This window comes from Xenopus tropicalis, chromosome 2 (assembly GCF_000004195.4).
Source record: "Xenopus tropicalis strain Nigerian chromosome 2, UCB_Xtro_10.0, whole genome shotgun sequence".
In the NCBI taxonomy this organism is placed as follows: domain Eukaryota; kingdom Metazoa; phylum Chordata; class Amphibia; order Anura; family Pipidae; genus Xenopus; species Xenopus tropicalis.
In genome coordinates, this window is record NC_030678.2 from 50,580,655 (window position 1) to 50,703,075 (window position 122,421).

The window sequence follows — 122,421 nt, forward strand, 5'->3', positions numbered from 1 at the left end:
CCAGGAAAAGACCCAACAACGAATACTTCAAAGGTTCTATTGGCCTGGCATTTTTTCGGAGGTAAAGCGGTACTGCGCCTCTTGCCCAGAATGCCAGCTCTCTACCCCAAGGCCCCACTTTCGTAGTCCGTTAGTGCCACTGCCTATCATTGAGGTCCCGTTTGAAAGGGTTGCAATGGACCTAGTAGGGCCTCTGCTGAAGTCAGCCGGGGGCATCAGTATATCCTCGTAGTAATGGATTATGCCACCCGGTACCCAGAGGCGGTACCTTTAAGGAATACCGCCTCTAAAAATATTGCTAAGGAGCTGTTTAATATGTTTACACGCACTGGAATTCCTAGGGAAATCCTCACAGATCAGGGTACTTCATTTATGTCAAGGGTCATGAAGGAATTGTGTAAACTGTTGAAAATTAAGCAACTAAGATCTTCTGTGTACCACCCCCAAACAGATGGTTTGGTAGAACGCTTTAACAAAACTTTAAAAAGTATGTTAAAGAAGGTTGTAGATAAGTATGGAAGGGACTGGGACTGCCTCTTATGTTTGCCGTTAGAGAGGTGCCCCAGTCATCCACTGGTTTCTCGCCCTTTGAGTTGCTTTATGGGCGTCACCCCAGAGGTCTCCTTGATGTGGCAAAGGAAACCTGGGAACAAGAGGCAACCCCCCATAGAAGCGTAATTGAGCATATCTCTCTTATGCAAGACAGGATTGCTGCCGTTATGCCCCTAGTTCGGGAGCACATGCAGCAAGCCCAGGAGGCCCAAAGTCGGGTTTACAACCGATCAGCTAAGGTGCGAACCTTCAACCCTGGGGACCGGGTATTAGTTCTTGTCCCAACAGTAGAGAGCAAGTTCCTGGCTAAGTGGCAGGGCCCATATGAAGTGATGGGAAAAGTGGGAGAAGTGAACTACAAGGTTTATCAACCCGACAAAAGAAAAAAAGAACAAATCTACCATGTAAACTTAATAAAGCCCTGGAAGGACAGAGAAGTCCTCTCGGCCGTAGTTCAACCCCTGTCTCATGACCAGGAGGGAGTTCAAAAAGTAAAAATTGCAGAAACCCTGTCAGGAACCCAATAAAGCATGATGTGATTACTGATCCCCAGGTCCGGGTCCGTCTTAAGCCCTATCGGATCCCAGAAGCCCGTAGACAGGCAGTAACAGAGGAGGTGCAAAGGATGCTGGATTTGGGGGTAATTGAGAAGTCCAATAGTGAATGGAGTAGCCCCATAGTACTTGTTCCTAAACCAGACGGGTCCTTGCGGTTTTGCAATGATTTCCGGAAGGTAAACGAAGTATCAAAGTTTGATGCTTACCCCATGCCAAGGGTGGATGAGTTAATTGAACGGCTAGGTCCTGCAAGGTACATAATGACTCTAGACCTAACTAGGGGCTATTGGCAAGTGCCATTGACAGAATCCGCTAAGGAGAAAACCGCCTTTTCCACTCCCCAGGGGCTGTTTCAGTATGTCCGAATGCCATTTGGGCTCCAGGGGGCCCCAGCAACTTTCCAGAGGATGATGGACCATATTCTTAGTCCTCATCAGCACTATGCATCCGCCTATTTGGATGACGTAGTCATTTTTAGTAGGGATTGGCAAAGTCACCTCCCCAGAGTACAGGCTGTGTTAAATTCCATTAGAGATGCAGGCTTACAGCAAACCCCAAGAAGTGTGCCATAGGCCTAGAAGAGGCCCGTTATCTTGGGTATACTATAGGACGGGGTGTCATAAAGCCTCAAGTAAACAAGGTGGAGGCCATTAGAAACTGGCCTCAACCTGTCAACAAGAAGCAAGTCTGTACCTTCCTTGGGATGGTCGGGTATTATCGGAGGTTTATTCCAAATTTTGCTACCATGGCTGCCCCTTTAACAGATCTGACCAAAGGGAAAGAACCCACAATGGTTAAGTGGAGTGAAGAGACAGAGAAGGCCTTCCAAGAGTTGAAAACCGCTTTGTGTCAGCAACCAGTATTGGTTGCTCCAGATTTCACAAAGCAGTTTATTGTCCAAACCGATGCTTCAGGTGTGGGTGTAGGCGCGGTCCTGTCACAACTGGTTAGGGGAGAAGAACACCCAGTGGTCTACTTGAGCAGGAAGTTGAACCCTGCTGAAAAGAACTATAGTATCGTGGAGCGAGAGTGCCTGGCAATTAAATGGGCACTGGAATCTTTGCGATACTATTTACTGGGCCGTCGGTTTGTACTCATTACAGACCACTCTCCTCTAACTTGGATGTCACAAGCAAAAGAAAAGAATACAAGGGTGACACGGTGGTTTCTTTCCTTGCAGAACTTTAGTTTTACGGTAGAACACAGAGCAGGCCGGCTGCAAGGTAATGCAGATGCATTATCAAGGTCCTACTGTATGGTGGTAGGCAGTGTCCGAACCCACGGGCTCGAACAGAGGGGGGAGGTATGTGAAAAAAAGCCTTGTCTCAGTGAGACTTGTCTGCTGGATGGCAGGTATATAGCACCCAGGCTGAGGTACTGGCTCCTTTAAATCTCCAGGGGAGGAGAGGCTAGGACCCTGAAGTCAGAGAATGCTGGAGCCAATTAGGCCAGTGTTTTTCAACCTTTTTTGGGCAAAGGCACACTTGTTTCATGAAAAAAATCACGAGGCACACCACCATTAGAAAATGTTAAAAAATTTAACTCTGTGCCTATATTGACTATATATAAAGTAATTCTCTTGAATAGGAATCAAATAAACACAAAGAAAGTATTTTATAATTACTTTATTATGAAATATTAAGTAAACAAAATAGTGAAAAATTTTCTCCACAAACCCACCCCCCCACTGATTTTTTTTTTTTTTATACACACAAAAATTTTATATTATATATATATTATTAATTGTTTTCTTACATGTCAGGCTGTCTTGGGGTGCGGCATCCAGGGGTGTCCCGGGATTGTCCTCCGGTGGGGAGTAGGGCAGCTGTGCATGGGCCTGGCCCCTGGTGGATCTGGTCTGTCGGGGCAGGGCCTGGGCAGTTGCTCCCCCCGGTCGGGTTGTGCCAGGGCAGGATAGTGCTGCCTCTCCTCTCTGGTTGCTCCGCCCTCCTGGATCCGATGGCGCAACACCTGATGCATTTAAGGTGAGCCTGGGTGTGCAGCAAGGGGGAGAGTTTTTTTCTGAGTGAGTCTGTGAGGGCTGGACTGGTTACAAAGACCCCAGGAAAAGACTGCCGGGCATTGGCAGTGAGGTTTTCGTTATACCCTTTGTGGAAACTACAGTCTGGTGAGACTTTGTTTTGTTGAACTTTTTACTTTCAAATACCATGTGGTGGCATATTGTTTGCTGTAGAAAATAAAGCACAGGCAGGAGCCTGATCCTTTTGGTTGCAAACCAGAGTTGCCTGTCTCATCTTTGAAGCCCAGATTTCCTTCCGCTACCGGCTGCTACCAGCTAAACCCCCACAGTATGTATATCTTTATTTATAAAGCGCTACTTATGTACGCAGTGCTGTACAGTAGAATACATTAATACAAACAGGGGCTTATTAAGATAATAGATAAATACAAAGTATTACAATAAACACAAATAAATAAAAGATACAGTTACAATATGATAAGAGTCAAAGACACAAGAGGATGGAGGTCCCTGCCCCGTAGAGCTTACAATCTTGATGCACATTAAATAGGAGTTTTGGAAATTCCAAACTTTCCCAACACCTTAATGGTTGTCTTTGAAACAAGGGGAAATAAAATTATGTGAACCAACCACACAGGACTGATTATCCAAATATCTAAGTGATTTTTCCATAATACATGGATTTATTGAAATCGCATGGCTTTGAAAACAATGGTTGATGGATAGTAAATACAAGCTGCAGCCATGGAATTCTGCTCATCGACATGCCTTTGCTCCTTTGGGCCATCACACATGCATAATTGCACTCCTTGTGACAAGATATTCTTTACTAACCATGTCATGTGAATGCACAAATGAGCAAGATTAAAATCTTAGAAAATGCCAAGGTAATGTCAAACCTAAACTTGCCTTTCCTGTTCTGCAGCCCATACAAGTTTCTTGATGGTTTTTCTGTGCATGCTTGTGTTTACATACTCTAGCCATAACCTTGTGGGTAATCTTTGTTGAATTCTGCTTGTACTGTGGTTTCACCTGCCAACAATAGCCAGGTTTACTGTAATATCTCTACAAAACTAGACCCAGTTTTAGAGCAGGGTTGACTTAATCTTGGATCCCAGCCTCTAGCCACAACCAGACATTAACCCCCCCCCCCTTTTTTTTCTTTTGCTAGTGGGGGAAGCCAACTAAGTGCAAATAATTGTACGTATATTTTCTAACCTGAAGGAAGATATAAGGAATCATACGGAGTCTATGATGTATCTGTCTATTTGTCTTAAATTATTGCATGAAATTCATAAGTAGCACATGGACAATATAGGAAAAACACAACACAAAGATTCAGGGTAATTAAAAGCCTCTGTTATTAGGTTAGAACTATGAGTCTCTTCTAAAGATTACAAGCAGTAATATAATGATAGCAGTAGTAATTGGTGGGTGGAAGTCTTAGTATAACAATTGGGTTTGTTTCCACCACCCCTGCAGTGCTCACACTGATAATAGGGGTGCAAGTTACTCCCCTGAATACAGGCTTTGCACCTAGATGTAGGAACTGGTTGAGATAGTATGCAAATCTGCAAATAACAAATTTAGGCTGACAACTTTTACAATGTTGTACAATGTTGATCCAAGGCAATGCTGTCCAACTTCTGTAGTACTGAGGGCCGGAATTTTTCAGTCCTACATGGTGGAGGACTGATAATGGAAGCCAGTTTTAACCACTACCCTTTTTTAAACTGCACCCACTTCAAACCACACCCATGTTATCATAAGAGCTTTTAAGACCATACCCATATTAATGGTGGTAGCGCAGCAAAAACCCAAATGGTTGGTGCTCACTACAGGGATATCACTCTTCATTCATATGTGAAAGAATTATATTATGTCATATTAAGACACACCCTTAAATCCATATGCCTCCTCCTCCTCTGTGGATAGCACAGCAACCCCTAGTATATAATTACACCCCTTAGGGACCTTATAATGACTATTGCTAAATGCTAACAAACTTCCTGCTAGGTTCACCTCCCACAGACCGTATAGGGCAGACAGTGTATGGCACACACAAGCAGCATAGGGCAGGCAGAGTATAGCACACCGACAGGATAGGGCAGGCAGAGTATAGCACACCGACAGGATAGGGCAGGCAGAGTATAGAACTCCGACAGGATAGGGCAGGCAGAGTATAGCACACCGACAGGATAGGGCAGGCAGAGTATAGCACACCGACAGGATAGGGCAGTCAGATTATGGGACACACTGGCAGGGTAGGGCAGGCAGAGTATGGCACATACAGGCAGCATAGGGCAGGCAGAGGGAGGCATAGGGTGGTATAGAAAAAAAGTCTTATTCCCAAGATTTAGTAAGCCCTTACATTATTTTTCTGTGGCTGTAGCATCTGGCCTCTCTGTAAGTTAATCAGGCAGGTTTGAAATTTTAATTTGCCTGTGCACAGTGCATCACCAGATGGGAAAGTGAAGAGGAATCACATTTTAACAGTTGGCCAAAATGGAACAATTTAAAGAAAACTATACCCCAAGAATCAGCACTTAACCAACAGCTTATATTATGTCAAGTGGCCTATTAAAGAATCTTACCAAAGCATGCCCTTTTACATCCTTTCCACTGAGCCACCATTTAGTGATGGGCTGTAGGCTCCCTCAGAGATCAGCTGACAGGAAATAATGCAACTCTAACTGTAACAGGAAGTAGTGTGGGAGCAAAAGATACAGCTCTAGGACATTTAGACTGGGCCAGACAAGTAATGTTCTTGTTATGCTCAAGAGCTTCAATAAAGTCACCAAAACTAGTTTAACATTGTTATAACCTACTGCAGCCATACAAGTGACTGATGAAATGCTCACGCTACAATGCTGTATTTGCTTGCTACTAGGGCTGTCAGTCTCCATATTGTCCATAGGCCCCTACCAACAACTAAAAAGCCCAATGAAGGAGAAGGAAGGGGGTGTGAATAACACTCAGTTGAAGAGAACTGATTATATATAACCACAGAAAGTATAGTAATACGTATATATATAGAATTCAGCTGTAGTGACAATCCACACCAACATTGGAATATTTTCAGTCTACCTTGGGGGCCTTGGCAGAAGAAGAGATTTGTCAACCGCGGTAAATCTGTTATGCTGTGGCCAACAAATCTTCTGAAATTGGCTTCCCGTTGTCTAACACTGGGATTGCTGCAAATAAAATGTATTACTCACAGCGATTTAGCTTAATCGCAGGACATTGCCTTTTATTGCATTTTCCCACGATTAAGCCACATTGCTGTAATATATTTTGCCTGTGGCAATCTAAATGTTAGGCAATGGGAAGGCATCTTCTGGAGATCTGTCACCCACAGTATCTAAGATTTGTCCTTAGTCTCTCATGATTCCGAAAATGCATGTTTTTTCTGAAAAAGAAACAGCATATCCAGCTTAATCTGTTCAGAAACTATATTTAGGTCCAATAAAACCTAGAAGGCTTGTCACAGGAGCCTTGATGGGTATGCTTCTGTTTGCATAGTAATGGAAAATGTTTAAATTAACATAAGCAGAAAGCCAAGTGTAATTTGCCCAAATATGTTTGACTTTAAGCACAATGGGAATTATTCATGATACAACAGTATAGCCTTAGGCATTTTACTGCCAATAGTTTGACAAGAAAATGAAACCAGCCTGACTGACATCTGGCCAATTTTCAGTCAGATATTGGTCTGGTAGGCCAGTCGGCGGGCCCCATACACAGGCAGATAAGCTGCCAAATCAAAGGACCTGAATGGGTAACTTACATCTGCCCATGTATTGAAATCTTTTGAAAATACTGGGTATAATTTTATTAGGTGCAGCTAAAATATTGTAAGGAACTGTGGGTAATCAAACTTTTGACTGTGTGCAGAACAGTGACTGCATTAAGCAACTGAGCTTCTGGAGCGTTTTGAGTAGGGCTTGGTCAGTTGCTCTCATCTGAATCCAGCATCTGTACCTGCTGCCTTCCTATCTCCACCCTTCTCGTTAATCACTTGTCACTGGTCTAGCAATTAGGTGCCTTTATAAGCCTGATTCTTGCAGCTCCCAGTTGCTTGATCATTATTGAACCTAAGCCTGATCTAGCTTGTTATCTTACAATTCCTGCCTGATTTTCAACCTGATTTCTGTATCTCTGCCTGATTCCTGCCATGTCCCTTAATCCTAGCCTGGTTTGTTTTTGTGCAGTTCCCCATCCGGTGCCCAATTCCTGTTTATAGTGAATTCCCTTGTTTGACCTCCAGCCTGTTCCTCAATTCTGCTTGCCTGCTGCCAGCCCCAAACCTCAGCCCATTTTTCAGGCTGCGCTTGTCTTCAGCCTCCCTTGCCCTTTAGCCAATTACTGGACTTTGCCTGGGCCTTACATTAGCCTCTACCACAGACCTGTATCTCAATGTATTGATTCTGTTTAGTTATTTATGTTTGGTTTACTAAACCTCTTTGCATCATATTAAGGCCTCCAGTCATTATCCAGCCTATAAAGGATGTATTCTGGGTTACTCAGCACACCATCTCCTACCTGCTAGTCACTCACCCGAGGTCAGACCTGACAAATATAATGAAATAATGATGTCATACAAATAAGAGCCCACCAGTCACCTGTGCCCCTGGGGGAAGGTCCAGCCAACTTATTGTATAGGGCCCTATTATCATTGATGGCAGCCCAGTAATGTATAAAGACTTTTTGTAAACACAGTGCAGTTTATTTTCAGTAATATATTACATGTAGGCTTTTACTCAAAAAGCCTTCAAAAAACATTCATTTTACCTAAACACATTAGCACAGCACGTGATCCACATTCCAACAGGTGTAATTACAGAGGTACCTAATCTGTCAAAAAGTAACTTTTACTTAAGCCACTTAGATACATTTGTCCTTCCCGTATGATTGACTGCTTAGCTAGTGAAAACATCATCGGGCTTATTTACAAAGTTGGGGGCAGGGTTCAAAGTGTAAAAACCGGTTCCCATTGTCCTACTATGAAAGATCAGTGGCACTCGCTGGCTACCATTAGGACTGGATATTTATTAGAAAGAGCAGAGCACTTTTGTGGTAAATGTTGCTGAAATGAGGGCTCTAAATTTACCTGGTGAACAGTCCATTCCAACTTCAGCAATAATCCTGACACTGTTAGGGATGGCTACAGGCAAGGGGCCTGCACTTTCTGCATGAATACAATGCTGCCTGCATTTGGCAGTGCTGTATTCATAAGGGTTGAGTGGGAGAGGCACATACGCCCCATTTAGATGGTAAAGTGTGGCAGTGAGGACAGGGTTCATGCCAGGTGAAGAGTGTGCCTTAACCCTGGATGAAAGTGCTTCTTCATTCAGCTCTAGGGGGTGTGATTTTGCACCCCTTTGTGCTTTTAGCACTTGTGTCTGAGCTCACTGTAAATGATCCCTTATTCGTCTTTAGTAAATAAAGCTGTTGCCATGTGCAAAGTGTCATTTTAATCAGCAGAACAAGAATGTACATATCAGAGCAGTTATTTAAAGCAGATAAATATAATTTATTAGAAGCATTATACAAGCCTACGTTTACATTTAAAGGTTGCGGTTTCATTAATTAACTACTGGCTATTAAAATCAATACATAAATCAAAGAATGTAATAGGTGACTTGGTCGATGATGATATGTGTTTATTAAAACCAGTCCAGTAACTCCTTTCATGTGTAGGAAAAAATCACACATAAAAGGCAAATGGCATAGTGATGGTTCTTACCTATTCATCCACTTAAAGGGAAACTGAGCATTAAGTGCTTGTTACCTTTGCCTCTGTCCATCATATATAAACTCTTTCTGCACCAATGGGAAAAGAAAATAGGGAGGTCATTGTTTTATAAAAGTCAAGTGAGCGAGGAGGCTGGCATCAAACACGGTCCCCCGCACGGTACAAAATGGTTCCTCCTAGATTAAAACACACACATACTAGATACACATTTCATTTATTCATGCACGCTAGAAAGGCTATTGGTGTGGTATAAGAATATGTATGTATGTATGTATATTTTTATTTATAAAGCGCTACTTATGTATGCAGCGCTGTACAGTAGAATACATTAATACAAACAGGGGGTTAATAAGATAATAGATAAATACAAAGTACAACAATAAATGCAAGATACATTTACAGTTGCAATAAGATAAGATTCAAAGACACAAGAGGATGGAGGTCCCTGCCCCGTAGAGCTTACAATCTATATATATTCTATCTGTATAGAATACTATACTCTCCAAAAGGAATTGGATTTAAGATCACCTTAATGATTTTTGTTCCATGGAAATTTACCGAAAACCACAAAAACTCACGAAATTTTAACGAAATGTTCCTATACATTTAGAAATGTTCTATAATTTAGAAAAAATAGTAATATATCTCAAAAATGTTTAGTAAATGGGCCCTTTAGTGTTTTGTTCAGCAGCTTTTCAGTTTGGAATTTCAGCAGCTACCTGGTTGCTAGAGTCTTCTTTAACTTAGCAACCAGAAGAATTACATAAGACACAATACAACTGCCATGTTATTATTTGTCCTCTTACTAAAAAGAAAATATCTGGAGAATCCTCTGGTTTCAACTGCATAATCCCCAGTAGTAACACAATAGTAACATTAGTCAATATCAATAATTATGTAATTGATCGTCCCAGAAACAAATGTGCTAATTTTAGCTTGTTCACATATTTCTCTGCTGAGCTCTCTGGGTGGCATTTGTGTGCTTACATCAGGCCTGAGGTAGGTTCGAATATCTCACATACCTGAAAGGGTTTTCTATTTGCTGCTTATGGTTTCATAATCAAAACAGCCGATTTGCTTGGTCTGTTGTGGCATTTCATCCGAAACTGCATCCTAACTGCAACTTAAATAGCTGCCCTTGTCTGATCCTACTTTTAGGTTAACCTTAAAAGGGGACCTTCACCCAAACAAAACTTAAGCTTTTTGAAAAGCAAACATAATTTCAAGCAACTTTGCAAAATAAATCAATTTAAACCATGCAGCCTTTTCTTGGTATTTAATGTAATATTATGGTTTGGAACAGTTACCTAAGCCTGGCCCTGTCTTCACCCTACATTGTCCAAATCCCAGAATTCTCTGCACATGTAATGTCAATAAGGAAAATATGCATTGTGGGTTATGTAGTCCTTGCATGATGTCTGTAAGCTGTGGAAAAGTTGTTACAATTTGTAACATCAGTGTTTTAGTCTCTACCACCCCTTCCAGGATTTCAAATGATGCAGGAAGATAAGAACAGTTTTGCAGCTGGATTTCAGCATAACAATGTTATTTATTCATACTTTTTGAAGGAACAGATTTCAGTGATATGTATATTAGGGGTTTCTGTGTTATGTTGGGCTCTTTAACAAATTTTCCCCTTTAATTACTTCTAAATGTTGGGCTTAGGTTTTACAAAATCTTTTCTATTCAATATATTTTTAAACCTTCTCTATTGTCTTCAGAGATGATGTTTTAGTGAGTATAATAGATAGTGACCACTCCACTCATCTTATTTAGCAGTTACCAAACTGGTTTTGTAATAGGCAGTACAATAAATGATTCATTTTACATAATTCTGTGTTTGCAAGACTTTGACAACCAGTAAAAGCAGAGTGATGTGCCAGCAACTTTGCAAGGGTTCTTGAGGTCATTTGCTGACCTAAGCTGGATATGTATGAGTGACAACAATATGATGTGCAGGAGTGGTGGGGCTACCTATGTTATCTCTTTGGTACTACATTATATTATCTATTATCTATAGTACCATAACTGCAAAAATGAGTCTGTTCAACTTAAAGCCCACAGGCTCAATGTGTCCTCCATGGGGTTATTATGGGCCACAACAAATCCAAGGGCTGTACACACTTTGAAAAAAATGCCATGATTTCACTATTATCCAGGTCCAAGACATATGGTATATGGATACTGTATACAAAATATAGGTGGGTTTCAGTGCTGTATATGAAGTATTTCTAATAAGATACTGAAATATTGTAATGACCAAAGGTTAGTGTTTTTAACACTTATTTATACACAAAGTTACAAAGAATGTGTCAAATGGTAATATCAGTATTATAGATCATTATATTTATTGATATTATAAGGTTGTAAGAACCTTTCTATATACTACCTTCCTTAAGAAATATAGTTTGAATGGGAGTACCCTATTGGGAGTACTACATTAACTACAGGGAAAACCATATATATTTTACATTAAAACAACAGTAAGAATGCATTGTTAACATAAGCCATATTTAATGAAAGTCTATGGAACATATACAAACTGTACAGGGCTCCTTTGCACCCTGCACCCTCTTGCTTCTCTCTAACTTGTGTGTCTAAATGACAATAAGTTATGGGTAGCATTCATGCTTGCTTGTCTTCCCAAGGCCACCTTCTTGACCACAGTTTTGTAAATGCTGTATTTTTGGGGAACTGCAGATCCTTGCACACCATTTAGGAGCACTTAGACCTCTGCCTATAGATGCTTACCCATGGGGCAGAGTGCAAAGTGGGGAACACATAAGCTCATTTTACACTCATTTATCAACACTGGGCAGTAACCCATAGTAATCAATCAGTAATTGACTTTTCTTAGCCAGCTGTAGGTAGAACAATGAATGCAACAATGTGATTGGTTGACATGGTGTACTGCCCATGGGCAAATTTGCCCAGCATTGATAAATGGCCACCAGTAGTACTATGGCTTGCAATTTGCACCTTGCCCTTTGCATGATTAATGAACCCTTAAGGTGTTTTGATCACTGCTATACTTTCAGGGAGAACCATGGTAACTAAAAATGATCTTTCACACAGGCAGTAACTCGCCATGTTTTCACCATGTACTGAAAATATAATATCCATGGCAGACAGCTGAGTCACTAGGCAGGTATTGTTCAATATTGTGCTATCCCACGATCAACATTTCCAGTGCGCTATTAGTTTGTTTGTTAAAGCTTCTATAAAACTAGTAGCTACTGTATGACAACACTACTCATACTGACAATGTCACTCTCATGACTTGCCTTTTTGGACACAAAATATAAGGTTAGAACAGAATTTGTCTCTAATTTGATTTGTCCTTTATATTTACCTCTCATCTGGATCATTTAAGGAAATGCATAGCAGGAGGGATTAAAAGGCACAGAAATCAAGCAGAGAGCACATTGACCCTTGAAGCACATTACTAAGGGGATTAATTATCTTTTAAGCCTTTCTTTTAGATGTGATAATTGTAATGGGATGATCTACGTGGAGGTCTTCAAACAAGAGCATGCGTGTGTGACCAACCTGAACACATGTGAACAAATACAGAGGAATGGTTATTAGAAAGTGACTTGTGGCTCAAAAGTGAGAATACACATTTATTTACAAGTATTGCAAGTGTTACTTGACATTGTATGTGTGTCTGTGTTACTTATTTGCATATCTGTTGTCAACTTTCTCATCCAGAAGAATACATGCTAGCATTTTTGTGTTGTATTTACAAATAATTTCAAACAATAGAGATGTTACGTGTATTGTTTGTACCATGACTGCATATTTATAAGAGAAATGGTCAGTGTTGGCTGCAGAACTGTTTTATTACATACTAACAAGATATCCATTGTAAAGTCAGTCTGTTGGATATGCATTGTTTTATTTGAGTAAGGACCATGGGGGTGGATTAGAACCCTGAAAATGCCACACAAGGATAGGCCCTCCACAGGCTTTTGCTACACTAAATGGCAGACCCAAAGCTACCATGCCTTCCCTGGTCACTTACCACTGCTGCCCTTAGACCATGGTACCCTGACTGCAAATTGAACCTAGGACCCCAGCGTTGCAAGACAGTAATGCTAACCACTGCCCTACCTTGCTCTGCCTTAATACCAATAACACTCATTGTGCAACTAGTGTATTCTCTGTTCCTGTATTTCAGATGGTCGAGAAGCCTGTAACAGTCAGTGTGAGACAGATTCCATTTAACAAATTGCAGACTACATGACCAGGTTCAAGTATTTCTCTACTGTTTGAGAAATTTCATTTTCTGGAGGTTCCAAACAAATAAATCCTAAAAGTAATTTAATATTATGTAATATTTCTATAAGTGTGTGAGGAAAAATATATATCTTTGTAGTGATGTAACTATGTTTACTGCCTTTCAAAACAAATGAGGGTTCTGTCATGTTATGTTTGTAACTATCATTATTACAGTAACTATCATTATAACAGGGAATGAATCACAAAAGAGCCATGGCTGCTTCAGATTGGAAAGACTGATATGTATATCCCTTTAAAAAGGAACATAATCATCAGCCATGTGACAATTTTTCTGGCTAGAATTGAAGCCTAAAGAATAGCAGGTCACATAGCTACTTGTTTACCAAATACTGGCTCCTTATTTTTGTTCCACTATACGGCTGCGCATGATCATGTATATGTAATGGTGCTCATAACATGTTGGTTTGACTTCAGCAGAAGGGACAAGAGAAGCTACAGTTCATAAAAACATAAGGATAATGGAATTGATAGAAGAAAACAGCAGTGCGGAGAAAACTAAAGAAAAAAAATTCAAAAGGTGTGTATAACATAGAATACTTTCTGAAAACTGGAAATCATCTAACAAAAAATTACACAGTTGTGTGATATGAATATTCTTGTAATAATGGCCCATTTGAATGCTTTTCCACCGTCATTCTTCCCTACACTGTGTCCAATATTATTTGATACATGTTTCATGTTTTTCATATCACAAAAAAATAGAAAATCTGGGGCTATGAGAAAAGAACAAACATATCAAGAATCATTTATGAACACAGTGTAGCTAATATTTTTTGAGTGGGGGGGTTGTGAGTCACAAACAGCATGAACAGTCTGCTGCACCTACTGACACAACCACTGGGGTAACCCTCATGTTACTACCATGTTGGGGTTTGTGGTAGCTCCATGGTTCCTCAGTGTCTACTAAAGAGGTTGACGGATGCAATAATGCTAAGGGGCTGCTTTATCAATGTCTGAATTCAGATATGCCATTATACGATTTTTGTTTTTGCTAAAACTCATGAATTTTGCAAATGATGAGTAGAATACAAATTTGATGCAATCAAGTTTTTTTTTTTTCACGTTTCTTGTAGATTCGAGTTTGGACAATTTTAGGGTTTATTCGAATTAAAAAATAACTCTAAAATGCACTCATTTGAATTTTGACAAATAGGCCTCCCTGTGTAACTATAGGAAAGTGGACACAGGTAACTCTAATGGATAGCTTTAATGATCACACCATTTGCATCCATGAAGCTCATGTGTTGCTATTTGTGTTTGTAAATTACCCTTATCTTAATTTTAGGTAGTGATTATATTTTATCTCCCCTTAAATAGACAATTAACAATAGATAAGGCAAGGATGATTTAATTTTTTCCTTTAATTTGCATTTATGCATTTTAGGGGCAACTGACATACAGTAGGATATATTCAGGGCCATCAGTGTTCCCTGCCATGGTCCCCTTTTAATAATTTCAAAGAAGCAGTAAGCAAAAGGTTCCTCTGATTGATAAAGACTTCTGATCAATGCGGTCTGATCAAATTGTTTCTACATCAGATGATAACCCCATAGAATGATACTCATACAGTTGGATTGGAGTCTGAGTATGGCCAACTTATGGTCCCACAAAACTGAAAGAATTCTGTAGCAAGTATAACTACTTAGTAGCATTAACAGATAAAAATAGAATTGCTTTTATAAATTAAAGTAGAATTATTCTTGGTTTCTGAATAAAATAATGTTTAACTGAATTAACTATAGCGGGAAATGTAAAAAAAAATACTGGAGTATACTAATCTCCTGTAAATCCAAATTCGTTTGATTAGCCTCCCTACAAAACCAATATTGTCTTTCATTACGTAAGGGCTGGCTATCACTTCTCTCTTCTACAATCTGTACAAGTTGTTCCAATGATTCCTTGCTAGAAAAGCCCAAGATGAAGAAACAAAGGAATTATCGTTAAGCTAAAGTTAGTGTCCTTCTAGGTCATTAGAAATGTCAGAGCCAGATCCCTGATTAACAGATTAGAAATCTTTTCAGCAGCACCATTCTCTGTTTCCCTAATCTCATTCCTATATGTTTACACCAACTCAGTCACAAAAGGGAGTTCCGGGTTGTCTATTTTTTTCTGCTGCAGGATTCCCACCTGCAAGAACACGGGGGGTTTTCTCTGTGAGGAACCAATGGGATTGGCTAACAGATAATTTCTCTGATACCTAAAAAGAACTTCCTCTATTGCTAGACGAGTTTTTCCTCTGAACACAGAACAGTACACTTCGGACTACATCCACTTCTTGCCCTTCAGAACTTTCACTTCATATTGCCATTATAAAGAGTTATTGTTCAGATTATTTTTTACATTTTTTTTCCTAAATTTTACTATTGCGTGAGGATTTATATAACATATCAGATATTTTTACATCTTTTTCTTTCTATTTTATTTGTTTTTTTTATATTTAAAATAAGAACTCTATTTGGGTTCTTTGATATTTTAAGAATCTTTCTAGAAAGTCTATCATTCTCTAAAAATGGGGAACATGGATGGAAAGGCAGTAGAGGAACTAAGTGCCACAGAGATCCACCAATGGTACAAGAAGTTCATGACGGAATGTCCTTCTGGCCAGCTCACACAGCATGAGTTCAAGCAGTTTTTCAATCTTAAGAACTTGAGTCCAGCCTCCAATCAATACATCGAGCAAATGTTTAACACCTTTGATTTCAACAAGGTAATTCATTTTGGATTTAACAGTTAACATAAATCCGTGTACCTATATTAGTACTTGTAAGTACAAGTTACTGTTTTTTGATATATATTCTGTAGGTGCATAGGATATTGGAATGTTTTGTTGCTGAATAGAAATACAAGTATAGGACCGGTTATCCAGAATGTACGGGACCAAGTGTATTCTGGATAAGGATCTCCATACCTTAAGTCTACTAAAAAATTAATAAAACTTTAATCAAACCCAATAGGATTGTTTTGCATCCAATAAGGATTAATTATATTTTAGTTGGGATCAACAAGGTACTGTTTTATACTGCAGAGAAAAAGGAAATCAGTTTTAAAATTCGGAATTATTTGATTAAAATGGAGTCTATGGGAGATGGCCTTTCCGTAATTTGGAGCTTTCTGAATAACGGGTTTCCAGATAAGGGATCCCATACCTGTATTTGGTTTTTCTACATAATAGATAGTTAGATAGCTTCAAGAAAGGGTTGGATGGCTTTTTGGTTAGTGAGACAGGGTTGTTAAAAATAGCTCTTAGTATAAACTTGTCTTAGTATAAGCTCTTAGTATAAACTTGTCTCTTAGTACAAGCTCTTAGTATAAACTTGCAACCTTGTCCGGTTGCCATCTTGGAGTCAGGAAGAAGGAGGCTTCAGAAGGGTTTTTTGCCTTCCTTTGGATCAACTAGCAGTTTTTATTAGGTTTTATATAGGAATAAAAAGTTAAACTCGATGGGGGTGTCTTTTTTTTTACTTTGGTTACTATGATTAAAATTCACCATGCTGTCTTCAAAACGCCCTCTTTTTTAATTCATTAAGTCAGAATAGAAGTGTTGCTGTAGCACTAGTTATATCTGCTAAAGAATCTAATACCGCATATATTACAATGTACTATTTATGACACAAATGGAGAAACTGCAAATATATATATAAAGACAGATTAATAGATATAGAGCATTTTAGATACTAAGGCAATAATTTATAACATCTTGACACAAGTAGAAATCTATAACATGAAAGGTTCTCAATTGCTGCAGCTTAGGCACAAATACTTTTGTCTGTTACGTAAGACTGCAGCATTCAAGCTAGCAAGTAAAAGTGGAGGACAACAGAAGCAGGAATGCAGATGTGGTTTAAAATCTTTAAATGTCTGTGTAAATGTCAGTTTCCTTGTGTTCAAGGCTATTTTACTTGGCTTGACAAGGTATACAGTACTAAAGTACAGTGCTATTTGTGAGACGGACAAGAGCATTGTAATAACAGGTGCTCAAAGTCTAGTAACCCATAGCAATAAGATATTTGCTTTTCAATAACAGAACAGTAACTTCTACCTGATGACTGATACCTATAGTTTGATAGAATTTGAGCAAACTTTGCCCCAGTCAATACATTTCTAGAACCGGAAGGCAAAATGCTAGAGCTCCATGAGATTGTGGGAAAAAGTCCTTGCTAAAAAAGAGAGCAAAAAACATCAAGAAGTATGAAAAATATAACAGTGTACACTCTGAAAAGCTGTCTGCAAGCAGAGCTAATTTGGTGTATTTAGCTACCAGTAATTAGTGCCAAGTATGATTATACAGACGCAAAGTGGCAAAAGGAATAGTCCTAAAATAAAACATAAGCAGCTATAGCTATGTAAAGAGCTTGATAAGTTGGCTCCAAAGTACCTTATTACAAGCCCCCACAAGTCATTAAATACCATTACAGACACCATGAATTCGTCATTCAATTGAAGTGCCCATTTCAACTATAATTTCACTTTATTCAGCCATTCTTCTCTGTAATGAAAACTCTGATACCCCCAATCAGACCCTAGATTTCTATATTGCAGTCTTATGATTTCTTTTCCGGGACTAGTTCTTGCAGGAATTAAATTGTATTAAACTGTTGGAGACCTGAGAATTACTTTGTGATATCCAGCAGTGGAAAACTGTTTGTACTGTGTTGCCAGTGTTCTCTGAGTAAAGGGGGCTAATTTGGAAGGCTGAACATGAATAATGAAATAAAGGAATGGTATTCAGGATTTCTAAAGTCTGTCTGTTGGGTTAACCTTTTCTAGTGCAAATTATAATAAAACTTAAATATAACTGTACATCAAGTGTGGAAAAACAGCCACCAGAAGCTGCAACAATTAAAGAAGAATATTTTGACACTGAAATATTTTGGTTCAGGTGAATACTTTTAAACACTGAATTCTGAGAATGATCCTACATGTGGCAAATTTATTAAATTATGAATGAGGCTTGTCAGGAATTAAATATATTACAATTTCACTTCAATTTAACATTCCAATCTGCTTTGAAAGTTTGAGAACTAAAAAGTATTTCTATTCTTGGTCTTTCCAGGATGGATATATGGATTTCATGGAATATGTAGCAGCTCTGAGTTTAGTGCTGAAAGGCAAGGTTGAGCAGAAGCTGAAGTGGTACTTTAAGCTTTATGATGTGGATGGAAACGGTTGCATCGATAGAGGAGAACTTCTAAATATAATCAAGGTGAGTAGCTGTAAGGCGACTAATGATTTGAATGTACAAGAGCCTTTATCCGTATAAATGGTACTTGTGGTGTAACTGACAACTTGGGTATAACAGGTTACACAACCTGTATAAGTGCACTTGGTCTGCCATCTTGTACCTCTATTTGTTCATGGAACTTCTTGGAGGCTTCTAATATATTTATTTTTAACAGGGCTTACATTATTTTTTACATATTAGATACTTTTGCTTAGGGATATCAAAAGACGCTGGTGCTGGTTGTGCTGCCGGTTGTGTTTGATTCGGTATCAATATGGTATTCCGCGCACAGGGGCAGCTACATGGTAGCAATCTTTGGAGTGTGGTGCTGTCTTGTGGACTCTCTTATATATATATATATATATTTATATTATACATACATGGAGCCTGATTGAATTCCATGAAAAAAAGGTTTATCGTGTGAAAATGATTCAATATAAGATGCGATTTAATTCAGAAAAAAACTCAAATCTCATCACATGAAAACTCTATTGAAGTCTATAGAAAAAAACTAAATTTGAATTTGGAGACAAGTTTTTTCTCCTTCAATTGAATCCTATCCATGAGTTTTCATGTGATAAACCATGAGATAACTTTTTCTCATTGAACTTAATCTGGCACATTTTTCACTGCTATAAATTACAAGTGGTGATTTCTCTTACATATTGCTGTAGTATGTTACTAACCACAAAACAGTAGGGGTCCTGTGAAAGAAGCAATGGTTTACTCCAAAATATTTAGTTATCATGGAATATACCATAATAATTTATTCTTACCTGCTAGATTTTAAAGTATAGCCATCGTGGGTTCTGATTGCTCTTGTTCTAGATCTATATTAAGCAACATAGTTAAGGATCAGTGTTAGTGGAAGTAGATTATTTCTGTGTGAGATGAATTCGTAAAACATACGATACAACATGCCATTGAATACATTAAAATTAGCAGTATTAGCAATATATATTACAGCATTTTTTAACTGTTTTCCATTTTATGTGTTCTTTAGGCTATAAGAGCCATAAACAGATGCAATGAGGATATGACAGCAGAGGAATTTACGGATATGGTTTTTGACAAAATTGACATCAATGGAGATGGTAAGTAAAGGTCCAGCATTTTATCATAGCAGTGTATATATAATGTATAGCTATATTTTGTTAATACAAGTATGAGATGTGGATATATAAAAACATAGCTGACGGATAATATACAGATGATAATGATGCTAGAGAGATAGATGACATACTATACCCTGGAAGGGGCCATTTACAACCACAACTGCAGTGAACAAAGTGTAATTTTATGGCATATTTGCCATGTTTTTTTCCCCAGAATTGTTTTGTTGCAGTCTACAGGGCAAGATGCGTCTTGTGCAAATGTCGCCAATACGTTAGAATTACTGTTCTCACATTTCAGAGCAAATCAAATGCAATTTAAGTCCAGGTGGTGTCATTTCAGCATTCATAACAACTGCTCTGTGGCAAATGACACAGGCCACTGTGGCAACCCTGGAGCTACCACCTGATTTGAAAGTGAAAGTTTCAGGGTTCCCTTGCATCAATATTTCAACTGTGCTTGATTTGGAACAGGAGGCAGGAAGGGCTGAGGGTGCAGAAGGCATCTATATGAAGTGCAAGGAACACCTTTTGATTTAATTACCTTCAACAAATGGTATTTTTAAAAAAAATAACTGTAGTGAAAATTGCGTGACTGTGTTGGCAGCTGTAAATGTCCCCTTAAGTCTCTGCTATTGCATTATACAGATCTAAAAATAGAAGGAATGTGATACGAGCAGTTTGTTTCCTTGTGTAAAGGCAGAGTACTTCTAAGAGTACTTTTTAGGCAAGACTGAAATCATATATTATGCTGTAAATCAAATATTATACATTATTGCCTACATGATTTTAAAAAAATGCAATATTTCTTCTTTAAAATCTATCAGTGTCTATTAGCCTTACATGAAGTTATTTAAGAACAGGTCCCTAAATTAGCACTACTTTCCCAGATACTTTTCTTAACCCACTGTTTATTGTGATTTTGTGTGTCTATTCTTGTCCAGGTGAATTATCACTGGAAGAGTTTATAGAGGGAGTACAAAGAGATGAATTCCTTCTTAACGTGTTAACTCGCAGTCTGGACCTCAAACATATTGTCCACATGATCCAAAATGATGGTCAGAGTATTCATACAGAGTCAACCAGGCAGGAAATCATCAACGGAAATATACACTAATGAACATTTTAACCTATGTATGCATTATATTAAATATACCTTTTTTACTTCCTGTATATTGCCTGTGACCAATGCTCAGAAATGGTGAGTATTTTATGCTTGGCTACTACAGGATCTTTGTTACCATCTTCAAATTCTAAAGCCCTAATATGGGAACAAGGTTAGCACTTTAGACAATGCAAAACCAATAAAAAACTGGCCTAAAACCCGGTAAGGATTGCTGCATTAGATTGGTACCAAAATTGCCAAAATGATTTGCCTCTTTAAAGATTCATAAAATCTTTTATTGCCAATATATGTTGACAATAAAAGGTTTAACTGAATAATTAACAAATTCATTGTGAAATAATTACCAGAAAAAGCAGGCAGTTTGGTACTATTTGCACTATGAATTTGCACCGATATCATTAATTTTGAATATGGGACCATGGAAGGAAAGTGCCAGTCAGGAACATTGCTGCATGCCATTAACAATAAAGTTGTGTTGGAAAGCAAGACTGGATACAGGACTGAGACCTGCCTTGTAAGAACACAAAAGCAATGCACTGGCTTGGATGAGCTGCCACAGGATAAAGTGCAAAGCTCCCATGGCACAACTTAATGTATGAAGTTGTATAAATAGAAGGCTGTGATGTTGTGTGTGGCATGCAATAATAATAGCAGCAGTTACCAATGCTAAAAAGAGGACAATGATATTGAACTTCTCCCATTTACAATCTATTTATTTGCTTCATTCATCAACAATCATAAACTATATACTTCCGATGTCAGCCTTTCACTTTGCAGCCTGCTGTCATAGAGAAATATTGTGATGTCTATGTATATGTTATAATAATGTCTGTACTCTACTCTGTGCACTCATTTAACTACCTACAGGTATCTAGCCATAAGCTTTTTTTTTTTATCTCATCTACTCTTTCTATGTCTGACTGTCTTTTTATCTATGTATCAATCTTACTATTTGCATGTCTCTTGCCTCACTCCTACACTGAATCCACTTTTCAAATAACCTATCTAGCTATCTCCCTAGTTATTTATTGAGTTAACTATATCATAATGATTGCATCATGATACCTATCCTTTACACATATCTCTTTTTCCAAAGCAAATATCTGAATGGCAGCACATAATACTCTATACAAGAGTTCTGTACTTTTTAATTAAAAGGCACTCTATCAAAGGTGTTATATAACTGTTCTAAAATGTATTTGTACGGCATGCATGTAAACATCTTTCAACCCCACATAAAGGAGAATTTATTTACATATTGTATATGTATTATAACAGTCCTTTTTTAATTTAATGACTAGCTAAGAAAAATGTTGTGTTGTGTGATGATTCAATTCAATTTACATAAACTATTATTTTAATATAGTCTTGTGGTTTTTTTTTCTTTTAAAATGCTCTGCAAAAGGTCAGTTCTTTGTTTCCATAACTAATCCTACATGGAAATTTTGTTCTCTATGACATTTTTAGTTCGAAGCAATAAAATACAAAATTTCCCTTTTTAATGTGACATCCAATGGCTTATGCTGAAAATCCTTAGGACAAATGGAAAACTGTTTGGATAAGTATTCAGTCCCTACACAGCTTTAATTTGCAAGGCTCTGCACTTGTTATCTTTATTAAGTGGCTATGTTATCTTTAAAACACAATCAGAAATACGGTAAACACTTTAACATAGACGAGTGTATGAATATTATGTAGTTATTTTCTGATAAGGCTTTTAATAACCAAGTGCCCTTTTGAGAATATTAACTGCAGTTTTAACACATCTGTCAAACTACTATGTGCCATAGGTCACATTTTGATCAGTAAATAAGCAGATCAGGACCTTCTTAACGAGCAGACAAAAAAAAAAAAGGAATGAGGAATTGAACTGTCACTAAGAAAGATGTATAGTAAGTTAACCTACATTCAGCTACACTAATAAATGATTAAAATCAGTTATTCAATAGTTCATTATGTTGTAATTTGTTATACACCAGGGTTCCAGCATATTAACTCACAAAACTAAAGTCTAGTTGAAGAAACTCAAATGTTACTGTAAAATACTATATAAAACAGTCAGCTTTGTTGCACTAATCAGTATTTCTTTTTATAATAACGGCACCCAGTTACCCTCTTTGATCTCCAGTTGTCCTAAAATTAATAAATGCAGACACATCAGGTATTTAATATTTATATTTATTTAAAAATGTTCTTGACAATTGGCAGCCACATTGACCTTTCTAGCCTCTGCCGTGCTCCTTAGCTTTCTAATTTAGGACACTTAAGAAATCCGATCAACGGAAATCCATTGGTATTGGATTACATCCTGCCTAGAGGTGAAGTCAAGTTTGGTAACTGCTCAGATTGGATTAGTATCAGTTTTCCATGGAACTAAGGCATTTCTAACGTGAAGTTTGGGATAGGGGGGTTTATTAAAAATGTCTTTCTTAGTGAATCACTGACTTAAATAGATACTTAATCCTGATAGCAGAAACAATTGTTTCTCAAAGGCATTTTAAAACACATCTCTATCATTATACAAGGTAAAAAGAATTTTCTACAGTATACTGCACATTAGTGGGATCAGTGGAGTAATGATAGAGGAAGCAGACAGGGGGCGACCACAAGGTCTACTTCCTCTATCTGGGAGGAGGCCAGACCACAGGGTCTGCTTACCCACCCCGGGACGAGTGGGTTGGGATTGGGGGATGTGAGTGGGCAGGCAGGTGGAGAAAGGGCTGGTAGCTCTAGAGTTATGTTAAACACAACCCTCCGATGTGCTATCTGCGTGATTTGGGAAGTTGTGTTTGTTCTTAAATATTTCTGAGACTGGGGCAAATATTTTAAGGAATCATGCTTTGGAGTTAACCCTGAAAATGTTATAAAATCCTTAAAATAAAAAGCCCATAGAGCTTAGGGACTTGACTGACTTCAAGTTTGATATGACTAGTTATGCAAAAGGTTGGACCAGATGGTCATATATGTTTTTGAACCTCAGCCACCCAGAAATTAATGTAACACTGTAATTTCATTGGAACAAGAATAAATGTATTACAAGTATAAGACTGTAAGTGCTCTCTTATATGGGCAGGGTGCAAGTTCTGAAATGGTAAAGATTCAAAATACTGCACCTCCTAGGGCTCATATAGAAGCCATTTGCACCTCAAGACTATTATGGGTGCAAACAGCACCTGCACAGGTGTCATGTACAGGGCTTCTTTGCAACTTCCATCACCTGGGAGTAGAAAGTGTTAAACCTGGGAGTAGCAGGCACAACTACCGAAGGGGAGGGGGGAGGATGGAGGGGGTAGTGCAACAAAATCAAGGCTTTTTACTGTATATGGTATTAGTGGTATCTACAATGGTTTAGAAGGGTTTGGCAAATATGAAAATGAAATATGTCTTTACTTTTTAACGTTTTTAAAGCAATTTTTTTTAAATGTATGTAAGTGATGTCCTAATTAATAAATATTCTATGTAGCTTTGCTGTGTCCAAGTTTTTCCTATAAACTGTATAGGAAGCCAAAAAGATGACAGCAACCCTAACCTGAAGGCATATATTTTCATACTATACACAGACTGGCCAAACCCCTGCCTAAGCTTATTAAAAGTAACATTTCTCTGAGAAGGATGCGGTTGGCCTACTATGTATTACAAGTGTTATTTACTAATGTACAAGCTAATCAAATCTAGTGACCACTAGCCATAAACATCTATATTTACAATAAAAAAATGCTAGAGTACAAATATGTAATAATCAACCATATCAAATTTCAACTACTGTATCTAAAAACACTATAAACATTAACTTTAGATGCAGATACATTATTTTGTGCATAGTTTCCTAAATGCATGCTTTGACAGATTCCACTTTATCTCTCAACTGTTATCTCTCACTTTATCTCTCAATCCCTCACATTAATGTCCAGTTTGGCATCTCTGTTTTCCTTGAAGAGTTTCATCACTTAAGTGAAACAGAAAGCCCACACACTATTAAAAGAGAGCACTTTTCCTTCTCTGTTCAGTAATCCAGCTTCCTGGGCCCACATCCATCTGAAGCATCTTCATCACCCATTTGTCTTTGCGTGCTCCATCCACAAACTCATCTAAGGACAGCTGGCCTAGTGAAATAGGAATAAAAAGAAAGGTGAAACCAATACATACAGTAAGTAACCATAACACAGCACAAAATATTTGTTCAATATCTTCCCAAACATGTATTTTTATATCTCTAATAACTTTACTAGGCTTTATATTAATTCTATGTGATATTTGTCCAAGTAACCCTTTAGATTTTTTAAACTCTTTAGGCATAAATTATACAAGGATCACTTTAGGGAAATATCCTGTGAAAATTCTTAATGAATGCAGCTGCTAACACCGTTAAGGGGTTGTTCACATTTGAGTTAAATTAGTATGATGAAGAGAGGGCTGCTCTGAGGCAATTTGCAATTGGTTGCATTATTTGTGGTTCTGACTAACATTGTTCCTAACAGGAACTGTTGAAACATCCCATATTTTAAAAAGTTTCATCTTGTCACAGAATATGTAAAATAATAAACCTTTCCCATTCTTAACTTATAAAGAACAATAGACTTATTGCCATAAGCTAAATTGCCATGTCCACCAAGCTAGTGAGTAATAGTATCACTACTTGCATCCTATCAACTGGGTTCAACCAAAATATTAACAACTAAAATCATCCAATGTATCACTGACTGAATCCAACAAGATCACCAACTACAACCAAATTATTTCAAACTGCAAACACCTAAATCATCCCCACCTGCAGCCAGGTAATACCTAAAACCGATAATACCTAAACCAGAACAGAAATCATGATTCCATAAGTAACTTATTCAGTAACTTTATTTATAAAGATATACCTGTGGACTCAAATTTAATTTAATGATATAGTGTATATAATTACTATATATATATATATTTATATATAATATAAATATACACACGTATTATGTGAAACATTGGCCTTTATTTTAAGTAAATTAAATAAAACAATGAGTTTCTCAATTTTCAAGGCTTCCTCATGTTGGTGCTACTTTATATATATTGGGCATCAGCACAAGTCAAAAAACTCAACTATAATGAATCTTTTCTCAGTCAGTCAGTGAAAAAAGAACGATTGCAAAACCAAACAAAGTGTGTACGGCAGGCAATTACAGGTTATATAACATACAAACAACTATTGGTATTTAAGCTGGTTTCACATACATTAACTAGGCAGTTACTGTTATGTAATACAGGATTACATGTAGTGGATTGAGAAAATAAAGTCATTTGCTAAAGATCAACCAAACAAGGGCAGAGACACTAAATCAGCTTATCATCTAAGTGTACCTTTGTTCCTATTGCAACTCATTTATATGAGCTCATTTACAGTTCCCCAGGCAGATATGAAAAAGCACTCAGGGGCACAAGAGCATTTTGCATAAAGTCTCAGTCTGCATGTTTCCAAACGGTGTAACAGTATGGCGCACAGTGTAGCATACTATACATATTGGACTGCAATAGCATCTAGGTCTTGCTTGACCATTGATCCTGTAGAAGAGCATATAAATTCTCATAAGGACTAAGAACAACATTACCATCTCCATTTTCATCCACTAACTGGAATATCCTCTCTACCACCTCTTCTGGAGAAAGCAAGGGTGTTCGTTCGTCTTGTCCTCGACGACAGACTTTCTTCAAGTTATAGATAGACTGTCAATAAAATGAAAATGGTTTGCTTAATATAATTCAGTTAGTAAAGCAGTCATCATCATGAAGGTCTGGACTGTATAAAAAGAGAGTGACATTAAGTAAAGATAGGAAACTCTTAGGACAGAAATATGTTTCTCACCTCGACTATTTCTAGCAGTTCTGCCTTGTCTATGCAGCCATTTCCATCTCTGTCGTACACTTTAAATGTCCATTTCAGCTTGTGCTCTAATTTTCCTCTTAAAACAAGATTCAAAGCTGCTACGTATTCCAAAAAATCTATAGTGTTATCCTGCAAAAAAAAGAGTGCAAATCTCATTGTTATACGGTGTATCAGTACTAAAATGCATGCCTTGTATGACTAATAACGAAAATGACATTACAGTAACTTGCACCTTCGGATGAATGAGAAAGACCAATTATTCTATATGTATTTAGATTTTATAATCATTGTAATAATATATTTATGTCTACAGATTTTATATATAACATTGGTCAAATGTAAGAATAAAGAATTTTCAGAAACATGGATATTGGAGTGTGGACCACCTTTATTGTATGTGTGTGTGTATATATATTTATGAAGGTTATTTACAATCACATACAAAGTTCTGCTTTATTATTACAGAAAAGAAAATAATTAAAAATTATTTATTCAAAATAGACTTTACAGGAGGTGACCTTCCCATAATTTGTAGCTTTCTGGATCACAGTTTTATGGATAAGAAGCCCCATACCTCTATTACAAATGATGCAGACCCTTGGGCAATTCTCTCATTTTACTGAATAACATCCTACACTGAAATTCGTTCTCTGTGATATTTTTGTGTCCAACCACAGAAACTCAAAATGGGCTTTATTTTGTCACATTGTTCCAGGCTGATGTTAAAGATAACGGTATAGCAAACCATAGTCCCAACAATATCTATTAGCCCCAGGTTGTTCATGTTAGTTGCTTGTACATTTTTTAAAAAGTTCCATACATTCTCAGTTGAGCTGAGGAGACATTGTAGGACATTCACCTATTTGCTCTGAGCCATTGCTCTGTTAGTTTGGCCTTGAGTGTTTGGGATCGTTGCCCTAATGAAAGATAAACTTTCACCCATGTTGCTTTGCACTGCTCCCAATGTATTTGAACCTTTGAACAGGTGTCATTCTAGTGTATCACAAACCCTGACCCAGTGTTCACTGCAATGCATTGAAAGCACCTCCTTATTGCGTAAAATAAATCAGGGCATGTCGTCTTTCCTGCAGCACATCCTATGCAGAGCATGCCTCTAATGAATGCCACTGTATGGTATCACAGCCTAAATTTCCCTTGCTAGAAATTGACTGATTACTTATTAAAAAATAAATAGCATTTGTGCAGGCATATATATGCACATAGATGTGTGAAATTTGTTGAAATTTTGTTTACTGGATTGAAGTAAACATTTCAAATAGTCACTTCAGGAACTGAGTAGTATAGGCAGTGTAGGCCTCTTGTGTAACCCAGAGTAACCAATGATATATACATGTTTTCTTTCATTAGCTCAACTGCATTCCACTCAGACCATGTTTCTGCCTAACTGAATGTTCACCTTTATAACACCTTCCTGTTAATAAAAATTAAACACCCGTTACATATAGCAAACTGCTGAGTTTTTGCATGTTGCCTCTCATGGCAAATCAAATATCATTGTGAGATATAAAGGGGGAGTGGTTATTTCTAAAATGTTTAAAACATTAATAAAGAAAGCATTAAACTGTGTGCTGTCTGTGTCAGCTGTTAGGTGTAGAGAATATTGTTTTGTTACTGTCCTTATGTCACTGTGTGTGAAGGAAGGGGGGCACTAGTTAAAGTATCCCTGGAGTGCTAAAATAGTTCAATGTACTGGTTACAACTTGATATGAAATGGATCACTGCTTTCTCACCGGCTCTACAGTAAGTAGTGAGTCTGCAGTTTAGCACAAGCTATAAATAACACATTTAAAGCAAGCAAAGGATAATACAAGGATAAGTACAGAGCACTACCTAGTGTTCAAACACTAAACTAATAAGAAACCATTGCTTCAATGAAAACTCCACTAAACTCTTTTATGTTAAATAAATCTGGCATTACTGTTGTTGTTTTGTAATGTTTATACATTGCATTACATATATGCTCAACCAAATATTATTCTTGTAATTGCAACACACTCATGCTGTGAGTCACTGACATATTTTTGCCGGTTCTTCCTGATTCCACCATGATTACATTATATTATGCAATATAGAGGTGTACTAACCATATAAAAGAATCAAAATACAGTTCCATAAGCTAATAAAACTGTACCATAAAAACATAATTCATGATCCTGAATTTAATCAAAATCAATATTACTAGTATAGAACAATCAGCATATGAATTAATACATAATTTAACAGTTTATTATAAATTTGTCATGAGTGGCACATAAATATCACCACACAGCAAAGATCAAACCACCAGTGTCAGTTCCATACAATTGTCTATACCTGAAAAGCTCTAATTACCACAAAATGTGCCACTGGTCATTTATGATGACAAAAAAACTTCAGGTGGATAGGGGAAAATGTCCAAGAATGTCTCCAACTAAAAAGATGGAACCTAAATCCCCAAAGGAAGTGCAATTACTATAATTAAACACTAAAAATGAAACTATTTACAATTTGCATACACCAGGGCATTGATTGTTCTTCATAAACTTCTCTTCACTCCCATTGGTTGTCTAGATCACATATTGTTCTACAACATGACTGACAGTATGACTGAGCAATTTGCAATGCACTACTGACACACAGCATGGTTGACCTGTTTACAGCAGGAGAAAAATGTTGGGTTAAGGAAGCATACTAATAAAAAAAAATATTGAAATAAGTTAATAAGGAATTATTAAGCATCCACTTCAATTTCGTGGATGTTTCTATAAGCAACAGTTTCTATTTACAGTAGGTTACTGCAACACTTGGGGGTTTCACTTATACGCAGGATGAGAAATGGCTCGTCCACTCCGATTTGCAGAAAGGTGTGTCTGTGACCTGGGTGCAGAAGCATGGAATGGATTTCAAAGCAAAAATGCATACTCATGTGTTTCGCCTACAAAATCTGTTCCATGTAATATGCATGGGCTGATGCAGCTTCTCTAGGTGCAGACACAACATTCTGCAGATCAGGGCAGACAGGCCAAGAAAGCCTGGCAGTAGCGATAGTAGTGATAAAGAAGTATATAAAGATTATAGGGAGAATGTATTTCTACAGGTGCAGTGAGCAAAGTGCAATTTCGAGCAAAATGCAGTATCCAGTACCATTGCAGTAGCAAGAACGTGGCACAATTGGGGTAGGGCAAAATGACAGCAACAGCATGGGTAGGGGGAGCCCCAGGGTTGACCTATGTCAATAGACGCAGCAGTGCTCAATTCACAATTGAAGGCAGGAAGAACTGCCTTATGGAAATGCAAGGAGTGCCTTTTGACACAAGTTCCTTTAATAAAAGTGAATAAATAGTAAGTGCAGAGGACCACAACTGCAGTTGCGGACGTACAGGAGCAGTGGCCAACTCTATGTTTTAGCTCCCATCCTTCCCAGCTAAAGTCGTGTGATCCTAATGGTTGCCAATAAAAGGGCAACCATTTGGAATTTTTAATATATATGACCACATTTGCAGAGCCAAACATAGCAAAGTGCATTGGCCATTTTATTACACTTTGTACTGTGCATTTTGAAGTCTTCAAATAGACAGGGCTGTGCGGCACGTCCTGACGCTGTACTGAGAATTTACTTTTTTTTTCTTGTGCCTCTTAGTGCTCTTACACCACCCCCCCAGAAGTCACCAAGGAGTTGACCAAGAAGATGATCATCTAACAGTACAAGGCTGAAGGCTAGTGCTTTTATAGTCAGGGAACTCCAAAGTAATTTCAAATATCTTCAAATTTTACAAGGGGGGCACTTTCTTATAACACACAAGAATCAGTGAGTCATTTCACAGATATAACACCAGTAAGTAACAATGATAACTGATGAAATCACCAAGCACCTTTTTTAAGGATATCAATTACAAGATATCTATGGCTCTTGTGTATTATATATAGAAAAAGAATAATAATAATAATACAGCTATAAGGATGACATTGTTTTACATGAGTTAGAGCATAATGAAATGTTTCATTTGTTAACTAGAGGGCAGCAACCTCTAAAGTTTGCCTAAAAGTTTCCACCAGTGGAAGACCTGAAGCTTGGAGCTTCATAAGATGTTGCATTCACTTACCTAGATGCAGAATGCAAAATGCAATGTTTGTGCACAATTGGCATGTTACACAGTGCTCCATTTTTTCCAGAATTCTAGTGTTATTGGTGATGCAAAAAGGCTACTGCATCTTATTCACAAAAATGGATGCAACTGTGCATGTGCTTTTTTCGCAGATTTGTGATAAAATTGTGGCATCTGTCTGCCATCACTTACAGTGTTTGCCGTGCAGGTGACTTGTGCCCCCCATTTTTTCAGTGCTAGTGTGCTACAGGGCGCTGAGGGAAACCTGAAGGTGGGAGTATCTCCTGGGTTTCTCTGTGAATGCAAGACAGAAAGCACAAAGCAGGGCCAAGTGCATCTATAGGGAAGTGCCAGGAGCACCTTTGGAAGTGGTATTAAGTTGCCCACTGCGCTTGTGGATGTAAATGAGCCCTAAGGATGTAGTATGGATAATTTAAAAGCCTCAAAATTAAAATCTTCATCTGGCATGGTCCAGTGGGTGCAGACAGGCCATGTATAGGATTACATAATGGTTAGACACATAATAGCTTACCTCAGAGGTAAGAGGCAGCCAAGATACATACCTCCCAGTAGTACAATTTTTTGTGGGACAGTCCTGCATTGCAAACCTGCAGATGGCTGAAGAGCTGTGGAAAGGGGGTGCAGTGTGGGCAGATCTGGTAGGTGTCCAGGAATAACTGGGCATGGTCAGGAAAGAACTGTGGCATGGTCTAATGTCACTGGATGTTGCTGCTGTTTCTCAGTACTCCCTGAAGTTCCCCAAAGGAAGGTTTTTTTATTCCATGCGTAACATTGCCAATGTGTTTTGAAAGTGAAAGTGGCTTCCTTACGAGTCTGGCAAGTGTTTGGCCTTTTTGTGATCACCCTACCTATTTATAAGTAATCTAACCACTATACTGCAAAGGATTGTGGATTAATCTATTATGTGAAAGGGGACACTGTTATGCACTATTTGGAGCACATACACAAAAGTGCTTTAACTGGAGATTAAATTTACTAAACTGTTCTTTTGTTTTTCCTTCAGGCCTGTTCTAAAAGTCAAGAAAGAGGAGGGCGCTCCTGTTCTTGGATATAAATTTGGTATTTGCACTAAGGTTATACATTTTATCACATAAGGGTTATATTGTTGCCACAGGTGACCCCGCTGGTGCAATTTAGCACCCAGGTTTGTAAATGAGTCACCTTGGGGCATATTTACTATAGGGAGAATTTTCTTCTCATCTAACTCAAAGTTTGCATCAACACATCAGGCATATTTTTATGGAGTCACCGCACATTTACCTAAAATAATACTAACACCATTGCCTCCTCTTGACTTTAAAAATCTAGAGCCATGTTGCTGTAGGGCTGCTTTCCATGAACAGGGACTGGGCATACTGTTAATATAGAAAGACAAACTGAAGGTGCAAATACAGGGAAATACGGCATGAGAACCTCTTTATGTTGCCTGAAACTTGGACAAAACTTAACTTTCAGTGACAATGGTCTCAAACACAAGGCCAAGATAAGCTGCAATGGGCCAAATTATGCTCTTATTTCTGGAAGAAATTTGCCTGGAGGTACATAATACCGTAAAGCTTATGTCCGACGGAGAGATAAGTCACCCATAATAAATCTCTGCTATCGGGGGCAACTTGCCATATTGTCTTGTATTATGCTAAACAAACAAAAAAACTTAGGGAGAGAGTCGCAGTAGCAGTACTCTAATTGGAGTGCAGCAGATAAAAAGAATAAACACATTTTTAAAGCAGTAGATATGTGTGGCAAGAACAAGACAACAAAAGAGAAAGTGCCATCTGCAAAGATGAACGTAACACAATAGAAGCTAAAACATATAATGTAAAAATGCTTGGATGTTGTAGACACTTTAGTAGCACAGTGGTTAGCACTGCTGCCTTCTAGCACAGAGACCCTAGGTTCAAGTCCAGCCACAGTCCAACAACATACATGCAGCTTAGTTCCTGATACATTTGACCATAATGTAAATATTATAGGGATGATAGATAATAGGATGACTGGGACAGGGACTGATGTAAAAACACTATAAAGTGCTACAAAATAATGTGACCCTATATAAATAATGAACAGTAACAAAAACATTGGGAAAAAAACTAATAATTATTGTTATTATGGCAGGGGTACATAATTGCAGGTATTTAAAAAGATCACATTTTCAATTTTTTTCATGTGTTCATGTGTTATTTGTAATTGGGATTACCCAGCAGAACATTATATTGGAAATACCTATAAACATAAGAAAACAATGAGATATATAAAATGCAAAACCACTCATATTCATAGGGTAATGAGCACTGCTACATGTTCGCTGAAGTGTGGATGCCCTTATGTAAGTGCCCTGCTTCTGCAGTTGGGGATTCTGAATCAGCATTCTAAATCATAAGTCCACATCTATCTGTTAATCCCTGCATAAAACAAGGCCAACATTATATCCACAGATTTACATCTTATGCATCCTAGACCTTATCTTCCCCTTTGCACCTGTTCTGTAGCCATACAACAACACCCAGATACACAAGATTCACTAAAGCATGCATCGCATATTTCCTCCTCTTGAAACAGATGTATGAAAATAAATAAAAGTGAAAAACCTCTTTCAGTTTGGACTCAGAAATTTATGACATTTTTGTCATCCTGTCAAACTATGGCTGGGGGGACTCAGCCTGAAGGCATGCTAGGGTGATATCTGATGAGAATAAATAGTTTTATATACTAACTGCGAAATGAGTATTGAGTGGGATTTTGGGAAGAGCACTTATAAGCGATTTGCACAATAAGCTCAATGTAAAATATTTCTTTGTTTTTAGGGTTATGTTCTCCTTTAAGGGGTTCCCTGATCAATTCTCTCCTATGCCCAGGTAACAAATGTATAAAAAAACAGACACATAGTCATGTAAGGATACTTGCAACAGACTTTTGGTTCTTGTTTGGACTAGCAGTGCTGACTTTCCTGGTGTTTTTGTGCCCCACTCTTGCAAATATGCTTGAACAGATGTGGGCGTCAGGCACGAATTTGTGGCGAAGTCACAAAGGCCCGGGCCTAGGGCGGCACAAATTTAGGGACGGCATGAAACCCAAGCCGCACTGAAATTTTACTCACATGCGGACCAGACGTGCAGAAACTTCAGGCGTCCTCTCCCCACTGCTCCGTATGTGAGTTAAAGGGTTGGGGGGGGGCAGAAAGTGGGCGGCCGGGGAAAAGGTGGCAGCCTCAGGGCGCTGTGTTTTTAAATCCGACCCCGCTTGGAGTACATTACGCTTCTTTCTTTTAGTGTTCTCTTTATTATCATTTTATGACTTAACACAAAGTTTTCAATCATCAGGACCATTTGTCAAGCATAAGAATTAGAATTGTTTATTCTTTTGTTACAGTACTTGCATTGCTTGTTTCACTGCGTTATGTACAACATTCAAGGAGGTGTAAAGGAGAAATAAACTATAAAAACGAATATGGCTACAAATGTCATGTTTTATGTTCTCAGCTTTTTGCGCCACCCTAAATGTTCAGTACCTCTATAGCAGTAATGATTCAATTCAAAATTATCCCAGAAGCTCCTCATCTTGGCTTTTGTTAGCAGTGTCATGCTCAGTGCATTCTGGCAGCTGTTGAGAAGCTAAGCAGAAAACAAGGCTTGCCTACCATATAAGCTGATTATTATATTCTGATGGCTATGTAATAAGAAATATGAAATAATTACTAATCAGCCTTATATTGTGACATTTATATTCTATATATACAGTATATTGTGAGTCGGTCCCTAAGCTCAGTAATTGACAGCAGCACAGAGCATGTGCAGGGAATCAGCAGAAAAGAAGATGGGGGCTACTGGGGCAGCATGCCTACCTACTCCTTTGTTATACTTTAGTTCTACTTTAAACATTTAACTCGAAGAAAAAAAAAAAAAAAGTAACCCCTATAATCAATCCACACTTCTACACATGGATTTCCTTGGGCTTATTCACTAGATCTATGCTATTTGGTCATTTACATGCACTGCAATTTAGGGTTGCAACCTTTGCTGCATTTTAAACCTGGGCAAAGAGGTATGCGTGGTGATGTCGGAGAAGTGCGCCGCTGACGTCATCATGCTAGCCGCCGTCATGTGATGACTTTTCTGGGCACATCATGACGTCAGACATAATTCAGAGGGTTTCTAGCCAGTTTTCAGAATGTTGAAAACCAGGTAAAATTTTTTGAACCAGACAGCCCCTTAAAAAACCGGACAAAACTGAACAGGTGGCAACCATACGGCAATAACTAAAGCCACATTGTTTTGATTGCCGCAGTGGATGTTGCAAAATCTGTCCAATATGCTGCTAACTTCATATAAATGCATAGGGAGCAAAGGGTCATGTTCATTTTCTGTTTTATGGTTGGGCATATACTATTTAGGTCTAGACCCACCACTCAACCTAATTTGCCAAGGCAGCATTTTATGCTAAGTAAACCTGTATGAAACATTGGTTTCCAATCCAGAATGTCATTGTTTTGCACAATAGTACACTGTTTAAATGCGTTTAACAGATTAACAGTGTCCTTTAAAGTTCTTTGCTGCTATTTTGTAGAAGAGTCCATTCAGGGAAGCAGGGAGGAAGGAGCCACTGCTGAGTTAAGGCCAGAAGAACGTACCTGATCCAGGAGATCAATGCTGTTGAAAGTACACACCCAGTGGAGCTTAATATCATCTATCTGCAATTTTTAAGGTTTCTGTTTCCTAGGGTCCACCTAATGCATATTTTATAGCTAAAGTCACTGCACATACATATATCAGGTTTAGAATCCCAAACCTAAACAGGCAGGATAATAGTACAAACAGAAACTAAACAATGTAATTAAAATTCAAATTTCTGACCTGTGCACAAATTTCTGCTTGAGTATAGCCACCTTTAATAATCACATGCAAATCTTTTGCTTCCCTTTAGTTTTTATAACTTAAACACACTGCAGTATCAATGCAAATACAGTAGAAACTAAAAATTAGTACAAACTGATGTCATAAACTATTCCCATTTTAAGTAGTTCATGTGCGTATCTAGTTTACTTCCAATGATAGTTTATATCAAAGGTTTATATCAAACCTGGCATTACTAGATTTGCTGCCCTACAGCTTGTTAACGGACCCCCAGCTGTAGTTCCCAATCAGGGCCGCCATCAGGGGGGCACAGGGGGTACGACTGTCCCGGGCCCGGGCGTTTTTAGATTTAAAGGGGGCCCGGCCGCGCTAGAGTTTCCGGGCCCCCTTTCATCAAGCCCGGCCCGGGCCCAATCTTTGCTTCCGTCTTCCTCTATGTGCCGCGGCTCTCTGTCGCATCCTCGCTTTTATAAGGTTGCGCCCGTGCGTACTGACGTCACACGCACGGAGCGCAACCTTATGAAAGCAGAGAAGCCGCTGAGAGCCGCAGCACATAGAGGAGGACATCACGGGAGCTGGAGGCTGCTGGGAGGAAATGGAAGGTGCTTGGGGGCCCTGGGGGAAGCTGAAGGATGCCCTGGGGGAAACTGAAGGATACTTGGGGGGCCCTGGGGGAAGCTGAAGGATGCCCTGGGGGAACTGAAGGATGCCCTGGGGGAAACTGAAGGATGCTTGGGGGGGGCCCTGGGGGAAGCTGAAGGATGCTGGCGGTGCCCTGGGGGAAGCAGGAGGATGCTGTGGGGGAGCTGGAGGATGCTTGGAGGCCCTGGGGGAAGCTGAAGGATACTTGGGGGGGCCCTGGGGAAAGCTGAAGGATGCCCTGGGAGAAGCTGAAGGATGCCCTGGGGGAAGCTGAAGGATGCCCTGGGGAAGCTGAAGGATGCTGGCGGTGCCCTGGGGGAAGCCGGAGGAAGCTGTGGGGGAGCTGGAGGATGCTTGGAGGCCCTGGGGGAAGCTGAAGGATACTTGGGGGGGCCCTGGGGGAAGCTGAAGGATGCTTGGGGGGGCCCTGGGGGAAACAGGAGGATGCTTGGGGGGGCCTGGGGGGAGCCAAAGGATGCTGGGGGTGCCCTGGGGTATGAGTATGAGTAATTTGGGGGAGGACCACCAATGTTTTAGGGGGCCCTGGGCTGGCTAGCAATGATTTAGGGGGTACCTGCCCTGGCACCAATGCAAAATGTAACCCCTGGCTACCAATGTCTGTATGTCTTTTGTATTGATGGGGGGGGGGTCACTGGGGGAGGGGCCATTGGGGGTGTGGGAGGAGGGGGGGCCCAGAATTTTTTTTTGTGAGGGGCCCCGTAATTTCTGATGGCGGCCCTGTTCCCAATATGCCCAATTCCACGTCCTTATCAATTATTAAATGCAGCTACATTAAAAAGTTAGTTCCGCAGCTGTTTAGACATCACATTAATAAATTGTACTTTCAGTTGATTAGTGCAAATTAGACAGGTTTGATGTCTCTTGGTGGCCCCTCCAAGCCTGGAGCTTTGGCGGGTGTCACCATGTAGGTCTGCTACTGACAATGCTGGTATAGTGCTTAGCAATGAACAATTCAATTTTTGTAATGGATTGATGGAAATCCCTCCATGGCTCCATCTATTAAAGGTTATGTTTTAAGGAAGCCGTGGCTCCATCTATTAAAGGTTATGTTTTAAGGAAGCGCACTAAATTAGCAGTAATAATTTTTACCCTTCTTTTTTACCCCTTGAAATTCAAGACCAACTAATGGTGCAAACTTACAGCTTAATACTGGGTAATACTAATATTTATGCAATGTATCGGACCATTATAAAAACCACAACGTTTAACAATCCCTTACTTATTAATATAGCTGGGGTCCATATAGCATATGTTTAATTAATACAGTCTCATGTAGGTTAGAAAGAGTTCCAAACCTACAAACCTCTAATGTATTCAATTTGCAATAATGTCTGGTGGTGATGGACAGAGAGCATGCAATTGGGCTGCAAAATCCACTGACCCATCAAGCAGCAAATGAGGCCAGGCACTTATGCAAGGGAATGCTGGATTGAAAACAATCTATAATTAGAAATAAAGTAGGGTGGTTTGGGGAAACTATTTGGGAGCAATTTACTACCTGGTTTTTTTTCAATTCAGATTTTTTAGCACTAAAAGTCACAGAAAGAAATTGAGACTTTTTCAAAATTTACTGTGAGACAAAACTGCTAAAAATCTGAATCTGACAATTCGCCAGCTAAAACTTGCTGAGATCATGTAGAAGTCAATGGCGGATGTCCCTTCCCTGGAGGATCCTTCTTTGCTATGAAAGTTTGACGTTTTGAGATTTTTGACACTGGTTCTGTGTGCAACAGTTTGAGAAAGTAGAGATTTTGGTGAGACAAGTATTGTGACTTTTCTGCGACTTTTTCCCGCACTGACTTTTTCAGTTCAAACTTTTTAGTAAATGTCAGACATTCATGGATACGAGTTTATTCGAATTTTTGAAAAGAAAAAAATTAAAAAATTAGAGTTTTAGTAAATCTGCCCCATTATGTGAACTTATATGCTTTCATAGGCAGTGAATACCAACTTCCTTACTCTCACACAGCAGTAGGTCTGTTATTCTTAATGGCTGAGATTGTAGAGTTCTTTATAACATAACCATTCAGAGGTCCAAGGTCCCATGTGAAACCCTGTATTTGCATTACTGCAGGAATTTGATTCAGTAAAAGGATAGGACAGCAGATGAGAAAAATGAGAAAGCTTAGCAAAACAAAAGGGAAATAGTCAGGATCAGAAGGAGACTGTACACAGAATTGTATTGTAAAGAATTATTGAAAGTGTTATTCAAAGAGTTAGCCCCCCAGTAGATAACACTTTCCTTATGCTTTAACAGGGCATTACAATATAAATAACTATAGGCTGAACAGCTTGGCTGCTTATACTTCAAACAAAATTTTTTTACTAATCTTTATATTTCCTTCTTTTGTGGTTCTAAATAATAAAACACTTCTTTCATTAGAGTGAACTCTATTAAAGGGGTGGTTCATCTTCAAATTAACTTTTAGTATGTTATAGAATGAGCAATTCTTAGCAACCTTTAAACTGGTCTTCATTTTTATTTTTATAGTTTTTGAATTGTCTTCTTCATTTAACTCTTTCCAGTTTTTAAACGAGGGTCACTTTTGAAGCCAAAACTGTTACTCTGTAAGGCTATCATTTTATTGTTATCGTTATATTTTATTACTTCTATTCAGGTCTGTTCTATTAACATTCCAATTTTTCACTAACGCCACTACTTGGTTGCTAGGGTAGTCTGGACCTTAGCAACTAGATAGCTGCTAAAATTCTAAACTGGAGAAGCTGCTGAACAAAGCTGAAAAAGCTGAATAATTCAAAAAAACATGCTTAATGAAAAATGAAGACCACTTGCAATGTATCTCAGAATATCACTCTCTATATCACACTAAGGGACCGATTTACTAATCCACGAACGGATCGAAAGCGTCCGAATGCGTTTTTTTCGTAATGATCGGTATTTTGCGATTTTTTTCGTCGCCAGCGCGACTTTTTCCTAAATTGACGCGACTTTTTCGTAGCCGTTACGACTTGCGCGAATTGTCGCAACTTTTTCGTAGCCGTCGCGAAAAAATCGGAAAGGTTTGCCCACCGTTTACTAGCGCTCAATACGAAAAAGTCGCAAAATGTTCGTTTCCAATCCGATTTTTTTCCATTCAGGATTCGGATTCATGGATTAGTAAATCAGCCCCTAAAAGTTACATAAAGGTGAACCCCTTTAAACTCTACTTTTATTCTAAAGGTGGCTTTTGTAGGCAAAACTTGTTTTAATTGTTACAGTACAGCAAGTTTACAAGATTTCCTTGGCTTAGATTAACTAGTTGTTCCATCATTATATCTAACTGAAACACCTTATTTATGAGCAAATACAGAACTATTGAGAAGGCTCTATGCAGAAAAACAACAGAAAAATGTATTTACTCACCCCATTTTTGTCAAAGGCTCTGAACATGTGCTCAACATAATCGGCTGCTTCTTGGTTGTCTGCCACCCCAAAAAAGCGCTTGAACTCGTGCATAAATAGAGTCCCACTGGGGCATTCCACCACAAACTTCTTGTACCATTCCTGAAGCTCCGCCACATCAATCTCCACTTTGCTTGATTCCTCGCTCAGATGCTGGCCCATCTTTAGTAACAGTTGAGTAAAATAGAATACAATTTATGCCCAGTGTATTAAAGAACAGAATGAGAATGCTTTTTTATTAATTGAATTCTTTTTTCCTATTCATGCCCCCAGAGATGGACATCCTCCTCTTGGTAGCAATTATACTAAATGCATCAGATTACAATTAAGTATCTTGCAAAAATATGTTTCCTTTGTTCCTAAGGTTTTCTACAAAAGCTTGGGTAGGCAGATGCAGACTACATCAATCTACAGATTTCAGTTGCAGTGCCCCTCCTGTAATCGCTTCTAATCCAGTATTTCATTTTCTTCCATTTTTGGTTCAGGAAAATGAATTATCCATAGTTGCATCCACCAAGCCAAAATATTGGTCCTACTATACTCCAGACAGGTCAGCATAGCAAAGCGCAGAGGGAGACTAATGCAGAATGTGTTGGCAGGGATGGATAAGCAGAATTAAGATCATTAGAAGATATTAACAAAGACTTTAATAACGCCTTTTAAAGACATAAGATACTATAAGATGGGAAACATGGACAATATACAATATAAATCACTTTTACAAAATGTCCATATGTGTATTTTTAATGGTTTATGATTTTGAAAAATTGGCCAAGCTAACAAAAGATGTTAAACACACATATTATATATGGGCATTTGGGTGCTGATGCAGCCTGTTCAGCTAAAGTGCAATTACAACTAGAACACCACTGTATTTAGACATAATTCACTGTGAGGAAATATTCTGCTCCCCTTTCTTATAAACATTTGTACATATCCATAAGCATCTTTAAATGCAGTGTGGATAAGAGTTCCACCTTGTGGCAACCTGTGTTTAGTGATCTATTTCTCTCCAGGGGGTCTGTACTCAATGAGATGAAAATCAATACGAAACACAGAAAACAAACAGCTCAATATTTTTCTGCATTTAGCATTAATCTCTATGGGTACTACCAGGAGGCATGTGGGCACATGTACATCCATAAGTGCAGTGAATTCAATTTCAAGTGCAATTAGCATGATGGGTTTTTTTTCTCCGCAATTCTGCATTTTCCCAGAATTCCTGTGTTATTACAGTCACAAGGGGGTGATGCGACTGGTGCAATTGTGCTGCACCTATTTTGTGTGTAAATGCAGCTGTTAGAATCTCTGAGATGCCTAGAATGAGCGTGCCACTGCATATGTCCAACTGGTTGTGGCACATGTAAAATTGACTGCTTTTGCAAAAACAACCCCGGGGTAACAAATGCTAATACCACTCTCTCTGATGTAGAGCTTGCAAACAAGCAATGTACTTTAACTTACTCTTCACTAAAGCGTCAGTAATACTTTAGGCTAATGGCACACAAGGTTGTTTTTCCAGTTGTGTAGAAGTGGGGGCAGAGATCCGTACCTTGCATTAAGTGTACTGACAGACACAGTTTCAGCCTCAGTGCACTCACAGAGTGGATTTTGACACAGAAGTGTGAAAGTATGCAATTTAATTCCAAAATCAACTCTAAGGGGCCCATTCATTAAACAACGAATTTTCGCGAATTAAAGGAGAAGGAAAGTAATTTTGACATTTTACTGCAAATAGATTTGCCACATTAGTGTCACCTAGAACAATATATTTATTTTGCAGAAACCATTACCATACCTGAGTAAACAGCTTTAGAAGCTTTCTCCTTTGGCTTAAGATCGCAGTTGCCATTTTATGTAGCTTCCTTGCAGTCTCTAGCTGTTATAGCTGAGATCACACATTCCTAAGGGGGGGGGAATTGGGAGTTCTTAGCATTCTGGTGGGAGGGGGGAGCAGGAGAGGGCAGAGAGTAGAGAACCGCGCAGACTCTGGCCCCAGGAATTATGGCTGTTTCCGAGAGAGGAAGTCAGACACTGGAACATCATGTTTACAAAGAAATCCTGTGTTTCTTTTGATAGAGGACTCAGTGCGGCATTACTGTAAGTACTTATGGCTGTATTTACATAGACCTTTCTGAAAAAGCTTACTTAGCTTTTACCTTTCCTTCTCCTTTAAAAGCACGATTGGAAAAAATTCGGAGTAACCGCGATAATTTCTGATGTGTGAAAATTGTGCGAAAATATCGTTGTTGACCTGAAAGTCACAAAATTTTTGTATCCGAACGATCGGAAATGGACGCGAAAACCTTTCTGGCTTTGAAACTTCAATGCATGATTTTGGAAGCCTTTCACAGGACTGGATGGCATTCTACAGCTTCTGGCCAAAAGCTTGAATAAATTCCGAAATGGTCATAGTCTTTGCGAAAAATGTGACTTTTTTGTGGAAGTTAATGAAAACCGTGAAAAAGTCGTACTATTTTAACAATATTATCATGGGCATTACAAAAAGTTCTAAAAATTTGAAAAAATACGATTACGAAAAAAAAATCATGGTTTCATGAATGGGCCCCTATGTCTAATGCCAGGGGGGCTGATTCTCAGTCTGTGGATAAATACTGCGTCTGACATAGAATACATGCTATGCATTAACATGTGCCATAGTTTGCAACATACTGTAAATCAAGTTGGTGGCACAGAGGTAATGTAAGCCTGGACTTTAAAGGGGTTCACCTTTGAGTTAACTTTTAATATGATGTAGATAGCAATATTCTGAGACAGTTTGCAATTGTTTTTTATTCTTTAATTTTTTGGGTTTTGCTCAACAACTCTCCAGTTTGACATTTTAGCAATAATCTGGTTGCTAAAGTTCAAGTTACTTTAGCAACCAGGGAGCAGAATAAGTCAGAAGAAGAAGGCGCATCATTCAAAAACTATAAAAAAAACAAATTGAGAAGACCAATAAAAAAAGTTGCTTAGAACTGGCCATTCTATAACGTACAAAAAGTTAACTTAAAGGGGGACAACCCAAGGTGAGTGCCAAGTGCTAATGGCTTACTACAAATTTTGTGAGGATGCAGTTTTCATAAGAGCAAAACTGTGTTTGTGCCCACCATAATTAGGAAGCAATGTATGAAAGGGTCAGCATTGTCTTTCTGGGGTTAGTACCGATTTTACAATGAGAGCAATTACTAACACTGAGCATGAATTTAGGCAAAACGGGCGTTTTGCCATAGATTTGATTTTTATTTTTTAAATTGTAATTATTTTTACCTTTTTCCCTATGCATTTTTCAAAAGCATTTTTTATTATTTTACCTCCAGCTGTTCACCTGCTCTGAGGTGGCACAAACCACTGTAACTTATAGAGAAACTGTAGCAAGTTTTATAAAATATTGATTCATAAACTTGGCAACATTGTTTTCAAGAAAGGTTAATGTCATTTTTAATGTACATCCATGTGAAATTTCAGCTCAGATTAGAATCCTTTTTGCATATTAATTACAGACAGATATATAAAAAAGGAAAAAAAGAAACCTTTTTACAGTAGCAACACTGAGTTTCATAGTGTTTTTCTTGGAAGTTAGTAAACAAACCCCATATATTTGTATATATTCATACTATATTCAGAAAACCCACAACCATTTATACAAATACATCCATTATATAAGAATTTATCTTAAAAATGTTTAATATTTTGAGAGGATTATAACTGATATTTATCTCTCGTCAGGTGGCAAAATAGTGACCTGCTTCTCCTAATGCTGAAAGGCATTTAGATAGGATTCTATGTATAAGAGGATTGGGGCAGTTTCAACAGGACACAATAGATTAAGGCATATGCAGTGCAATGTGAGTTGGAATTCTTGCTCATTACAGATGTATTTTGTGCAGGGAAAATGATATACTGGTTGGCAACAATGCAATGTAGGCAAGTGCAACACATATTTGTATGGCATGTTATGAACTATATGCTAACATAAATGCTATTATTACATATCTTTTATCTTCAGTGTCAAACTATACATTTATATGATACTTTATAGGATATGTCAACCCCAAAAATACTGGGATACTGTCATGATTTTTATGGTGTACTTTTTATTTCTAAACTGCACTGTTAACATAGGAAATAATTCACTCTATCATTTAAACGTGTATTCTTGAACCAACAAATGTATTTTTTTCTTAGTTATAATATTAGTGTGTAGGTGCCAACTCAGTGCATTGTGCCCGAGTCTGAGCTTTCAGAAAGAGCCAGCGCTACACATTAGAACTGCTTTCAGCTAACTTATTGTTTTCCCAAGCTATCAATAAATATATGACATTAAGACATTAAAAGTTTGTCCATATATTGCAATGTACTTCAAGCTGGCTAGCTATGTCAAAGTCATTCCCAGTCTGGCCAGTCGGATTCATTAAGAATTCTACATTTAACAAAGAGACTAAGGGGCTGATTTACTAATCCACGAATCCGAATCCGAAAAATTCGGATTGAAAAACGAACATTTTGCGACTTTTTCGTCGCCGTTACGACTTTCCCGTAAATTGTCGCGACTTTTTCGTAACCGGTACGACTTGCGAGATTGTCGCGACTTTTTCATAGCCATAACAAATTTCGTGAATTGTCGCAACTTTTTCATTGCCATTATGCCTTAGGGGAATTGTCGCAACTTTTTCATTGCCATTATGCCTTTGAAGAATTGTCGCAACTTTTTCATTGCCATTATGCCTTTGGGGAATTGTTGCGACTTTTTCATAGCCATTACGACTTTCGCGTATTGTCGCAACTTTCGTATTGAGAGCTCGAAAAAGTTACGAGAATTCGCGAAAAAGTCGCAAAGTACCGATCATTACGGAAAAAACGCATTCGGCCGCTTTTCGGACATTCCTGGATTAGTAAATGTGCCCCTAAGTTTTAGTTGCTTGCTTTCAAGGTTAAACCCCTCAAATGGTTGCCCTATTATTGGCCCATTAGGATCACTTGACTGTAGCTGGAAGGGGTGGGAGCTAGAACTGTATTTAAGGCCTGCCATACTATGGCGCTTCCTTGCACATGAGTAAGGGGTGGCCCTTAATGTTCTAGCACTTATGCCTGTAGCATTGGTAAATGAGCCATTATGAATATAATAATTCTGCCCATTTTTTAATACTGTATTCCAAGTTACACAAAAATGCCTATACTGGCCAGTTGTAAAATGAGTTGTAAACAGTTGTAAAAAAACAATTGTAAAATAACCAGCAACACTATTTATTGGGCCTAAGCAGCTCCAATAGGAAGTTCTCCCTAAATGCAAATTTATTTTGGTTCTCTACTTATAGTTAATTTTGTCTAGTTTGAAGCTTTTGCTTTCTGAGCACTCCTCTCTACGACTATGAAGAGCTCAAAGAGGTACCTACTGGGCATGCTCACTGCCTCTGCTCCAACTAAAATCAATCATGCATGCACATAGTTGCAGAGAAAGAGGGCTCAAAGGGGGGCAGAGCTTCACACTAGACAAGGAAGAAACTAAAAGAGCTGTAGTTGAACTGACTGTAAGAAAGAAACAATGTTAAAAGAAAACAAAAAAAAAGTTACTTAACTTTTAATAAATTGAAAAAAAAAAATCAGTTATTTCTATATAAATAACTGGTGCTAAGGAAAGTGCTGCACAGTGCAATTTTATCCAAATAAGTTAGATGTTAAAAACCCCTAATGAAAAATAATGATTAGAAAAGGTAAATAAGCGACTTCTTACACATATTTTTGCTAAACTGTAAGATATGTAGAGATCTGGAAATATTGCACACAAAAGCCCCCACTTCCCCAATAAGTGTGTGTGTTAGGGCAAGGGCACATGCACGTAAGACCCGCTTCTTTCTACCTGCGTTTTGTAGGCCAGCGGAGAAAAGGGGATCTGCTCCTATACCCTTCCAGGTTCCCTGACAAGCACAACATATCCCTCACTTCAGTTATGCTGAGTGAAATGGAGATTGGGCAGGAAACCATGAAAGAATGCATTTTTTTTGGGCCAATCTTCACTTTGTGTAGCTTTACTCAGGCAGAACCTGTATCTGTCAGTGCAGCTAAATCCAGAAGCGTACAGGAGCTGATCCACTTTTTTTCCACCTGCAATTCGCAGGGGGAGAGAAGATAATATGCTTTGTGTGCCCTAAGAGTAATTGTATTGTAAAAATTACAAAGTGTAGTGCAAAAAGGCAGGAGAATCTGGAGGTCCACTGGGTTTAACAGAGGGCCACCATATGGCCCAAAATGGTGTGCGGGCATCAATGGAGAAGTCAGGAATAATTACAACAGCAGACATTGTCCTGGGCTATTCTGCAATAACAGGAAGAACTAGAAAAAATTATTAAGACGGTCAGGTAAAGCTGATTAGGCAAGATTGTGTGAACAATTTGTAGTACAAAAAAAGATGCATAAGTGGGATGCAATCCAGATGTAGCCAATTGTGTAGCCCACCTGAGCCAGCATATTTCTGCCAAGTCTTGGCCAGTGTAAAAGTTAAGGAGCTCCATCACTGCTTCTCTGGAGCTGTACTGCCTTTAAAAGGGTGCAGGTTTGGGTGTAGGAAGAAGCTTTCTAAATGGGTACAAGCCCTTCACAGGAGCCCAAAAGCTTATAAAAACTAACAAAAACATCTGTTTCATTTCTGATTGATCGACAACCTGCAGGGTTACACCAGTGACAAATTAAAAACGCTTGGCTCACAATGATAGGAAAAATTTAAATTAAAATATATGTCTGACAACACTGAACAAGAAAAAAAAATAATTATATATATATATATATATATACATTTTTTTTTCTGCTAAGGCACACTATACAGTACCTTAATTCTTGGATGGAAAGACAGACATTGAAGCCAGAAAACAATAATGTTGTCAGGGCCAGGGTCCCAAGAATTTTCCTTGACAGCACATGGCTTCCTACCCAGATCAGTATCTTGACTTTCACACTAATAAATGCGGACTGAAGAGTAAAAAGCCTGTGGAAATAAAGCCAGCAGTCCTCTCTCTCTATATCTATCTATCTATCTATCTATATATATCACACTGCCTTCACCATTCACTTTTTACACATAATAGAGAGCAAAGAAATCACCCCGCACTCCCAAGAAACCCTGTATTTATATCATAATACATCATACTGAAGCTGCCCAGAAGCCTGAACATATAATACTGCGCCTGCTGAGCTGCTCCATACATCTCACACCGTGCCCCCACAGCTCTCACAGCCTCACTATATATATCACTATGTTCACTTTCAGCTTTTATTTTCTCACTCCATAAGGAGCAAATTTCCCCTTGTTTAGTGTTAAACCTCTCTAGCATTAAACCCCGGCAATTCTGCATTAACATTTCCTGCTCCCTTCTCTACACAGGCAGTTCCACCTCTGTTTCCTGAGCGCAGGCTCCTAGCAAGGATACGAGGTAGCCACTCCCCCAAGTGATGTCAGACTCACTCCACCATATTGGTCACGTGGCTGTGACGTCAGAGCTGCGATTCATGTGATCTATGCAGGGAAGAGAGCTGGAAGGTTTGAATGGAGAAGTGCTATGGCGCAGGATTTAAATGGCAAAAGAGTGCAGTGTGTAGTACTACAGGGGGAAGGTTTTGCTTAAGGTGAGGGCTGCTGAAATTGGGAAGTAATGACTCCAGGGTAAGAGGAATTGTGATGTACTTTCGGGGGTATTCTTCTTTTTGCACTAAGCGACAGAATAATCCGTACAAGGGTGCTGGGGAAGTTGTCACATACACAGGGCTGCTGGGGGAACGCAGTGTTACATACACAGGGCTGCTGGGGGAACATAGTGTCACATACACAGGGCTGCTGGGGGAACATAGTGTTACATACACGGGGCTGCTGGGGGAACATAGTGTTATGTACACGGGGCTGCTGGGGGAACATAGTGTCACATACACAGGGCTGCTGGGGGAACATAGTGTCACATACACAGGGCTGCTGGGGGAACATAGTGTCACATACACAGGGCTGCTGGGGGAACATAGTGTCACATACACAGGGCTGCTGGGGGAACGCAGTGTCACATACACAGGGCTGCTGGGGGAACATAGTGTCACATACACAGGGCTGCTGGCGGAACATAGTGTCACATACACAGGGCTGCTGGGGGAACATAGTGTCACATACACAGAGCTGCTGGGGGAACGCAGTGTTACATACATATGGCTGCTGGGGGGATATAGTGTTACATACACAGGGCTGCTGTGGGAATGCAGTGTTACATATACAGGGCTGCTGGGGGAACGCAGTGTTACATACACATGGCTGCTGGGGGGATATAGTGTTACATACACATGGCTGCTGGGGGGATATAGTGTTACATACACAGGGCTGCTGGGGGAATGCAGTGTTACATACACAGGGCTGCTGGGGGAACATAGTGTCACATACACAGAGCTGCTGGGGGAACGCAGTGTTACATACACAGGGCTGCTGGGGGATTATAGTGTCACATACACAGGGCTGCTGGAGGATCGTAGTGTCACATACACAGGGCTGCTGGGGGATCGTAGTGTTACATAAACAGGGCTGCTGGGGGATTGTAGTGTTACATACACAGGGCTGCTGGAGGATCGTAGTGTCACATACACAGGGCTGCTGGGGGATCGTAGTGTTACATAAACAGGGCTGCTGGGGGATTGTAGTGTTACATACACAGGGCTGCTAGGAGGGAACACACTGGTATAATCTCTGAGGGGTGCCAAATGTTGCCCTAGGCACAAAATGCACCCCTTCGTGTCACAAAGCTTTTCTAGTAAAAGTCATGTTGAAGTAGCCTATAGTGTGAAGGAGTAGTATGTTTTTGTAAAAGATGTTGGGGATTCACAGAACACTTCCTTATACAGCACAAAGAGATACTGCAGATAAATATTTTATATATTGTTCTGTATTTGGTCCAAACCATAAAACGGGCCAATATATTTCACCAAAGATGTAAAGTTAGAAATAGCAGGTATACAGTCATGGTCCAAATTGTTGGCACCCCAGAAACTTTTCCAGAAAATCAAGTATTTCTCACAGAAAAGTATTGCAGTAACACATGTTTTGCTATACACGTGTTTATTCCCTTTGTGTGTATTGCAACAGAACAAAAAAGGGAAGAAAAATAGCAAATTGGACATAATGTCACACAAAACTCCAAAAATGGGCTGGACAAAATTATTGGCACCCTTAACTTAATATTTGGTTGCACACCCTTTGGAAAAAATAACTGAAATCAGTCGCTTCCTATAACCATCAATAAGCTTCTTACACCTCTCACTGGGAATTTTGGACCACTCTTCCTTTGCAAACTGCTCCAGGTCTCACTTATTGGACGGGCGCCTTTTCACAATAGCAGTTTTAAGATCTCTCCACAGATGTTCAATGGGATTTAGATCTGGACTCATTGCTGGCCAGTTCAGAACTCTCCAGCGCTTTGTTGCCCCATTTCTGGGTGCTTTTTGATGTATGTTTGGGGTCATTGTCCTGCTGGAAGACCCAAGATCTTGAATGCAAACCCAGCTTTCTGACACTGGGCTCTACAGTGCAACCCAAAATCCTTTGGTAATCCTCAGATTTCATGATGCCTTGCACACATTCAAGGCACCCATTGCCAGAAGCAGCAAAACAACCCCAAAACATCATTGAACCTCCACCATATTTCACTGTAGGTACTGTGTTCTTTTCTTTGTAGGCCTCATTCCGTTTTCTGTAAACAAAAAGCTCTCTCTTGGTCTTATCTGTCCACAAGACGTTTTCCCAGAAGGATTGTGGCTTACTCAAGAACATTTTGGCAAACTGTAGTCTTGCTTCTTTATGTCTCTGCGTCAGCAGTGGGGTCCTCCTGGGTCTCCTGCCATAGAGTTTCATTTCATTTAAATGTCGATGGATAGTTCGCGCTGACACTGATACTCCCTGAGCCTGCAGGACAGCTTGAATTTCTTTGGAACTTGTTTGGGACTGCCTTTGGGGACAAAGGTAAATCTAGATCTCTGGAGATGGACTGGTAACCTTGAGATTGTTGATATTTTTCCACAATTTTGGTTCTCAAGTCATCAGACAGTTCTCTTCTCATCTTTCTGTTGTCCATGCTTAGTGTGACACACAGAGACACACAATGCAAAGACTAAGGGGCACATTTACTTACTCACGAACGGGCCGAATGCGTCCGATTGCGTTTTTTTCGTAATGATCGGTATTTGGCGATTTTTCGGAAAATTGTCGCGACTTTTTCGTAGCCATTCCGAATGTTGCGCAAAATGTTGCAATTTTTTCGTAGCGTTACTACTTGCGCGAAAAGTCGCGACTTTTTCACAGCTTTCGTGCCGAGTACGAAAGATTCGGATTCATTCAAGCATCAATATGGTGACTTTTCCTGGGCCAGGTTGGAGCTGCAGGGTGCCATTGAGTCCTATGGGAGGCTTCCAAAATCATGCTAAGTCTGAAAGTTTCGCCCGCCGCTTACGAGCGCTCAATACGAAAAAGTTGCGACAAGATACGAGCGAATCTTAATGGCTACGAAAAACTCGCGTTTTTTTGCGCAAATCGTATTGATAACGAAAAAGTCGCGACAATTTCCGAAAAGTCGTAAAGGCGACGAAAAAATCGCAAAAAAATACGAAAAAGTCGCAAAATGTTCGTTTTCCAATCGGAATTTTTCCAATTCGGATTCGTGGGTTAGTAAATGTGCCCCTAAGTGAACTTCTCTCCTTTTTATCTGCTTTCAGGTGTGATTTTAATATTGCCCCCACCTGTTACTTGCCCCAGGTGATTTTAAAGGAGCATCACATGTTTGAAACAATCTTATTTATCCACAATTTTGAAAGGGTGCCAATAATTTTGTCCAGCCCATTTTTGGAGTTTTGTGTGACATTATGTCCAATTTGCTTTTTTTCCCTCACTTTTTTGTTCTGTTCCAATACACACAAAGGGAATAAACATGTGTATAGCAAAACATGTGTTACTGCAATACTTTTCTATGAGAAATATTTGATTTTCTGGAAACATTTCTGGGGTGCCAACAATTTATACATGACTGTATAAAAAAGCACCATCACAAAGATAAGCGTCACGTTTGCACATTTTTACATGTTATTTTAATCCCAGTTTTTCAGGGGATAAGAACCTAATATTTTAGAATCTGTGTCAATTCAATAAGGTCTTTTTGCTTTCAGGGAGAAAATTTACAGAAAAAAACACTGAACATCAGCCATTGAGACATCTTTCTCAATAATGGCCTCATCCCTCCACAAACACTTGCTTTCAGCAGCTAGATACCACCTTAAGGAGACAAAGAGAATGTCAATGATGGTTGCTCTTAATCTTGCTGCTGAAATTCTGGCCGTGGACTGCGGCCTGAAGCCTTGCTTTCTTTATGACTATACCACATCAGGAGTGCAGCAGATCTGTAGTTACCTCAAGGAACTTCAGAATCTAGGCTTAATTGTGGGCCATCTGCATATACTCAATATTGAAGAAACTATCCTTATCATTAATGTAACAAAGGCAGTGTCTTACTTAGAAACATTGCTGCACAGCCAAGATTTACATCTAATTGATGTTTCTAATTATCTCAGTCAGCCAGAGTTGGTCAGCTCAAATCAAGTCCCTCAGATACATGCTCAACTTGCTGAGTTACTTGGTCATATAAAACCTTACCAGAGCGGGCAGCCAGCCTCAGTATCTGTAGGGGGTATCCAGTCGCCAGAGTGGAATCTTTGCACCATGTTTGGTTTTCTTCTTCAGTTTCCTTCAACTTATTGGTTTGACACACAAAAAGGCTTTGAAAACTGCTTGTCATTTACACCCTTGAGGCTCTTCACTGTTCAAGCCAACTGTTCAAGAATAGGCCACCAGAGTGTACAAATATATTCCTTTACTGTTCCTGAGTGTGTTTACCAAGCCACGCAAGTGCATTTGGAGGACTGGAGCAAAAGTCTAAAACAGGCATTTAATGAACAAATTTATTTCACAGACCTTGAAATAATTACAAATACCGTAAGTCTGCCATCTGTTGCTCTCTGATTGTGTTTAGTAATGCCATTTTTATTGATTTATTTGTATTTATTCAAAATATTTTTTTCTTATTGAATGTTATTACTTTGTCCTGTTATCCAGAATGTTCAGGACATGGGGTTTTCTGGATAAGTGACCTTTCCATAATTTGGATCACCATACCTTTAAGTCTAATAAACAATCATTTAAACATTAATTAAACCCAATAGGATTGTATTGCCTCCTTTAAGGATTAAAGGTGTTGTAAAGGCATAAAAAATGTTGTGCTTTTTGGAAACAAAGAAAGTAAATCTTCAATATCCTGGCTGCCAATAACCAGACTAAAAATGTGAATGTTTATAACATGTGTTCACAAGACATGCACACATTTTTAATCCAATCCAATGATATGTTTCTAATTCTAAGACACCTAGATAACAGTAAATCCCCTGCATCACTTAAAGGGGTGGTTCACCTTTAAGTTAACTTTTAGTATGTTTAGAATGGTCAAGCAACTTTTCATTGGTTTTCATTATCTGTTGTAGTTTGTGAATGATTTGCCTTCTTCCAACTCTTTGCAGTTTTTAAATGGGTGTCACTGACCCCAGCAGCCAAAATGCTATTGCTCTGTGAGGCTACAGTTTTAGGCTCCTGTACAGATTAAGGCAACCACAGCCCTTTACCAGGGATGATCTGTGCCTCAAAAGATGCCCCATGTAGCTCCCCACCTTCTTTTCTGCTGATTCCCTGTCCATGCTCTGTGTCAGTTACTGAGCTTAGGGACCAATTCACAATATACTGTACATCAGCGATCCCCAACCAGTGGTTTGTGAGCACCGTGTTGCTCATAGTAGCAGCGCGCCACTAGTTCTGATTGATTACTGATCGCACAAATCCTTAGGCAGCCACCAGCTGGACTATAGTGAAACCATTGGCTCGGATCTGAGTTCTGAATGGTGGGGCAGTAGCGAACGGGGTTGTTTCATGCCTTTGCTTGGAAACAACCATATTAGCTGTTTTTCTACAGTCCAGGGCAGAGCTGATGGTTATGTAGTAATGCTGCCAGTGCCATCTAAAGATTTGTGCAGTCAGTAATCAGAGCTAGTGAAGCGAAGAGGGCGGCTGCAGGCAAGTGGGTCGCAATTGTCTGCTCCTGACCCCACAATTACCACAAATATCTGACATTTACTAAAAAGTCTGAACTGAAAAAGTCGAATTGTCGCACAAATAACCAGCATCAAAAATCCGACATTTATAAATGTGTATTCTGACACATAGTAAATCTCGAAAAAGTTGCAATTCAAAAAGTTGAAATTTTTCGAGTTCTGACACAAAATCATATAGAAAAAAAAACAAATTGGAGCATTAGTAAATGGCCCCCAAAGTTTCTTTGTCAATACAATTAAATATACTCACTCACTAGATTAAAGTCAGAAGCATTTCTTTAATTTGGAATACAAATAACACTTTAAGATAAGATACATCGAACACTGTTTTAACACCTTCTATATCAGCAAAAAAAATGTCAGTTAAAATAAAAGTGTAGCTTTATCTTCACTGTATAAAATATTCCATGTTTGCTGAGAAAAGGAACATTGTTACTACAGCAAATATCAGTACCAATAGTGGGGTCCAGAAAGAGCATTTTCTCTGTGGAGAGAAAAAAGAGAATGACCATGAGTCTTGTAAAATAAGTAAAAATCTTATAAACTCTCAAAAACTTTTAACGTGGTGCATAAAGTAAAAATAATGATCTTTTTAGAGCTGAAATCCTGATTTTTTCAGATATGTGGACTTGTTTACTACTGGGCCAGATGCAGGTGCACGAACGCTAAACAATACAAAATAACGCCTCTTAGGGGGTAATGTAATAAAAGGCACTAAATCTGCCCAGGTGCATTAACCTATAGCAACCTATCAGCAGGTAGGATTTACTGGTCACCTGTTTAAAAGCAAACATCTTATTGGTTCCTATGGGTTACTGCACCTGACCATATATATATATATATATATATAATATACCTGTCACTAACAAGTGCTGCTAACATTGCATTGAAAAAACACGCACCTCTATTTTGTAAGAGTTTTGCATTTGGGAGCAAGATATAACTCATATACTGTATATCTCAGAGGCAATGTGCAAATTGCTTCTAAGAGATGTGCTGTGTGCCTTTATTTTGCTCCTTGCCCTCCAGAATTAAATAAATTAATGTTCTCTGAAATTTGCACTTGAGTTGCATTTGTAAATAAGGCTTTGCAATGTCTCTGATTCAGATTAGTGCAACAGAATCTTTCTGTTTAGGGAGCAATTAGGCACCTCTGATTAAAGCCTAGAGAAAACAACAATTACAGCAAAAAATTTAGTGTAGCATGACATTGCAAAAACTGTTACCTTTGGTTTTTGGTTATGAGTTCCCCTAAGTTCCTCTCTGCATTGCCTTAACTTTCTTTGGCACGACTGAAACTCCTCTGTCAGCGAGTCCATTTCTGTCTGTAGATATTCACACTGGCAAACATAGATTAATCTTTAAAATAATCATACATTTTTACAACCTGTATTACAATTCAACTAATTCCAGAAACGTACAAACTCTGTTCTCAATGCTTATATGTATGTAAGGATATATTTATCTGTTTAGTGCTACTGTGTACAAAGAGCTTTACATTTTTACAGTAATAGTACAAACATGATGATAAACATTGCTTACAGGATAAGCAACTGCAGTGACTTTGCCATTGCTTCATATATGAAAAACAAGTTATCTAAACATTTATAAATATATTTTTAAAATGTTCAAGTTGTTTATACCTGCCAGGAATGGAGGGGGGGGGGTCACCTCTGAATTCTAGCACAAAACTGGTTCTACCATAAATGGGATTATCTGCTACCACCTTGGCAATCCATCAAAGAGTCCAACACTCTGCTAAACTAGGTAATTTCTTATGCCATCTGGTTCATCAAAGAAAATCAAGTTCACATTTTTACTGCAACTTTAAAGATGTCCTGCCCTTTTTACTGGAGCTTAATCCAAATGAGAAGCCACTAAAGCGTCTTCTTTCTGTATCTGGGGGTGAATTCTAGACATGGGCTCTACAAAACTATACATGGGCTGTTTCTAATGATTTTTAAGAAACCATTGGTATAGAAAAGACAGCATATGCTATGTATAGGGGCATGAATAAAAGTAATTAACAAAAAATAAAGATTCCTGTTGCAAACAATTTTTGTTTAGCGCTAAATGTATTTAGAGACTGATCCAACAGTAAAAAAAAGGCTCTGTGTTTTATGGTTTGCACCAGTGACTTCCTACTTATTTTTGCAATCAAGCAAAGAAAAGCACCAGTATTTTAATAGTTATTACCCTCCTTTATTAGTAGTGAAAAAATATGCACCTCTTTCTCCTTTGCAGTTAGCTTCTCAGTTAGCAGCTTTACTGTGTCTTCTTGCAGTTGCTGAGTTGGTGCTCTTTCGATGTTTAAGGTCCCTATATTATGAGTTACCATTGAAGATTTAATCAGATTCATGGCTAAACCTTCATCTAGGAAAATAAAACAAGAAAGAAGAACAGATTTAAACTGGTAGTAAATATAAGCTGAAAAAGACATTTTAAATATAACCAATGCTGTATGATTGACCAAATGCTGTTTTTTTTTAATGTTCAGACTAACCTATACCCTGGAGTGACCAGCTACTACATTAATATACAGCCATTATTTGCACACATTAAAGAGATAAGCTAGTTCTAGCTCAGTACTCTCAATAGCAATCATATGGTTGTTACAACGGACAACCCAAGGGTAAGGGCACAGTCCACTTTCTTCTGCAGGTGGTTTTCATAGATGTGGAGGAAAGCAAGTCCGCTGTTATGCACACACCCCCGAAGCTCATTGACAGGCCCGGCGTTGGCCTGTGTGGAGTTACATGGAACACATATCAGCACTAGAACACAAATGTATTAATTTTTGTGCTGATATCCGCTTTGTGTAGCTCCACAAAAGCTAACGCATGGCCTGTCAATGGAGCTATCGGGGCCTGCGAACAACAGCAAATCCGCTTTCCTTTGCGTCTATAAAAACATCTCTGAAGAAAAGTGGTCAATCAGCTTAGTGTGCTCTTGCCCTAATATCTCTTCACAGTACAATGCTGCAAACGATGGTCAGTTTTCCTCAGCAGAGAAGCTCCGGAATGTGTCCATGCATTTGCATTAGTGGAACCTGTGGAATCACTGTTAGTGCATGTGCATGTACTGTTCCGAGCATCTTCATCTCCACAGCTGAATACATTTCTTACAATATCTGTTTAAAGCCCTTAAAGAAAACATTTTTAATAAACATGGAGATAGCAAAATGGCTTTGTTTTAAAGTGGGCAAAACCAAGAAAGTGTTGGGAGGTGAGGCTTATTACAACGGTGTGTGTGGCTAATGATTGTGGGTGAGGCCTATTTTTAGCTCATCACACACCTCAGTATACCTCCGCTTTTCATGCACTGGTTGAGCATGCTGTTGTTTTAGCACCATAAAAGTCCAATACACTGCTGACAGTTAACGGTATAAAATATGTTAGATGTGTTCTCTAGCAACTTACTTTGAAGATCATTCATCTTTATCTCCATCTCCAGCTTTAAAACCTCTGCATTTCTCAGCCTAACTAAAATTAAAGGAAAGAGATTTATTTTTACATCTTTGAAAAAATACATATTACAAATGCTCTTATACATAGAAATACAATTTTTGACGTGCTGAATTTTGCCACAGTTTTAAGAAAAAAAATAGCAGATAGCAAATATTGTAATTTTGCCACAAATTCATGCCTGGCGAAGAAAATGTGCTCATCGCTAATGACTTCCTTTTTCTCTGTAATAAAAAAACAGTACCTTGAACCTGATGGATGGTAGCTAAGCAACCATGGTGGCAAAAAATCCTATTGGGTTTATCTAATGCTAACACGATTTTTTCATTTATAGTATGGAGATTAGCAATAAGCCAAGTTTTTTGCCAGGTTGTGCTGCAAAAAAAAGCCCATAGACTTCAATGTACTGTGCATCTGGCAGCATATGCATGACAAGTTAATAAGCAAAGTTTGTCTGTATTGAAACTCTACTGCATATATGCTGATAGCCAAAGGGTGGTCCTTTCTGCTCTAATGCCAAGAACAGCACCGGAGGGAGATACAGCTTTGCTGCTGTTAACCGCAAGTACATTTACAACTGTAAGTTTATGATGTTCTGATGCACACCTTCCATAGAATAAAGCCTTTCCTTTTTTTGTTCATTGTCCTCTTGCAGTTGTTCATTCAGTGCTTCCAGTTCAGTCTTTTCTCTCTCCAAACTTTGCAGGTGACTGTAAAGCTGCTGCATTTGCAAGTCTTTTGTTTCTATCCACTGGAAATAGAAATTAAATTAAGTACAGTGAGTCATATTTTATTCTTCCTCCTAGTAGATGACACAGAGACCTACTATGAGAACACTGGGCAAATAGGCACCTGGGCAGTAACTTATAGCAACAAATTGGTGATTAGCTTTTTTTAAGCCAAGCCAGCTGTAGATAGAACGATGAACACAAACGTTTGATTGGTTGCCACAGGTTGCTGCAAATAAATGAGCCCTGTGGTCCTTTTGGCTGACTACAATGGAAAATTATCCATAAAGTTTTCCTTACATTATGCCACACAGCTTTTTCCAGAAATATCACTGTGTGCCAATAACCTAAAATATCCTAGATTGAAATTGTATACCACACAGGACTGCACATATTCCTGCACAGCTGTGGGGTGTTCTTCCCCAATTGCTATGTCCCTAAATGTAAGCTTCAGATGTAGAAACAGTGTAGGGAAAACTTTTTTTAATCACTGAAAAGAAACCACTGTTTAAAAGAACAAGTAAATTCCTACCATGGTTTGGATTGTGTCCTAGTATAGTGTATATCATTTATATGCAATAAGCAATGTTCTTAATATAGGTAGGATCTGGTACCTGTAGTTTGCTTTGGAGTACAAACAACTCATTCTTTAGTTCACTGTGTTTGTTTGTCAGTTCACTCCAATCCATTTTCAGCTTCTCATATTCCTCCTTCCATATGTCACACTCTCCTGAAGTCACCGCTAGTGACACCTGCAGTGTAGGACATAAGTATATAAATATTGTCTAAAAACATATGTATAGCAGCACAGGGAGACCAATGTAAAACCAATTCATTCTGAATAATATTGTAGTAGTCAGCAATGTAGCATCAGCTTCTATGACAGACAAACCTCATTTTCTGCTTGATGATTTGTGATGGCCCTAAGCTAAGCTTCGCAATAGCTGCCCAGAGCATACTGAGCATACGAGTGTGACTGACACTCCTAACAAAATCCAAGATTGGGAGCTCCTGTGAAGGCCTGGATCATTACTGCTATAGAGATGGTGAACCTTTGGTGTAGTAAGTTCAGTATTTAAAATGCTGCCAGACTGTATAATCAACAAACCTGGTTTATTTTTTCTGCCAAAGAGGAGTCTTTTGTTCCAGTGGACAAGGTGTTAAAAGTCAGGTCTCATATTTTTTGTCTCAGGAGCCATTGAAATATTTTTTACATTTGCATACATGAAGTTATGAAGGTTCATTTACGAGTGTAAATGCAGTGTGTAAAGTGCAATTTTGGATGTAAGTTGATATGTTTTTACCCACAATGCAGTTGTCTTCCTAGAATCCATGCGTAATTGCAACCAGACTGTCTGATACAGTCTGGGCCAGTGCAACAGAATGCATGCATTTGCAATTGAGCTTTAATGCAAATGAAAGCAGATACACTAAAATTTCATCGGGATTAAACCATCTCTCGCTATCAGCAACTAAATGACGTTTGTGATTTTTTTTAGGCACAAGTATGCTGCGTATATTGACACAGCCGATTGTTGGAATCCTGCAGCTACAGTCACAGTGAGGATCACATTTTCAGAAACAAATTGCGCTATAATCTGATCACAGAAAGTACTGATCTCATTAAATCAAATATAGTGTTTTTTTATAATAATTTGCTACTTTTGGATTTACAGTCTACCAACCTTAGTATTCTCAAGATTTTTTTCTGCAGAGAATTTGTCTTCTGTTAATTTCTGGAGAGACTCTTTGGCCTTTTCTTCATACCTCTGCTTCTCTTCCTCCATCTCTAACAAGACTTTTTTCACACTTGTCTTTGGAAAATTCTGTAAAACATACACTTTTGTTATGCTGTATGTATATAATGGTAAAACGAATGAACTTGTGTGTCTCTTCTAAAACATGAAAAGTTCAATGGATACTGTCATCTAGTTGCAAAACACTGTAGTGATGATTCCTTAAAGTGGACCTGTCACCCAGACATGAAAATCTGTATAATAAAAGTCCTGTTCAAATTAAACATGAAACCCAAATTAATTTTTATATTAACACATCCAAATCCATTATAAAGGCATTTAAAAATCCCAGCTGTCAATCATATATTGCTTGCCCTGCCTCTATGCCTTAGGCATAGAGGCGGGGCAGACAATAACTTTAGCTTTCCATTCAGCACTTCCTAGATGTCACTGCACATCTCACATTTCCCCTCCCTCCTCCTCATCTAACTGTGTAGCCAGTGCATGGGCCTGGGCATCTGGTCCCCCATTCTGGCACATAAACAAGATTTTGGCATGATACAAAGCTTGTCTTAATAACAGTGTCCACAAAATGGTGCCTGCCTGCTTGCTTTGACTGAGTAATTCCAAGACGGAAGGAAACAAGGTTTATATTGTTTATATAGAGTAAGTAAAGTTTATTTTGCTCAACTAACAATATAGAAAATAATTTGGACTTATTTATTAGGGTGACAGGTCCGCTTTAACAGAAACTACAAGAGGGATCCAACATTGAATTCCTAGCAGTTACTGTTAAGGTATCACCACTGCAATGTTTTACAATAGAGTTCTTCATATTGTTACTGTAGCCACAGCAGCAAGGCCAGAGTTAGGATGCCAGGCACAACTCACTTCTAGGCTCAAACGTGGTTATTTTTAAACCCAAATTATACATTCTTACTTATAACATGGACAAGCTTTGTATTAGTTAAAAGAAAATAAAAAAAATCAAGCAAACTTCAAACCTTATATTCAGTGGTTAACACATGCCACCACTGGTTTCCCAAATTTTTGTGATTTCACAGTGGCTTATAGAGTTGGATCTGATATCTTTGACACAAAGATAGCATTTGATTTGCAAATGACACATGTATATTGTAAATTATATAAACAGCTGCTCCTCTATAATTGTAATCTGCATGCATGCTAATATGCTCACTAGGTGGACCGGAAAGTCACCATCATGTGGCCTCACACAAGTGATTACAGCAGTTGAAGTCATGAGCAGAGAACCAAACCATCATAGCAGGTGTGTAGTTTGATAGGAAGCGGCATTAAGGATTGTGATTGGTCAGCCTGTATGCATCCTTAATAATAGATAGGTAATGCCTAATTAGAAAAGTAGCCAATATAAATCATGATAGCAAAAATCTAAACAATTACGATAATGTGTTAAAAAGTATCAATCACATTCTAAATAAGTTCAGTTAAATTTCCCCTTAAGTCTTTAAGACTTGTAAATGGAACAATATTACCTGAGAATATATGAAAAGCTGTTTTTCTAGGACAGCTACTTTGCATTTGAGCTTGTCTTCATTAACTTGAGCCTGCAAGACACAACATTCTAATTCAAATAAGAGCATGAATAAAGTACAAAAATAATTCCCTTTGATTGTTTCCCATATTGATTAAATGCATCACATGCTTCACCAAAAATAAATTGATTAAATGAATGTGTGCATTCTCTCTTCACTCTGCAACAAAGATCTTCTCTATTTTTAAGATACATAGACTACAACTCATTGCCCATATATATTATAGTTCTGGATTTTCTAGCGTTTTACTGCAAAATAACCCACTAAAAGAAACCTGTGTTGGGAACACCTGCTCTGTAGTTGTAGTTCTCTTGAAACGAAGATACATTTCCTGTCTGTAAGCAATAAGAAATGCTTTTTTTCCTGCATGCATATAGAGGAAGCATCAGCAAACCACATCAAAGCTTATGAAGAGTTGCTAAAACTAGTTATCTTACCGTCAGAATTTCCCTTCTTACTAATTATTTTGAATTCATTATTTTTAAAGTTTCTAACCAGTTCCTTCTATGTCATAGTCTATAAGCCAAATTGTGTGTGCAATTTGGCTTATAGAGGTGTATGAATATGGTGGAAAATTCAACAAATCTATCTCTACTGTTATTTTGTCTTAAATTGTACCCCTTTTGTGTATTCCTTCTAATTTTACTCCAAAAATACTATCTCCACTTTTGTGAAATGCACCCCAGTAACAATGAGAAGCGAGCAAGAACCACTTGCACTATGAATACTTTTATCTTTATTGATATAGCACATGCATGTTCCACAGCACTTACAGATATACATCATTCACATCAGTACTTCCCAGAGTGAAGCATACAATCTAAGGTCTCTATCACATTCACACATGCTATGATGAATTCTATTAGGACTCAGCTATTAGGACTCACACTACTATTTCAACATTTTCAACTTATTTCAACATTCAGGAAGCAAAGCACCATGGCATTCTACACCATGGTATTCTACTGTTGGATCCATTTTTCTTTCAGTGATTTGAAACTGGACCTTTGTATGCATTTTTATGTGTTTTTGTTATGCAGCACTATTTTGTAATTTAAAGTAATATATAGGAATGCGCTTTAAATAAAATTGAAAATAATAAATTAACAGTGCCATTAAAATCTTAATCTAAATCATCCATTCCAAAAAGTTTATATTCATCTTTTTAAATTCATATGAAGCTGAACTTAAATCTTTGAAACAATAAATATACTTCAGGGGCACTGTGGGTGCACAACCATTTCTAATGAAAAAAGCAGAAACAGCCCAGTCTAGAAATGGAGATCCAATGATGGCATGCTGTACCATGGGACACCCATGTGCCACCCTGCTGTAGGCAGTGCTACTTAAAGCAGGCGATGCTGCACATAACAGAGGTATAGGATAAATTATCTGAAAACCCTTTATCCAGAAAGATCTGAATAACAGAAAGGCCATATCCCACAGCGTCCATTATAATCAAATAAAGGTTTTCAAAATGATTTCCTTTTTCTCTGTAATAATAAAACAGAACCTTGTACATGATCCCAATTAAGATATAAGAAGTCCTTATTGGGTTTATTTAATGTCAAAATATTTTTTTAATAGACTTATAGTACAGAGATCCAAATTAAGCATGAAAATCCAAATTATGGAAAGATCTTTCTCCATCCGGTACACCCTAGGTCCCAAGCATTCTGGACAATAGTTTCCATACCTGTACTTGTGGCATTACACAGCGTATTACAGAGATTATACAGCATTCAAGTCAGAGTGTCACACAGCAGGAAACATCTAAACTGGTGGTTCCCAAGGAAAAGTTTATCTCTGGCCACAAATATTTATTCTTCATTTTGACCAATATGACCATATTTTTTAGGGCACCAAAGCAGTAAATAAACAAGCAACCATAGTTCTTTTTAACCAACAAATCAGAATAACCCTGTTTCAGAATTCCCATGGTTTATCAAACAGAATCTACCTTGAATGACTTTTCAGATGTCTGTAAGAGTGTTCGAAACAACTCCTGCAAGGAGCACAATTTCTTTTTCAGTTTCCTCTCTCTATGGAGAGCTTCCTGCAGAAGTCAGAAAAATAAGTGACATTAATATCAGATATAATGTACCCCCTTAATGTAAAATAATGTATTTTCTGTGGACGTATAAATGCATGAGGCCTAAGCTGAGTGCTCCTGTAGAGGTTATGAGGCTCTAAGTTAACTTCTAAATTCCTCATTTACATGGTCAGTAACCTGTATTAAAGAAGCCTGTTGCCTTGTGTCTTTATATGGTTATTTAGTGAAATTTCTCTAAGTCACACAAAAATTATAAATGCTGCTGATGATAAATAACACTGTCATTTTTTATGCAAAGGTGATACTTAGTCCTTGCGGTTGGCTGTAAGGGCTCACATATACCTCATACACTTGAACAGTGCCCCAGCAACTCTCACAAATAATTTTTGTTTCCGTTTGCCTGAGGGATGCTCCCTATCCACCCCAGAGAGAGGGTGGTGTCAATGTGCCTTCCTACCACTCCCTGTCATCTCCCTAATGCTTTACACATAGAAAGGCAGATCTTGCAGGTGGGCAGAATTTTGAATGGGTTGATGATAGAGACATCCGGAGGACTACTGTGGCCATACTAGGATGAGTGGTACTGTACTAAGCACTGCTGTCAGGGGGGCTTTATACTTTTCTACATAGGGCCCTCTTCTGATTGTGTCTGCCCTTTAATATGTGAATTTAAAAAAAAAACAGGGATGCACCAAATCCAGGATTCATTTAGGGATTCGGCCAAGATTCATCTTTTTTAGCAGGATTTGGATTCAGATTCTTGCTGGGCTGATTCTGAATCCTTAAATTCTCTAGACTTTTTGTCACAAACACGGAAGCGAAAAAGTTTTCACCGCACACTTTGCGGGCAGTTCTATCTGACCCCTCCATGGCCTAATTTGGATATGCAAATTAGGATTCAAATTCGGTTCAGCATTTGCCCAAATCTTTCACAAAGGATCTGTGGTTTAACCAGATCCCAAAATAATGGATTTGGTGCATCCCTAGAAAAAAAAGAGATTAGAAATTGCACAATATAATTGCTAAACTTTATCATGCTTACCACAAGGTATTCAGAAAGTTCCAACAACTCCTGAAAAATAAAACATTTCACAAATTATACATGTAAATGCAAAGTCTACTATGAACATATAAACTAGAACAACAGATATTTGTATGCACGCAACCAAAAGGAAAACAGAGAGAACATTTCCCCCCAGGCTCCTATATTTATGAGTTTTTCCAGTGTTTTTAGAAGCATTACCCCCTGAGTTTAGTATATATTCTCACTGAATTTTTGGAAGGACTGCAGTGTATTCAGGCAACCACGAAACATTAAAAAAATTATTCATCCACAACATTACTACATTACATTACTATTGTTGTGTCTGTAATTCATGTGCCAGAGACACGCAGCTCTCTGCTCTCTCCTGCTCCCCCCCCCTCAAGAATACTAAGAACTCACTCCCCCCCCCTTAGGAATGTGGATCTGAGCCTATCAGCAGGAAGCTGACTCATGGGGGAGATTTACTAATCCACGAACGGTCCGAATGTGTTTTTCGCAATGATCGCTATTTTTGCGACTTTTTCGTATGTTCCGCAACTTTTTCGTTGCCGTCGCGAAAAAATCGGATTGGTTTTTCCGCCGTTTACAACCGCTCAATACGAAAAAATCGCGACGGCGACGAATTAGTCGCGCAAAATACGATAAAGTCGCGGTGGCAACGAAAAAGTCGTGACAAATAAGAAAAAATCACGACGGCGACAAAAAAGTCACAAAATTTTCGTTTCCAATACGATTTTTTCCCTTTCGGGATTCGGATTCGTGGATTAGTAAATCTCCCCCATAGTCTTACACACTGTGCATGTACACTTGGGGGTATATTTATCATGCCGTGTAAAAAGTGGAGTAAAACATTTCCGGTGATGTTGCTCATAGCAGCCAATCAGGTGCTTTTCAGGTGGTTTTCTAACTGTTGAAATCTAATTGCTGATTGGTTGCCCTAGGAAACATCACCAACTTAAAGACTACCTTTTGGAGCACCCACTGTGACCTACAGCACTTATATTTTCCTACTTGTGTCTGTAAGTTACCCTCCCGTATAGATTGTAAGCTCTATAGGGCAGGGACCTCCATCCTCTTGTGTCTTTGACTCTTATCATATTGTAACTGTATCTTTTATTTATTTGTGTTTATTGTAATACTTTGTATTTATCTATCTTAATAACCCCCATGTTGGTATTAATGTATTCTACTGTACAGCACTGCGTACATAAGTAGCGCTTTATAAATAAAGATATACATACATACTGGTAATGCTTCACTCCACTTTTTACACAGCATGATAAATATCCCCCTTGGTCTTGGTCTCGGTGCAGGAGTGAGGCATTATGGGAACAGTCTTTACACAGCTCAGTGTTTTTTCTTCCTGTTTGGCTTCTGATCATCTGAACAGGTCAAATATGGGGAGACTTAAGGGCACTATTGAGAGAACTAAAGGTATGCCTGCAGTTTGAGATTAACTCTTTATTAGCCTTTCCTTCTCCTTTAAGAACTTCTAATTGGCAGGCTGAGTGAAGAACTATCCCCTGATAATCTGGCTGAGGTGGCTGAAATGCCAAAGAAATAATTTAAAATATACAATGGGTTTGCCAGTATGTGCCCAGCAGTCTCACCACTGCAAAACATTCTGCATACAAAAATGCAAGCACAATATGGCATGACCTCTTAATTATAGTACTGCTGTGTTAACCCATGCTGCTGTGATCCACTTAGTGCTCCTGCTTATTAAACCCTATAGCATTCACTTTAAAATATGGGCTTTCCAAACAAATATGGGTTTTTTTTTTATTGAAACTGCAGTGCTTTAAGCACTACAATTAAATATATTAGGCATATATAAAAAATATTTTAATAAAAGTAACTAATGATTCAGATAACTCAGTATGTAAATATGTATACAGTTACTGAAGCACTGCTATTATGCACATAATATACTCACCCCATTTAAAACTGATGTAGCACAGCTGTAAATGATAAAATGTTGAAACATTAATTAAGATTGTAAACTCATAGGCATAACTAACATATCTAAATATCGAATGATCTACCTCAGAGTGCAAGCTGCTAAACTTTCCTTTCTACACTCATCATCTCAAGGTTTATCGTCACAAACAGGAGGAGTGGGAAGCTTTATAATATAAATCTGCAATATTTCTTCACATTCAATGTAAAGGTTACCTCTGTATGTTATTAAGACAAGCTTTACCTCATTCCAAAATATTGCTTATACGCCAGAATGGGGCACCTGATGCCCATGCACAGGCTACACAATATGCTAAACGTCTTTCCCTCATATCCCTCACTTCACTAGTAAAAGGCACTATTTTTTCATTTCTAAATTAAATGTATCAATCACATGGGTCTTTTGTCCACTTTCACACACAACTGCCTCACAACATTTATCATGTATCGGCAGATTTCCATGAAATGCCTTGTAAGCACAGCACTATGCAGGCTGCATTCTTGTATCAATTCTAGAGTGAACTGCATAATTTTCAAGGCTTTGATGCATGTGGCACCAGAAACAGTATTAGTGTGCAATTCATGCTTTATTAGTTACAAGTCAGTTGCTTGTGGATGTGCAAAATGAGTTACAAGTCAGTTGCTTGTGGATGTGCCAAATGTATATTTGTAGTAGTAATACCATCTCAAGTCAGGTGTAAATTACAGGGCTGCTTTTCATCTACAGACCCAGCATTTTTGCACAAGTCAAGGTGTGTGTATAGATGCAAGTACCTTTGTCAATAGAACCAAAACAGACAAAACCTTGCAATTATGCTTGCATTTTGTAAAGACAACCTTTACATGTTTTTCCTTATCCCTATCATTATTTGCCTAGTTACAGTACATGACTTGTGTGTTAGTAATATAATACTTACTCTGTTTGTTGGCTTGAGTCTCTTTTTATACAGATACTTGTTAAACCTGTTAAACTCTGACTTGTCTGAACTCCTGTAACAGAAACATTAATTAATTTTACATGCAATTCATTTGTCGTAACACATACAGGTATGGAACATGTTATCCAGAATGCTTAGGACCCAGGGTATTCCATCATTTGGATCTCCATACTATATATCTATTAAAAAGCATGTAACATTAAACCCAATAGAATAGTTTAGCCCCTAATAAGGACTTACAATATCTTAGTTGAGATTATGTACAAGGTTCTGTTTTATTACTATAGAGAAAAAGGAAATCATTTTTAAAAACTTTAAAGGAAAAGGAAAGGCATTTTTGCTTTTTTTGCCAATAGATTAGTCACAATAAGGCAAGCTTGAACACTATATTTATTCTGCAGAATGCTTTATCACACCTGAGTACACAGCCATAGAAGCTCCCTCTGTTTGTTTAAGACAGAAGCTGCCATTTTAGCTCAGTCTGACTTCATTTCCCTGCCTGCACACTGCTCCTAGACCAGCTCTAATTTCAGATTACACAGCAGAGAGGGGAGGGGAAGAGAGATGAGATGGGGGGGGGGAGAAGGGAGGGGGAGGAGAGCAAAGAGGAGCAAACTGAGCAGACTCGTACTGTGCCCTGAAGAATTTTACTGAGAGCAGGAAGTCTGACACAGAAGATCATGCATACAAAAATAAAAGAAATGTGGTGTTTCTTTTCACTGAAGATTATGTAAATGGATGTATTTACATGAACCTTTCTAATAAAACTTACTTTGTTTTTACCTTTCCTTCTCCTTTAATTATTTCATTATATGGACTATATGGGAGATGGCCTGCCTGTAATTCAGAGCTTTTTGGTTTCCAGATAACAGATCCAATACCTGTATCAGTATATGTTATTTACCACATCGTAATATATTGGCATGACTGACAGCATAACCTCATCTAAATCAAAACTGACAGATGCCAAATTAGCAAAAACATGAAACAAGATGAAAAAACAGCAGCAATAAAAACCTAAAAGCTTCAACACTTTATCCTACCCCCTTTCAAATTTTGGAATAAAGTAAGCAACTACTAGAAGACCTAGAATGCAGGTCTTTGGATTATTACACAGTATTATTTTGCTATCCTGTAAATGGATTCAAATGTGAGTTTAAAAGTTTTTATGTAAAAATATTATAAAATAAATTATTATATTCTCATAATATAAATTCACACGCATATGTATATTTATTTAACATATGGCTTTAAGCTGTAAGCCATATTAATAATCTTAATAATAATAACTTTATTACAATTACCTTACTTTATTACAAATTATTCCAATTTGTGTTATTTATTTATTTCTCTCTGGAAAAACTCAGATTCTACACAATCTATAACAGATCCCATACCTGTGTCACATAACTTTCTGCCACAAATATGCAGCGCTAAATATAACCAAACTGCTTTACCTTTTTCTCTCGTGGACATTTTATTCCTGTTGATTAGGTCGTGTGCAGAATCCCATTGAGAACCTTTGTTTAGTGTATCCAGGTTCAAACCTTTATAGTCAAATGGGTAAGTCTTAGAGTGATTATGTTTCCTGGAAAGCTGCAATGTGGAAACATCCAATGATTACAAAAAATTTTTTGATTTATACTAAATTATATAATTAGGCCTGACAATTTACAAAAAAATACAATATACCAGTTTTATAACAGAAAGCTGAATGTATAAGATGTAAGAAAAAATAATGAAACTAAGTAAGAATAAACTACTGCTATCAGCCCCAAAGGATTTTTAAAAAGCCCCTGCTTCCTAGTAATTTATTATGCAGTTCCCAATGATCCCTTGTGTGAATATAAAAAAACAAGTCTAAGCAGAACCCTGTGCACAGAGGGGAAAGATACTAGTCAGGTACTGATAATATTTGAAACAATATTTGGGCACATTTACAAAACAGTAATCTGCAAAGAAGTCTTGTACGTGCACTAAGTATGCATCTGCCCAGGGAAACATGAATATAATGGAGCAGGGAAGAAGATAGTGGTGGCGCCATCAACAGAAAAGTACCCCTAGATTTGGTGTGTCTTTTAAAAGTAGAAAAGAAAAGGATCATTTGCTATTAAAACTTATTAGGCTAATACTCTCAGATGAAAAACAGCACTTGTGAACACTGCCCTTTAATAGGAAACACTGTGCATCAAAACAGGCGCATCGAAATGAGTGTTTCTCAGCAGTGGTCTGGCTGTTACCACAAGATTTGCCATAGGCAGAGCACACCTCAGAGAACACTATGGAAATTAGTGACAGCCATTATTGGGGGCTGTGACCACCGCTGTTTTCCACTCAAGCGCAGTGACCAACAGAATGACAGGTGCAAATAGCCTTAAACAATGATAGAACTATTTATTGTACCATTGTACCATCTCAACACATAGTTATTTATTATTGAAAAATTAATTCAAGAAGCAGTACTTCAAGGCTTATGTTATCTATGCCAGCACTATTAGGGTGATTTAAGAGCTAACTTTGCAACTTTTATTACATTACCCTCTTGGACTTATTTCTAAGTGAGACTTACATAGTTGTCTGCATTGATATAAAATAAAAATTATGTAGTTATGTAGCTATTCTTTTTTTTATCTCCATATGAAGAGTTTAGAAATTAAATGATGCTAGAACCCCTGGTCCATTTCATACTCAGAAATGTTCAGTTCATAATAGCCTCCAAAAGATGGTTCTCATTTGTGAATCATACAGCAGTTGTTGCATTCATGCCGTGCCCCTACAAACATCTGAGATGCCATCAAATGCTGCCCTCAAAACACTTTAATCTTTACAATCCTTTCTACTTCTTTTTATTTTGCTTACAATATACAAGACTTTATGTATTTTATTCATCTTTTTTCAGGCATCAAATATGCTACTCAAAGCTTTAGTTTAAACAAGATTAAAAACAAGTGTTTCATTTTATAAAGTTGGCTAGCCCAATACAATTATGAAATCTTTGCTCTAAGAAATAATGATATTACACTTCATCTCATAAGTACACAAATTGAGAATTACAAAGCCCAGACACCTAGCCACCTTTATGAGTGAGGTTTTTACCCTAATAAGGCAAAACACAGGGGAAAATGGGGGAAATATTAATAAATACAATATGCATTTTTGCACCACACGCATTACTCTTTGTTTCCAGCCAGGCCAAAAAAAACACACACCTTGCACACACTCTTTACCATACAACCTATATGTCATAATGATCCTGACATGCCAATTATAAAAATAGACAGAGAAGAGTGCATTGACTCCAGATATACCAGTAAGATCACTGAAGATGATGGATTCAGATTATTGCATTAACCTCATACATGCCACCAACATCACTCCAGAAAATTGATTTAAACATTGCCTCCCCCATATTTGCACAGAGTACTACAAGGTTTCCTTCTCTCCCAGACTCCCCCATGCCATTAGTCTATTTATCACACCACTGAACAAAAACGATTAAAGATGGCCATGTGTACAAAGAAACCCAACAGCACAAAGACAGTTTTAGACAGTGGGGTCAGTTAGGTGGGCCCCCTCTGAATTTGGGGCCTAAGGTGACTGCCTCATTCACCCTACCCTGAAAGAACTTTTTATGTTATGTAATGTTAATTTTTCTGTTATTAGCATCAAGATACTAAACAAATTAATTTTTACAAGTAATTATGTAAAAATTAGATATCAAGATGGTATATTTATGTGATAATGATTCATACATACAACCACATCATTAACATTTACCTTGTTGTTTTCTGATAAGCCATGATCAGTATTTATAGACTGTAAATGTGTGCTGTGCTTCAATGAAGAATATCTAATATATTTTTGGAATTTTGGGGGAGACCGTATTCGCCTGCCTTCCAAACCCTCGGCCCACAGATGTCTCCTCTTAAAGAACTCCTGCTGACGTAGGGACTGTCCCTGGTTATCCTGTTCTCTTCCCCAGCTGGGAGTGTCCTGGCGACAGGAAGTGATGTTGTAGCGGCTTCGCAGGATTTCATGACATTCCAGTCTCCTCTCAAGTTTGTCCTCAAACCTTTCCTGTTTTTGGGCTGTAGGGGATTTTGAAGGCTCCATGAACATGGCTATCACCTTTAGAGAGCATTAGTATAGTCTTAAACCATTCGTACAATTATGCATCTGTCTTCTTATTTGTCCTTACAAAAGAGAAAGAGAGAACAATTCATGCTCTAAGTTAAAATGTTCCATATGCAGGATGTGAAAATGCTGCATCCCACAAATAATATAATCTCTCATCATAATTATTAGAATGACGAAATATAAAGCACACAGCATATGCAGTCACTTGCATGGATAGAATATATAAAATCCTGGAGTCAGTGGCAGATTTGCATGGGGTAATTCAGGCAGGTGTTCACATTAGTTAATTCCAAGGGGAACTAGTGCCAGCAATAGGTGACGGGGCTAGGGTGAAACAGGGTTCAGGGCGGATCAAGGGTGGTGCCGGGGGTGGATTTGGGTGGAGCCGGAGTACAGCCTGGGGCCAAAGGAATAATAAATCCATACCTGATTGGAGTCATCCAATGCATTAGTGTGGCCATGTAAACAAGTGGTAAGTGTCAGCACTTACTTGTTAGTTTTGTATTCTTAGAAATAAAACTTTAAGCTACATGAATGCGGGTGGTATGGTTTCAGTTATCTGGAATTCTTGGGGCCAGAGGTTTTATAAATAGGAGATCATACAATCATACCACGGTGCACTGTGCCTAAAGGTTATTAAAACCCAAGTAACTGTTAAAAATACAGACTGGTTTGACATCTGCATGGATTTATGTTACATTTATGTTATCTTTTAGGTACAGGTATAAGATCTGTACTGTTTAGGACAGGGGTGGGCAAAGTTTTTGGCTCGGGGGCCACATTTACTCACAGGCGGGCCAGGCCGGGCCAACGTCCTCCCACCAGCTCCCCCTCCACCAGCATCCTCCACCTCTCCGACCTGCAGCTCCCTCCATCGTTCCGCTGCGTCTGTTCCCCGGCTCCCTGCATCCTTTTTTATGGTTGCGCCCCCTGCGTATTGACATCACGAGCACGCACGAAGCGCAACCAATCAGGGCCCAGAAATTATTTAAAGGGACCCGGAGTCGGCGGGCCGGATTAAAAAGGCCAACGGGCCGGATGTGGCCCGCGGGCCGTAGTTTGCCCACCCCTGGTTTAGGACTAGGGTTTTGGATCGGCATACTTTAAGTCTGATAAAAAATCATTTAATCATTAAATAAACAACAGGATTGTTTTGCCACCAATCTGGATTTATACAGTTTAGTTAGAATAAGTACAAGGTACTGTTTTATTATTACAGAAAAAAAATAATTGATGAAAACAAGCTATATGGGAGATGACTGGTTTTGGGATCACGGGTTTCAGGATAAGGAACCCCATACCTATTTTATCTTATTATTACATTAATAAAAAACTAATAACATTTAAAAAAAAAAGTTTCCACCAGATTCCACATTTGTAATAAAAATTTACATTAAAATGTGAAAGTCTCCCTAGCATGTTTTATATAGATTATGTAAATGTGTCATTCAAAAAGTACCAGGATTTCCAGTAGCTGCTTTTTGTTTGTGTAACAGAAACACCAAGAGAAGAGACAACAGAAAGACAAAAAAATGCCTACAAATAACTGAATGCCAATTAGATGTTAGCAACAAGCAAATAAAGTTTGCAAAGCTGTGTTTAGGGACATATTGCCCTATTTTAATCTACTTAGATAAACTAACAATACATTTTCTTACATTAGAACCTAATTGATTTTGGTAAAAATTACAGCATGTCATATGTTGTATTAAAGGTTTGGAATGCATGGTCCTGATAAGCAGAGCCCTCTGACACTCAAAAAGATCACATCTATTTAATTGCTGTCAGCTATTCACACACAAAACTTTGCCGTAAAGTACCAAAAAACATCTGGCAGAACTAATAATAGAGGGGTCAATAAAATAAATGGACCTTATAAGTGGCTAGAAGAATGGTGAAGAAGCTGTAAATCTGGGAGTATGTAAAAATGTCTCATTTTTATTTACAAATAAGTTAAAACCATATACAAATTGGAAACATTTACATTTGAAAGCGCTAGTTCTACTATTTCTGCTTGTATTAGAAAAGGCATATACACAGTAGGTGTTAAGGTCCCTTTATATAGCATTAAAGAAAATGGAAAATTGTTACAGGAAAAGCACCACATAATAAATATCTACTACTTGCAGCAATCAGCAAACAGTACCGACTGAGAAACTGCAGGATTTAAGAATTGGTGGCAATTAATAAAGATAGCTGTTAATTTCTCATTTTTATTTATGTATACAGATCATTCACTAACATTTACTGCATATAAAGCCACAGTCACACATGATGTGACATAATTAAAAACGTAATAAACATTTCTGAGGCTTGTTTAGTCAGATACAGATCTTTAGCTTCTCATTTCTTAGACAGCATCAAGATCCTGTAAATCACGAATCCTGCTTACAAAGATTAGGGGGTAGATTAATTAACATTTGGATTTTTGTGTTTTAGAGTTTTTTCTAAACCAAAACTAAACTCATTTCCACAAAAGCCATGATTTTTTATTAAAAGATCTGAACTGAAAAAGCACAAATGAAACAAGATGCAGAAAAAACACAACTTTTCATATTGACCTAAAAACCTCTAAAACCATGAAGCAAAGAAACATCTTCCAGTTGTAAAAAAGACACCTGCTATTGACTTCTATATGATCTCAACAGCTCGTTGCAGCTTTGTCGCATAATAAATGGTAAAAAAAAAAATCAAGTTTTTTTTCTCAAACAAATCATATTTTTACACAAAGAAGCATAGAAAGATCTTCCAGTGGTAAAAATGACACCCGCCATTGACTTCTACATGATTGTGTCAGCTTTTAGATGGAATATTTTTTTCTTTCCGATTTGTCGCAGTTTTGTTGCATAATCAATGGCAAACAAAATCAATTTCTTTTTAGTGACAAAATTGTATTTTTGTGAAAAAAAATAAGAATCGTGAAAAAACTAACCTCTCTTTAAATGGGCAGTATACTTTTTTGTGCAACCTAAGTTCAATGCTTCTTTTTGCACTAACCAGCAGTTACAATGAGATAACTTTCATTATGCAACTTCCTGGTTGAGGGAAGGAGGGAAGGGAGGAGGTTTGTTTATACAGAGCTTATAATTTCTGCTTAAAGGAGAAAGAAAGGTAAAAACTAAGTAAGCTTTATCAAAAAGGTCTATGTAAATACAGCCATAAGCACTCACAGAAACGCTGCACTGACCTCTTTCAAAAGAAACAGGATTTCTTGTATCTTTTTTTACCTGTGCCATAGTCTGCACAGCTCTCTCCTCTCTTCCCCCTCCTGCTCCCCCCTCCCTCAAGAATGCTAAGAACTCACTCCCCCCCTTAGGAATGTGTGATCTGAACCAATCAGCAGGAAGCTGACTCATAGGGGCTGATTCAAATCCGAATCCCGAATGGGAAAAAAACGGATTGGAAACTAACATTTTGCAACTTTTTCGTATGTTTTGCGTTTTTTTCGTCGGCGTCATGACTTTTTCGGAAATTGTCGCAACTTTTTCGTAGCCGTTACGACTTGCACGAATTGTCGTGACTTTTTCGTAGCCATTACGACTTGCTCGTATATTGTTGCGACTTTTTCTTATTGAGCGCTCGTAAACGGCGGGCAAACCTTTCAGACTTTGCATGATTTTGGAAGCCTCCCATAGGACTCAATGGCACTCTGCAGCTCCAACCTGGCCCAAGGAAAGTCTCCCATAGGGCTCAATGTTACTCTGCAGCTCCAACCTGGCCCAAGGAAAGTCTCCCATAGGGCTCAATGGCACTCTGCAGCTCCAACCTGGCCCAAGGAAAGTCTCCCATAGGACTCAATGGCACTCTGCAGCTCCAACCTGGCCCAAGGAAAGTCTCCCATAGGACTCAATGGCACTCTGCAGCTCCAACCTGGCCCAAGGAAAGTCACGATACTGAAGCTTTAATGAATCCAAAACTTTCGTACTCGGCGCGACGGCTACGAAAAAGTCGCGACAATTCGCGCAAGTCGTAATGGCTATGAAAAAGTCGCGACAATTTACGAAAAAGTCGTAACGGCTACGAAAAAGTCCCGACAATTTACGAAAAAGTCATAATGGCTACGAAAAAGTTGCGACAATTTACGAAAATATCGCAAAATACCGATCATTACGAAAAAAAACGCATTCGGGCGCTTTTCGGACGTTCGTGGATTAGTAAATGTGCCCCACAGTCTTACAAACTGCACATGTACAGGGGTCTTGGTCTTGGTGCAGGAGTGTGACATTATGGGAATTTTCTTTACGAAAATGCGCAACTTTTTACGCAACTTTCGTAATGGATACGAAAAACTCGCGTTTTTACGCAAAAATCGTATTGGTAATGAAAAATTCGTACAGAATCCGAAAAAATCGCAAAACATACGAAAAAGTCGCAAAATGTTCGTTTTCAAGTCGGAACTTTTCCAATTTGGGTCGGATTCGTGGGTTAGTAAATCAGCCCCTGAGTGTGCGAAGTGTGCATAGTATTTAGAGCATTATACATGGGTATTAGACACATCTCAAAAGTGCATTTAGACAGATACCAACTGAAACATTGGAGTCAAAATACAATAATTATTACTGGCAGGACTTATAGGACTTTTAAGGACTTTGTTATTACTGTTGTTACTGTCCTGTAAGTTCTTGAAAAGTGAATTATTCGCCAGCTGACCTGGCAAAATCCTATAAAAATCAACAGAGAAATTTTTGGTTCAGTTCTGCTTCTCCATTTTGATCTTTTTTGGGATATTGATACTACTTATGATTCCTACACAAGATTTCTTCAATCCTCCTCCATCTCCACTGCAATAATGGCAGTGTTGTGCACTAAAGGTGTACTTCATAGTGGGGTTCATGCTAATGTAATGGATGTGATACCAACATGAGTATTCCATTGCCTGATGCATAGGTACGATGCCTAGCTGCCATAAAGCAAGCTTTGCTGGATCCCCTGCATGTTTAGATTCAAATACCAAGGCCCTTTTGTCTTGATATTTTTAACTTCTCACAAGCTTGGAAAGGAAGATGCTGCAGCCAGTGCTCTTGAGGGGCCCCTGGTACGTACAAAAAAACACCTGGTTCTTGCTTTTTAAAACAATGTTGTAGAACTTACTTCTCTATATCTGCTAATTAGCTAGCTTTTGCTATTAGGTATTAGAACCAACAGATCAAAAAATATGATTTCAGTAAAATTTCCTAACATCAGTAAAAGCACTGAAAATATGAATTAATGTATAACGTAAAGATGCATAGACTTGTGTTTTGTTTAATTGTGCAAAATCCCTGCAACCAGACTTGCCAGAAGAAAGGTTAATTAAATCAAAACACACACACTCAAAAAAAATAACTTGATACAAATTTCCCGCAGATCAGCTATCTTTTGCTTTTAGAAATCAGAACCAACAAAGAATATAACATGCAACACAGATACTGTTTTCAATAGCGATTACATTTACAAACATTAAGACCGTTGAAATTTTTAATTCACATATATGCAACATCCTTTTCATTTAGATGCCCAACATAGTGAACCTAGTAACCAGGCAGGCTTGCTAAACAAAAGCTTAATTAGGTTTAAACACAAATAAACAACAATACAAATCTCCCTAGAATACATTATACTAAAACTTAATTTCAGCCAGCAGCATAACTACAGATGGCGCAGACCCTGCAGTTGTGCGCGGGGGGTCCTGGACTGCGGGGGCTGCTTCCTCTATAGCAGTGAAGAAATCCCTCCTTCACATGCGCTTTCCTATCTACAGCCAGGGAGGGGGGAAGTGGTGGATGGGATACGCCAGTCAGGAGCGGGTAGTAGGCAGTCATGAGACTCCAGCTGAGGGCAGGTAGTGAGTGGATAGGGGTCCCACAGTAGGGAGAGTTGTGCGCCAGGCTCCCCAAAGATTTTTTTTGCAGGAGGGCCCGGCATACCCTACATTACATTACTGTACTGATGATTTTTATGACCTTGAGACTCTGTGAGGGTTCCCCAAAGGAACATTTTGCTTATGACCCCCTTTTCATGTTAATGGGGCCAATGAAAAGTATGGAGTCACATTCCTGCACTTCCATCAGGCCACCATTTAGCAATCCCAATATGTGACCAAACCTTTAACAAGGAACTGATCGATCCAGTAAACCCAGTCCATTTTAAATCCATTCAAACTAGCATAATCTCTTCAAAAACAGAAATTATTAACCCAGATTTAAAAAAAGTGGGGAGCACTGAATCCACAATTTTTGTATTTGGCGGAACCCCAAATCTTTCATGAAAGTTTCAGCTGAATACCAAACCAAATCCAAATCCTAATTTGCATATGCAAAAAAGGCCATGGAAGGGTTAATGGGAAGGGCAAAGCACGTGGTGAAAAATTCTCACCTTCCATGTTTATGTGACAAAGAGTCATGTGATTTAAAGGATTCAGATCGGCCAGGCACATGAAATCATCCAAATCCGAATCCTGATGAAAAAGGCTAAATCCCGAACCTAATCCTGAATTGAGTGCATCTCTAATACAGAGCCAAAATATTTCACAAGTGTTGTATGGTAGAAACATGTATATATTAATCATAAGGAGCACATACAAATATTAGGGGGGATTATAAACACAGCACAATGAGCATTTTTTTTCCTCATAACATGAGTGTGATGCCTCAATGGCCCAATTCAGCCCTGTCTGTGAAGCCTAGTACTCTTGCACATTTTTACCCATGTGTTTAAATGGTGTCACCTTTGCAGTGTGGCAGCATTAGCATCTGATACATTTGTTGTAAGACAGTTGCTACTGATGCAACCTGCTATGGGAACCCCTTGAATTACCTCCAGGTCAAGGGTGACAGTAATTTCAGTGTTCCTTTATGTTAATACGAGGGCTTGCATGTAATTCTTCAAAAAGCTGACAAAAAAAAACTGATAAATCACCTCAAATGGCAAATAAACCATGCATGGACACAGGTACCTTTATGAACCTCACTCAATCTTTGCAGCCAAGTTCTTTACAACACACTCATTTACAAACTTACATCGAACCCTACTGACCAAAGAGGTAAACAGGAACCTGCTCATTAGAGTTTACAATCTTAAAGAATGCAACTATATAATGAATAACCTATTTGAAATAGGCAGTTCCTATACAAACTGAGAACAGAAATTTACTTTTGCTACTTTTTTTTAACAAGGTTTTATACAAGTTTAGCATTTAATGGGCCTCATTTAAAAGCTTTGCGCAGCGTGGAATTATTTGCACAGTGAACTAATTTGCTCTGTGCATGTTGATATTTATAAAGCTGAACAAAATTGGTGTATTCATTGTGCAAACACTACTGCATATTTTTATTCACACTGCAGTTGTCCTTTAGAGCTTTATAAACATAGCATAATCGCAAATTTTATATACTAATGCGCACACTCTGCACTCTCTGAGTTACACAACAAATTTGAAGTGGAAAAAATACTAGATAAACAGTTTCTGCAAACCGGAACTTATATTCCCCAAATTACTGCCAATGCTATATTTGTGCACAACGACCACACATAGTGGCCATGCTTATGCAGACAAATATTTGTGTGCAAGGTGCATCTCACTGCCATTTGTGAAAACAAAAGTAGTGCCAAGTAGTATAGGTATGGGATCCCTTATCCGGAAACCCGTTATCCAGAAAGTTCCGAATCACGGAAAGGCTGTCTCCCATAGACTCCATTATAAGCAAATAATTCAAATTTTTAGAAAGGATTTAATTGTTCTCTGTAATAATAAAACAGTACCTTGTACTCAATCCCAGATAATATGTAATTAATCTTTATTGAAGACAAAACAAGTCTATTGGGTTTATTTAATATTTAAATGATTTTTGGCAGACATATGTTATGGAGATCCAAACTACGGAAAGATCCCTTATGCGGAGAACCCCTGGTCCTGAGCATTATGGATAACAGGTCCCACAGGGCCGGAACTAGGGGTAGGAAGAAGAGGCAGCTGCCTAGGGCGCAACGATTGGGGGGCGCCAGGCAGCCTCTCCTGCCTACCCCTAGTCCGCGTTCTTTAGTCATTGCCCCCGCCGCTTGTCCTTACGCGAACCCCGCCAACTGCGCATGCGCGCCAAAGGCGGGTGGGGGCGAATGAGGAAGGTGCAGGGGCGAGGTGGCCGACCAGGTTGCCTAGGGCGCCCGGTCAGCTTGGCCCGCCCCTGAGGTCCCATACCTGTACTTAGCACGGCTCTGCAATATGTTTCATGTGACATTATTGAGTTAGAGAGGGTCCAGAGAAGGGCAACTAAGTTGGCAAAGGGTATGGAAAGTCTCAGTTATGAAGAAAGACTGGCCAAGTTGGGTCTGTTTACACTGGAGAAGAGTCGCTTAAGAGGTGACATGATAACTATGTATAAATATATAAGGGGATCATATAATAACCTCTCTAATGTTTTATTTACCAGTAGGTCCTTCCAACAGACACAAGGGCACCCACTCCGTTTAGAAGAAGGGAGGTTCCATTTAAATATTCGGAAAGGATTTTTTACTGTGAGAGCTGTGAAGTTCTGGAATTCCCTCCCCGAATCAATCGTGCTGGCTGATACATTATATAACTTTAAGAAGGGGCTGGATGGATTCTTAGCAGGTGAGGGAATACAGGGTTATGGGAGATAGCTCTCAGTACAAGTGAGGGAATACAGGGTTATGGGAGATAGCTCTTAGTACAAGTTGATCCAGGGACTGGTCCGATTGCCATCTTGGAGCCAGGAAGGAATTTTTTCCCCTCTGCGGCAAATTAGAGAGGCTTCAGATGGGGTTTTTGCCTTCCTCTGGATCAACTAGTAGTTAGGCAGGTTAGATATAGGCATTATGGTTAAACGTGATGGACGTTTGTCTTTTTTCAACCCAACTTACTATGCTATGTTACTATGTTTTTTACTCTGCAGCTCATAGGCTTATTATCTGGTTGCTAAGAGTTAATTACCCTAGCAACCATGCATCAGTTGTTGAACCAAAATAAAAGCTGAAATGCAAATAGCCTAAAAATAAATAAGCAATAAAAAATAACAATAAAGGTGAAGCAGCAAAGTCAATCTGTTTTTGTTTGGGGTCAGTGACTGACAACCAGACAGCATTTTCATTTGCAGCATTAAAATAGGCAAGAAGCTAAAACATCAAAACCCACAGGAAATAAATAATAAAGACCAACTGAAAATTTGATTACAACAGGTTTATCTACAACACACTAAAATACCAACTGAAAATTTGATTACAACAGGTTTATCTACAACACACTAAAATTTATTGCAATTGTATACTTCACCTATAAACATTAGAAAACTAATAATACAAAATATAAAAAAGTTTGCTGGAAAACCTTGGGAAGTATTTCAGTAGCATTGTAAATAAGAGCAAGGTGTAACGAAAACCTCATCTAGGTGTGCAATTGAATCCTCAGCAACCCGGTCTGGCTGAAAAAAATAGAGCAGCAGTGCCACAACCTTCCAGGTCAAATACATAAGGCTATAGTTTCAAGCAGTGCTGAATCAGCAAAACCCAGTCACTAATAAGAATGTGTTGGTCAGACATATTAAGAAATATATTTCAGGATATTTTATATACTATATGGATTCACAAATTTTGCCTAAACAAATTGTTTATTGTATACCATTTCATAAATGTTATTTCTCATGTCTACTATCAAATAACAGCACAGTGAACAGCTGCTGACTGGATAGGGTTTACTAAGCAATGAAAACAGATGCAACACAACAACAAGAACCACCACTAACCAGCAAGTAAAGGTTTAAAAAGCAGGCAATACAGCTAGGGGCTTGTTATGACTATACATATTTTGATATCTGTATACATTATATGCATACATGTGAAGATTTAAACTGGGCTTTTTATAATGTCTGTTTAGTAAGTGGCTTTCAAGCCCAACCCAAGAGTGAAGCTAAAAGCATGCAGGGCCAGGCCAGGGCCAGGTCAAACATTTGTTGTAAGGAATGCTTGGGTCTAAATCATTAACAGCTACAAGAAAACATAGACATTCAGGATCGGAAGTATAGAAATAGGCAACACCTTAACGGCTATGCTGCTTAAGAAAGTATAAAAAGTAAACATTGACCGATACCTGAGAAGCAGAAGATGAAGCCTGTAGTTGATAAAGGTGCTGGGACCTATTTTACCAAACTGTACTCTTAGGAGACTTCCATTTTCATCCAAACACATGCCTTTGTTACTGCTGGGCAGACTAATGGCTGATAAAGCCAATTTAACAGGTATACAGTTCCATTTATTTAAACTTTTTCATGGCCACCTAATATGGCAGAGACCACTCTTATTTAAAAGCTATGATAATTGTTTTAGGGGCTGCAAGAAAGACATTAAGGAGGAAGGCACTACTAAGTAGCAGCTACTTGTCACGGCTACTAAACGCCAGAAAATATCCTGCCATAGAAAATACTGAGAATTGCCTCTGCTAAAGAACACATAGGGGCAGATTTATCAAAACACGAGTTCGAATCCCAAATGGGAAAAATTCGGATTGGAAACGAAAATTTCTGAAGATCGCAAATATCACGAAAATGATTACGAAAAAAACGTATTAGTCACGATAATATTGTATTGCCGATCCGAAAGTCACGGAATTTTCATACGGAACCATTGCAAACAGCGGCAGGGCCTTTCCGAATTTTTCGCGCACGCGCTCGGAAAAATTGCGCGGCCGCGCGAAAACATCGGCGAGAATACACTTGGAGCGTTCACATGAACGCTCCGAGCGTTCAGGTCTTTGTAAATCTCCCCCATAGAGACAGATATCAGTAAATAATCAGCATTGTCTCTTTTTGTAGCTGTGACAAGTAGCTGCTACTGGTAGCTCCGTGTGTCTTCACCCTTAAGGGTAAGAACCCATGTAGCAGTTCTGTAGCCCACAAAAGATCTGTGCTATCGCAGACAACAAACCACTCTGAAAAGGCTGTCCACCACAACAATAACAATAATAAGAATCGCCAGTGGCAAGCCCTTTGCATCTCCTCAGTAATCTGAAATTGCACGAATTGGCGACTGAACCACTCCATGGGTTCTTACCCTAAATGTTGCTTATCTAATTGGGAGGTAAATAAAGCCCAACAGAAGTGAGCAGAGAAGCACAGAAATACAGAATTTTCAAGCATACTTTAGAGCTGTAAATTTTAGTACCCTTATTAATGGATTTCAATGAATGACAATTAGGGAATTGATTAGGTATAGAAATGGCTTTTCGTATGGGCCCTTTAGCAGCGTTTTAATGATCATGCTATGGCACAATTTCACCATAGCCAAAAAAGAACAGCACATGTACTGGTTCACCAGGAAATCTAGAACACATAGTAATGTGGCTATCAATGTACAGGTAGAAGCAAAACTGTACAAGCATAACAATTTGCATGTGCATGTTGCTAGGGATGAAGAGTATGCAGCAGATTACCGTTCTTTTAAATAATAAACCATTGCAACACCCTGTAGAGTTATACAACACCCTTTAATGCCTCAATCTAAAATTCTGAAACAGTATAATACTGAATAGACACTACCCATAAGAAACAATTAACCCTGTTATTTATCAAAGTTAACAAACAACATGAAATACTCACCACCCAGGCGGAGAGATGAATGGGAGATGAAGAAGTGAGACTGTGTGTGGCAGGAGTTACAAAGATATCTTTAATGTTCTCCTAGAGTCTCCTTATCTGTTCCCAGCAGACCTCACAGGCACCTAAATAGCTATTAATATGAGTTGGCACATTTTAAAGCATTTTGATGACTTAAAGTTTGAAGTATATGAAAACTAGAAGATATTTACACACTCTTTTAACCCCCCTCTGCAGTTCTGTATGATTAGAGTTGCTCACTATTTCTAAAGGTAAAGAAAGTGGATTCAAACGATTACCACATGGAGGCTCTTAAACATTAAATAAAATCCTTTTTTTAGGCCTTTCTTCTTCAGGCACAGTGAGAAATGAAGGCACTTGCTTCCCATCCTCTAAAAAGCTGTTATGCTTTTATCACATATTGAATACAGCTGGGTTCTGAGACCGCCTACCTCTCTTATATTCCTTTATTACTTGCATCTTTGTCCTGGTGTGCGGGGATACGATCTGCCAGTAAGTTTGAAGACTTCTGGCCTTGAGTTCTTAAAGTAATTTTCATTTGAAACAAGTCCAAGAAACATATCTATACATGTTTTTGAAAGGTTGTCATCATTTACAGACCTCACTCACACCTCAAGGATCCAAAACTACTGACAGAGTAAATATCATAAGTTGCGTCACTAGTTTTAAAAATACAATACTACACCAAAGACACTATATACAGAGAGATGTATTGGGATCAAGTTTCTTGCCTCTAAACATTTCCTCTTTGGATATCTCAGTTGCTACATATTTGCAAGTGCTACCATACTGCTTGTCCTACCTCTGCATAATCAATTGACAATTGATGTAACAGCTACCCAGGCTCAGAAGGAGATTGTGTCATTTTATTCAGTTAACGAAAAAACAACACACTCACAGCAAGCATTACAAAACCCCCCATAATGTAACATGGCACACATATTGAGATGTGACAGTGACACCTCATCCTTTAAACAGAGATAAAGGGGTTCTACAATGAACTGAAACATCATGAGAACAGGTGTGGGTACGCAAATCAATACTGCAGAATTAAAAACCTGCTTACTTGTTTTTGTTTCTGAATTTAGATTGTAAGGTCTGTGAAATAGAAGCACAGTATATCTGACTGAATTGAGATACTTTTGTTTGCAGCATTAATAAAAGCTGTAATAATCATAATAATTCATGTATAATAATGAATGGACCTGAATGTTTAAAAATAAAATACTGTGTGCTTTATCTGTTCACAAAACACGGAAATATTGTCCTCTAAAGAAACCGGAAATGGTGGTTTGACTTCTTTTTTGCCCAAGTGGCTAGTTCACCTGCTACCTACTTTTGTACCACAAAACATGAAAAAATACACATGTACTACTGGCCTAACCAGATTCAGAGCGATGGACATTAGATTAGCCATTATTAAAAGCTCAAATGTTACACAACAACATCCATCACAATAAATGTATACAAAGAAATATACTGCAGAGGTGCTTAACTTTCCATAGACAGCAGGGTTACCTGTAAAGTTCAAATCTGAGTTAAAAGTATGATTGATTGCCTCCAACACGTATCTTCTACAGCTCCGCATAAAAAGAATTTAGTGGTGACACATTTTAACGTTCCTTGTAACTTCGTAGTGTGCCTTTTTTTTTTACCCTTTTTTTAAAACAGGAAATTAAGAAAGCCACAATACTCAGCCTTTCCGCCTCCTCACACTTGCTCTGTGCCTCTCTGAGCTGCCTGATACTGGGACAGTGGCAATTTTTAGCGGGTTTAACCCTTTAGCAAAAACAAAGAATGCTAAATGTACTGATAACCTCTCACTGGTTTAAATGTATGCTTTTGAGAAATATATATCGGTACGATTTTTTAAATTGATTTTTCACAAAGACATAACAGGCTGTACCTGCTTGCAGCCATATCATAAACTCTCTGATGCATGTAAAAAAATATTTTGTTTATTAATGTACATTTGAGGCGTAGACCCTGAACACAACAAAAGCACTAAGAGCCATAGCATATGTTACAATAAGTATGCTCTACAGCTCTACTGCGGACAACAAATCTCCCAAAAATGCAACATACTTGCCACTTTTGTTCCCCAAAGTCGCCCAACATTTCCTTACAAGGCAACTTTGAAAAAACATAGTGTAGAGTGGAAGGCAGTGACCAAAGTGCAAGATAATGGTGGTGTGGATTGCATCCATTTATTGCACTGTACACATTGTATTCCTAGTTGTCAATGTGTAAATAAATGTAAATAAACAGCTATGCTAAATACATTACATAATGTCAATTTCATGTTTGCTGCAAAACACTACAGTCTGCTTTTTTTTTCACTTTATATTCCCTATAGTATCACCCTACACTTCTGGTGCTTTTGCTTTAGACATGAACTCAAGCACTTAAAGGAACAGTTCAGTGTGAGAATAAAACTGAGTAAATGTAATCTATAAAGGCTAGAGTGAATGGAATACTGAACAGTTTAGTCAGTTGCATCCTACTTCAGCAAAAAAATGGATGCAAAATAGCCTGTAAAATCTGGCAACACCAAATGTGACAAAAGTAAGTACGTACACAATTAAACAGAGAGTTAGAATCCCTGAGTCAGGGGTGTTGCTACCATGAGGCGAGCTGAGAAATTTGCCTCAGGCGGCAGAGTAATTTAGCTGAAAGGAGGATAATAGAGGGTAACTAAGGAGTAACTGATTATATAAAGTTTCTTATTTAAAACTGGATTCATCAGGAACATCAAAAGAGGTACCGCGATGAAGCTGGGGATGCGGAAGTGCTGCGTGAATGCATACATATGCTGCGTCGCATACGCATGCATTAACGCTGCATTTCCGCATTCCCCAGTCGTCAGTCGACCGCAAAGAAAAAAAGTCTGGCCAATCCTGCTATAGATACTATCAGTTCTCTGTCCATGTTTCAAATGAAGGGTGGGCGTGTCCTAACAGTCCCTACCAAAAGCACAGCAGGAGAGGGATAGCCAATCACAGCCCTGCAGGCACACAAGCAAAGACAGGCTTCAGTTCCCTATCAGGTCAGCCTAGCTGCTAATTGGTTCCTATCCTACAGCGCAGTGTGCTGAGAGCTGCTGGTCCCCCTGCACATCCAAAGAATTCAGCCAGCAGGAAGTGGAATAGATGGGCGGGACTAGTAGGGTTTTGGTGGAATTTCTTAATAAATCAGTCCGAAACTTTTTTAAGCACAATTCTTCTATATTTAGAGGAGTATAATTCACTGGTACATTCATAATTTTTATAGGATATGTCTTATAAATATACAAGCAACTACATTGCAGGAAAATTGTAATACCTACCCAGGCCTTGGCAGATGTTCCAAGCTGGTAAAATGCTGGGCAGGTGGCAACTCTACTTGCCGCCCTATTAATATAATTGAAATCAAGCAGCATTTTTACCAGTGAGGCTAGTTAAATACTGGCAGCAGACATGCTGCGAGAAAAAACATGTCTGTATATGCAAAAGAAATATTATTTGCCAAAAAACACTACTTGGCATGTATTTTAACACAACACAGCACAGTGTAATTTACACAGGTACCTATTCAGTTTTGGTTACAATAGGAGGAAATGTGTACAGAAATGCCTATTCACTTCTGGTTGCTAGGTCACTACATTTCCCCACATCATGTAGCTGGTATCTGTTTACATACAATACATAACATATGTGAGGACCTAACCTGTTTAGCCTGCAGGAGTTAGTGTGCCTTCCCTAAGATGGCTGCTGGTCTGGCACAGTGAGGTCATAACTGTGCTGCTCTCATTCAGGGCAGGATAGAAGAACTCCTCCCAGGAGACAAGGAAGTAGGAAGTGCAAGTGATTACTGGGTGATGTGTGCTCTCTGGTATTGCAGGTTGCAGACTGTTAACCCTAGTTGTTCCACAAAGGACTTTACTAACTTATGTTACAACTGTGAAGTTTACCTAATGGAAAATATTTGTCCTGACTCCCCTGCTAATCACAGTTACACTTCACCTGCAGACTGTTACACAGTTACACTTCACCTGCAGGATAACTGTGATGCACAGTGCCATACAGAGTGGGGGCACCAGCGCTACAGAGCATTCCCTTTTCCCATAATAAGTAGAGGCTGAGGTCTGCTGTTACTTAACAAGGGCACACTACTGTAAATATATATATTACCACCAGGGTTACACATATAAATCTGTGCCACTGGCAGTGCCACTTATTCTGCACGCAAACTGTCCATCAGCATGTGTAGTGCACCCTAAGGGGCACATTTACTAATCCACGAACGCTCCGAAGGCGTCCGAATGCGTTTTTTCCGTAATGATCGGTATTTCGCGATTTTTTCGTAAATTCTTGCGACTTTTTCGTAGCCGTTATGACTTTTTCGTAAATTGTCGCGACTTTTTCGTAGCCATTACGATTTGCGCTAATTGTCGCTACTTTTTCGTAGCCATCGCGCCGAGTACGAAAGTTTCGGATTCATTCAAGCTTCAGTATCGTGACTTTCCTTGGGCCAGGTTGGAGCTGCAGAGTGCCATTGAGTCCTATGGGAGACATTCCTTGGGCCAGGTTGGAGCTGCAGAGTGCCATTGAGTCCTATGGGAGGCTTCCAAAATCATGCAAAGTCTGAAAGTTTTGCCCGCTGTTTACGAGCACGCAATGCGAAAAAGTCACGACAATATACGAGCAAATCGTAACGGCTACGAAAAAGTCGCGAAATGTTCGTTTTCCAATCCGAATTTTTCCCATTCGGATTCAGATTCGTGGATTAGTAAATCAGCCCCTAAATGTATGGTTTCTCATCCCTTAGTTGCAAATAGTTGGCCAAGCGAAAAATGCAAAAGTAAATATACTTCTTAAAAACCACAAATAGTTGCCAAACTCTGCAAGTAAAAGCTGTAACAACTTTATTTATTTTCCCAGTTTATTAAAACCTTAGCATTTTTTAGACTCATTTTCGCCAGCATATGGGAATACTCTATCCCGTTTTTTTCTAAAGTTGCACACAAAAACAAAACAAAGTTTTGTTGTGCTTATTTGTATTTCCCATCTACGAAATTGGTAAATTTTCCTGCGTGTCTTTTTTTTTCGAGAAGAAAAGTCACAGAATTTTTTTCACAATCTTATATTTTGTAATAATAATAATTTCTGGTATATTACCGCTCTAACCAGTAAAATAGGAGAAAAGAAAGGTTGATAAGTTTGTAATAACTAGTTTGGCCCCAATCTACCTCCGATCCACCGCCAGCCCTCTCCTTTCTAGCGTTTATACTCACCAAATCCAAGATTGATGATCTGACTCAGTTGCCTTGACATTGTTGTTCCACCCCTGTGACATCATAACTCTGCCCAACTGTGTCGCAATTTGCCCACTTTTGTGTCAGCCCTCCTGCCCAGCCAATTGTAGATATTAAACGGTGGCAACCCTAGTTACACTGGGGTACATTTGCAAAACAAAATAGTTCAGCCAGTGATGTGGTGACTGTCACAAAGTCCATGTGTCATAAACTCAGCAGCAGTATTATGTAATTATTTGCTCTATTTTTGTGTAACAAGCCCCAAGAGCAATCATTTTTATGGAAGAGTAACATGCCATACACTGTCTCCATATACATGTTATGAATTAAATCCTATATACTGTCACTGCAGCCTCAGGTTGGGCTATCACTGCAGGTAATTTCTGAGGGGAAGTGATACCAGCGAGGGTTGCTACCTTTGGACAAAAGGTTGGAATGATGACATTGAGGGCAGAGCAATAACATATAAGGGTGGGGTAATGACATTTGTGCATGTTTCTTCCTTATGGGGGCAGGGCTGTAACATTTTAGGTGGTTATTGGCCATGTTATTATTCGTGTTTCACAAGGCTGAAACGTGAACAGACAGTTGAGACCCAAACAGCCCTAAGAAAAAAAAATAACACTAGTACCAGCGCTGAAGCCCATTAGATGCTTTCAGATAGGTAAGTATGCATCTTGCCTACAGTATTCCACATGTTGGGAGACTATAACTGTGGCATATTAATCCCATAAACATGAAGGTGTAGAGTTGCCCTCTTGACCCCCCCAATGGTGCCACACCTGTTGCTATAGCCCCTCAAGTGCGGCAACAGGAGGAATGGCTGCCAATATTCCTGTAGTTTATCTTTCAGGTTAATGTTCTCGCCCTTGTAGTTGTTTATTTCTGGTGAGCAGGCCGCCCATCTTTTGGAAGAGCTCTCCATACTGGAGAATTGGAGGCACACCTCAGCCAGTATATTTGGGGTTTTTTTCACAGCCAGATTTGAGGCCTCCCTTGCAAATTTGAGAGTGGCTATAGAAGAAGCAAACCTTAGGAAGCAGGACTGCTTCCTGTATAGTTATGTCACTGCCACAGACCAAGACTTCAGGCCCAGACTGGCAATCTTTGTATTTTGTCAAATGCCAGAGAGGCTGCTGTAAGATGCTATTGACAGTAACTATTTAGAAAGCCTGTGAGGGGCTCTTTGGTCTTCTGAGTACTTAAAATGCCAGGGCCTATTTTTAGTCCCAGTTGAGACCTGGTAACCTTAACACTGCCAAGCCACACCACAAGCATGTATTAAGATATTTGTTGTGGTCGGTAAAACACCTGCCAGGGCCGGTATTACAGTTTTACTGCCAATGTAATTGCACCTGGCCTGCACTCAATCTACCCCAAACTTTCCTTTTTTTATCTTTCCAGATCGCTCCATATCCTGTCCTCTGACCGTTGTTCATCACAGCCCCACCCTTTTTATGCCATTGCCCGCCCCTTTTGTTCCCGCCCCCACAGCCAGTAGACTTTGTTTAAAAAGATGGCAACTCTTCCTACGACGCCCCCTTTGCAGGCCCCCTGTTACATTGGGGCTTTACCCAGCCTTCCCCTCTATATATACTTCCCTGATGCTGGTATACCTATGAACTTATTTATTAATTTTCAAGTTTGTGAATTCAAGAGTTTTTATAATTCAAAAAAATTAGCATTAAAAAAACTCTAATGCTTGCTTATTTTTTAATATGGTAAATAAAAAACTTGAATACCTCAAATTTTCAAGTTTACAAACTCTAATAACATTTAAAAAACTTAAATATCTTGAATTTAAAATATGGCTTGACTTTGCCATCGACAAATCCCATGGACTTTTATATAAACTCATAGGGCCTGATTCACTAAAGCGCGATAAAAATTATCGCACACTTTTTTGCGTTAAATTTGTCGCGATAATTAGCACGCGATTCACCATTGTATTATCACGTGTGATAAGTCGCCATATCGCATGCGTTATTTGTCGCGCGACCGCATGCGCTAGTTTTAACGCATGCGATAATTTCCGCGCTGAAAAGAATACGATCGCATGATTCACTATAACTTTGGAGCGCTAAATATCGCATTCTGCTATGCGAAAATTAACTCCTACTTCAGGCAGGCGAAAAATTATAGAAAAGTACAGTAAATGAGTTTTTGGCAATAAAATATGAACTTACAGTGTTATTTATTCAAGTATGTGTCTTTTTACTCAATTTTACTAAAGTCTTGGCATGTATGGAATTTCGCTACTATTATACAATCCTATAGCGGTAAAAATTTAGTCGCCAAAATATACAGTACAATAGTGGTAAAAATTTAGTCGCAAAATTATACAGTACTATAGCGGTGGATATTTTGTCGCAAATATATACAGTACTATAGCGGTGAATATGTTGTCGCCAAAATATACAGTACTATAAAGGTAAATCTTTAGTCGCACAAAATACATTACTAGTATAATAATTATAGAAAAGTACAGTAAATGAGCTTTTGCCAATAAAATATGGACTTTGCAGTGCTATTTATTCAAGTATGTGTTTCCCCTAGAGTGACGCAGCCGCCAGTTTGCAGGGAAATGGTCATTTTTAATACAGTAATTTTACGAAAGTATTGGCGTGTATGGCTAACATGGCGTGCCTTCATTTGCGCGACTATTTATATGCGGCTACAAGTGATGAAATGTTTCGCCAGGCATGGATTCGCAGCGAATTTTTGGATGTGCGGGGAATTTTCACGTGGCAAATTTTTTTTATGCGTTTTGCCATTAGCGGATGGTTTTGCGAAACGCATGAAAAAATTTGCTGCAGAAAAATTCGCCACACGTCCAAAAATTCACTGCAAATCCCTGCCTGGCGAAACATTTCATCACTTGTAGCTGCATATAAATAGTCGCGCAAATGAACGCACGCCATGTTAGCCATACACGCCAATATATATTTTTATTGGTTTTTGGGCTTTTTTTTGCAAATAAACATTTATACAGCACCTCTCTAGCACTCTGTGCTCTCCCAGGGCAAAATGTCGCCAGTTTTATGCTGCCGGTTGTCGCTTGCGTAATGTCGCGACAATTAGCGCATGCGATAAATAGCATGCATGCGGAAAATACCGCGCATGCTATTTATCGCGACAAACCTATCGCATAAAATACCGCGCGTAAAAAAGCGCAAGTATGCTTATAGTGAATTGTTCGAAAAGTCGCCAAAATTAACGCGATAACATTTTTAACGCACGCTATAAATAGCGCATGTTTTATCGCACTTTAGTGAATCGGGCCCATAAGCTTTTAGATGCTGAAGTTTTACATTCAAGTTTTTGGGGTTTTTTTTGCACTTAATAAATACCAGACATTCAAGTTTTTGAACCATAATTCAAATTGTGAAAAATTTAGCACTAAAAAACTCGAATTGTGAAAAAATTCAAATTCAAACATTGATAAATCTCCTGTGGTTGTCACTGTTGGTAACAGGCCATTTTCAACCCCAAATTGCAATATGTGTTCAGTCCAAGCACTACCTATCATTAGCAGTTTCCATTCCAGCTGATGGCTGGCAGCATGGGCAGATTTGGCTCCTTTTCTTGCAGCTGAAAAACAATGGGCTTGTATACTATTAGCTTTTTAAGGTAGGTCATGAATATGTTCCATTGAACAAAATGCACTCAGTGTGGTAGGGTCCATGTATGCCTGCGGTAAGACTGTCCTGAACTAAATAATGTATACACCAGGCATTATGGCTGCAGGAACCCCAGAATCTATTAGAAGTCACCTTGATGTTTAAGATTGTCCTGTGACCTTATTATTGAAAGATTTATTCTATACATCATGCTGAAACACTGCTCTGCATGCTCTACACTGCAAGACACATTTTGCCCATTGTTCCAAATTAATGACCAATTGCATGTATATGTGTGTGTGTAAACACATATAAAAACTGATGACAACTGATTTGTTACATTTAGTAACTTCCAGCCTGCTTAATTATTTACTGATTATTTACTGATCTTATTATGTGGATCATAAATCAGTTGTGTGGCTGGAGTTGTCATATTTTGGGGAAAAAAAATTCCTATCCTCTTTTATTATACAAAATGTACAGTGGGTAAATGTGACAACTGAAATTGTAATTGCATGGTCTACACACTTTTATAAATGTGCTCCTCGGAGAAGGTACAGTGTTTCTATAGCAGCACCTAGTGGTAAACATTTAATATAACACCTTGTAGTAAGATTGGAACATTGTACTACACAGTATTTAACAGCTACACATGAAATTTAGGATTTCTTAAAATTCTCCTGAGAGCTTTATCTTATTAACAGACAGAAATTGATGTGCCCAAGCCTTGTAATCTGTGTGCCATTGGCCCAAGGAAATCTTTCGGTAGTAAAAGTGTGAGAAAAAAATTCCCACATGCCTCACTTCAGTTTCATATTTCAAGTGTTTTTGTACACTTTAATGTTAAAAACCATAATTATGGACACCAGTGTTATAATCACACACATTCTGTCAGAACAAAATAATAGTAAACTAATAAATAATGGAGTACAAATTGCAAAGAGACACTGTTACTCCAACCTTTTGTAGTGTAAAAAAAAACATTTATGCGTGGAGTAGTGTGAAAAATCTGAAACTGGCTATTAGAGTTGTGATGTTATACTTGGGGGTGGGACACACACTTAATAGCTTGAAAACACATCACAAAATGATGGGTCAAGGTAAAAACAAAATTATCAATTGTTGCATATAAATCATTCTGGTAAGATAAATTAAGTTGGATACATTTTTATTTAGAACATAGTTATATAACAATGTGGTTGACAGGGCTGATTTGCTGACAGTTACTAACTGCTATAGGCTGGTTCCCCACCTTAGTGTGGGCTCAGATGCACCCACTTATGTGAAGGTTAAAAAGAAAAGAAACAGTGGGATAGAAAGTCTCAATGGGACACAGGAGATAAAGAGGTACATGGGTTTGACAGTGCTCACGAGATTATACAATTTAACAACCATTTACTAAAGAGAGACAATGTCCATAGAAAAGATGCAATGCTCTTTAGTGTTTCACACAGTGCCTCAGTTCCTCTGTGTTTGTTCTGCATTGCTAAACAGTGGTTGCTTTATGCAACTGCACTAGTGCAATTTATCACCTATGCATGTTTAATCAGCCCATAGTGTTTGCTTCTTGCTTGATTTTTTTAAACCTCTTGGTAAATCAGTGCCGGTGCGCTATGTGTCCTAACAGATCTTTTCCACATTTCCAGTGTGTGAGTTACTTTTTTGTGCATGAACTAAACTTCTTTCCTCTGAAAGTTGTCCATGTTATAATTCTTAAGGAGAAGAGACTGTAATAATTCTGGGGCCCAATCTCTAAGAAGAAGCGGGATCTTGGTAGCATGATATTGATAGTAGACTTCTCTTTTTCGCAGAGCTCCCCCTTTTATGATTTCCAGTGCACACTCTTCTTTGGGAGCTGCTGGTTGCTGGATTACACCTGACACAGTTTTTAGAGCACTGTCTGTAAGGCAAGGGTGATGAACATCATAAAATCAATTCTAGTAAAATGTGATTTTCTATTTTGCAAGCACATAGTGCTATGTTTTAAAGAGGTTGTTCACCTTTGAGTTAACTTTTAGTATGATGTAGATAGTAATATTCTAAGACAATTTGCAATTAATTTTGATTTTATTTTATTAATTGCAGTTTTTTTATTATCTCTTTCTTTAGCAGTTCTCCAGTTTGGAGCAGCTATCTGGTTGCTAGGGTCCACTTTAACCTACTAACCAGGTAGTGGTTTCAATGTGAGACAGGACTATGAATAGAGGAGGGCCTAAATAGAAAGATAAATAATACAGTAGCATATTGTAAAAAGCTGGAAAGAGGCAGAAAAGGTAAATAATTCGAAGAAAATATTAAAAGTTAAGAGTTTCTAAGAATAGGCCATTCTATAACATGCTAAAAGGTAACCTGAAGGTGAACCACTCCTTTACAACATACACCTGTATTCAATTTGAGCCAAAGAAATACTGCATATATTGAAAATATTTTATTTAAAACAATTCCACATTTTCATTTTATCCTTTACAATGTGCTAATTGGTTGTTGTTTTATTCTAACCCCTAGTATCTCACCCACCTTCCCTCAGAAAAAGATAATGGGCTCTGTATATATGGGGCCTTAGTTCCTCAGGTGCTTCCTTTTTATCAGGTTTGCAGATAAGAAGGAGCTTACCATATGGGGTGATTAACTGGACCACCATTCATTCACCAAGAAAGAAGATCAATTGTAAAAATAAAGTACTTGTATATTACAGTGATAGATCTACACACAAGTCTCCTGTAAACGGGCACTTGCCAAGCTGATTATGCTGCACATTTGCCTGCCAAAGGCAGCATAAGGGATACTTGAAAAAGGGATCACACATGGGTATATGGCACCCCAGAAGTCAACAGTCCTATGCAATTTTTATGGCAGAGGCCCATTGTCCCTGTCCACAAACTTAAATATTTGACTCACTGAGGTGCCCAGCAGTGTTTTAAACTTTGTTTCTTATTTTAATCTATAGCTTGTCTTACCTGTGTCTATATAGCTGATTATACATAGTGTAATGGAAACATCAATGTTTTGCTGGATAAACTCCATTCGCAATGAGCTGAAAAATCCATCCAGTGCAAATTTAGTAGTGGAGTATGGCACAGTTAGAGGGAGTCCAATTTTACCTGGATAAAATAATGTAGAGTATTAACACATAAAGGTCCCTATATCCATACATACAACCCAAAGCATAATTGTATGGGTGGTTTAGCTGCTTTTTGGGGTGCATTGAGTGGGATTGTACTTAGGGCCACCAAGATAATTGATGGGATGAAGATAGTCATATGATAATAGTTTTCAAAAAGCAAGGTCTCTGATGCTTCATGAAAACTTTGGGCGCAGTCATTTTTATTACAGTTTAAATGAAAAGTTCAAATAAATTCACTGGGCAAGTGACACACAGACCAATTCTAACACTTTTACAATTCACTTTTACAAGTCATAATAGCCTGAACCTTTGCCTTTGAATTGGGTAGGCAGGAACATGTATGTATCATGTTACTATCAGAGAATGATATATCCAACTAATGATAATCCAACTAATTTATGCTAACACAACATACTTTTTAGTTAAAGTGCTTTTATCAGCTGCTTCATGTGCCTTTCACTGTAAGATGATCTTTACCAACTTTATAGATGAGGAACATTTGTTTTGACTACATTTAAATTTATGAAACATGCAAATTATTATCTTTCTTTTGATAATATCTAGGAAACTGTATAATTTCAGATAACTGTAAATGCAAATCATACTACCTTACTCCACCAAGATAATTGATGGGATGAAGATAGTCATATGATAATAGTTTTCAAAAAGCAAGGTCTCTGATGTTTCATGACAATTTTGGGCACAGTAATTTTTATTGCAGTTTAAATGAAAAGTTCAAATAAATTCACTGGGGGTGCGAATTAGGTAGCCCCCCATAATTCTAACCTGCTACCTTGGGTCTGCGCTTCTCTTTTCTTCTTTCCACCATCTTCTTTCAGTTTTGCACCCCCTGCCCCACCCTGGCAGAGTGCATGTGCAGTACAAAACATCCACAGATGTGAGCCACAGACTTTCTCTAATACTATAACAAACTATCAGGCCTCTGAACAGGTACACTAACAGCAACAGAAATAATGAAGAACTGAGCAAGAGTATGAATAACTGTTGGTGGTTCATCTATGTTACCAACTTATGGACAATTTGACAACTCCAGCCAAAATAAGTGAACATTTACTCAACAACAGAATTCCCAAAAATAATTTAAGAAAGGAAAGTTTTAGTTCACCTGCAACTGATGAGACAACCACAACGTTCCCATTGCTTTTTTTCAGCATCGGAAGAGCTGCTACTGTCATGGTAGCGTAACTCAAGACATTGATCTCTAATAGATCTCTTACATGGTCAATGTTGCCATCAAAGTAACCAAAGTATGTGTGACCAATATGATTCAGGATAAGCATATCCAACCCACCTATAAAGAAAACAAGTTAAAATACATTAATACTTGACTTAAACAGTGCTGGACTGACAATCTGTGGAATCTGGCAAATCAGAGTGGCTCTTGTAAGATGCCATAGACAGTCAGAATTTAACGGTCCTGTGAGGGCCGGTTTGGACCTCTATGTAGTTGAAATGCCAGGGCTTATTTTAAATTTCAATCTGGGCATGGTCTCAAACAAAAATATGACTTTGAAGAAAAAGTTGAAAAATAAGGTTATTTATTTTGTTGAATTTTTTTTTTGTTGTGAAGGGGTCTTTCGTAATATAAAAAGAATTCTGCAATCATCCAGTACTGTTGTCTTCCCTGGTTTCCCAGCTCACTGATGCATGACGTCTTTTAAATCATTCACCATATTGTTGATTTGAACACTCCTAATGTTTCTGCTATTTCTCTGATGGTTTGTTTTGTTTTCTTCAAAGCCTAATCATGTCCAGATTTACTTGATACTGTTTTGGATCTCACATTCAGGTACAGGCTTCCAAATTCAAATTACATACATGGAATCCAGTCCAGAATAACTAATGAAATAATGTGAGTGCTTTCCATGCCATAGACCAGCTTGTCAGTTAATTGCTCAATTACTTTTAGACCCTTGAAAAGCAGGTGACTACATAAAAGGTGTTGTAATTCCTAAACAATTCAACCAATTTGGATGGAATGTTAAAGATGGCAGTCTGCATTTTCAGCCCAACCCCACTATTTTTGGTTAAAAGCTGAAAAACTATCAATATTAATATGCAATTATTTATGCGCCTATCTATATATGTATATAAGGAAATAATTAGACCCAGTCTCTGTCTGCTTGTGGCCCCTGGGTGGGATGGTTTTTGTATGTAGTCGTAATCAAAATGAGATATGTTATGGTATGGAAATATGTAATAAAGCAGCTGATGGAACATTCCAGTTCATGCAAGGGTAACTTGCTCTTTTAGTGAGTGCTTTTTTTGTATTTTCTTTATTTACTTGTTAGCACTTGTTAGTATGTTCACACTATTACTTACCAAATAGATTCTCAGCTTTGTGCACTACCAGCTTTGCAAATGTCATGGTATCCATGCTGCCGGCAATGTAATGAGCAGAGGCAGCTCCCAGATGTGTGCACTGCGCAACCACCTAAAATTGAATACATAGAGAACTAATATAGAAAGACAGGTAGGCAAGTGACACACAGACCAAATCTAACACTTTTACAATAACTACTTTTGCAGAAAGTCGTAATAGCCTGAACCTTTGCCTTTGAATGGGGTAGGCAGGGACATGTATGTATCTTGTTACTATCAGAGAATGATATATGCAACTAATGATAATCCAACTAATTTATGCTAACACAACATACTTTTTAGTTAAAGTGCTTTTATCAGCTGCTTCATGTGCTTTTCACTGTAAGATGATCTTTACCAACTTTATAGATGCGGAACATTTGGTTTGCCTACATTTAAATTTATGAAACATGCAAATTATTATCTTTCTTATGATAATATCTAGGAAACTGTATAATTTCAGGTAACTGTAAATGCAAACCATACTGCATACTCTCCTTGTTTGTAACAGCAGAGCTTTTATTGATACATCTTGCACACAAAAGACATCATTAATTTCCAAACGGTAGTGCAAGTTACTTTAGTGGTATGCAAATATATAGTACATTTACCTTCTTAAGTTTCTCTTCTGTCCTTGCAGTGATAAGGATATGAGACCCCATCTTGGCCAGGTGATACGCCATCTGCTCTCCAATTCCCGAACTTGCTCCTGTGACTATTACTCTCTTGCCCTTAAGCATAGCTAAAAAGGTGCAGAAGTGGTCAGTGAATATATAAAATATCTTTTCAAGAAACTTACAAGTCAGGTGTTAAAGTGGCCATACCACTTATGCAATGAGTTAGCCTCAGGTCCTTTCTGCACTGTATTATTGCATACCTTAAGCAAATGCATCCTAATACCCAATGCAGATTAATGCAGGCCAAGAATCTACCCCTATGCTGGCAGTGCCTGGGTGCAGGCACACTGAGCAGATTTCAACCATAAAATTTTGAGTATGCATTTCGGCATTGAAATCCGCTTCATGTGCCTGTACCTGATGCAATGGATCAGGATCAGGCACAGCATTTATCTGCAGGCCGAGAGTCAGTTACGACTCTCTCCCTTAGAGCCCATCCACGTAGCACTGGAACCTATATCAGCATGTGGTGTGCTCTGTGCCTTGCACTAAATTAAAATCCATAGTTTTGGTTGCATCACTGTGCCACCTGGTGCCCCCTTACTGGCAGGTCTAAATGATGTGCACGCTAGGGGGCATTTCTCATGAAGTGAGGGCCTCAGGGGGGAACCACAAGGAAAAGTGCAAATTGCACATCATCCCTGATCTTGTAAAAGAGGCACAGTAGCTTTTTCTCTGTAAGACACTATACATTCTGGAAGTGCATTAACAAATGCACCCCTCTGAGTAGAGTGATGTGTATAATTGTTTGAAACTATAAATGTCACTAGGGGCCCCAGTATTTTAAAAGTTAGCAAATTGTGCTGTATATTTTATTATTGTAGCTTCATATATTTTTACACATAACCTGTGCACAAAAGGCACTCTAGATTTAGAGATTATAAATTAAAAACATTTTTAATATAAACACAATTGCAACATTTGCCAGTGTCTTGCAGAGTGTTCAGTTTGCAGAGAATCTGTTCATGTTAATAACCAACTAGCAATGTAAAAAAAACACTAACAATGCAAATATTCTCTGCTAACGCTCACAAGTTTCAAGGTGAACAAAAGTAGGCCAAAAGTATATCAGTGATTGTGTTAGAGGTGACAGTGCTAAAAGTATTGTGTATGAATATTGCACTGCAGGGAAGTGCAGTGATGTCTTAATGTCCTATGTATTGATAATCGGTGGGTCCTAAAAATGTCACTACCCAAAGTCTCTCTTTGCTTTATTACAGACATTTGATGACATGTAAAAAAAATTATATAAAAAAAAAAAAAAAACAGACATGCACTGAATTCCAGATTTGGCATAAGGTTGAGCATTTGCACCAGGATTTGGATTTGGTTGCTTTGGCTGTACAGGCACTTGGATTAATATTAACCCTTAAATTGAAATTGGAAATTGAACTGCACACTTTTTATAGTAGGTATCAGTGCCGTATTTGTCTTTCAGGTGCCCAAAGGCTGCCCCCATTCTTGGCCCCCTCAGGATTGCACACATGCGCATCCTTCCACTGCGCATAAGGAGCTCTGGGGACAGGACTAAAGTGTTCTGTGTGTCCCATCCCCAGTGCTCCATATGTGGGGAAATTTAAGTGCGTTTGGGCAGCATGCCACCCCAAAATTTTTGCCGCCCTAGGCCCGGGCCTATGTGGCCTCACCTCAAATCCACGCCTAGTTGATATGTTCAGTATACCCCACAGCACATTTGTTGCCTTTTATGATTAAGTTACATATAAAAGCCATTTAAATAAAAAATAATATGGTGAATGGCAGTTTTTTTTTTTGCACTGCAAGAGCACTTGCATGTGATGCAGTTATGTAATAAACCTGACAAGCTTTTAAATGTTGTGACTTTTATTACATATAAGGGACTATAGACTTTTACAGGACAGTGTAAATTGAAAATTTGTAGTTCATGCACGGTGTATAAAAAGCTTGTGAAAGGCAAAAGTAGAATTTCCCTAGTAAAATGTAAGTGCTTCTTTGGCATTGTTATGAGAAAAGGAGGACATAAGTTTAAATCATAATAGATAGGTTTGGTTAAGATAAAGCAGAATAGACACATGATTTCTATCAGACTGGGACACTGGGACATTGCTGTACAACAGTTTCAGGATCCACACAGTATCATTCTGAGACTTTTTAGAGCCATAGCTCTCCCCTACCATCTTAGCAACAATGCCGTACTGTAGAAAAACCACATCATCTCTTTTGATTTTATCTTACAGCTATGACAAAGGTCTCTCCATCATTTAAAAAACCCATCTCTATGCCCTTTTAGATGCCCCTTGACATGCCCTGGCATACCTGTACTGAATGGCATTAGGCCCTGCAGGCAGTGAATGTGTGCTGGCCACACTCAAAAGAATTTTACCTTTATTTACCTTTTTTTAACTGCTCTACTTTCCTTTCTGTTTTATATGAATTGTTATTGGATTTCAAATTACAAATTTGGTGATTCAAATTAGAGAAAGATCCCTTACCCAGAAAAACCCCAAAATTCTGGATAATAAATCTTATCTCTGTGTATAATATTGGGAGCACCAGTCTGATATGTTATATATCTGGAATAACAACTGAACGCTTTGTATTTTTTTCATACCACTGCAGGTCTTGGCATTTACAGTTTATACAGGTATATGATGCCTTATCCTGAAACCTGTTATCCAGACAGCTCTGGATAGAATCCATTTGAAGAAAATAATTCTAATTCTAATTTTTAAAATATTTTTTTTCTGTAATAATAAAAAAGTGCCTTGTACTTCATCCTAAGCTGCATGAATCCATATTGGTGGTAAAGCCATCCTATTGCATTTACTTTACTTTTAAATGATTTTTAGGAGACCTTAGGAATGGTGAGCCAAATAACAGATGCAGAAAACCCCAGGTCCCAAGCATTCTGCATAATAGATACTATACCTTTATTTATGTAACTCTAATACAAATAAAACATAGCAATCAATCCATTTATATTTGCATATACTGTATATAGAAAGCAAGATAAAGAAGCAAAGAGATCTCAATCAATTGTACAAAGTTGCTGTCAGCTATGTACTGGCTTTTCAGTATTACACATTGCATTCATTGAATATACTGTGTTTAAAAGATTCTGCACTGAATCTTTTGAAGATATTTTAGTGCTGCAGCTACACAAAAAAGAAAATAATAGTACTCGCCTGGTTCAAACACATCTCCTGCTGAATAAAAGTAAACCGCCAGAAAGATTCCAGTAAACACTACAAGTGCTTTGAGCAAAGCCATAGTGAACAGCACAGAGAGACTGGAATGTACCAGGAAGTTTTGAAATAGAAGAGAGAACACGGCTATTCAATCTGACCAGTGGGGTGAGGGTGGAGGCAGAGACGCTGAGCTGGAAACTCATAGGGATTGGCCTTTTCTTATCTGGAAAGTCCAAAGGCAGTTCTGTTACTATCTGTCTACTATATTGTACACAGAAATATATACCTTCATTTTGTGATCTTTGTATTACTTTTATTTTGCCTTTATTCAGATAGAAATCAGATGCCAACCTGGAGAGCTTTAGCAGAACAAAGTAGTTATAAGTGTTTCATACAGCATTAGACTGGGGGAGATGGGACCCACCCCTGAAAAACTCAAGGAATGGCCCCACCACTCCGGCTTCATCCCCCAGATAAGGGCCTACCACTCCCCATAAGTACTGGCACCAGTGCAGATAAATATCACATGATGTATTCTGGCTCCATAGCTCTCCAGTACTGCATCACGCAGCCTGCCAGTGTGCTCAGGCTGGTGAGTCCCAACAGGACTGGGGCCCACCAGGTTTTCTCCTGATACATTGGTGGGCCAGTCCTACCCTGATTTCATATGTAATAGAAATGAATGTATGAAACATTCGTAAGAAAAGAGAAGATTAGAGGTGTCTGCTGACTACCAGTTTGTTCTCATGTGCAGACAAACCCTTTAATTTTTTCAGTTGCGACAGGGCAGACATAATTAACACTATGGGGGAGATTTACACGAACGCTCCGAGCGTACTCTCGCCGATTTTTTCACGCTCACGCGACGTTTTCATGCGGCCACGCGAAAAATTAGGAATGGCTCCCTAGGGGGCACATTTATGAAAACACGAGCTTGAATCCCGAATGGGGAAAAATTCAGATTGAAAACGAAAATTTCTGAAGATCGCAAATATCCCGAAAATGCTTATGAAAAAATCATATTAGTCACGATAATATCGTATTGGCGATCCGAAAGTCACGGAATTTTCGTAGCGAACCATTGTAAACAGCAGCAGAGCCATTCTGAATTTTTCGCACGGGCGCTCGCAAAAATCGCGTGAGCGCGAAAAAATCAGCAAGAATACGCTCAGAGTGTTCGCATGAACGCTCCAAGCGTTCGGGTCTTGGTAAATCTCCCCCTATGATTCTTAGCATGAATCTGATTATTTAAAAATTATTATATTCCTTATTTAGTGCATTTCTTAATTATACAAGTAAACTGTGCAAATGTACACAAGCACACACTAAAAAATGAGAAACCAGGAGCCAATTAACCTGTTTGTAGTGTGAAAAGGAAACATTTCTATATCTGTAACCATGTTATGAGTTAATTTGACAATGATCAATGCTCACTTCTGGTCTGTAGGAAGGGTAATAAGTCATAAATACCAGCTTTCCCATTGTAGGAGTGAATGACCTCTCTTAATCTAGTTGGGTGGGGTTCTTGAAGTTCAGTGTGCTATGCCTTCTAGCTAGAAATAGTGCCTTTGTTAGAGCTTAAACCCATTATTTAACAAATTAAATCTTAGGCTACTGTCACAACAGGTTGATTCTTGGACCACAGATAAACGCAGGCTGGAGACCAGCCCCTATAGTTGTAACTGCAAGAGGAGCCAGTGTATTGGCCCAAGTGCGGATTTCAGCATGCAGTGAACGATGCAGTGGTTCCAGGTGCAGTCACAACAGTAGTGGCCCCACCCTCTCCCAGTAGATTTGGACATCGGTGCACAAGGCTTTGCTTTTCAGGTATATTATAAAAATATAAAGCCTGTTTATTCTATAAATATATTTTATACTTCTACCACTTAGCAGCAGTTGGGTGGAGAAAACTGTGGATTATGTTTATACAGTATATGTCTTATAAGCTTTTATTTATAGGCAGGCACTCCGGATTTTTTCACAATGTAGAGAAAAGGCAGCCAAAGGGATAGTTTACATTAAAAATGTATAAATTTTATTTGATCCATATGTAAAAACAAGAAGCCTTTACGCGTTTCGTACCCTAGGGTACTTAATCATAGGCTGAATACATTATGCACAGTACACATTATTTAAAGGCAAATTGACCAATAGAAAAGGTTTTACAATTAACCAATCAGACCAACAGGTCTTGTGGCTAGGGATAGTGAATAAAAAGTCACTGATTTACATAAGGATACATTAAGCACTGTATACATTTAATTTTGGATAACAGTATAAATACAAAAGGCTAGATCAGTTCAAACATAGCAAGTAACATCATAGTCAAAGTTTAGGCCGTATGGTTGTCGAGTTTTTAAGAAGAAAATCCATTTTGTTTCCTTTCTAATTAGAATTGAAGAAATATTGCCCCCTCTAGGGTTGGGAATTACTCTGTCTATCCCTATAACCTGTAGAAATGATGGGGATCTATTAGAACACATTTTATATATCATGTTATATATCTCCTCACTTGTACCAAATGCATGAAGCAATATGTTGGCCAAACTGGCAGAAAACTAAAAGACAGGATAAGAGAACATGTGTTGAATATTACCAATGTTAACAGCCATACAACTGTTGCTAAACATTTCCATGAGTGTTCTAATAGATCCCCATCATTTCTACAGGTTATAGGGATAGACAGAGTAATTCCCAACCCTAGAGGGGTTGGGTAGCATTCATGCTGTGCTGTGCCAGAGCCAGTGGGTGACCAGACTTCAGGCAGAACTGTGGAAAGAACCACTCTTGTGGGTGCCCAGTATTTTGAGGGATCCCTCCAAAAAACAATTGCTTGGAGAGCTTCTTTCTTCAGGAAAACAAGGAAAGGCTGAGGCTCCTCTCATAGGGATGCTGAGCAAGGCAGAGGCCCCTCTGGACACACTGGTAGGAAAAGAACCAAGGCAGGACTGGACAGGACTGAGGGTTGAGTGTGAGGAGAAGGGGCTAGGGGTAAACTGCAGTGCTCAAGCTATAACACTAATGCTCAGGCTCAGAAAATATGTTGGTGATAAGTTTAAATCGGGCACAGGCAGCTGTAATTGGCTTATCCTACATGACTAATAAGGCTGCTGGGATGTGAAAGCCAAGCAAAGAAAAACTGATTTGTCAAGAACCAGCTGGCCGCTGGTTCTTTTTACTTCAGGTGTTTATTAGGCATTTAAATTTTTCAACATCAGTATAAATAGTGATTGGGATATAGTCACAGATTATATTGCATTATTAGGTGCTTAACAACAGTAACTTAAGTATTTATACATGGTATAGTGCCGGATTTTTGGTGAAACTTGCGCATTTTATGTAGCCCAGTCCAGCCATTTATCTCATATTTGTTTATATTTTTTGGTGCTTCCCCTTTTTTTCATATACATATACACTTAGGGGCAGATTTACTAATCCACGAATCCGAATCCCGAAAGGGAAAAAATCGTATTGGAAATGAAAATTTTGTGACTTTTTCGTCGCCGTCACGACTTTATCATATTTTGCGAAACTTTTTCGCCGTTGCCGCGATTTTTCCGTATTGAGCGATAGTAAACGGCAGAAAACCAATCCAATTTTTTTGCGAGGATGACGAAAAAGTCGCGGAAATGATATGAAAAAGTTGCGCTGGCGACGAAAAAAATCACGGGACATACGAAAAAGTCGCGACGGCGACAAAAAAGTCGCAAAAATAACAATCATTACGAAAAAACGCATTCGGACGCCTTCGGACCGCTCGTGGATTAGTAAATCTCCCCCTTAGTTTCTGAAATCCATTGGGAGGGGTTGGGAGGTATGGACTGCTTCCATTTCCTTGTAATATGGTTTCTTTGCTAAAAATAATGTTTCATTAATAAAGATACTTTTATACTGTGTACAGGTATGGGATCCCTTATCCAGAAACCCGTTATCCAGAAAGCTCCGAATTACGGAAAGCCTGTCTCCCATAGACTCCATTTTAATCAAATAATTCAGAATTTTGAATCTGATTTCCTTTTTCTCTGTAGTAATAAAACAGAACCTTGTAATTGATCCCAACTAAGATATAAATAATCCTTATCGAATGCAAAACAACCCTATAGGGTTTAATTAATGTTTTATTAATTTTGTAGTAGATTTAAGGTATGGAGATCCAAATTACGGAAAGACCCCTTATCCGGAATACCCTTGGTCCCGAACATTCTGGATAACAGGTACTATACCTGTATATGAGTCTTGTATTCCTATACCAAATAATGATATCCCCGGGTTTCTCGGGAGTTGTGTTTTCAAAACAGTATCTAGGGTGTCAAAAACTTCCTTCCAATATGACACTAAAGGTCCCAATACACGGGCAGATTGTAGCTGCCGATATCAGTCCCTTGGACCAATTCGGCAGCTTATCTGCCTGTGTAGGGGCAGAAACGAGGGGCCTGGCTGACCAATATCTGGCCTGAAATTGGCCAGATCTCGATCGGCCAGGTTAGAAAATTCAGTCGGATGGGGACCGCATTGGCTCGTTGCCGCCAGTATAATTCGATCGTTTGGCCCCAGGGCCCCTTGCCGCCAGTATAATTCGATCATTTGGCCCCCACCCATAGGCGAGCGGATCTCAGCGTGTATGGGGACATTAAGACAGCACATTCCCATAGCATATGGATAAAGGTAGCTTGTTGCACATGGCATCTGGGGCACTCAGAAGGGGATGCCAGAAATAGTTTGTTTAGTTTGGACGGATAATAGTAAGCTCTATGCAAAAAGTATAATTGAATCATGTGATCACTGTAACATGGTGACACTATTAAAGGGGATTCCAACATCTGATCCCATTCCTTATCAAGTTGAACTATCTAACTTTACCATTATTCCCTAAGGGTATCAAGAGGCTTGCTATGAAATTTAGCGTGTCATTTAGGGCTGTGGCAGACAGGGAGACTAGTTGCCCGCGACTAATCTCCCCGAAATACCATCCCACCGGCAAGTATGTATATCTCAAGGCAACCTCCGTGATTTCGGGGAAATCGTGGTGAAGCCTCATAGAAGGACTGCGGGAGTGATCCAGTTGTTATAGCATAATTCAACATTTGCAGGATATATGGGGCACTTACCTCTTTAAATCTTTTATAGACCTCTATAGGTAGTCCATCGGGACCAGGTAATTTCTTTGTGGGGAACATATCAATAGCTTCATAGAGTTCAGCTAAGGTTAAGTCGGCTTCAAGGCTCTCTTTTTGTTCCTCCTTAGGTGAGGGAGGTTAAGGGGCAATAATAAACTATCTATTTTAGCAGCTGAGGTTAGGGTTAGGGAACTATAAATATCAGCATAATATCTAGATAGGAGTGCTGCAATTTCTGTGGGATGGGTATAGTTTAAACCTTGTTGGTCAATTAATTCAGTTATTACTGGGGGAGAGTGGTTTGCTTTAGATATACTGTATATGCTAAAAGTTTTCCTGCCCGCTCTCCTTGCTCAAAGTATGAGGCCTTGGTAAACTGAAGTTTGCATTTGGCTTTTTAAATGGGTAGAGTAGTCAGTTTGTGTGGTTTGGAGATTTTGGAGTTTCTGGGGTGAAGGGTTAAGTACTGCCTCAGTTTCAAATGCTGTTACTTTTTGTGCTAGTTCTTCCTCTATTAGTGTTGTATTTCAGTAATTTGCAGTAATTTCCCAGGTTCCCCTGACATAAGCTTTAAATGCATCCCAAATAATTAAGAGATTGGCAGTCTCCTCATTAAACTGGAAGAATTCTTGTATTTCTGCAAAACCCCAACCTACTGTTCTTCGACTTCAGCTTATTCTTCCGCTTCTTCTTCTTATTTTTATTCCTAGCGCCCCCCATTTTATAAACGTTACTTCTCCTATAGTTTTAGGGGTACAACACCCAAACTCTCCACACTTCTTTGCCCTATAGCGGAGCAGGTTGCTTGTGCTTTTTTATTGATTCCACCCCCCTTTTTTTTGTGGCTCCACTCGGAACCCCACAATTTTTCCATTGACTTTGACAGGGAAGAAATTCAAACTGCTGCCACACTTACAGCTTTGAAGCTACACCCCCTGAACTTGAATAACATAGTCAAGGGGTCACCCCGAACATACAGCAACATTTGTTGGATGACCCCAAAGTGGGAGGGGCGAACAACAGCCAATCAGATTTCACCCATTGCCTTTAATGGGGAAATGGAAACTGCTGCCAATCTTACAGCTTTGAGGCTACACTCCTCAAACTTAAATCACATAGTCATGGGGTCAGCCTGAATGAAAATATGATGATTGCTGGATGCCCACAAGTGGGCGGGGCTGTCAACAGCCAATGAGATTTTACCTATTGACTTGGTGGAAATCCAACCTGCTGCCATTCTCACAGTAATAACACCAGGCACTAGGTAACTGCAGTTCAAGGTTAGAAAAAGGAGCCGGAGCCACCAACAGCCAATCAGAGTTTACCTATTGACTTTTAATGTGGAAATTCAACCTTCTGCAATTCTCACAGTATTAGCCCCAGGGTACCCAAACTTTTCACAGTTGGTCACTAGGGGACTGCAGATTTAGTTTTGAAAGAGTGGACGGAGCCACCAACAGCCAATCAAATTTCACCTATTGAATTTTATTGGTTTGATGCCAGGGTTCCCAAACTTTGCATAGTCAGTCATTGGGTGACTTAGTACTCAAGGTTAGAAAAAGTGGGTGGGTGGGGCTGCCAAAAGCCAATCACATTTCTTTCATTGTTTTCAGTGGGGAAATTTTAACTGCTGACATTCTCACATGTTTAATGTCAGGGTCCCCAAACTTTGCACAAATTTTCACTGGGTGACTATGTTACAAGTTTAGAAAAGTGGGCGAAGCCAACAACAGCTAATCAGATTTTACCTATAGATTTCATATGTTTAAATTCAGCCTGCTGCCATTCTCACAGTATTAACACCAGGGTCACTAGGGGACTGCATATTTAGGTTTTAAAAAGTGGGTGGAGCCACCAACAGCCAATCAGACTTCACCTATTGATTTTTGGTTTAAATATAAATGCTGCCTTTCTCACACTGTTTATGTCAGGGTTCCCAAACGTTGCACAATCAGTCACTGGCTGACTACATATTCAGGGTTAGAACAAGTGGGTGGAGCCACCAACAGCCAATCCATTTCCACCCATTAAATTGGGTGGAACAGGGGGGACATTTTTTTGGAACATGCAATCTTTGCCACCCTGTCAATCCATGCTAGTCTATTCCACCAGTGGCTGATGCCTCCTGCTGCCCACTTTATGCAAAGCAGCCACTCAAGCCACTACGCCGTTGAAGACTCACAATTGGCTGGGCACATTTTGTGGCAAAAGGTCCTTCATGAAGAACCAAGGCAATTGTAAGGAAACCATCCTAAAAAGACAGATGTGGGAAGACTCTGGAATTTAACTCACAACCTTCTTCTTATAAAACAGCCTGGCTGGTCATCACATTGCTAAAGCCCTACACTAGGGTTGGCAAATTTGGTGGCAGATGGTCCTTCACAAGCATCCTCTAGACGTGCGCTCATCTTTGTAAATTTGTTGGCCAGTGGCGCTTCACGATGAAGCAAAATCACTCTAACAAAAGCATCCCACAAGCTGCAGTCCCAAGGTCCATGGCAGATCAAGGAAATGCACATGGAAGAGGGCATGCATCAAGTCAAACCCAAGCAAATGACACCAAAGGAAGAAAGCCTGGCACACGTGAATGGAAAATGAAGGCATGCATGCAGTGGATGACATCAACTACAACCTGTGTGATGATGACAGAGAAGGCATGCAACCCCTCTGCAAGAACAGGGAAAAAACTCACCCGCATATAGGCATGGAGCAACCAAGAATGGCAATGGACCACCATGGGTACATGGGTTTGAGTGAGAGACCTGGTGCTTTCCAGTATATGCACAGGTTTGGAAGAAAGGGTCGAAGCTATGGAAGAAGTGGACAGGGGGGCATTTTCTTGGAACATGCAATCTATGCCACCCTGTCAATCCATGCTAGTCTTTTCCACCAGTGGCTCATGCCCTACCCTTAGGTTGGCAAATTCGGTGGCAGATGGTCCTTCACAAGCATCCTCTAGACTGCCGGTGACATGTGCTCATCTTTGTAAATTTGTTGGCCAGTGGCGCTTCACGATGAAGCAAAATCACTCTAACAAAAGCATCCCACAAGCTGCAGTCCCACGGTCCATGGCAGACCAAGGAAATGCACATGGAAGAGGGCATGCATCAAGTCAAACCCAAGCAAATGACACCAAAGGAAGAAAGCCTGGCACACGTGAATGGAAAATGAAGGCATGCATGCAGTGGATGACATCAACTACAACCTGTGTGATGATGACAGAGAAGGCATGCAACCCCTCTGCAAGAACAGGGAAAAAACTCACCCGCATATAGGCATGGAGCAACCAAGAATGGCAATGGACCACCATGGGTACATGGGTTTGAGTGAGAGACCTGGTGCTTTCCAGTATATGCACAGGTTTGGAAGAAAGGGTCGAAGCTATGGAAGAAGTGGACAGGGGGGCATTTTCTTGGAACATGCAATCTATGCCACCCTGTCAATCCATGCTAGTCTTTTCCACCAGTGGCTCATGCCCTACCCTTAGGTTGGCAAATTCGGTGGCAGATGGTCCTTCACAAGCATCCTCTAGACTGCCGGTGACATGTGCTCATCTTTGTAAATTTGTTGGCTGGTGGCTCTTCACGGTGAAGCAAAATCACTCTAACAAAAGTATCCCAAAGAGATAGTGCCAAACCTGGAACTGAGTTCACAACCTCAAGCATCTCAAAAAGAAGAGAGCGGAAATTGAAGCCACAGCCCTCCATTTGTAAATGGAAATTACATTATCTCAACTATTTACTGTCCCGAGCCCATATGCAAAGTGTAGAGTTATTATAGACATATCATGCTGTAATATCAACATTTTCTCATCTCTCCCTTCCTTCCTTTTCTGCTTTGGTAAAAACCAGATGTCACTGGAATCTAGATTGTAAGCTCTATGGGACAGGGGCCTCCAGCCTCTTGTGTCTTTGACTCTTAACTTAACTGTATCTTGTATTTATTTGTATTTATTTTTATACTTTGTATTTATCTATTATTATCTTAATAACCCACTGTTTGTATTAATATATTCTACTGTACAGCGCTGCGTACATAAGTAGCGCTTTATAAATAAAGATATACATATATACATCTGTTGGATGTTAGCCTGTTGTAAAACACCTCTGGCCTTAATTTCCATTTTGTGCATGTTGTGGTTTATGGCTTCCCAGCCTTACGTCTGCTGCTTGCGGGGATATAAAGAAATGTGCTTTCCCATCCACAGTTATAGTTTGGCAGGATACAACATGACATATGCAAATTTTTCATTTCTAATTTCTTTTTAATCTCACTAAATTTGAAGCACTGTCTTTGAACTTGTCAGGGTAAATGGTGATATTTGTGTTTTTTTACATGGAAGTTGCTTTTTGATGTGAGCTACAGAGAGAATTTTGTCTCTGTCTCTTGCATTCATTTAATAATCTAGCAATTAGTGCTTGGGCCGGGGGTGGTGGAGGGCACAGAGGGATGCAATGGATGCGTTCAACTGAGAAGGTGGTTGAAATGCATCTGCCCCAGACGTTGCTAGTAGCCATTGCTGTACAAAGTTCTCAGGGAACTTTCTACTCTCTCTGGGAAGCCCAACAGCCTGATGTTGTTGCGTCGCAGCCTGTTCTCGAGGTCATCTGCCTTGCTTTTCCAAGCCTGGACTGCTGTTTGAAGTTCCCGTATCTGAGTCTGGAAGCCCGGTGCACACTTCCCTGGTATTCCTGATTTCAGCAAGTAAGTCCATAAGTGTTGGTTCAGATGAGGGATGAGGAGGGTCCGCTGAGGTGGTTGGGTTGTCTTGCTGGGCCTCACCGCCATCTTGTTTCTCTTCCCGGGCATATCTTTCTAGTTTTGCTGCGGCTTCTGCTGCTCTTCACTGAGCCTTGTTTAGCCCCATTAGGGTTAGGGTTCTTTGTGGCAGTAGTTGCTTGTTAGAGACTTTGGGATCCAATGCTGGCAGATTTTCTTTTGCAATTAGTTATCACAAAGGGTCCTCTGGAGCTGAGCTTGACCAACACACGTCTGCTCACATAAGCTGGTAACCACGCCCCCAGCTGGCTGCTCTCTTGGTTGCTAAGATGGAGCAGTCTGAAACAGGAAGGTTCCTGATTTTAAATCCAGCAGAGCCTTACACCCTTCACTTGTATTAAACAAATCATTATTGCTGGTTTACTGGCTTATGTGGAGCACAGGTCTCGCTTATGAAGGCCACTTACTTTTTATCCTGGCCACCTGTTGTTTTGTACATGTAAGGGCTTATTTCTTAAGAAGGTGCAAAGTTCCAAAAATTGCTCAAATGTCATGTGCTAGAATGAAGCATTTAGAGTCCAAGGGCCTGTTTTAAATGGGGAATCTGTACTGTGAAGAATTACAGCTTTATACATGTATTTTTGAGTTATTAACAAATCCAGTACAGAGAAACATGTTCAGAAGGCCACCAAAGCATTAAAATATGCTTACCTCTTTACCAAATATTTACATGTTTCAGCTTACTAAACCCTTCATCAGGTTACTGATTACATTACCCATCAAACATGAGATGTAAGCAACTTTAATTTTGTTGGTGGCCTTCGGGAACTTATTCTCTATATTGGACAGTATCTGCTATTTATGCAGTTAAATTACTTAACTTAGCTCTCTAACCTATTAGTTAGTCAGTGACTTTAGGGGGGGCACATGAGACATAACATGTTAGTTTGTGAGCACCCAGGTCAGATTTAAATGCAAACTAACTGAACAGTGTCCCATATGCCCCCATGCCCCCCCTCAAGTCACTGATTGGCTACTGACTGCTAGCAGCTTAGAGAGCTGAAAGCAGGAAGTAGAGTTCTGTCCATTAGACATCTGCTCACTCCAGCATTTATAGATTACATTTTTGCCTAACTAACTATATTGAAAACATTTTTTATTTTGTGCAGTCTCTCTGTTTTGCCCATTTTCATTTTTACACTGCTCCTTTAATCCTAAAATGAGCTTCTGCAGAGGGATGCTCACATTCACTATCCACGTTAAGCAGTCTTTAAAGGGGACCTGTCACCCAGACAAAAGCAGTCCTTTTCAAATTAAACGTGAACACACAATTTTTTTTTATTAAAACACCCATACCTGTTATGAAGGTATTTAAAAATCTAAGCTGTCGATCATATATTACCTGCCGTGCCTTTATGCCTCAGGCACAAAGGTGGGCCAGGCAGTTACTTTAACTTTCCATTAAAGGACAATGAAAGGTTTATATAAATTAAAAGTAAGTCTAAAGGCATTCTTTTTAAGTACTTACTGCATATATAAATTCCCAGATCCCTGCTTGCTTTTCTGAGATATGGTGCTGGCAGCCTACAGCAGTGTGAAGACTACAGTGACATCACTGAAATCTCTCTCCCCTTCCTGTAGGTTCCAGCGGCAGCCTTCCTATTCTCTGAGCATGTGTGTAACTTGATCCTGTCTCCTGTTCTGAGCTACACATGCCCACAAGCCAATCAGAAACGGATCTGGTAGAGGGGAGGGGGGGGGAGGGAATGAAACACATGTGCAGTATGAAGGAAGGAGGGAAAGGAAGGGAGAATACCTTTTCAGAGATGGCTGCCTGTTCTAGAAAATGTGAAGTAAGTGTGAGTAAATATGTGATTAGGTGAGCCAAAAGTGTGGCGTTTTTACTAAACAATAGGAGGACTATTGGGCAGTATGCTTTTTAAATGAAGCTCATTGAAGGCTATAGTCAATGTAATTTTTTTTCTTTGTTACTTTGATAGCAATACCAATACCTGATCAAGCAGTTTGTTCGATATTATTTTACATAATTCATTATTTGCAATGGCATATCCCAGAATATTTGTGGATTGGTCAGTTCTGATCTTGAAGCTGGTCCTCAGTTGCAAATGAATGTAAAGAACCTAAGAACTAAACTGTATTAACAGAAGCTGCCAGTAGAGGGAGCAGGATATTAAGTTTTTGCATTTCTTTCAATTCTGAATATTATTCTTAGTACAGGTATAGGACCCTTTATACAGAATGCACGGGACCAAGGGTATTCCGGATAAGGGGTCTTTCTGTAATTTGGATCTCCATACCTTAAGTATACTAAAAAATCAATAAAACATTAATTAAACCCAATAGGATTGTTTTGCATCCAATAAGGATTATTTATATCTTAGTTGGGATCAATTACAAGGTACTGTTTTATTACAACAGGGAAAAAGGAAATCAGTTTTAAAATTCTGAATTATTTGATTAAAATGGAGTCTATGGGAGACAGGCTTTCTGTAATTCGGAGCTTTCTGGATAATGGGTTTCCGGATAAGGGATCCCATACATGTATTATTATTATCCTTTACTGTTATAGTGCTGACATACATCACATTCAGACATGCTATAGTCAATTATATTAGGAGACTACTCAGTTTTATGCTTATGAAGTTTGGGAGGAAACCCACACAAGCATGTAGTTCCAGCAAGGACAATTTCCATGTATTATTATTTCTTAATAAAGAATTCAATGTATACAATAATATTTTACAATTGGCTACTAACCTCTTAAAGGAACAGTAACACCAAAAAATGAAAGTGTATAAAAGTAACTAAAATATAATGTGCTGCTGCCCTGCACTGGTAAAAGTTGTGTGTTTACTTCAGAAAGTCTACTATAATTTATATAAATAAGCTGCTATGTAGCCATGGAGGCAGCCATTCAAAGGAGAAAAGGCACAGGCACATAGCAGATAACAGATAAAACACTATTGTATTCTACAGAGCTTATCTGTTATCTGCTATGTAACCTGTGCCTTTTCTCCTTTTTTCTAGCTTGAATGGCTGCGCCCATGGCTACACAGCAGCTTATTATATCAATTATAGTAGTGTTACTGTAGCAAACACACCAGTTTTACCAGTGCAGGGCAACAGTGCATTATATTTTTATTACTTTAAAGCTCTTTCATTTTTTAGTGTTACTGTTCCTTTAAAACACAAGGTTTTCCAGTAGTGCTTGGTTCGGCTTTATCAGCAGTGACATAACTAGAGGTAACTAGGCACCACAGCAAATTCAGTTTGGGGCTGCTATAGTTAACCTATTGTATCAAGATATATAGAATTTCTCTACAATTAGGCGCTTACTTGGCCTTTACACTCCTGGGCCCCCATGCAACCACAGGGTCTGCTTTCTCTATAGTAACACCCCTCTTTATCAGTAAACCATTCCTCTCCCATATAATTTAGGATCACAGCCTCCCAGCAGCTTCTTGTCTAAGCTCTTAATAAAGCACAAGGAAGGCATTGGGTTTTAAAATGCTTTTAACTTGATACAGTTCTTATTATTATATCAAGTTCTTATTATTGCTAGGGATGAAGAGTAATAGTTTGGTTGTTCTGACCATAAATGACCAGATGAGGGCGCTCTTTTTACAGATATTCACAGATATTTTAGAAATAATTCTAAAACACATTGCATAGTGAATTTTTTCAAATCACAATTTTACCAGATGGTTACTGCATTTTTCTCCTTAAAATATAAAAATATACTGAACCTAACCTAATTGCTAAAATATATCTTCTTTTCTGAAGTAGATTCCCCCACGTGTCATTTTGCTGCTGACTGAACTGCGGTGCAATTTTACAAATTTACTATTTTGAAGGGAACACTGGGCTGAACCCACATTTTCATTAAGTATGGGACCACTCAGAAAAGGCTAGAGCTGCTGCAGGATGATCAGTCCCATCAAGGGAATTATCAATACATAAAAAATACATAAGGGACCACTGAGTTGATAGCACATAATCACATTAAGGGGGTAATAAGGCAACCAATAAACAATTAGATTTTAACAGTCACCTACAAGTGAAGCTGGTCATACATGCACCAATATAATTGTACGAAACATACCGTGTGTAGGTTTCAAATGATCGTCCCAATAATTTTTGTACCATGGCAACTGGTTGTTTAGTCGATCGGACAGCTTAGAAAATTTCAGTAGGATAACAATAAAATCTGTGCATTTCCGGGATGTCGCTTCCATGCGATTGTTGTCTGCCAACTATTTTATGTACAGAACATCCTCCTCCAATGTGTTTATTATCATACAATTTCAGTCTGAACGTTAGTTTTTGATCATTGCAATTAAACGTACAATCAATATCCAAACGTTCATTGGAAAAAGACTAAAAACTGAATGTGTATGGCCACCTTTACAAAACTAAAGCAAAGATCTGATTGGTTGCTATGAGCAACATCACCAATGATGTTGGCTTACACACTATAATAAATGAGGGTATAATTGTTGCATTGCCCAAGTAATGCTTTGTGATGTGACCTGGCTGATTTCAGGCCAGATTTCAGTCAGAGAGTCCAGTCATTGGTGCCCTTACAAGGGCAGATAAGTTGCTCAATCGGTCTAAAGGACTGTTATCGGCAGCTGAAATCAGCCCATGTATGGCCACCTTAAGGCTATTTAATGTGATTATAAAACTTGTAAAATGACCCAGAATGCTATGCTATGACCTGAGCTTGCCACTGAATGTACCTGAACTAGGGCCAGTAATGCCGGGAGGTGATAACCTCACTGATCTCCTCGCAATGGCCTTAAGCTGCCCAACTAAATAACAATATCTATCCTTTCACTCCTAGAGTGACTATAAAATATCTAACTGAACTATCTAAACTGACTCCTCTAGCTAACCTCTTAGAGAAGGCAAGTCCCAGGAAGAAAGACCTCATGACTTGTGAGTCATCCCCTTTCATATTGTAACCCTATCTTGGCTAGTAATTGCCAATTCCGGCTTGAAGGTATGAGCACAGGCACATGTGACTTTAACACACAGGCGGGGCCTTCACAAAGTGGAAGGTTTGCACTTATGAGATGTTGCGGAACTACAACTCTCCACTGCCATAGATGGTATATAGTAGTTATAATAGTTATGGACGCCAGAGGTTCTTTTGAATTGAATGAACTAGAACTCGGTTTATTGATGGTACACAGCATTTGCAGGGTTAATACTCACAGCATTGAGGTAGAATGGCACAGATGTTGAATGCAGTTGCAAGGTAACAGAACACTATAGCACCACGGTGGAGATAGATGTGGGATAATAGACAGAAGTCCCAAGGGTGGCTACCTTTACTGGGCCAGATCCCTACAGCCAACGGTGGTTCAGGGGTTAAGACTAGCCTGATATCTGTGTCTGAACTGTGGTCCCTACAGTAAGGCAGCAGAGCCTTGGGTATGCTAAACCCACTAAATTCTCCTTTGTTGGAGCAAACAGCTGCTCTTGCTAAATAGCCCTGAACTAAGTCACACTTCTAGAGTGTGCTATGACAGAGTCTAATCCTGCAAATAACTTCACCTCATTCACGGGGTCCCTGATCCCCGACTTAGAATCTCTAGATGGATTTGTCTTCCTCTAGGGCACAGGCTTCAGGGCCTAGTTGAGGTCCCAGGCTCAATGTGCAACCTTCTCTGGATGATAGGAATGCCAAAGAGGAAGTGCCCACACCCTGCAAAACACTATATTACAGTGTGCAGGAAGTGGTCATCCTAACTAAGGGCCAATAAGTGCATAGATGCAGATAGCAAAAGTTGAAACATTACATTCTGCTCAGTAACAGCAGAGAATTAAGTGTAGGGCTAAGACCATAGGAAGCTTTAACCCTATGGGTCCCTAGAATATTGTAGAACACCCCCACCTAGTGGTCACGGCTGAGATGCAGGGGAAACTCTCTTTAACCTGGAAAGAATAATTATAGTACACACACAATTAGGACCACCCTTAGGTTTCCATATCCCACAAGGCCACCCACTGGTATGCCTGTCTAAAGGGGAACACTGTCTAAGGGGCCCAAATCCGGGGGTCCCTACACTTGCTTGTTACTTGGTACTCTGATTCCTGCATCAGGTGTTCCGTTTCCTGCTTCTCTGTGAGACTTTTTGATTCTGACTTCTTCTTGTTTCTAACTTCAGTTGCCTCACAATTCTGCTGCTGCTTTCTGTTACTGACCCGGCCTTTCTGACTATGCCTAGTTATGTCCTTACTGGCTCCTTTTTTGCAGTAAACTTTTGGCTCCCTTGCCTGCCCCTGTGGCAGTGCCTGGATTCTCATGAGATGAGACCTTACAGCACCAAAGTAGCTGAGGGCTATGGCTGGTGGCTGTTATAGGCAGAAAAGCATGCTTAGATCAGAGTCCAGTCACCCCTTTTTGGGTTTGGGTTTACCATATGCAGGGCCGTCATCAGGGGGGCACAGGGGGTACAGTTGTCCCGGGCCCAGGCGTTTAAAGGGGGCCCGGCCAGACTCTGTTACCGTTATCGCTGGTGTCCGCTGTTATGTCCCGAACTCCCCGCTGCATGTGCGCTTTTATAAGGTTGCGCCCTGTGCGTACTGACGTCACACGCACGGGGCGCAACCCTATAAAAGCGCACATGTAGCGGGGAGTTCGGTATATAACAGCGGACACCAGCGATAACAGTGAGATGAGACCTTACAGCACCAAAGTAGCTGAGGGCTATGGCTGGTGGCTGTTATAGGCAGAAAAGCATGCTTAGATCAGAGTCCAGTCACCCCTTTTTGGGTTTGGGTTTACCATATGCAGGGCCGTCATCAGGGGGGCACAGGGGGTACAGTTGTCCCGGGCCCGGGCGTTTAAAGGGGGCCCGGCCAGACTCTGTTACCGTTATCGCTGGTGTCCGCTGTTATGTCCCGAACTCCCCGCTGCATGTGCGCTTTTATAAGGTTGCGCCCTGTGTGTACTGACGTCACACGCACGGGGCGCAACCCTATAAAAGCGCACATGTAGCGGGGAGTTCGGTATATAACAGCGGACACCAGCGATAACAGTGACAGAGCCCGGCCTTTAAACGCCTGGGCCCGGGACAACTCACAGAGTTGATGCAGGGGAAGAGGAGCCGGAGGATGCAGAAAAATTCTGGCGGCGGCGGCGCGGGGAGAGGACTGGAGGATGCTTGGGGGGGCCCTGGGGGATGCTTGGGGGGGGCCTGGGGCAAGGTGGAGGATGCTTGGGGGGGCCCTGGGGCAAGGTGGGGGATGCTTGGGGGGGGGCTGGGGCAAGGTGGGGGATGCTTGGGGAGGGCCTGGGGCAAGGCCACAAATGTTTTAGGGGGGCCCTGGCTACCAATGTTTTAGGGGGCCCTCGCTACCAATGCCTGTGTGTCCCTTGTATTGATGGGAGGGGCCATTTGTGGCGTGGGAGGGTGGGGCCCAGAAAGTTTTGTTGTGAGGGGCCCCGCGATTTCTGATGGCGGCCCTGACCATATGTGATACACAATTTCTAGATGTCACTATGGGCATCCAGCATAGGTGTTTACAGTTGTTTTGAATTGGAAGCTTTGACCTATAAAGTTCTACCTGAATGTACATTGTCTGTGTATTCACCACCAGTTTTTTTTCAGGATGCGCTGAAATGTCTAAAATAATATACCATTGCTGCTTCCCTTTCACTTAAAGGGGTGACTTATTTTCAGATGTTCCTCTAATGCCTCAAAACTTAAGGTCATCTGTGTGCTGCCAAATGAAAATGTGCACCAAGCCTGCTTACACTCCAATTTTACATTTATTTGAAGCCACATAATCTCCTTAGGGTGTTCCCTGTTACACCCAGCTACAGGTATGTGCTCAATTGGGCCCAAACCCTGCTATGGTAAGCCCCAGACTTTTCTATATATGTGAATCAGGATTGTTTCATCTAAACAGTAAGAATACTATGCCATTTATAATATTGGAAGCTGGGCACCTGGTCAAATTGGAGGCTTCACTTCATAAGTAATGGCCAACTAAGGCATATAACTATACAACTATAACTATACATATCTAGTATTGGCACGTTCGAGAGGCATGAGGCTTTCTGAATCCGCTGAATTTTTGTCCATACAATAAAATATATTTTTTTGGTATAAATCCCTATTTCATGAAGGGGAAATAGACAAACTCAAGCAGATTTAAAAAGCTCAGGTTCTCCTGGAAAAAAATGATGCATAGCTTACCTAAACTTAAAAATCCGCCTCCCCCGCAGGAAATGCCCCTGTGAAGTGAGAGAGCACAAAATTTTCAAAAAATGTCTGGCACTTAGGGGCACATTTACTAACCCACGAACGTGCCGAATGCGTCCAATTGCGTTTTTTTCGTAATGATCGGTAATTTTGCGATTTTTTTCGGCGTCTTTACGTTTTTTGCGTAAAAACGAAAGTTTTTCGGCGTCTGTACGATTTTTGCGTAAAAACGCGATTTTTCGGCGTCTTTGCGATTTTTGCATAAAAACGCGAGTTTTTCGGCGTCTTTACGAAAGTTGCGTAACTTGTTGCGCGCAAGTGTTAACGCTACGAAAAAATCGCGACTTTGCGCAACTTTCGTAAAGACGCCGAAAAACTCGCGTTTTTACGCAAAAATCGTAAAGACGCCGAAAAACTCGCGTCTTTACGCAAAAATCGTAAAGACGCTGAAAAAATCGCAAAAAATACGAAAAAGTAGCAAATTGTTCGTTTCCAATCGGAATTTTTCCAATTCGGATTCGAAATCGTGTCTTAGTAAATCAGCCCCATAGTGTAAATAAAATGCATAGTTCTGCTGGCACTGAGTTAATACAGCTTTAAATGCATATTGTAAACCCGGCTTGCACATTTTATCATATCATCAGATACGTTTTTGGTATTAATTATGCCCCGACATCTAGCAGTTTAGGAGCAGTTTTGACAGGCTATCCTGTGCAGTTTGTCCAACCTGAAAATGGTCTTGGCAAATGCCCCTTTTTCGTGGGTGGCTGGTGCATTGGCAAAAAAGGAAATAAATCTTCCTTATTTCCTATGATAGCTACTCAAATTAACAGTGCTGTCATATTATCCAACTAATAATACTGCCATAGTTAAGAAGAACAGCAGGCAGCAAACATATAAAAATATAAAACTCTAATTTATCCTCATTTAATAATAAATGCAAAACTATATAAGGTATTATATATTTACCATGGGGAACAATGCTTGTTATCAAATGTACCTGCAAACCCTGAGTAGCCATATAGCCTACGGCTGTTGCATTCATTCAGCTGTTTGCATTCAACACATTGCAATGAGGTTACATTTCAGTACAGCTGCCCTTGACCTTCATAGACCTTCATTTGGTTCTGTATCAGTAGTGCCTTGTTAAGATTAAACAAATAAAAGAGCAAGTGGCAGATAAAGTGCCATTATTAAAAAGTAAACAGAAACCATACCATGATAACTGACATTATGAAGCAATTGTCTCCAGACGACAAATCAAAAATCAAACCAAAAATACCTTTTGTATTGTAGGTAATCAGAATTGCCAGTGGTAATTTAGTTTACTTATATAATGGTGAAATGGTTGTTTTGTTGGTGGCAATTCAGATTTACTTCAATGCAAAGGTATTTTTGGACTTTTTTTCACCTGCACAGTAGGCAATTTAGCACTTTTAAGAGAAATAAATGGAGGAAAGTCTACTCACAATAAGTGAGTCTACCAGAATTTAATTACTATCACAAATTATGAAACAATTTGATAAAATGATAAAACAAAAGATGTAACATTAAAATCTACAGTTACATAAATTTATATGGTAAATGGAAAATTAAGTATACTAGGAGATATCTGGTAATGGCTTTTCCTTGCCCTATCCTTAAGACCGACTCCGCAGCTTATCTGCCCTGTTATGGTGCCCTCCGACAGGCCTCCAAAAATTGGGTAGATGTCAATCAGACAGGCTTGATTTTTCATCGGATTAGGGACCGCAATGGCTCATGATGTGGTCCTTGTTCCGACTTTTCCTAATCCCTTCGATGCGATCTGACCCTAGGGCCAAATGATCTCATTAGCATGATATTGCCCACCAAAGGTGGGCATATTGGGGGAAAGATTTGCTTGTTTGGTGACCTCACCCTGTATGGCCACCTTCACACAACTACAATATCATGGGGCTAATTTATGAACTACAGAAAACATGCCAGGGGTTGCCGTCATTCTGCACCACACACAAGTTGAATGTGCAGCCCTTTGAGTGTGACTTATCAGGCACAAGGCAGCTTTGAGGCCCTAACGAATGTGTAAAGGCCTGCTCTGAAGTTCAGAAATTACAAAAAAACTTTGTAGCTGCTAGCTTAGAGTGCCATGTGCACCATGAATAAAATATATAAGCTGTTAAATGTGCTGTAACATTTGGTCATTTGCTAACAAAATGTTAGGTAGGACCCTGTTGTAGAGAGGTTTTGCACCATGGACCCATAAACCATATTTGCTTAATTGCCCATCTGCACTAGGCCTTACTTTATGAAGAGTTTTGAATGTGCCTTGTTTTGACTATTCCCACCTACTGCTAGATGCCACATATTATCATTTTCTGACTGTGTCTGAACTGGTGGTACCTTAGCAACCCTTATAAATCAAGGATTCCCTTACAGATCCTTTTAAACAAAATGTATTATTGGTACATTGTCAGGTAGAGTTATGGGAAGTTCATTAGGTAGTTGTCCACAGTTAACAGCCTGCCTCTATCAACATTTCCCTAAGCATAGAGCTGAAGGGGCAGTTTATTTTAGCTACCTTGAGTTTGACATGATATTTATGTCAATGACAATTTTTTGCAATTGTTTTTTTTCTTCTAACAGCTCTTCACTTATAGTGTAGCAGTTATCTAGTTGTTAAGGACTTATTAACCGTAGCACCCAGCCAGTGCTTTAAATGTGAGACTGGAAAAAGGAAAAAGACAGGGCCTTGACAGAAAGATTAGTAAAAATAATTACATTGGGGTAGTCTTGGGGCCAATGTTTTTTTGGCTTCTGGGGTCAGTGACCCCCATTTCAAAAGCTGGAAAGAAGCAGAAGAGGAAAGCAAATAATTAAAAAACTATGCAGAATGAAAACCAATTGAAAAGTTGCTAATAATGGAGCTACCCATACCCAAAGGGATTAAAGAAGGGTAGCCATGACAGGGCTAGGAAGGCAGAAGGGTCAGACTGAGGTCATAGAGGGGAGATGGGGCAATGACTACCTTGGGTTGCCAGGAGACCGCAGCTGAATTTAGTGGGTGCACGACTGTCAGTGTGGAGAACAGCACACCACGCACCTGTAACTTGTTAACTTGATTACATGGTTAATAAAGCAGTGGCCTTTTCACATCCATTCTGGGCTGTATATTGTGTGTATTTTCTTGGAGTGAATAGGGAAAAGCTAAGTGGTATGGGTTCACTAAAGGGTCTGGATGACCATATGCCTTGATGATGTCCTGGTCATAGGACATTCTATAACATACTAAAGAATACTAGAGATTGTTTCCATCTTTAAGCAGATTTGACTATGAAGATTTTATTATCTAGTATAAGTAAATCTAGAGCAACTGGACTTGCTCTAATTGACGATGTTTCACTAATCATCCGAGCAGCTTCTTCAGTTTTACTGTATGGAATGTCCTCAGCATATAAACTCTTCCACTAATCCAATCACAATGGCACATAATTGAAGACGCTTCTTATTCATCCGAGCAGCTTCTTCGGGTTCTTCTCACCTTCTCACCTGAGAGGTGAAACTCAGAGGTGTGAATGCTGAGGGGTTAGAGTGGTGGGATTACCAAGTATCGTGCAATTTACATTAACCCCACAACATTCATTGCTCTGAGTTTTAGGTGTCACCTCTCTGAAGAGTTGAACTGAAGAAGCGGCTCGAATGAGTAGTGAAACGCCTTTAATGATTACTCAGCAAGTCCAGTTGCTATACATTTACTTATACTAGATATCTTTCAGCAAACTAAACTAAAAAGAAAATGTTCCAGACCTAACAAAAATTCTGTACTCCCTGTAATAATCTATTCTGCATGAAATGCTTAATGTTCCCTTTAAAGAAGTGGCGTAAGAAGATCTTAGGAGTGCCCTGGCGCGGGCAGCAGCTTCTACCTGCACCACTCCTCTGCATGCTTGCATGATTGTGCTCGAGTATTGAAAGAAGAGCGTCTAAAAAGGGGGATTTTTTATGCTACAGAGGTAGCTGATCCAATGGGGTCTGCTTCCTTTTTAATTATGCCACTAACTTTAAACTTAGTGCTTGTGCAGATATACAACATTTATGGCATCAGTGCACACACCAAATTTACTTTTGTTTCAGACCCATTCACTGCCCTGTGTACCTAGTGCACATTGACATATAAATGCTGAAACAATGGT

At 39.1% G+C, this 122,421-nt stretch overlaps 5 protein-coding genes and 1 long non-coding RNA gene across 12 annotated transcripts; 3 read left to right on the forward strand and 3 right to left on the reverse strand.

The window, feature by feature from the left end:
- The first annotated feature begins 11,925 nt into the window (after window positions 1–11,925).
- Window positions 11,926–14,883, forward strand: LOC116408810. Its single transcript, XR_004221272.1, has 3 exons — window positions 11,926–12,454; window positions 13,026–13,163; window positions 13,562–14,883. It is a non-coding gene; the product is annotated as an uncharacterized LOC116408810 (long non-coding RNA).
- Window positions 14,884–15,402: 519 nt separating this feature from the next.
- Window positions 15,403–21,967, forward strand: guca1a (guanylate cyclase activator 1A). The gene is given in 4 exon segments (NM_001102821.1): window positions 15,403–15,854; window positions 18,201–18,350; window positions 19,372–19,462; window positions 20,425–21,967. Coding segments are annotated over 4 exon segments (612 nt in total). The 5' UTR covers window positions 15,403–15,656; the 3' UTR covers window positions 20,598–21,967.
- Window positions 21,968–22,768: 801 nt separating this feature from the next.
- guca1b (guanylate cyclase activator 1B) lies at window positions 22,769–47,024 on the reverse strand. 2 transcript variants are annotated; one of them, XM_004910731.4, is made up of 5 exons: window positions 46,937–47,024; window positions 39,474–39,674; window positions 26,449–26,598; window positions 26,195–26,309; window positions 22,769–24,709 (listed from the first exon to the last, which is right to left on the reverse strand). In XM_004910731.4, the coding sequence occupies exons 2-5, from the start codon at window positions 39,672–39,674 to the stop codon at window positions 24,582–24,584; spliced, it is 594 nt and encodes a 197-aa protein (XP_004910788.1). In that variant the 5' UTR covers window positions 46,937–47,024; the 3' UTR covers window positions 22,769–24,581. The 2 variants fall into 2 exon arrangements, with proteins under 2 accessions (XP_004910788.1, XP_002933553.1); XM_002933507.5 differs by lacking the exon at window positions 46,937–47,024 and adding an exon at window positions 46,339–46,928.
- On the forward strand, window positions 47,002–58,888 carry c1orf74 (chromosome 1 open reading frame 74). Of its 3 annotated transcripts, XM_018091199.2 has the most exons (3): window positions 47,007–47,132; window positions 50,691–51,513; window positions 58,368–58,888. In XM_018091199.2, the coding sequence occupies exons 2-3, from the start codon at window positions 50,749–50,751 to the stop codon at window positions 58,389–58,391; spliced, it is 789 nt and encodes a 262-aa protein (XP_017946688.2). In that variant the 5' UTR covers window positions 47,007–47,132; window positions 50,691–50,748; the 3' UTR covers window positions 58,392–58,888.
- LOC100145338 (TRAF3 interacting protein 3) lies at window positions 52,935–85,692 on the reverse strand. 4 transcript variants are annotated; one of them, XM_012955957.3, is made up of 16 exons: window positions 85,619–85,678; window positions 81,896–82,025; window positions 69,951–70,366; window positions 67,631–67,769; window positions 66,153–66,225; window positions 65,213–65,237; window positions 63,274–63,303; window positions 62,139–62,234; window positions 60,119–60,190; window positions 58,554–58,694; window positions 57,483–57,620; window positions 56,747–56,891; window positions 56,096–56,158; window positions 54,904–55,049; window positions 53,903–54,016; window positions 52,935–53,160 (listed from the first exon to the last, which is right to left on the reverse strand). In XM_012955957.3, the coding sequence occupies exons 3-16, from the start codon at window positions 70,290–70,292 to the stop codon at window positions 53,065–53,067; spliced, it is 1,620 nt and encodes a 539-aa protein (XP_012811411.2). In that variant the 5' UTR covers window positions 70,293–70,366; window positions 81,896–82,025; window positions 85,619–85,678; the 3' UTR covers window positions 52,935–53,064.
- A 6,285-nt stretch (window positions 85,693–91,977) lies between these two features.
- Window positions 91,978–100,312, reverse strand: hsd11b1 (hydroxysteroid (11-beta) dehydrogenase 1). Its single transcript, XM_031896777.1, has 6 exons — window positions 100,174–100,312; window positions 96,944–97,074; window positions 96,294–96,405; window positions 95,077–95,262; window positions 93,784–93,927; window positions 91,978–92,726 (listed from the first exon to the last, which is right to left on the reverse strand). Exons 1-6 carry the CDS (start codon window positions 100,256–100,258, stop codon window positions 92,500–92,502), a joined length of 885 nt encoding a protein of 294 aa, XP_031752637.1. The 5' UTR covers window positions 100,259–100,312; the 3' UTR covers window positions 91,978–92,499.
- Window positions 100,313–122,421: the final 22,109 nt, after the last annotated feature.

What these genes read in the sequence shown, in the direction of transcription:
- guca1b (XM_004910731.4), bottom strand. Translation starts at nt 39,674, where the DNA reads ATGGGCCAGCATCTGAGCGAGGAATCAAGCAAAGTGGAGATTGATGTG. An exon ending in GAGCCTTTGACAAAAATGGG is followed by an intron (nt 26,599 to 39,473) that starts GTGAGTAAATAC and finishes TTTTTTTTGCAG; the next exon opens with GATAACACTATAGATTTTTT. An exon ending in AGTGGATGAAAATGGAGATG is followed by an intron (nt 24,710 to 26,194) that starts GTAATGTTGTTC and finishes CTATTTCACTAG; the next exon opens with GCCAGCTGTCCTTAGATGAG.
- c1orf74 (XM_012960598.3), top strand. Translation starts at nt 50,749, where the DNA reads ATGGCCTCATCCCTCCACAAACACTTGCTTTCAGCAGCTAGATACCAC.
- LOC100145338 (XM_012955963.3), bottom strand. Translation starts at nt 70,292, where the DNA reads ATGTTCATGGAGCCTTCAAAATCCCCTACAGCCCAAAAACAGGAAAGG. An exon ending in GACTCAAGCCAACAAACAGA is followed by an intron (nt 65,238 to 66,152) that starts GTAAGTATTATA and finishes TATCATTTACAG; the next exon opens with CTGTGCTACATCAGTTTTAA. An exon ending in AAGGCTTTATTCTATGGAAG is followed by an intron (nt 56,159 to 56,746) that starts GTGTGCATCAGA and finishes CTTTAATTTTAG; the next exon opens with TTAGGCTGAGAAATGCAGAG.
- hsd11b1 (XM_031896777.1), bottom strand. Translation starts at nt 100,258, where the DNA reads ATGGCTTTGCTCAAAGCACTTGTAGTGTTTACTGGAATCTTTCTGGCG. An exon ending in AGGAGATGTGTTTGAACCAG is followed by an intron (nt 97,075 to 100,173) that starts GCGAGTACTATT and finishes GCACCTTTTTAG; the next exon opens with CTATGCTTAAGGGCAAGAGA. An exon ending in AATCAGCTATATAGACACAG is followed by an intron (nt 92,727 to 93,783) that starts GTAAGACAAGCT and finishes CTTGCCTTACAG; the next exon opens with ACAGTGCTCTAAAAACTGTG.